We start from the raw sequence: 144,179 nt of genomic DNA on the forward strand, positions 1-144,179 counted from the left end.
AAGAGCACTATGAATGCTTCATGCAGGAATGAATGGGTGCTAAATGAATGTAGATTAAATAAAATGGATTGATCTATGCAAAATAAATCTGCTGAGATGGTTTGGTAATATAAGAGAATGAATGAAGTTGCAAAATAAATGCAAAATAAATATTTGAAGAAAGAGTGAATGGGTGTTCTCTTTCTCCACTATTCATAACACTGCATTCTTTAAAACACTGTTTTTGAAACTTGACAACTTCAAAATGTATGGACTTCAACTCCCAGAATTCCCTAACCAGCTTAATAGCCAGGAAATTCTGAGAGTTTAAATCCACACATCTTAAAGTTGCCAGATTTGAAAAACACTGCTGTAAAAATGGAAAGCATGATGGTTATATACACAGGCATGTATGTATATAAATACCATGAAGACAATGAGAATTATTCCAAAGTATCTAGACTGTATGTGTATTTTTTCATAGTAACAAATATATAATTGAAGTCTAATCTTGAAAAAATTATTCATATAGTTTAGAGATGTTTAGAAATAGTGTAGTCCTTAAAATATTGGGCTGGGACCTGGCGGCAGGTGGGGGGATCTTAGAAAACATAAATTCTGGACAACAAAAAGATTTCTAGATATGCACTGTAAAAAATATGGTTGACTGCCATATGGCAGCAAAGTGAACCTGTCCTATCTCTTTCCATCTACCTATAGTAGTTATCATATTTTTGCAGCTGGATGTAAAATTATGTTATTCACTCTTATTTATTAATCTGATAATAAGCAAATATGATAAACAACTCTGGAAAGAACCAAGAATATCTTTTACTCTTCACTGAAGAGAGCCATTTTTCATGAATTTAAGTTAGCATTTCCAGTCTCTTCAGCATTCTCCAAAGTAAGCCAAAGCCATTTCTTTCTCCTTTTCCACCTCTCAGCAGGGATAATTGAAGGCTGTGAACTATTTTGTACTTCCCAAGAAAAGGCACTTTATCAAATGTGGTAGGTTTTCTTTGTAGTGCCTTTAAGGGCTTTTAGCTCTAAATGTTCTTCTGATGCAGAGTTCTAACTTAATTACTTAATACATTCTTTAGCAAGCTTAGCATCTTCAAATAAGATAAGCTCTCATGAGGTGAATTTCAACCAACTCCACTTTCTGGGCTGTTAACAAATGCTTCTCAAGAGATTACTGTTGCTGGGGCAATTCTCTTTATGATCCTAGATTGATCCATAGGTACTGTGTATATTGAATAGATAAACACTGGTTCCAGTAACATGTAAAACTGGAATGTCATGTAAACTGAACCTGCTGTTTATGATTCTGTGTATCTGAATTCAGAAAATTTGCTTAAAAGTACCATGGTCAACTATTGATAAATGTGTCAAGCAAATAACATCACAAGCATGGATAATCAACGCAAAGTTCCAATGTATTTTCTCCTTATTGTAAATCCTCTGCAGTCATTTAAATTGATGCGATGAATAAAAGCAGAGAGAGAAAGTAGAAACATACAAAGTTGGTTTTGGTGTTTATAGTTCCACATATAGGGGCTTCTATTTATTTTTAAAAGAATGAAAACAATACCTGCTTCAATCCTTGCTTGTTGGAACAAAGTTTGGGCAACTGAACAAATAGAGATATGTAAGACAAAGATTATTGCATAAAACTAAAACAGGAGTTTATATAACTCTTTTTAAATAAATCATACCAAACATAATTAAGTTCTGTGTTTCTATTTTTCCATTTCCTAACCGTATTATCCCCCTATTTAAAATGGGGCATTTGAAATGACACTTTTTGTTTTTTTACAGAAATGCAATAAAATGTAGATTCTGAAAATGGGTACCAGATTTTGAAGTCCTTTGAATTGGAAATTAAAAAAAAAAACCTTAGTAAATTACCTAGTGTTAAATTTCTCAGGAAATATATGTGGAACAAACTGTGTCCAGAAGTTGTGAATGCTCCAACATTGGAAGTTTTGAAGAAGAGACTGGACAACCAGTTATCTGAAATGGTACAGGGTTTCCTCCCTGAGCAGGTGGTTGGATTAGAAGACCTCCAAGGTCCCTTCCAACTCTATTACTATTATTATTATTATTATTATTATTATTATTGTTGTTGTTGTTATGTCACCTCAGATCCTATTTGGCTCATCAAAGCCACCTGATTAAAATAGTTATTTCAAATTTCCAAAGCAATTCAGACTGAATCAAATTTGACTGAGATCAGGTTTCTTCTCATAAATAATGCCATCAACTGGGCCCTTGAAAGCAGGTTGTACCAATTGCTTTCCTGTTCTTGGAAACTGCCCTTTCCTTGCAATCTGTATGGTCCTAGCAATGCTAGGTTTTAGAAAAGCCATTATAAGTGGACTTTTTCAACAAACCTTAAATGGCAGAATGTTGTGGGTGGCTTGTTTTTGTAATCTGGGGCAGGTTGAAATAGATCTCTAGTGATCATGATCCCCAGTTGTGATTTGTTCTACTTTGGTACATTTCAAACCTTAATTATGAAAACAGTATATAAACTGTTCAGAGTCAATATTGATTGGAGTGGCACATAAGCCCCAAAAATATAAAACATGCTGAAGAGGATGATCTTATTCAGGGAATATGATCAAATCATCCTCAGATCAAATGCATATACTTACTAGCTCATGTAAAGTAGGATCAATATTACAACAGAAATATCACTTTATTCTGACAAATCACTTGGCAGCCAAGCAGATTTTCAGTGGGCAAATTCATATAATCTGTTTTTCCTCACAAGGAAACAATATTTTATTAGTTACAACCAATACAATAAGGCTACTGTATTACAGTCATCCTTCATTACATGCAATGCCAAAACTGACTTCACAAAACTTTTTGTTACCAAACCCATTTTCTGCAGAACAATGAACCATAAAGTCATAAAATAAGCTATGTTTGCATGACTTATTATATCAAAATATATTTTTAAAAAATTAATCAAAGTGAGCTTAGCATATTGCAAAGTAAGCTTAACAAAGTGAGCTTAGCATATTGCAAAGTAAGCTTAACATGTTAATCACTTCATAGCCATTAACTATGGCTATGAAGTGGTTAAAGATGTAGGAATAATCTGTATATGACCAACTAACATATTACTTCCCAATTTCATATCTTATGCATGCAAAGCAATTTTGGGGGAAAAATTCAACAGTAATGACATAACATTCTGTTTAACTATTTGCCTTTTTTAAATGGGTGCTGGGCAGAAATTGCTTATGGTCTAACCATATTTATTTTCTTTAGGAACTCGATTATAGGCACAAGATTTTCAGTCTGAAATCCAATGGAATTATATGATTAAATACCCTTGAGATCAATTAGAGAGATGGGCTTTGGTGAAATTCTCTCAGATTAGATGAATTGCCGATGATGGCGCCAGTTTAAAAATTCTACACATTTCCTGAGATATAAGGATTGATTGGAATCAGCCTATTAAGAGTAAGGTTAAAGAATAACTCATTTTATCTACACCATTGCAAATGTGTTCTCCAGGGTGCTTCCCCCAGTAGTTCTCTTTGAACTACTCCAGAAGTACCTGTACAGCTGTGTGATTCAAGCTGTCATCTGGTTTTGGCAGCTGAGCCAATTTATCATTGGTTCAGGAATAATGTATTGACACCTTTGGCTATCTTTCCACATGTAGCGCTGAGGTTCGTTGCCTCCTCTTGTCAGCAGGCCTCTGAAGCTTCAGCATCTTTTCCTGGTACCTGTCTGCAGGCATTTTAAGCAATGCTCTCTCATTAAGAATGTTCTTTATTTCTGCTAATATTATGATAGATTTTGAGAAGGCTGAAGAAAAAGAGAGGAATAGTTCTAGACATAAACAATCAATATATGGAGAGTTGTTAGAGGTTTTTCTAATAAATGGCTGGGTTGCAGGAAGACAAAAGTTTTAAAAAGTTCCACCTTAATGAACTTTGAAGTAATGTGGGACTTGAAGTTCCTATTGCTCTTCTAGGACTCTGAGAGTTACCTTAATTATTGCATTAAAATTGCTTATTAGAGTCTGCTTGATGTATATTTCACTTGATTTTAGAGTCACTGACCTGTTTTACTGGGAAATCAAATGATACTTTGAAAATAAAGGTGGTTACTGAACTAAACATAAATTGGTATCATGTGTAAGAGAGGTTTTGGGGTCTAACTTATAATTACTGAAGTACTTAGCCTAAATTTGTGGATACAAATAAAGATTCGGTAAATTACCTCATTAACGAGAATACTTCTAATAGGCTTCTAATTGGATCTAGATTATCTCAGAATATTTATGAAAAACTGGGCTTTGTTTATATATCAGATCATTAGATTCTAAGGGAGCCCTGTGTTGTTTGGTGTTAAATGTTTTAAACAAATGTATAATTACTGAGAAAGTCTTTATATTATGGACAGACCCCTATTTTGTCTTCATCCAATTTTTGATTTCCATACAAAAGTGAAATTCATTTTCTAAATTTTCAAAGTTATCATTGATCATTGATCCCTGTTTTATTTACTCCAAAAAAATTTTGGATATAATTAAAAAATATCTTCACCTGAAATTCACTTTATATAACTTGTGCCAGACTTCCTGCAAGATTGTGTCTTCTAGTGCTTTTTTTGTAAAAAAAAAAAAAAAAAAGGTGCCAGAACTCACACATGTCATACAACCCGCCTTGTCTACCCTACAAGGTTCCATCCAAAAAAAGTACCGGAACTCCATTCTGGGTGTTCTATGACAAAAAAAGCCCTGGCGTCTTCACATTAGAATTGGCCCAACTAGTCCAGTTGGGCCAGAGAGACACCTGTTTGTCCATCCTTTTTAAGAAATTGGGGGGAGTGTGTGAAGCCCAGAATCATGTTTCTCTGTGATAGGCTGACTCTCTGGAATAGAGAGGAGGTTCTTTGTCTTCAGCATTATTTGCCATCCAGAATGGCATCATGCCAGGTACTTCCTACTTATAAGTATGCTAAGAGTTTGTGATTACAATAGGATATAAATCTTCTAAGTATTCTGGGTTTTTTTTCATCATAAGGGCTATATGTATTCTGGGGTAGATGTTTAATCTGAAATCCTGTTTACCCAAAATTTTGGTATAATCTCAGTCTAAACATTGAGGATGTATGTTTCCTTAATAACAGGACAAATGTTTTTCCTTCTAAACTTATTTATTGCAAGAAGAATTCTGATTGCCTGAAACTGGAACTGATGGCTTAACAGTTTCTCAGTCCCAAGTTATTTGTTTATGGAAATGTTTTGTAAGAGTCTAAGACTACCATTTACATTTATAGAAAGCTGAAATTATTATTAAGATATATATTGGCCATTTGCAAAAGCTTTGGAATACAGAATTGAAGTATTCTATTATGACAAATCAGTGGTTATGTGCTTTAAAGAATGTTTAATAGTTTCTTTTGATCTTAAAGTGAGATTAATTCATCCAATGATTATTTTTCATGTTTATTGGTCAATTTAATGAATGTTTTGGAAGGATTAGATATCATCCTTTTTATACTGGGCATGTAAGATTTTTGAGGACATTTTGATATATATCATTGGGCTTCTATGATTGTCCTATTATGGCATAACAGTCAAATTATTGATCTGCCTTATTGATCCTCTGATAGTAAGAGGTTGATAGGTCATTGTGTGGTTCTGTTTTGATATCAATAGGAGTAAAAATAGTTCCAGGTCAGCTGTAAATACCTTATGGAGAATGGAATGGAAGGAACCTAAATATATTGGCAGTATATATGTATACAACAGGGTAATCTTGACTAAGATTAGCAAGATAAGTTCTAGTAGGGATTGGATGAAAGATTACCAGGAAAACCTCAGTGTTATAGATTAAACAAAAAAGAAAAGAAGGAAAAACCACATGTATGTTATTGCCAAAAAACAACAACAGAGGGAAATTATTACAGTTACTAGAAATCAAGCTTATCTTCATATACATGACTAGAAAAAATCTCTCTTATAATAATGTTTATCTTGATTTACATGGAAATCTGGGAACCACAGAAAAACAAAGTCCAAAGCCCTTTTATATTATGTTGCTGTCAGGAAAAATTAATACGATTTCTAGAGAGAAACAAAACATAAGAAAGGTTTTCACTGGAAAATCTGCCCCATCTAGGGAAGATTATCACTGGGAGCTTATTTAAGATAAAGGAACTTCACTTCCTTCCTTCTTGAAATAAAGAACGCTGCTCCAAAGTTAGTGTGAGGCTATAGTATCAAAGGGAAGTAGTGTGTGTGTGTGTGTGTGTGTGTGTGTGTGTGTTTGAGTCTTATCTATACTACTTCTTAGTGATTTAGCATTTCCATAAAACAAAGTGGGAGAAAATAAATTCTGAACAAATAAATGAATTTTGACCTCTCCAAAGAGATCAAGGAGACCTCTAGTGGTTCTCAGGAAGTAGTTTGTTGAACAGACTTTCAAATCATAACCAGTGTAAACATCCACACTTCTATGAAGATGGTAATACTATTTACCAAATGCTTGAAACCTGCAAGAACCTGGCTGTAAATAGGGGCAAGACTGCTAAATTGTTTTGAACGATATATTTATAGTAGTTGAAAGGGCTCTGGATATTAGAAATTATGCTTTTCTTTTTTATTCTCTGCATGATGGAGAACATTTTTTTCAAAGGTTGCAGGTTAAAAATTGATATTCTCTAAAATAAAATTTTCATAGAATCAACTTGTAGGCTTAGCTTTATGGATTGTGCACTTAATAGGTCTGTTCTTTTCATAAAAAGTTGGTTGAGAATTTATGAGTGTGTCTGAATTGATAATCATCAAGTACTTCAAACTATTTCCCAAGTGAAACTGAATCCAGGAAGTTTATACAAGCTCTTTCATGTTTGTTTTATTGTATCATGTTATTTTTGTGCCTAAATTTAGAGTCATATCTGATCCATATGGGATAATATATTATCTCTGTCACCAATTAATGGTAGAGAATAAATTTCAAAAATGGAATTGGTTTTTATAATGACAAGGGATAGTTTTATATCTTGTTGGTAGACACGTGGTAAATGTCTAGGATTTGGCTAGGGCCAAGGAAATAATTAGGCAATGGATTGGAGATTTAGAATTATAAAACTAACTGAGTCTCTTGACAAAGGTCTCCCAACCACTGAGGGAAATGTAGAGCAGGGGTGTCAAACTGCTGGCCTGAGGGCTGGTTGCATCATGTGGAGGCTATGCCCACCCCAGCTCCAGCAATGCGAAAAAAGTCATCGTACATTGTGTCACGTCATGTGACGTGGTGAGTTTGACATCCATGATGTAAAGGCTCAAATCTGCCAAATATGTGTACTGTTTTCTCTTACTTACTCCAATTACAGATAGGCTTTTTCCAGTAGTTGTTTCAATGTTCTCCCTTCAGTCATCCCCATAGGGCACATTCCAAACAGCTTCACTACTACAGAGACAATGCCCATGTGGATCATATATGACTGAGTCCATGATTGGTTGTACCTGTTGTTCCAATTTAAGATGGTGACTACTTCAACTACCTTTGAAACATTTTTTTGGGTTGTAGTGAAGAATTTTGTTTAAGCTGCATTATAGCTGACAGAAATCCTAAAAAATTATCTATGCTTTAACAAAAATGTTACTCATCAGTTGTTGGCATAGCAACCTAGTGTTGAAGTAGTAGGAGTTTCATCGAAGATTTTCAAAACATTTCTAACTGCAAAATGATCTTGAGTGGAAAAACTGTTTAATTCAAGAAAGGTAATCAAATATATTGCTATGTCTTTTGGGGAAAAAGTTACTCTGAAAGAAAAGGTATGTACAAAAGTCCTTTCTCACACCAAATAGATGAACATATTGCTAGAATATGTTGGCAATTACAGACTAAATAGACTTTGTTAATTTTTTATATGCTGTAATAGGATGTTGCCCTCTTTTCAAACAAATTGCTAATGGAAATCAATACTTATACATCAATGTATAAGATCATACATTCAATTTGTTAACCATGCTCACTGTAAGGAATTAAAATCATTCAAAACAAAGAAAAGTATCCTGTACAGCTTTTGTACGTCTTTTTTTCCAAAGCAAACAGCAAGCAAAGATATTGAAATGTGTAATATATACTTACAATCTAACAAGATTTTAAATGTATTTATGTATGTAAGTAAGCATGAGAAATAAAAATTGTATGTCTATAGCCTACATTTTACTGTTTATGCTTGTTTTTTGGGGGGGAATAAATTCCTTTTTACTATCTTTGTTGATGGAAATTTTTAGCAAATTAAAATTATAAATCTGGTTAGATGATAACTATTCCCAATTAAAGACTCCTGAGAATACTGTAAGCAGCCAAGTAATCAACATCATTGAACAAATCAACCAAGAGTTTGCACTCCAAAAAAAAATGACCAAGCTCAAATGATCCTACTTTGCAAACATTATGCAAAGACCCAGCTCTCTGGAAAAACTCTAATGGTGGGAAAGGTAGAATGAAAGAGAAAAGCAACAAGGTGGATAGATAAACTCATTTACAGAGGTGATGATTGCATTGTTGAGAGACACGAAAGAGAAGGTTAGGGATAGATTTTCTAGAGAAAATTAATCTATATGGTCACTAGGAAACAGACATAACTTGGTACATAATCAAGCATGCAAGCAAATAATGGAAATATTGATGTGTGTTCTCAACTTCCCTTCTCTCCTTTTAAAAGTTTACTCCACCATAATGTTTATATTTGTTTTGTGGAACATAATAATCCTTAGATACTTCTCCAAGATGAGACGGGACTGACCAGATTATACAATTACTCTCAAGGAAACAATCCCTTATCTGTGATAGGTTGGTGAAGACTACACAAATGGAAATTTAGCTCTAGGTCCTCGGCCACAGTTTGTTCCATAGATGCTTATAAACTGTACATATGATTTTAACAGGATCATCTTCAAATGTTGTAAACAGTTTTGGTGATATTTCATCAGGTTCCACAGCTTTATTGTCAGTGATATTTTCTAGGACAATTTAAATTCCCTTTCCAGAATATTTGGTATATTTGAACATATTTGTACATATTACAGATTTTACACAGTTCTTGAATATTTTTGTGCTGTTACTTCTTTATAGCTTGCCCCCTCAATTTTAGGATATTTTTTGTTCATTTCATCTTTAAGGATGTTACTGCAAATTTGTATCTGGTATTCTTCAGGCATTTAGTAGTCTTGTGGGGATTTGAACTAGATTTCCCAAGTTCTCAGCCTTACACCTTAGCCACTAAACAAAGTATTCCAAAATCCCATGAATGAATTCTGCATGAATATTAAATATTTAACTATGCAACTAGCACTTTGAAATTTAGTTTGTTTACCCATATATTCCTACATATTCAGGAATATATGTCAGAGGCTGCGTGGTACTGAGATAAATTCCTAAGATATTTGGTTACAACAATTCACTCCTCATAAATCTTACCCTTCACAAACATTATTTTCCAGTACCATCCATCAGTAATGGGGCCATTACAATTTCATAAATCTCCAATATTTGGCCATGAGGTGGCAGAACTAATTAAACTTGGTTGTTTCTTAAAATGCTAAGTAGGAATGATCCTGTTTAGATGGGAAATAGATGGGAAGTTAAACAATAAAAGTAAAAAAAAAATGGCAAGACAGATTTAAATGATTGTCTAGGAAATGATAGAGTCCACTTATTTATTCAACATGGCTGCCCACTTTGCCTTTACTAGAAGAGAGCATTTCTATTACTGGACATTTGTCTTCATAAGTAAACCACTTTCGGCAGAAAAACTGTGGAAGCACATTGCCATGGTAAGCCTCAGAGAAAACATTTTTGCTCTAAATGAATTAAAATGTGTTTGTTAAATACTGTTATATTAAATAACATTTTTATTATTTTGTTAATTATGGAACAACATTTTAAAAGAAGTTCTTTACAATGGAAAATAGACTTTATAAATGTATATTTCAGAATCCACAGCTGCCAGAATAATTTCTATCTTCTTTCATTGTACCCTTGCATTAGTGTTGTCATGCAGATCCTTTGCTCACACATATACATACAAGCAATATTTAAGAAGTTTGGATAATCAGAAGATACTACTAATGCCATCTACTTTTCTATTGTTTCATAAAAATTCTCAGAACAGTTAATATTTAACATTAAAAACTGAAGAAATGTAAATCACTACTTTCAATTTAAATCACTACTTTCAATTCAGTTATTTGGGCAATTAGTGTTGCAAAGAGTGAGAAAGAAGGAAGAGGTATTATGGAAAGGGACTTGCCATGTAACTCATTAGAGAGCAATTTAAAAGCAATTTACTAAGTATTTATGTTCTCTCCTCATCAAAAGCAAGTGTGTGTAATGAGAACACTCAGCTCCTCAACCTTGTTACATTAAGACTCCGCCATTTGGGAAACAGATAACTCATCTCTCTGAGCTGTGCATTTAGCCAATGCATATGGCGAACAAAGAGAATCATTCTGGGAATTTTTAAGGAACAAATGTAAAGTGTAAGGAAACTTTTTGTCCATTATGTATAAAATAATATTTGTAAATAACAACCCATCAGGAAGCTGAGAATAATTTTTAGAATCATTAATACAAGAGATCAGAATTACAGAATAAAAAGTATGTTATCTGGCATACAAAGTCAGTGAGAGACCATATACACTGACTGAATTATTGACTACATACATACATACTGTACATACAGTACATACATAGTAATTTGGTGAGTATTACTGCTAAAAGTCTAACTTGTTTAGCTCAGTTCTTAGATCAAATCAATGGAAAGGGCTAGGCAGACACACCCACACTCACAAACCCTTCCCATCCCCCACAGGAGAAAGGCTGCATATATTACATTTTTTATGGTTGGTAGGACCCATTTTGCAGAAACTTCATTGAGAAGATGCAACTTTATTCTTTTGTTTTTTTCAGCAGCTGTTAATTTAATCTTCAGGGGTTTTATTATTCTTTTTAACTGAAAAATTAGAATGTTTGGCAATCAATTTGATCTTTCTTCTACTATGAATATTTTATGCAAAAGAGAGACTTAATGATTTTTGATGTTTGCATTAATGAATTAAATATCATCATGCTAAAGTTTGCCAGTAGCAAGTCTATCTGTTAAACAAACTGGTGGGGCAGATGTCGACCTATTCTTGAATCAATTGAAAATGATTCAAGCGTGAGGTTTGTTATCTCTGTTGTCCATCATTATTCTATCTCATTGCAGACACTTCCAAGGTAATAGAACACAAATCCTAACAGATTTTAACATCTCTGGATTGCCTCTAGATATTGTTATAATAAGGGGGCAAATATTAATGCTACTGTAACTAATGATGACTGAAACCAAACTTACTCGTGGACTAGAGACAAGATGAAGCCTCGTCATGAACACAAAGCAGAAAAATGATGTTGCCAGCTATGCTTGTCCCATGTTATGATATATTGGCAGGGGACAAAGTGACTATAGTTCCTCTTCTGACTCATCTGAGCTTTCTGGATGTCTACATAATAGTGTCCTATTTTAATAAAGACCCCAAATTTAAAAAGAAACTGTGATTAAACTAGGTTTCTGAGTCTAATCTGACTTTGGAAAAGGCATTTCAATCTGCTGATTTGAACAAAAGCACAACAGCAATATTTATTGGCTGCCCAACTCCTATAGTCCACCCATATATTCATTCACATACATATGTGGTAGCTCTATATATTATTTAGGTGTAAATCTCAAGGACCACAATGGGGTCTACATATTTCCAAGTATCTGCAGAATGATCATTCAGTCCTATTAAAGTTTACTCAAAACTAGATGAATACGTTATTTATAACAAACATATCGATGGTGCAATGATTAGAATGCAGTACTGCAGGCTACTTTTGCTGACTGCCGGATGCCTGCAATTCAGCAATTCAATTCTGAAGGGCTCAAAATTAATTCAGCCTTGCATCCTTCTGAGGTAAGTAAAACGAGGACCTAGATTGTTGGGGGAAGTGTGCTGATTCTGTAAACCACTTAGACAGGGCTATAAAGCACTGTGAAGCGGTATATAAGTCAAAGTGCTATTGCTATACTGCTGAATAAACTCAACCCCTTCCAAAAAGCTTAAGAAAATTAATCGGCTTTAAAATATATCATCTCTCTCTCTCTCTCTCCCTCCCTCCCTCCTCTCTCATCTATATCTCATTTTAAAATCAATCTATATAGGACCATTAAATTGCTCTTTTTCACTCTGTGTGCAGGACTAATAAAAATTCCACAACATTAATTTTGCAGGATTAGTTTGCACACTTTAGCCACAGCATATTTTATAATCTTCAGTGTATATTAGAGAAAATTGAAAAAAAGATGAAATTATTCAGTTATTCACTCAGGTGAAATGTTGTTTATGTGATTAGAAACAAACTTGGAATGAGAAAAGCAGGCTATCAGATGTGGGAGTGGAAAATATGTTCCAGCTCATAAGATTATAAGAAGCAGCAGTGGTATCTGAGCCATAGTGTTCTATTGCCAAGAGAAGTAGCTAATACTGGATCATAAGGATCAAATGTCTGGCAATGTAAATCAGACTTATGATGCTCATAACTGAATGAATTCTTCTAAGAGCTTCAGAAGCTACAGAATCTGTAAGTATTGAAATCACCTCTGGAAGGGAAGGTGCTGCTTTTTACCTTATATTATCTTGACTGATACAGTATATTATAAATTCTGTCATCAAACCCTCTTCAGAGTAATTTCTTTAAACAGACGATTAAGCAACCCACTCAAAAATCAGCAAAATAAAGTATACTCTTTCTTTGACAAATTAATATACGCCTATGCACTAATTATCAAAAGCTGAACACTTGAAGACATTCAGTATACTCTGATGAAATATGTTCTCTGAAAAAACAAATAGTGACATTTGCTGTGTTCTTCTGTGATATAACAGATATTTGCAGTGTTCCTTTCACTGCAATCATGCCCATTTTTTTATGCATATGCATGTTTTTCTTGTTTAGTCACACTACTCTGTTGTATTTTAACACATTGGACATATTAGACATAAGAAACAAGTGGCAATTTAAGAACCTAGTACATGCCACATTATTTAACTGAAAGTGAATTTATAAAAATTAAATGAACTGACAATCATACTTTCCCAAAATAATTGAATTACAAAATTGAGTTTTTATCATTACTCTTGAGATGTAATTTATCAATAGATATATTACACAGTATATTAAGTATTAGTTGTTGCACATGATTTACATTGAAATGAACAGGTGTTCCTTTATTGATTTTCTAATTTAAAGATTTTACTCCTGATTAATTAACTAATTTTATATGCAGATATAAATTACATGAAAATGTTAATCTGTAAAAGGGAATTAAGTGTCTAAATTATACTTGCTGACATCCTCTAGCAAATAATATTTTTTTCAGGACATTTAATGTTATAAAACACATTCATTGATTTATACACAATATAACTTTTAGTGTTTGGTCTTGGTAAATTATATAAATCTAGTTAGTGGAGTTTATGAATCTTCATTTATAGTTTAGTGTCTCAACAAACCCTGGATAAACAAATTATGATTTAGTGTCAAAATGTGAATCAGATAATTGGTTTTAAGTGACTTGTTATTTTCTATGTTTATTTCTCAGTGAAATTTCCAGGGGAAAACAAACAAAAAGCATGTCAAACTCATACTTTAATGATCACGGTCTATTCTGCCAAGTCACAGTAAGAATGTGTATCACCCAGTTGTATTTTCAGCTGTGGAAAAATCCAATTGAGGTTACCAAAAGCACGTTCTATATGATTAGATTTAATTTTTTCCTTGATTTTTTTTTTTTAAAAAAATTACCTTTCTAGATTTTATACTTATTTTAAATTCCCTCATGGTGCTGGATCCAATATAAAGATAAGAGGTAACCTCATGCACTAGAAATTATTTCTCAGTCACAATAGAATTAACTGCATATTTCATAAATCTTGCATTTGAACTTGTTGCTGTTCCTTTCAGACTGTTCAAGAGGATATGCAGAAGGAAGGCTATTTTTCATGCTTTGGAGATAGAAAATGAAGATGGCCATGATGTTGGCAGGAAAGAGAACTGATTTTGCAATTTGGGAGATGGAAAAGAATATGGCTAGCCAACTAAGTTGGATTTAAGCAGTTTTGGCTGCTAAAGAGGTAATTCACTCCTAGATACTGTTACTAGATAACAGAAAGATCAATGAAGAAGAGGACAGACCAGACATAGGGATAATATGATCAGTGTTTTGTAAACTATGAGAAATTGTCAGCTTAGTGTAATTAATGCTCATGATTAAGAAAGGGATTTAACCATGACTAAATTCTAAATAACTTTTACTATATTTTAATCTTTTATAGCAGATGGAAGAAATAGGGTCATGTAAACACCGTTTTAAAAATATTAAACATTTTCAATACCATAAAAGTATAAAAAATGAAAAGAAAAATAAGAAAAAGGGAAAAGGTAGGAAATTAGAAAATAAGTGAAAAAATAAAGAAAATATTTTTTGACTTCTGTCCTTTTTTTCACCATTCTTTTTTAAATCTTTCTAATCCCCAGATCCACAAATCATTAGGTCACTCTTTTCTTCTTTCAGCAAAAAGTCAATATAAGGCTTCTAGTTTTAGAAAAAAGTTTTTATTTTTGCGAGCTCTATAAAGTTTATAATACAATACTCTAATGTGAATATTTATTCTTTATGTGTACAATAATCTTGCTACAGTTACTATATGCAATATTAGTTTCTATATTTCTTTTTTAGTTCAGCATCCATCAGTAAGAGCTGTGTTTTCGCATTAGTGAAAAAAATGATTATCTACTTTCTACCAAAACTTGTGAGTCAGTCAGTGACATGTCAGTGACAAGGCATTTGTATGTGGGCCATTTAAAAATGACATCTCAGTGAAAAGGGAGACATATTTTCGTATTTCCTGGCTGCATTTTCCATTCTGAAGAGAATAGATTGTGTGTCTATATATATATATATTGCCCAGCCAACAAACAATCTTCTTATTCATTCTGTTCAATATTAAATGATGTTTATCATTAATTTTAACATGTGATTTATGCATTTTCCCTCTTTAGCAATGGATGATTCATTTCTTTGTTTGTTTACAATATTTGTCCAATATAGAATTTGTGCCCCTTGTCTAGGTTCTTTGCATTTGGATACACACTGGTAAGGCTTAAATCAAAATTCTCTAACTAGAGATTTGACTAATACTTACTCAGAATTGGGAAAACATTATTAACCTCAAATTCAACTACAATATCCAATATTCTTATGTAAAGATTTATATGGATATACATTGTTTGAATGGCACATTCCCCCAAAAATAACATCTTCTGCAGACATTCAATCTTCACTTCTATCTCATATTTAGGGCAGATTAGATTTTCCTCTTTGGAGCCAAAACGTCACTAGATAATCCCCAATATAAATTTATATGTATATTTTAAAAATAAGGTAATGCATTCATGTTTTTATGAACAAAATATTACATTCTGCTGGTTTTTTTAAAAAAAAAAACAATTCTGGTAAAATAATTAATAGTAATTCTGATAAAATTATTAACAATAATATAGACAACATGCATCTTATCAGATCGCTGATGTTGGGTGACCATAGCTATAGTTGTATGAAAATCTTATGTGCCTTTCCTACTAGGATTTGGCATTTGGTATTGTTGTGATGCTGGGTACAGCAGTCACAACTAACAGATACTTCCCAGTCTTTTTGTCTTAAATAAGCTATCTCTGATGCATAGACCTGAGGACAAAACCAAAGGAATTCCCCACAGCTCCTTCCCTTCTAAAGAAAAAAAAAGTTTTTTGTATTTTACAATTATGGGAGAGTCTAAATTATGGGAGGCATGGAGGAAACAATATGTAGTCTGAGGCTGGAAAAAGAAAAAGAAATCTCTTTAGTTTTTCGTGTAAAGGAAACCAGTTACAAGGAGCAGTCTATAACGTCAAGCAGGGTGATTTTACTTCAGGCATCTGGGTGTCCTAAAGAATAGATAACAATTTTAATTAGAATAGTCATAATCCATAAGGTTAGTTAATATTTTCCCTTGTATTTGTAATTTATTATCATTTATATCTATGTCCTTTCTACTTTATATAATCAATATTGCTTTTATATAACTTGCAATCTTTTTCTAGCAGATTTTTTTCTAAATTAAGGACAGATCAACATATTGATCCTCCAAGAATCTTATATACCCTTTCATCTTTTTTTTAAAACCCCTTTTGGATATCTGTTTAAAATTGATTCTGTGTGTTGTGTCCTGAGCCTGCAAATGCAGACTCGGGACATTGCAAGGTTCTCGGGCAATTGCAAAAGCTGCCTGGGACCAGACTGAGTGGCGCCGACGAAGTGCGCATGCGCAAGGCGCGAAAAGTGCCTAGTGATGTTGCCATCTTGTCCAGGGAATGGGGACGTATAAAAGGAGGCCTGCATGCCTTTGCTCATTGTTGGAGTTTGAAATAAGCACAATAAAGAGCTGTTCAAGAAACATGTGTATTCTTCATTCGCCACCGCTCCCAGGACTTAACACTGTGTTTTAAGCAGCTCTTTCACTTTTTTTTTACTTTGCCACTGAATGATTACTTAAAGCATCTTCTTTGTTTTCCTTTTTTTAAAAAAGTAATTTAACAACTTGTGATATTGATCCATCTCCAAAAATGAGGGTTGATTTATCTAATTGCATGCCTCATTTCAGACCTAGAATATGGTTCTATAGAATTTATCATGTTTTTTTCTTTGCACTTTCCAGTAAGTTGTTTAGACTCTGGGGATCCTATCTCTCTCATATGTACCACTGCAATATAAGTTGTGACAATAGTAAATATAAGGCCACTACACCAAGAAAGCAGGGTGAGGAGTGTGTAGACTCAGAGGGTTTCTGGGAGAGGCCTTTATATGAAAGAATGAAACAACAATGATATTCAAAGTAAACATTGCTAATATAGATACAAACAATTTTGTAATTAATGGCTATGCAGCAAATATTAGTGTTATAAAGTGATATCGATACTGTGGTAGGTAGAAGACACCAATGAATTTTATGGTAAATTGCAAGGGAGGCTGCTAAACGGAGACTGAAAACAAAAGTTGGAGAAATGAGGAAATTTAGAACTTAAAATACCAAAAGGCTGGAGATAAGTTAATAATGTTTTTATAAAGTTTTGTTGTTGTTTGTTACTAATACCAACTTAATAATGTATAAAACATCATTGATTATGATCAGATATACCATATCAGAATCTAACAGACTATATCATAGGAAAGAGAAAATAAAAAAGTATTATCCAGTAAACAAGAACTTTTCCAAGTCCAAATTGTGGAGTAGTTAATGAATTGTTGTGAAATATATGAGTTAAATTTTAAAATGGAAAAACTGGGTATTCCAAAAAGCAAAAAGACATGACTTGGAGACCATTAAGTCAAAATATAAGATCAGTGCAAGGGATACATGTGTACTTCACCTATGTGAAAGGGTGCCTAACAAGTTAGGGGGAAGACATGTGAAAACTGAAACAATATATATTTTCCAAATTTCAGACAGAAAAAGATCCAAGTGACTTTCAGAACAAGTTATCAAGATAGTCAATGAAACAAAGACAATCAATCACTATAACACAGACTTTCAATATCAAGCAAGAAAAGAGAAGCAAATAGAAATATCAACTGATTAAAGAAATATTAGAAAAAATGATTTTTTAAAAAAAATATCAGAGCAATCATAGGAAAATGTACAAATAATATATTCAATAATCACCTAACTTCCTAAAAGATTAACATAAGATTAAAGGAAGATATCAATTGAATCTTTTTATAAACAGGATTCTGGAAGATGACATACATTTCTAGAGATAGGAAATATTCAGGAACTGGCTTTACTATAATATGAGGAAGGCATAGTAATATAGAAAACACAAATGCAGGTTAAAAATAACACCTGAACTGCTTACAACTGCATAAGATATTGCGTTTTTGTCAACAAATAGAGTACAAAGTGATGAACTCTACTTTTGGAAAAAAATATCAATACCTATACAAGATGATGTGCAAATTACTAAATCTTGTAAATCACTCCTCTCTGCAGCTCGGATGTAATAAAAATGTTAGAAGGTAGTATAAATAGTAAATAATTCTATCAGTGTTATTGCTCTGCCAGTCAGTGATTGATTATTTTCCTGTCTGCAAAATAATGCTTCTTCTGAAGTTCATGTGCATAAATTAGTAGTGTATAAATAGCAGTACTAAAATTCCCTTATAGTTAATCAAGAGGCTAGCTGGAAAATCCATGTGTCTGAGGAACATTGATCTTTGGATACCCTTTTCCATCTCTGTACACCCAATAGACATGACCTCATTTGTGCCATTTTTCCTCATCTTCCATTATATAGAAGCTGGTAGTCTTTGGTGATCTTTCAGTGGTACTTCTTCAGTAGCCTTCACTGTCTAAATATCTTGCTGATCTTCTTCTCCTCAAACCACAGATCCTTTTCTGCTAGCATCTTAACCTATTGCAGTTTCATCTCCACTCCATCCAGGAGAATCTCTGTATATATGTGAAAACTCCCAACTGTTTTCCCAACTTAAGCATGAATCCCATGAGAGTCCATGACAGGATGGCAAACAATATTTACCTGTTCCATCCTGTCATGGCTAACATCCATGATTATTTGCTGGAATGACTTATTGAAAAAGTATTATCTCAAATGCTCACAGAACAAAACAACTAGGTGAAATGCCTACTAACAAAGGTAGTTTTCTTACATATTCTATTAAGCTAAATCGCATAGGCATTCTATCCACACAAAATACTCTATTATTCCCTGTAATTTATACTTTTTGTACCATGTACCAAGATCATAATTTTTAGGTAATATTATCCCCAGATTGCATACAAACCTAGATTTCATATTTTGCCTTAGTGATTCTTAATCAGTTAGACTAAATCTCTACTAGCAGCTTATTCCTGAAAGGTTATATAATCAGTTAAACAGTTCTTTGAGCCCTGAAGACTCCTAACAGGTTTTGAAATGAGAGAACATTTCATTATATGAACCTTGAAATTAGCTACCTCCTTCCCACTGAGAGTGAGAGATGATAAATACTTTAAATTAAAGAATGGCATTAATAGAGTTAATATTTTGTTCAGAAAACTGCTGTTAAATTATTACCAAGCAACTGCACAACCTAGCGCTTTAGAGCAGATGTTATTAAACTCACTATTGGGAAGGTCTCATTTTGTGGTCAAACAGTTAATAATCCATTCCACGGAAATGTAATTGGCAAGTTTTAAAAGTGATGCAACTTGCCAACTGCTGTTGCATAAAATCATATAATTGTAAGGGTCCTTTTAAGTGAATCTCTGATCTGTGCAGGAATCCATATTAAGCGATCCACAACAGATACATCCCCAGCCTTTGCTTCAACACATCCAATGGAAGGAGGTTTCCAGCTCACTGGATTCTATTATGACTTGCTTTTACTGTCAGGAAATTTTTCCTAACATTCAACAGAAAGATATCTTTCTGTAATGTAAAGCCATAATTTTATGTCTTGTACTTTGGGATGATAGAGAACAAGCCTTCTTCTATGTGACAGGTATTTTCAGGTATTCAGAGAATCTATCAAATTCTTTCTTGGTCTTTTTTTCACCCTAGGTGAATCTCTCTTATAGGATTAAATTTCTATTCAGCTGACAACTTTCACTGCCTTTTGGAACCAATTTGTTTAACATATTTGTAAAGGATAATGCCCTGACTTGGACACTTGAACAAAATGCAGTGGTAATACAGTATAAAATGGATGTATTACATCCAATAATTTATTTAATTTATAATCAATTCTTGTTTCACTTTTTTCAGAACTACTACTGTCAATCCATGTATCCCTATTGGTAACTGCACATTTGACCATTTCCCCCCAACTTTTTCCATAACTTTTTATTTGTCTCTTTTAAATTGTAACCTTTAGTTTCAAGCTTTTTCTTTAACTTATCAAATTCATTATGAATTTTATTTCTATTTTCTACGGTATTTTTCTATTTTCTATTTCTATTTTGAGTCATTTACAATTTTGCAATTTACCCCAATTTGAATCATTTACTTCCTCATCTAAGTCATTAATAAAAATAAGAAGAAAGAATAAAAATAAAAATAAGAAGAGTAAAGGATTCAGGACTGGATCAAGCAGTCTCTATTCCCATTCTGAGAAAAATCCATTGCTGATATTAGAATTACATCCTTAATTATAATCTCAACTAGGGATGTTTCATTCTGAAAAGAACCAATTCACAGCTGCTTTGTGAAAGTATATGGTGTTCTCACTTGTAAAACAAACTCCCCAAATAACTAAGTTGCTTGGTCTTTCCTTTTTCCTGATTATGAAATATCAGGCTAATTACACCATACTTTTACTACTTTTTTTGTGCATTTGAATCAATGTTGACTCCTGGCAACTGCCTGGACAAGTTCATTGCCCCCTTCCTTTTAATATACAGATAGTCCTCACTTACCAGTGATAATTGAGACTGGGAAGTTCCTAACTAAGCAATGTGCTATAAAGCACACCATCATAAGACCATGCCAACTTACAACAGCAGTCCCAGTTGCTGTCACTTCTTGAATCCAACATGGTCACAATGTCCCACGATCATGTGCTTGCCATTTGCAATCTTTTGCCAGCTTCTCCATTGATTTTGCTCATCAGAAACTAGCAGTGAAGGTTGCAAATGGTGCTCACATGATTGCAGGATGCTGCAACATTATAATTGCACTTGCACTTGCCAAACATCTGAATCATAATCACACAACACAGGGGAAACTGCAATAGCTGCAGCTATAAGACTATGTCAGATGTTCCCTTCTTTAAGCACCTTGCCATGCATGAGTAGTTGTTAACTTAGAACTATCTGTAATAGGATAATGGTATCACTATAAACTTCTCTTATACGATAAAAGGTCTGAAACGTACCCTGTCTCTATAATGCATTATTTATACAATTCTAGGGATGCATGTGACTCTTGAAGCTTCATTTAGCTTAGAGACTCCCCAAAGTTAGGATAAGGGTTAAATAAAGCTTTCTTCAGATTAGGCTTGATTGTTATGATGAATACATGGACATATTCATATCATTTTCTTCACAGATATATGTAAATATGCCATGGCCTTCTTTGGATATTATTTTACTTTCCAATTTCACCTGCAATCCTGGATTTTCTGGGGAATGTCCTACCCAAGTATTAATTTTCATTTTTTTTTCAAGATTAGCCATCTCTGTCTAGATGCTGCTACCTCTGTGATAAACCATGTCACCAATTTGTAGATATATTAATAGAAGTAAAAAAGTCACCTAAATATATGACTAAGAAATGGCCAGATTAATTATATTTGAATTATATATATGTATGAGATCAAATGAGATCAAATTGGGTTGTTGTTCTGCCCATTCCAAACATTTTGTAAATTGGAAATATTCTCAACCCTTCACTCAAAAGACAACTCTAGATGTTCTTAGTGGAGTGACTATATCTGTCTGATTTAGGAAATACTGAATAACCTTCATTTAATGCGTGCATAGGGTTCTACCTACGTTCACCTTTTTCCAGCATCCCTGTGCTAAAATTATTTCTGAAAGTATGGCCTAATATTTTAATTCTAATAAAACATCGCACCAATGGAATAATAAAGGAACTCGTGGCATCCATATCTTCAATAATCTGTCCAATAAAAAGTGACCCATCTAATAAGGGCTCTAGAAAAATAAAATAATTTCAGACCGAATTTACTTTTGTGGCTAGACATTATAATTCAAACTTCTTTTGTTAGGTCACCAAATGTAAGTCCTACTATAACTTTTTTATTATTAACTGTTTTTAATATTAGTTTTTATCATTGCCTTCTGAGTTTTGAACCTTTAGGTGAAACAGGTAGGCAAAATAATTACTTTTTTCTTTATTGTAATGAGACGTGGAAAGAAAACAAAAACAATCTAAACATATAAAAAGCTTAAAATTTATAAGTCCACAGTCTTACATAGTTTTTTCCCCACATAAATAAGGAAGAGTTTTGGTATATGATTATTTCCAGCTGAAAAAAGTATACATTTTGTCCACCACTTTTTAAAATATGTAGTCTGTTTTAAGATCACGCTCAGAAAGAAATTACTTATTATATGACAGAATGCAGAAAGAGAAAAATGGTCACCCAAAGATAAGTATGCTAATGAAAACAGGATTGCCTATTCTAAGCCTACCCCTAAATTCCTGTACCCTGACCTTACAGCTGAACATCCATATGTAAGTGAGGTTGAACTGCAGAGTCTTCACATGATTTGAAGCCCAAAGAGCCCCCAATGAATACAAACCCCTTCACTACTTAAAAATGCTCTTTAAAGGCTAGTGAGAACAATTCTGCTCTCTGTCTTAAAACTGCTTCTTTCCCATATTGTTCCTGGCTTTTCAAAAGCTAACTTTAAACGTTATAGACCAGATAACATGCTTTAATAATAGGGCCATGTTGGTGCTTAGTTCAATGTTACAAAAGGAAAGACTATGGACACCAAAGACCCCAATCGGATGTTTTCCTCCTTCTTTTTCCCTGTTTTCCATTGTGCAGGAAAATTATTTTAGGGAATATTTCCTTCTTACTGATCCTCATTGTCTTCCTTTGCTTTCCCATATGTTTGAACATATGGATGCCTTCCCACTCTCTTCAACATTGTCACCTTTGATATCTAGACAGGTACTTTCATTGTGGCTCTCCTGCTACAATTTCCAAAGCAGAAGAAACAAGTTGTTCCTTTATTCTTACATTACACCATTTCATGGTGACTTTTAAGCAAGTAGAAATTGATAATTGAATTTCACAGAAGCAAAGAAGCACTTGTTAAAACTTCATAATTTTACTTATCAAATCTTTCATCCATCTAGAAAGTTCTTCCTCCCTGCAGTTCTCAATGGGCATTCTTTCTGATGATGCACACTCCTTTTGCTTTTCACTCCATGCAAAATTGCCCTTTACCACCTCAAATCTTAATTGCCCTCTTTAATATTTGGGGTGGGAGATGGCAATTTTCCACTGAGTGAAAAGCAAAAGGAGTGCGCACCATCACAAAGGAGGAATTGTAAGGAGGAAGAACCCTCTACGGAGTGGGAAAATAGGATGAATACTAGGATGAAGAAATTAGGATGAAGAAATACTATAGAATGAAGAAATTCTATTGACTTATTGACCATTATTTACCAATAATTCAATAAATAATAGATAATAAAAATGACAGCTGCCAATTAGTGAAAAATATAGGAACCTAGTAGTCCAGAATAAAATAGCTACTGAAGGCAGTGACTTGGAGGAGAGTGAGTATGCTAGATTCTGTAGTTATAAAATTGGGGCTGTCACTAGATCAGAAAGCTATAGTACAGACTATCTATTTGGATAGAAAATTGTTCTGAATTGGACTTCAAAACATGGTTGAAAGACACACTTGCAACGAATTGGAAATGCATGGAGGACAGCACTATCCATTCATGCACTAAAGAAGTGGTGAACAAACCATGCTGGAAATTTAGCAAGCAGAAAGTATAAATTTAGATTGATAGATTCAGTTGCATCTGCAACATTGTAGACTAGAAATATTTGTGCTGCTCTGTTCCCTTTTACTCACACATGAATTATATAATTAGGTAATACCAAAAAAGAAGGCTACCTGAGGAGACTTCTGCTTATTATATTGCTTTTCTTCTCCCTTTAAGTCATTCTTCAACCAATATTCTTCAACCAATTATCTGGACCCTTTTCAATCTGGTTTCAGGCCCGGCTACAGCACTGAGACTGCTTTGGTCGCACTGACCGATGACCTCTGGCGAGCCCGGGATAGGGGTCATTCCTCTATCCTGGTGCTTCTTGACCTCTCAGCGGCTTTCGATACCATCGACCATGGAATCCTTCTGCGTCGTCTCGGAGAGGTGGGGTGGGCGGCACCGTATTGCGGTGGTTCTCCTCCTACCTCTCTGACAGGTCGCAGTCGGTGTTGGCGGGCGGACAGAGATCGACCCCTAGGCGCCTCGATCATGGGGTGCCTTAGGGCTCGGTCCTGTCCCCCCTTTTAACATCTAAATGAAACCGCTGGGTGAGATCATTCGGCGACACAGGGTGAGGTATCATCAGTACGCGGATGATACCCAATTATACATCTCCACCCCGTGTCCTTTCAGTGAAGCAGTCGACGTGATGTGCCAGTGCCTGGAAGATGTGAGGGTCTGGATGGGGGTGAACAGGCTTAGACTCAACCCTGACAAAACCGAGTGGCTCTGGGTCTTGCCTCCCAAAGGCCAACTGGATGGTCCATCTTTAGTCCTGGGGGGGCAAATTTACCTCCCTCAGTGCAGGCACGCAACTTGGGTGTCCTCCTGGACTCGCAGCTAAATCTGGAACAACATCTATCAGCTGTGGCCAGGGGGACCTTTGCACAGGTTCGCCTAGTGCACCAGTTGCGGCCTTATTTGGACCGGGAGGCTTTACTCACAGTCACTCATGCCCTTGTCACCTCAAGACTGGATTACTGTAATGCGCTCTACATGGGGCTACCCTTGAAGAGTGTTTGGAGGCTGCAGTTGGTTCAGAACGCAGCCACGAGAGCGATTGTGGGCGCGCCAAGGTGCGCCCACGTGTCACCTATCCTCCGCGAGCTGCACTGGCTTCCTGTGGGTCTCCGGACGCAATTCAAGGTGTTGGTTATCACCTTTAAAGCCCTTCATGGCATAGGGCCAGGTTACTTACAGGACCGCATTCTGCCGCACAGCTCCCAGAGACCGGTGAAGTCCCATAGATTGGGCCTCCTTCAGGTCCCGTCGGCCAGACAATGTCGGCTGGCGGGCCCTCGGGGAAGGGCTTTTTCTGTGGTGGCTCCGACCTGGTGGAATCAACTTCCCCCCAAGGTTCGAACTACTCCCACCCTGCCGGCCTTTAAGAAGGCCGTTAAAACCCTCCTGTTCCGGCAGGCCTGGGGCTGATGTCCCCGGGGGACCGGGATATGATCGGACTCGCGGTATGACTGCTTTATTTTATTGTTTTATCATTGTTTTAACTTTGTATGCCGCCCTGAGTCCTTTGGGATTGGGCGGCATATAAACACTGAAAATAAATAAATAAATAAATAAATATTAGTTCCGGAATGTCCTTAATTTTTCTAAGCATATTCCAAAAGTGCATGTTGATTGACATGATTACAACTCAAGTATTGACATAATAGAATGGCAAACATGTTATTAACCTATAATAGTTTATAGGGGAAACAGGTGACCCTTGTGGTAAGTAAGGAAAAACATAACATAAAACCCAATATTTAAACTTACAGTCCTGGAGATTTAGAGGCTCCTAAATAAAATATAACTATGCTCAGAAGGCTGGTAAAGTACAGACATAAAGTTAAATGGCTTATAAATATGTGGAAGGAGAAAGTTCAGCAGGCAAGAGGCAAGAATTGTCAGCAATAGAAATATGGCCTATTCCCAAATTTTACTGAATTCAAATGGAAAACTGAACTTGCAGCAATAAACCAGCTGAGCGATTATGGAATGGGACCATATGCATTCAAAGCTAATATGGAAACAGCACAAAAGCCGATGTAAAGCCTTTGCCTCAAAATCGAATGCGAAGATGCATAGGAAAAGACCTTATCCCTTTAGATGCTTTACTGTTTTACTGCTTAGCTATTCAATTCATAGATTGGCTGAAAATGTACATAAATGTACCTTAAATGTACATAAAGAAGCAAATATGCATGGTACCTTATATATTTCCAGCAATGCAAACAGTGAGAGAAAGTGAGAAAGAGAGTAAATACTAAACAACTTTGTCTCCCAAAAAGTAGAGAAGGGAACTAGGGGATTAGCCATTTTAGACCTAATTCTCACTAACAGAGATGAAATGATAGGTGTTGAAGCCATACGAACCTTGGGAGGAAGTGATCATGCAATATTGGAATTCAACATTATGGAAGCACAAGCAATAGAACACAGTCAAACTAGAGTCTTGGACTTCAAGAGAGCTAATTTCAATAAACTTAAAGAGGGTTTGGGAATGATTCCATGGATGAGAATCCTCAAAGGGAAAACAACTCAAGAGGCTTGAGAAATTTTGAAAAGTGAGATAATAAAAGCCCAGTCTAGCACAATACCAACAAAGAGGAAAAATAACAGCTCTCAAAAGAAACCAGTGTGGCTGCATAAAGAACTCTTTGATCAATTGAAAGATAAAAGGGACAAGTATAGAAAGTGGAAAGAGGGACACATAACTAAGTCAGAATATCAGCAAATAGCCCAAGCCTGCAAAGACGAAGTGAGGAAAACCAAGGCTCAAAATGAACTAAGGCTTGCAACCAAAGTCAAAAATAACAAAAAAAAAGCTTCTTTCAACATGTAAAAAACAAGAAAAAGTGAAGGAAACGATTGGTCCATTAGTGGGTGGAAGTGACAAGAAGGTGACAAGCAACAGGGAGAAAGCAGAACTATTTAACTCGTTTTTCGCATCTGTCTTTACACAAAGGGAAAAAACAGACCAACTTATCAAAAATAGTGCCATAAAAAACAAAATAGAAATACAAGTTAAGATAGGCAAGAAATTGGTAAGTGAACACCTGTCCAGCCTAGATGAGTTCAAATCTTCAGGATCAGATGGATTACACCCCAAGGTTCTTAAGAAACTGACAGATGTGATCTCAGAACCACTGAACTATATTTTTCAAAGATCCTGGAGCACTGGGGAACTACCAGAGGACTGGATAATTGCTGATGTAGTTCCCATCTTCAAAAAAGGGGAAAAAAAGGACCCAGGAAATTACAGACCTATCAGCCTGACCTCAATACCTGGGAAGATTCTGGAAAAGATAATCAAACAATGAATCAGCGAACACCTACAGGCAAACAAAGTCATTACTAAAAGCCAATATGAGTTTGTCAAAAACAGATCAGCCAGACAAATCTTATTGCATTCTTTGACCAAATGACAAAATTAGTGGACTAGAGGAATGTTGTAGATATAATTTACTTGTATTTCAGTAAGGCATTTGACAAAGTAGACCACAACCTACTACTTGATAAGATAGAAAAATGCGGGTTAGACAGCATCACCACCAGATGGATCCGTAGCTGGCTGACCGGCCGTACTCAGTATGTGGTCCTCAATGGAACCGCATCTACATGGAAGGAAGTGTATAGTGGGGTGCCCCAGGGCTCTGTTCTGGGCTCAGTGCTCTTCAACATCTTCATCAATGATCTGGACGAGGGGATAGATGGGAAACTCATCAAATTTGCAGATGACACCAAGCTAGCAGGAACAGCCAACACTCCAGAAGACAGGCTTAAAATACAGGAGAACCTGGACAGACTTGAACACTGGGCGCTATCTAACAAAATGAAATTCAATGTTGAAAAAAGTAAGGTTTTACACGTAGGCAAGAAAAACCAAATGTACAGGTATAGTATAGGGGGTATCTTGCTCAATAGTAGTAACTGTGAGAGGGATCTCGGAGTCCTAGTGGACAATCATTTAAATATGAGCCAGCAGTGTGCTGCAGCTGCCAAAAAAGCCAACACAGTGCTAGGCTGCATTAACAGAGGATAGAATCAAGATCACATGAAATATCAATACCACTTTACAATGCCTTGGTAAGGCCACAGTTGGAATACTGCATCCAGTTTTGATCACCACGATGTAAAAAAGATGTTGAGACTCTAGAAAGAGTAAAGAGAAGGGCAACAAAGATGATTAGGGGACTGGAGGCTAAAGCATATAAGGAATGGTTGCTGGAATTGGGTATGTCTAGTTTAACGAAGAGAAGGATGAGGGGGGACATGATAGCAGTGTTCCAATATCTCAGGGGCTGCCATAAAGAAGAGGGAGTGAAGCTATTTTCCAAAGTACCTGAAGGCAGGACAAGGAGCAACGGGTGGAAACTAACCAGAGAGAAGCAACCTAGAACTAAGGAGAAACTTCTTGACAGTTAGAACAATTAACCAGTGGAACAACCTGCCTCCAGAAGTTGTGAATGCTCCAACACTGGAAGTTTTTAAGAAGAAACTGGACAACCATTTGTCCGAAGTGGTATAGGGTTTCCTGCCTGAGCAGGGGGTTGGACTAGATGACCTCCAAAGTCCCTTCCAACTTTATCATTATTATTATTATTAAATCAAGACTATGATATAGATAACATCTAGTTATATTTTTGTCTAATTATCCTTTTTGTATGTTTCTTTGATTGTGTGAAAATTAAATTAGTACTTTTGATACCCCATTTTTGAGCTGTTGATATGAACAATTTTGCTTTGGGAAATTCTGTTATAATATATATAATATAGCAACCTTGTAGAAGAGATAATGGCTAACCAAAGTCTTCCAATGAAAGGTCCTTTTGCTGCAGTGCCCCACAGATGAAGCTCCAGAGCTTGGCATTTGACTAATGAAGTTATTAAACATGCCCTATTCTAATTGTAGTTCATGACTCATTTATAAGGTTTAAAAGAGAGAAAATGTAAGCAAGCAACTATCCTCAAAACCCACTGCCAAATTGGTAATCAGTAATGTGTAAATTTTCTATTTACATAGCTTTGGGTTTTCAGTGTACAGTTATACATCTGCAGTAAATGCCTACTGAATAAACATAGTGTTGACATCAGAGAAGGTTTATCCTGATTATGGAGATCCAAAGTGTGAGGGCAGCAATCAAGAATGCCTTTTATTAGCTTATTTCCTCTTGACCTCGTGCAACAATATACCAATGTTTGTTGACCTTTCACTAGAGTAGTCCAAATCAGGACTCATACACATGTTTGGTTTGGTGCTTTCTGAGCTTGGTTGTTTGCTTGCAGATGTTTCATTACTTAACTAGATAGCAGTAGTGCAGGTAACTGGGATTTGCTTCCTGTTTATTTAGAAGCCCTGGTGGCACAGTGGTTAAAATGCAGTATTGCAGGGAAATCTGTCCATAGCTTGGAGTTCAATCCTGATGGGGATCAAGGTTGATTCAGCTGTCCATCCTTCCAAGGTTGGTAAAATGAGGACCCAGATTGTTGGAGGAAATATGCAAATAATGGTTACATTGTAAACTGCCCAGAGAGTGGTGTAAAGTGCTATAGGGCAGTATAAAAGGCTCAAATGCTATTGCTATGCTAGTTTGTGTTCATGATGTGGGTTATGTAACCCATAGTGTGGGTTGTTTTTCAATAGAGTTGCTTTCTAATTTGCCATCATTTTCCCTGCTGATAAGAATATTCAGGAAAGATAGAGTACTGTTGTTTTTTCTTCTTGTGTGTTTCTTTAGACATTTTATATATTAGAGCCCTTCAGCCAATTGAAGTTATTCTCAGCAGCCAACCTGACAAGCATCTTCACTGCCTCCACGTTCCAAATGTTGACTAGTTAGCTGAACTGCTTACCATATTGTTGTGAAAGTCAACAAGCCAGAAAATCATTTGGCTCCATAAATTGTCTTGGATGGAGAATCTTTAGCAGTCCTTTGTTTGTGGCTGTCCACAGTGTTAAGGTCATACTTCCACTATTCTGAGGTAACAGCTACATCTAAAGAATGCCCACTCACTGTTCCAACTATTGGGCTTATAATAACATTGGATAAACCTATGGTTTTCATGATGCCATGACATTTTGAAATGGTTCTTTTGATTTCCAAAAATCTCGTATCTCCCTTTCCTTTGAAGAGAGTGCCCTTTTGGAGAAATGTTATATATCTATCATAGAATTAATATTTGAGAAGAACATAATTAGACTAATCAAATGTTGTTTCCAGCTCTTTAAACTAACTCTTATGAATTAATTTCATGCTTCTAACATTATTTTTTTTACCAGATTTAGGTTAGGAGCACAATGGATACTACAAGGGAATAATATGATTCTCAACAAAGCTTATATTTGTGGTATGAGAAGTCATGAAAACTTTTTAGAACTTTAAAAACTTTCTTCTACATATATATTATATTTTGGAACTGTCTGAATTTAAACACTAAAAATATTTTTAGATGACATATTGATAAACCAAAATAATACTTCATTGCTTTTTAAGGATGTTAAAAGTTGCCATTATTGCTTTCAATTCGCTATCTATGCTAACATTTCTGATATTATACATAGAATGATTTTCTATTTCTGATTTTTCAAATGAGCACCAAGTCAAAAGATTCACTACAAAACAGTAAAGAAAACAATTATATTCAGTAAAGAAAACAATTAGAAGCAGTAAAGATTGATAAGAAATTAGAACGTATCTTATAAACTAGATATTTAGTCACATTGGAAGGGTGAAGAATTAAATCAATGCATATGTCTAATTGCTTGTAATGACAAAGTGAACATCAAAAGAATAAAAAGATTTGCCAATGCTCTGAATTTGAAAATTCTCTTGAATAAATTAGTTGCTGTCAGAAGTGAATGTTTCTTATAGACATATAATTATTCATAGTGGATGCCATAATGAAATGCTTCAAAACAGCAGTGAAGACAGTTACTGGGAAACTTTAATGAAATAATATATTGGAAGGCTTGGCTGTTTCAGATGGTGGGTATTTGATATGTATTATAACACTGTCTCCTTTTGAAAACAGCTTAACAGACAGAAGTATAATTGTTCATGTCTCACATTTGCTGTCATTCTCAGAAAAATGCAATTCTAAGTCTGAATATTTATCCTTTAAAGCATTTTAGTTCTGTACATAAAATAAGTCTAGATAAAATATTTAAAATGAAAGTGATTTAATTAGTGGCAGATGATAAAAGGAATTTGGTTATTTTATTTAAGTATCTAAGCATTTCTCAGAAAAAAATAACTCAGAAAGCTTTAAAGTAAGATGAGCAGTAAAATCACAGTCAAAGAATCCCATTTCTGTCATTTCAGTGAATGTTATTTAAAACTTTGTTTTATTTAAATATTGATCAATCTGTCATCATTTTTATTTATTTTTATTATTATCACATTTTAAAATTGCCCATTTTCCTCATAGAGAAACTCTTGAAGTGTACAATAAAATGTTAAAAACAGAAAAGCAGAATATAAAATTTAAAAGAGGCAAGCAATATTTAAAAAATTGGTTAAAAGTTGGGAGGAAGGTTTTCAGGATGCTAACCTGATTAAAAAAAATCAGGTCAGGTATAGAACTGAAGGTTGTTATAATAGCCCAAAATTATTCGGATTAAATTTTTCAACAGCTGGTCTCTTGGCTGAAAAACACAGATTAGAAGAAACTGATATGAATATTCCTTGGAATCACCACAATCAATCTTTTAGAAAGACAAGATTAATAGAAATAGCACTTAGACTTCTATACTGCTTTACAGCCCTCTCTAAGTGGTTTACAGGGTCAGCATATTGCCTCCAACAATTTGGGTACTCATTTTACCAATCTTGGAAAGATGGAAGGCTGAGTCAACCTTGAGCCTTCAAAATCAAACTCCTGGAGTGAGCAGTAAGTTAGCCTGCAATACTGCATTCTAACCACTTTCTCACCATGGCTCAATACTGTGTATATATATATATATATATATATATATATATATATATATATATATATATATATATATATATATATATTTCCAATTTTCTGAATATTTTCCTCTCTGAGAAAACAGTGTTTTTCTACCTTATTCTCAGAAAACTTCAGAATGTATTTTGGATTTTTTTTAGTAGTGTTTCTGAATTGATTAGATGAGGAATTAAGGAGAAAGTTCCTAACAGTGGACAAGCTTGCCTTCAGAAATCGTGGGCGCGCCATCACTGGAGGTTTTTAAGAAGAGACTGGACAGTCACTTCTCTGAGATGGTATAGGGTCTCCTGCTTGAGTGGGGAGCTGGACTAGAAAACCTCCAAGGTCCCTTCCAGATTCGATTCTATTCTATTCTATTCTATTCTATTCTATTCTATTCTATTCTATTCTATTCTATTCTATTCTATTCTATTCTATTCTATTCCATTCCATTCCATTCCATTCCATTCTATCTATTCTACAACAGATGACACTGTTTTTCCTAATAGAAATGGTCTCATGGGAGGAACTGTTGCACAACACAATTCCTAAATTTTGGAAATGAAATGAAATGAGAAACCAGGGAAGCTTTAGGTGGCCAAAAAGATGACTGCATGATGAAAACCAGAGCACACATTTCCAGCTACTGTTTAATTAATGTGCAAGTTTACTTTCATGAGACATTCTGTTCTCCCTAAAAAAAGAAAAGTAAAATCCATTCTGAAAGGTTTTAAAACATAAAAAAAATCAATACAGTTCTAGACAAAATGCAAAACTAGTTCCATGGACTGATCAGGGGCTGTTCTGGAAACAATGATAAGATTGAATTACTTTGGACAGTTGAATATCTATGGAGATTCTCAGCCATCTAGGTCATAGCTGTCTCAAAGGTGCTTTTTCAAAAGGCAACTGGATTTTGTTTTTTCTTGAAGGTGCTTTGCTTCTCATCCAAGAACCTTTTTCAATTCAGTTCAGTTCAGTTCTGCATGAATTTGGACAGTTGAAATCTGAAGAAGCAACATAGCGGGCTCACATTTGGAATTTATTTGTGACATATAACTTGATAAGCAGAATCTAGAATTCTGTGAAGCAGAAGAATGGGGCATTTACTTTCATTTGCTTCCTATGTTTGTCATCCCAGTTCTGCAGTAATAATATCAATATTCAGCAATCATTTTATGGCCTTATATGTGAAAATTTCACAAAGAAAGAAGTCAGATTAGATGATCCACTGAGTCCTCTGCATCAATTGGATCATGCCCTAGCATAGGACCTGAACCAAAGTCACTTGCCCAACAACCTGTCTATAGACCATGGCCACAGGCCAACAGACTTTCTTTGTCTTTGTTGTCTCCCTTTGATGACAGGGATCAGCAGGCCACAGGTTGATATGGTCCTCAGTAAAAAAAACATACATGCAGAGGAAACATGCAAAAAGGTATCTCAAGATTTCTGCCTTGGTCTCAATGCTCTTCAGCATCTTCATAAATGACCTAGATGAGGCATTTGAAGAGCTATCAGCAAATCTGCAGATTATACCAAGCTTGGGGGAATTGTTAACACTTTGGAAAAAAGACTGAAGATTCAGAAGGATCTTGATAGATTTGAGTATTGGGCCACAACCAAGAAGATGCAGTTCAGTGGTGAGAAAAGTAAGGTCCTGTACTTAGATATGAAAAACCAAATGCACAGGTACAGGATAGCTGGTATTGGCTTAACAGTAGAACCTGTGAGAGGAATCTAGGTCTCCTGGTAGACCTTATTCAAGTATGAGCTAACAGTGGGGTGCAGCTGCCAAAGAAGCCATTGAAGTCTTAGGCTGCATCAACAGAAGGATAGCATCAATGCCACAAGAAATGATAGTACTGCTCTAAACTGCACTAATAAAGCCACACTTGGAATAATGCATCTAATTCTGGTCAACATTATAGCAAAAAGATGCTGAGACTATAGAAAGAATGCAGAAAAGAGCAACAAATATAAGGAGTTTGGAAACTAAACCACATAAAGAACAGAAGGGGTTTAAGGGAATAGGTATGTTTAGCCTAATGAAGAGGAGGCTTAGGGGTAACATGAAAGCAGTCTTCCAATACTTGAAGGGCTGTCACAAGGAAGAGAGGATCAATTTATTTTCCAAAGCACCTGAGGTCTGGACAAGAAGCAATAGGTGAAAGCTAGTCATAAGAAAATCGAACCTGGAACTAAGATGAAATTTCCTGACACTGAGAACAATTAATCCATGGAACAACTTGCCTCCCAAAACCTCGCTGGAGGTTTTCAAAAAAAAGTGGATAACTATTTATCCAGGATGGACAGGACATTGGACTAGAAGATCTCTAAGGTTCCTTCCAGTTGTGTGATTCTATGACTCTAATTCTATTTCATTTTCTATACGACAATGCTTATGAAACTTGAAGACAGCTTTCTTGTGTCCTCACTTTGTTGTTTTCTCCAGACTAAACATATACTGTATCTCCAGTTGTTTTTCCTTCCACACCTGTTATTTATTTATTTATAAAACTTATTTGCTGCCCATCTTGTATTCAACAACTGTGGGTAGTTTACAACATAAAAAGATTGAAAATATTAAAATCATCCATTATAAAAAACATAACAGATAAAACCATAAGAGATAAATTCATGGACACAAGATGGCAAAGGAGGAAGCCAGACACATGGGAGCAAGAGGTAGGGTTGAATTTTAAATAGTCAGTCACCTCCATTATGAAGCTCCCCATTGGGTCCAAGCCATCTGGCATAGCCAGGTCTTAAGGCTTTCTGAAATATCATGAGGGTAGGAGTCAATCTCATCTCACCTTCTATCCTAAAATGCAGTATGAACAATTGGATGTAATATATTGGTGTGGTCTGACTAATGCATAGTGGAAAAAAACAATTTCTTCTATTGATTTTGAGTTGGGATTATTTCTGCCCACTGTTCCTTCTGAATCTTAGCATTGTTCTATAGACTATTTGTTACCTTCTTATTTGTGTCCTTTGATAATTTGCTAATCATATTTTCTAATTTCTTATCCATGTTATTTATATATATATTAAGTAACATAGGGCCCAAAGTGGAAACATGCTCAAACAGGGCTCTATCTGTCTAACAATAGCATAGTCCAGTCTATTTTTTGTTTTATTTTCTACCAGGATCTTATGGGAGACTTTGTTGAATGCTTCACTGAAGTTAAGGTATAGTACAGGGGTGTCAAACTGGTGACACACAGGCTGGTTGTGTCACATTCAGGCCACACCCTTCCGGCTCCATAAAGGCAACAATACGTCATGTGGCACGACTGAGTTTGACATCCATGGTATAGTATGTCCACTGCATTTCCATGGTCAGCTAAACTGCTGAGAGTAGCATAGACAAAGGTAATCAGATTGGTTTGGAATGGCTGCTCTGAATAAACATATGCTGGTTTCTACCCAGCAATGCAATGTATTGTTTTCTAAAATGCTCACAAATTTACTTCTTAATCATTTGTTTCCATTTTTTTTGTCCGCTGTCAATATAAGCTGACCCATCTGTAATTATCTCAGTCTTCCTTTTTCTGCTTTATTGATTGTGTTTGATAATTTCTTGGTGTTTGACAATACACCATTAAAGTAGATATAATGGTGCAGGGATAGAAATGGAATATATTCTCTCCTTTTCTTGAGATTATCTTAGAAAGTTTTACACTATGAACCTTCTTACAACCAATTTCATGCAATGGGAAATCACATTGTTTTCCAAAGGTTTGCTAAATTCTTTCTTTCACTAGTTCCTCTTCTGACTCTGCATTTTTTCTTCTTAAATTGCTGGCAGCTCTTCATTTTTGTTCAAAAAAGTAATCAATAGCAAGATTTACCTTCTTACTCTTGTTACTTAATGATTTGATTTTCTTCAGTTGCTTGTTGTTTATTGACTTTTAACAAAGCCATTCCATTGGCCCTTTAAGGGTTTAAGAGATAAGAACCAATTTAGTCTTTGTATCTAAGGATTCCTCCTATTACATTGACAAAACTTGTAGGGTTTTCAGCTCCTAAAGTTTCATGCAATAATGTACATGTTGTTTTAGCTATTTCTATTCATAGATTAGTTCTTTTCCGTGATATGTTCCTATGTGAAATTCAACATAAATAGATAAGTCCCTCTCTCCAGGTCATACTACCATACTATGTAACCCATCTCAGGGGTTGCAACAAAGAAAAGGGAGTAAACCTATTCTCCAAAGCACCTAAGGGCAGGACAAGAAGCAATAAATGGAAACTAATCAAGGAGAGCAGCTCCTTAGAACTGAGAAGAAATTTCCTGACGATTAGAACAATTAACCAGTGGAACAGCCTGCCTCTGGAAGTTGTGAGTGCTCCAACACTGGAAGTTTTAAAGAAGAAATTGGACAACTATTTGTCTGAAATAGTATAACGATTCCTACCTGAGCAGAGGATTGGACTAGAAGACCTCCAAGGTTCTGTTCTGTTCTGTTCTGTTCTATTCCAAATAGGCAGTTATCTACTAGTGTAGCTGTCTGTAGCAGGGGAATTACATATGCATGTGAATGTTTTTCATAAACTCATACTTTGCATTGTAAAGTTCTAGCTCACATGGAAATTTTCATGCAGATCTTAAGGTTTTCTACTTCTGGGAGTTGCAATGTATTGTGGATAATTGGCTATTAAAGGACAAAAAGAAAAGGAGTACTTACTGTACTGAACTAAATTCTACACAAGAGGTATTACCAGAAAAAAAGCTTTTATTTCTCCCTCATCTGATTGATACTTAACTACACTGTAACTTTCTTGTCAGATGCCATAGATCTCAGGAAAAAAATCTTATCAAGCTACTATTACCAATCAAAGAAATGCAACCCAGAAGGGAAATTTCTACACTTCTTTGTTATTATTATTTTATTGAGTATAGCATGGGTAAAAGGATGGGATAATAAAACAATCTTTTGTACTAATATACATTTACTTCTATGCCCCTCTTCTGTTCTTTCATTAAGAGATTATGGGATAATTATGTTTTCTTCCACTTATCTTCATGACAGCTAGAGTGGCTACTTTACAGAGGAGAATTCTCTGTTGAAGGCATCTATATAGTCTAAGCCAGGGCTTTTCAACCTTTTCACCCATTGTACCACTTTTAGGATATGGCAACATCAGAGTACCACCAGTCGCCTAGCAAGGTGTGAAAACTTGATGACCCCCTCCCAAAAAAGGAAAAAAGTGATAAAGTACAGGTAGTCCTCGACTTAAAACAGTTTGCTTAGTGACTGTTAGAAGTTACAATGGCACTGAAAAAGTGCCCCCCAAGCCACAGCCGAGCAAGACAACTGCCTGCCCACCCGGCAGCGCTCTTCCTCCTGTCCGAGGTTTTCATTATTGTGGGCATTTCTGTTGAGGGTTGGCAGTGGGGGTGGGATGGCGGGTGTTTGGTTTTTATTCCCCTTGTCTGCTGGGTGGTTGCGGCAGGTTTTGGTCACTTTACATGACCCTGGGACACTGTGACCATCATAAATATGAATCAGTTACCAAGCATCTGAATGTTGCATCTGAATGAATCAGTTACCAAGCATCTGGAGATGCTGCAATGTTTCAGTTATTGGTGCTTCTGGGCTCAGCAGAAGAGCCAGGATCAGTGCTGCTTTCCAGCTGATTGGTGCTTCTTCAGGGCTCAGCAGAAGCACCAGGATCAGAACCAAGCTCCAGCTGAAGCCTGGCGCTGATCCTGGCGCTTCCACTGAGCCCTGACAGCCTCCAAGAAGTGCTGACCAGTTGGAAAGCGGCACTGATCCTGGTGCTTCCGTTGAGCCCTGACAGCCCTGCAGCTCCAGCCATCTCTCACTCAGGCTTGTGCGGTGCTGCCATGGTTCAGCTCATTCCCCTCCCCCGCTACTTTTCTAGGATGGTTGTGTACAACTTGCCAGGTGCCAATGTACCACAGGTGGTACCCATACCACTGATTGAAAAGCCATGGTCTAAGCCTAGAGAAGTCTTCCCATTGACAATTTAATAATGACACTATAGCAGGGGTTCTCAACCTTGGCAACTTTAAGACTTGAGGACTTCAACTCCCAGAATTCCTCAGCCAGCTTTGCTGGCTGAAAAATTCTGGGAGTTGAAGTCCACAAGTCTTAAAGTTGCCAAGGCTGAGAACCCCTGCACTATAGAGAAAGACAATTTTGGAATTAATTGTTATAGTTTACTTCAGAATGCCGGATGGGAATATGAAATACAATGTCCAGTCTAGATACCTCCTAACCTGAGGCTTATACAGAGTTGATTATGTCAACTCTTTTATGTGCTTTTTTTTGTTTTGTATTATAGTTTCCTTCCTTCCTTTCTCTTTTCCTATTGTAAATATAAAGAGGAGTACCTTGGTGCTATCGGCAGAAAGAGAAGGAAACATCCACAACATATTCACATAATACTGATGTATTTGTTGTGTATATACCTAAAATCATACCTACCTACCTACCTACCTACATATATACATACATACATATGTACCTCATGCATACATACATACGTATGTATGTGTGTGTGTTTCTGTGTGTGGGTACACAGAATTGAATTAACTAGAATTAGTTTAATCCAGGGGTCTTCAAACTTGACTCTTTTATGACTTGTGGACTTCAACTCCCAGAATTCCTCAGTCAGCGTGCCTGGCTGAGTAATTCTGGGAGTTGAAGTCCACAAGTCATAAAAGGACCAAGTTTGAAGAGCCCTGATTTAATCGGTTGTATGAAATATCATGAACTGGCTTTTTGAAGAATGCAACACCTCTTTTTTATAAATACTAATTTAGAAGTACTTTTCTGAGATGAAAGTATTAATAAAAGTCATATATTTATTACTATACAAGGCTGTGATGGCCTAGCAATACTGCATCATGGGGTGAGTTCACATTCTTGCCCTAGCTCCTGTCAACCTAGCAGTTTGAAAGTATGCAAATGCAAGTAGATAAATGGGTACAACTTCAGTGCGAAGGTAATAGTGTTATGTGAGTCTCAACATATAGTCATGCTGGTCAGACAACTGTGTTTGGACAATGCTGATTCTGTCAGTTAGGAAATGGAGATGAGCATCACTCCCTAGGACTGGATAGGGGAAAGTTTACTTTGTTATTAATTACTATATAAATACTGTATAAATATAAATAGTATATACTTTATATTTATATAAAATATATAAATTATTTTATATAAAATATAATACTTTATACAGTATTTATACTATATAAATAACTGTAACTATATCCAGTTATTGCAAGTAAGGACCAAAAATAATAAAGCTACTAGTATCAAGGAAAAGCATATTAAACAGCTACTGTCAGTCGGTATCAATTCTTAGTTGACCACATAGATATATTTATAGCTTATACATTAACAACAACAACAAAATTTAGATGGTTAGTTCTGTTTTCAGATATTTCCAATCACTTGTTTAGCCAATGGAAAATAATTTTGTACTGATTTGTATATTACACTCTGATTTGAAGGCAGGCTTTCCCAACCTTCTCCATAATACAGTATGTTAGAATGCTAGGAAGTGCTAAAAGATACCATCTCCAACTGTATCACCTCTGTGTGCATCTCTGTCATCTCTATCTCTATTTCCATCATCATCTCCATCATCTCTATCATCTCCATCTGTCATCTCCAACTCAATTTCAGAATAACAGAGTTGGAAGGGATCTTGGAAATCTTACAGTCCAACCCATTGCTCTATACTATTTCAGACAAATGGTTTTCCAATATCTTCTTAAAATTTCCAGTGATGGAGCATTCACAACTTCTGAAGGCAAGCTGTTCCATGATTAATTGTTCTGTCAAGAAATTTCTCCTTAGTTTTTTAGGTTGGTTCTCTACTTGATTAGTTTCCATCTATTGCTTCTTGTCCTGCCTTAAGGTGCTTTGGAGAATAGCTTGACTCTCTCTTCTTGTGGCAACTCCTTAGATATTGGAACACTGCTATCTTGTCACCTCAGTCCTTCTTTTCATTAAACTAGACAAAAACCTTTCCTGAAACTCTTCTTCATATGTTTTAGCTTCCAGTCCCTTGATTATCTTTGTTGATCTTTTCTACTGGATGGTCTCCATCTCCATCTTCCTTTTATAATGAGTAGTATTTTTCTTTCTAAACAAAATACTGATTCTCTAACTGCATACAGTATGGACAATAAGCTCTATGGATGACTTTATGTTAGGAACAAGGCAATGTTCTAACTTAAGTGAGCTTTAAAAGGTCCGAATATCCTAGATCTGAGGATGCCTACTGACACATGTGTCAGTTAAAATCAAATGTGTATATATTTGATGCTGTACATTAACAATGCTGCCTACTAACACTTAACACATATAGTGCCAAAAAACATTGTATTTTATATTTTTCATCTAATTTTAGCTATTTACCACTAGCTTTTGAAGCATTATGGAAATTTAAGACCATAGTGGTTATTCATCAAACTTCCTTTTTCCTATAAAAAGGTCAAAAATAGAATACATTTATATATTAATAAAATATGAGGATAGATTGAGATATTCTTAGAGAGATGCTAAATAATTATAACAGATTTTAACAGTATGTAATCCATTCTATGCATTGCACTACAAAGTAATGAAAAAATGAAGTGGGATGGAAAACAGAACTATGTGATACGTATTCTCTGCTGATTTTACTCAGAGCTTTATTTTATTATGAATTGTTTCAGACTGAACAAAAGACTTAGAATGCAATAGGAAAAAAGCCAACATTTAAACTGCTGTCAACTGAAAATCACTTTCAAGCTAGTTTCTTTTCTGATTTATAAAACCTTATGGGAACTCGTGGTTAATTACTTGGAAGAGGAGAAAATAGCAGAGAAGAGAATGATTTTAAGTGGAATATTCAGTTGCCCTTTCCCACAGTCCCAGCTTCCTACTCTACGATCATTTGTTCAATCTTCAACCACCCTCAACTAATTTACATAAGAAAAGTAAGCAGGACCTTTGAGTTACATTAGTAATATATTAATTTCCATCCACTACTCCACCATCCATTTTATATTTAAATTATTTAATGATTGGAGTTTTAGACAGAATCCTAATACATTAAAGCCATAAACCTAAACATTTCAGGACAGAACCAAAATCAAATCAACAGCAGGGAACAACAGAAACAGTATGGAGATCTTAACTATATTAACTCAATAATAGGTGCACTGAAGATAATTTGTATTTAATCTCTAATAAGTATGTGTAGAATTGCAGATAAAAAGCTTTGCCTCCCAATGTTTCTTTAGTAAATTATATTAGTGTTAGGATTTCTAGCTATGGGTAAAAGTGCAGAATGTTCGTAGTAATTGTGCTGAGACCTGAATTACCTGTGTGTTAGGAAATAGTCTTAATAGGCAGCAACTGTCTTATATGTTAGTTCTGACTAACATCTATTGGTAAAGACAAATTCCAAAGCTTCACTTCCACAGCTACAGTATTATATCCATGTTTATATTAAAGAAAGAAAAACTAGCACATAACAAGTACATTAATAATTGCTGTATTGACCACTATCCACAGGGATGAATTGGGATGCTGTTTCCCCTGCATTTCATTCTCTAGAAAAAAAGCTGAATTTTATGTAAAATATAATCTTAGTCTCAGCATGGAACATTAAGATGTGAATTAAAAGCATTTGCATCCCACTGTGTTTCTCAGTGGTCACAAACTATGAAATTCTTAGTGTCTTGAAAATTCAATTTATAATACAAGAAAGGTCATGTTTCTCTGTGGAAAATGATTGCTGACTGCCCATTTAACTACAGTGTATTATTGGATGAGGTTGCTGATCCAGCAACAAAAGACTCTTAAGAGATGCTAGGTAAAATCCAGAGTTAGTTGATTTAATGTATTAGTCTTAAATGTCATTGATTTACAATCTCATTGATTTTGATGAAAAGTTGTTTGTCATCTCAATTGGGATCCAATCTAGACTTGATTAATTAGCAATCCCATGAAAACCAACAACAGATTTTTCTAATATTGGTGACCACAAGTTATTTAATATTTCAAGTATAGCGTTAATAGTTAAAGCTACCTTTTCTGTGAAATTTTAGATGTTTTTATGAAAAAAAGAAAATGTCCATTCAACATGTGTGCCAAATTTAATTTTGGTTGAGTTAAAAATCTATAGGAAACTATTTTACAAATCCAAAAACTTTGAACTTTCAAATGAAGGCAAATATACATGTCCCAGAATAATGTTGCAGGATCCAATCTGGGTTGGTCACTGGGACCAGAGGTTTAGTCTTCCAAGCTTTTGGACTTGTGCTGGGAACTTCTCAGGGAACATCTCTCTCACTACATTCTTTCATCACATTCTGGTGAGAGAGAAATTCCTTGAAGATGGGCTCCAGCATGAGTCTAAAAGCTTGGAAGATTAAACCTCTAGTCCTGGTGATTGACCCAGATTGCATTCTGTAACTTTGAACTTTGCTTATAAAATGAATCACAGACAAAGCTTTAACTGGACATTTATCTATTATAGATCTCATATTTCACTGCTCTTTTTGTAGGTCTGAATATATGTATGCATGTATTTATGTATTTATGTATGTATGTACAGTGTATATATGTATCTTCCTTTCAATTCCTTTCAACTGTTGTCCTCATTGTATATTACATAATGAAGAAATTTGGAAGATTTCAACGCTTTCAGAGATTGTTATGATATTTGATTTAATGTATTAATAGATAAATATTAAGGATGTAGAAGTTTCTATGCACTTTTAGATGTTTTACTAATTTATTTTTTTTAATGTTTCCAAATATTCATCGAAGTCAGATCTACCAGATTTATGGATTTTTACTTTATGTGGAATTCAATAGAAAATTAAATGAAAATAACCAAAACATCATAATTGAGAAATTAGAAATCTATATGTGAAATGGAGAGAAGAGTCTATTCTAATTAGGAAACTGTTATATTAATTGTTAGTGCTACAGAGCAGATTGTTTGTAAAAGTAACGAAATATAACTATTTATATTCTGGCAAATATTCAGAAAACAAATCATCTATCTACAGGTGTAACATAAAATGTTAGTATAAATATAGAACCTGCAGAGTAATTATATTTGGAAATGATGGTACTATTTTGATATCCTTCAAATTTCAACAAAGCTCAGAATTATCGGTAAGTTACTCTTGAAAGTATGTGCATCGTTTTTTGTTGTTTCTTTTTTTAAAACTCCTGGTGAGTTTTTAAAAACTCCTTGCAGCCACAGGTTTTTTTATGTAAACCCAAGTCAGTAGACTCCAAAACCCAAGAGAGCAAACACAACCACACAGGTCCCCTAAGGAACACACACACACACACACACACACACACACACACACACACACACAGACACTCGAAAGCTAGTACTCACTGCTCTCTACTCCTCTCTTTCCCACTTCTGCTACAACTACTCCTACTGTTCCTGCAATATTAATTTTTATGAGTCCCACTCATGGAGAACAGTATTGTTCTGTTTGCTTTATGCTGGTTTATGAACAGATACTGACACCACCACACCCAACTGCCTCTCTGCCAACCTTTATAGCCAACAGTCGCTGTACTAGCTAGGGAGAGGACTTTAAAGGGACAGAATAGCACAGCTCAGGTCTGGCCATTTTGTAGGCAATCTGCCTTCTCACAGTCATCAGCTGTTTTTTGTCTAAAGGACTGGACTCAGTGATGGGATTCAGCCGGTTCGCACTACTTCAGCAGAACCAGTAGCTAATTTTTTGTTGCCCAGGCCAAATGGACGTCCAGAAGCAGCATCCACACAGAGAACCAGTTGTTCACATATTTGAATCCCATCACTGACTAGATTTATAATCTCTTGCAAGTTTCTAGCTTGATGCCTTAGCCATAGCACCAAACTGACTGCATGATCCTGGTAATAAGAAATATTGGAAGCAAATCATATATTGCTTTGCGATCCAGTCACAAAGGACTAAGGAATATAATAGAGGAGAAAGTGAAAGGTGTTTTGATTCTAAAGGACATAGTACCATTCAAAAGGCCTGTATTCTAAAACTGAATTAAAATGCTTAGAATAGGGCTTTTCAACCTTTTCACCCATTACACCACTTTTAGGATATGGCAATATCCGAGTACCACCAGTCGCCTAGCAAGGTGTCAAAAACTTGACCCCAAAAAAAGGAAAAAAGTGATAAAGTACAGGTAGTCCTCGACTTACAACAGTTTGCTTAGTGACTGTTCAAAGTTACAATGGCACAGAAAAAAGTGCCCCCCAAGCCACAGCTGAGCAAGACAACTGCCTGCCTGCCTGCCCGTGCTCTTCCTCCTGTCTAAGGTTTTCATTGTTGTGAACATTTCTGTTGAGGATTGGCAGTGGGGGTGGGGGGGGTTGGTTTTTATTCCCCCCATCTGCTGGGTGGTTGCAGCAGGTTTTGGTCACTTCACATGACCCTGGGACACCGTGACCATCATAAATATGAATCAGTTGCCAAGCATCTGAATGTAAATCACAAGACCCTGGAGATGCTGCAACATTCCAGCTGATCGGCACTTCTTCTGGGCTCAGCAGAAGTACCAGGATCAGTGCTGCTTTCCAGCTGATTGGTGCGTCTTCAGGGCTCAACAGAAGCACCAGGAACAGAACCGAGCTCCAGCTGGAGCCTGGCGCTGACCCTGCCGCTTCCACTGAGCCCTGACAGCCCCGAAGAAGCACCGATTAGCTGGAAAGCAGCACTGATCCTGCGCTTCTGCTGAGCCCTGACAGCTCTGCAGCTCCAGCCGTCTCTCGCTCAGGCTTGTGCGGTGCTGCCACCGGTTCAGCTCATTCCCCTCCCCCGCTACCACTTTTCTAGGATGGTTGTGTACCACCTGCCAGGTGCCACTGTACGACAGGTGGTACCTGTACCACTGGTTGAAAAGCCCTGGCTTAGAATATTGGTTGAATAGTACATGTGGGACTTAGTTTTCAGGATTCACCCTATGCCAAGGCTGCTTTTTCATGTAGGGCAAAATTTCTTAGCAAGAGTTTTTAACACAGACTGAACTGTACCTTCTAGAGTGCCTGGTCACTTTCTGCTAACTAAAAGGACAAAAAGCTGCAATTTAATGCACCTAGACTAGACATAAACCTACATTACAAGAAGATAATTTTCACTATAAATTCCTGGTTGTCAGTGTTAGGAAATGTATTTCCTTTTTTCTTAATTCTTAAGAAATAAATGGGCCAATGGCTTTAAGCATGATATCGGTTTGATAATGGACAAATTAATGCTAAGCATTCAGGACTGTCTTTTCTTAGATGAAATCCAGAAAACATTTGTGTTCTATAAATCCACAGAGCTGAAAGAATTGATTTCTTTTTTTCTTTTTTTAATTTTCTTTAAGTGCTGAGACTGCATGGTGCTAACAGGCAGACATAAAAGATGAGAGCAATTACTTGCTGTGCTTAATTTTGTATGATATAGCTGTTCCATTGATCTTATGATCAAAGATCATTGAAACTAGGATTTACAAAGATCTCCTGATGTAAGCAAGAAAAAAATCTACAACTTGTAAATTACAGAATAAAATATATTTACACAATTCCAATTATTGGTGGAGATCGGCAATTTTTCAATTAATCTCATAACTAATATGTGGTACTATAATTAGGCATTAGATTCCTCATCACAGAACATATATTTCTGTGTTAATCTTCTTGCCTTCACACAGATCAATTAGCAATTTCATTTGCTTACTTTACAAATTATTTTCCTTAGTATAGCATCTATGAAAGTGTTGTTTACTCATAAACAGCAAGTGTTAGAAAAGATCAGATTATCTGTCCATATGATTTTTCTTGGTTATTACTTTCTTTAATTTCAACACATTGTTTTAATTTATTCTATAATGTATTTCATTTTAGAAATTTGAATGTATCATTTTAACTAAAAAAATCTCTAGAATCACATGTGGATCGGTAGAAAAGAAGTGTGAAAAATTTGAGGTATGAAAATTTATTTTAAACAGGGCCTTGAATTAGCTTTTAAAGATATAAATCATCTTATCTACTTCCTGCCTCCTAAACAACATAGTGGAAGAACAATAATGGACCCACTAAGACCAGAAATTCTTAACATCTGGTTCAGTGCTTGTAAGTTCTGAAAGTATAAGTGATTCAGAGCTATCATTTTCCATTTCTAATGTAATATGAGAAACACTCTCAGCTTACCTGACACTCATGAGTTCCAAATGCATCCACAACTAACAGACACTACTGCAGATATGATTTGAAAGTTCCATTACTGCAAGACTACATTTACTTTAAAAAGCCATGGAATCTTTTACTCTTATTTTCTGTTCCAATATTCAAAACATGGCAATGCAGTAGAACAGCCTTCTATATCATTGCTATGCTCCAGATCAAGCCAAACTTAAGAGAACAGGTAGCTAAATCTTGGGTTGGCAGATAATTGTGATAAGATGTAAATAAGATTTTAAGTCAGCTGCCTAGAAGAGGCATGACACAAATTGATCAGAGCAGACCAGAAAGAATTGGAGAAAATTCTTCAGTTAAAATATTCCCTCATCCACAAAACAGAAAAGAAACAGTTTGCAGACAGTTTGTTCAGATATACAAAGGTTTAATAAATTTACCAAATTAATATAAATCAGGTCTTTTTATTTTTTTGTATTTTTTTTTGCCATTCTAGTGTTTTACTGCCAATTGATGAAATTAACATCCATTTTGGTAGTTGTCAATGACAATCAAAAATAGAAAATAACCTTTTCTGTTTTTTTTTATCAAGTATTTTTCTGCTCTTCTACAGTTTTTACTTGTAACCATGAGATAATGCCTAATTCTGAAAATGAAAACAAAAATAAGATTATATAATTTCTTTGTTCTAAATGAATGACTTTATATTTAGACCTTACATTGTGAGACCAAGTGCCATTTCATTTTTGTAATGAGAAAAATTATTTCAGAAAAGACATTTCATCATGTATTAGTTACCTCTTGTTTGAACTACTGCAACCTGCTTCACAAGTAGATGCCCTTGAGGAACATTCAGAAACTATAAATGGTCTAGAATGCAGTGGATCAAGTAGGCCTGGGCACATTCTTACTATCTGAAAAGCTGCACTGATTGTCAGCTGTCTTTCACTTGCAATTCAAGGTTCAGGTTACCAACTTTAAAAAATTATGTGACTCAGGACCTGGATATCTATGAAACTAGTTATTCCCAATTGTATCTGCCAACCAATAGTATCTGGTATCACAGGTTCTCTGATATTCTTTCTTGGAAGAAATTTCACTAACAGCCTTCTCAGTTGCTGCCCCTTCTGTGGAAAAATATTATCCAGCATTCTGATTTGTTGCTTATTGTTTTCTAAGGTCATTAAAACTTGGTTATTCTAACCAAACTGGGAGGTGGTCATACTATTTCCTCTGGACTGAATTTTTATGTAACGGATGTTCCCTAGGACATATATGTATGTAATTACTGTAACTATGCTTCTGTTTCTATCTAATCTGCAGATGTCTGGTATGTACTCTATTCAGAGTCATCAGCAAAAATTGGAATAGTGTGTAAATTAATAAATAAGTAATGAATAGGCATAGTCATTATTACAACCACCTTGTTGATTTTCACTTTTTAAATATTTTTATTAACAATTTCAGATAGAAAACTTGCCTTTTTAGTGCAGTTACATACAGTGATTAAATTATGCTTCTGATTAGTCATTGCCAGCTTAGATTCTTGTTAATATATTTGAGAAGTTTGGCTATATTGTGCCATTATGCAACCATGTTCTGTTTAAATGATGATGTTATTGAAGTATTTTAAACCTTTCCAGTGTGAACATCAAATGATTTCCTATTCTGCAACTTATTTGCTGACACATTTGTAAGCACCAATCAAGAGGGCTGCAAAAATATCAAAGAAGAGACAAAAAAGTGGCATTAGAATGATAGATAAACCTAAAAGCAAACAAAGGATTATTGATTACTTTCAAACTCTCCACTTACAAAGCTCTCTTCGAGAACCCTGCAAATGAAATTTCTTCTTATCAGTTTACTATGCAGGCTCCGGAGAGACTGCAATGAAAGTCTCATTACAGAGGGTGAACAGTTCAAATTCCTACCCACTTTCCTGAATAAGCCTGACTATTCATCAGGAAGGAAACTGAAGGACTCTGCTAGCCCGTATTGAATACCTCGCACTAAAACCATTGGAGTCCACACACAATGATGGCTCATTTCACAGAAATGAAAACTGATAATAGTGTTCTCTCTGTTTATTGCCCTTTGCTATGATTTTTATAGGTAAAATGTACACTTAGAGCTGAGTGGATTACTGAGTAGTGCTTTAGGAAAATATTGCAATTAAGATAACCCTTCAAGCTAAAACCAATTCATTTTCATCAAACTTTGTATTACTCTTCCTCCCCATGGGCCGGCCACAGGAGTTACAGCTAGACTCCCTGATAGATAAATATTATATCTCTAGAGCCACTTTGCTGTTTGAATAGAGTTCCTTTACACTGAATTTAAATGAGAAAACGAAGGCTCATGAACTTGAAATCTTTCTAGTACTGGACTCAGAGAATTTTAACAGTGAATAAATAACACGAACTAGCTGTGCAATATAGTGAAGAGAGAAAAATTCACATCCATTCAGTACTTTACTTTTTAAATCCTGGTATTTGATTATAGGTCTTTCTTCATCTTTAGTAAAGCAGCTGTCAAAGTATAAATAATGAAGGACATGATCAAAACCAAACCAAATCAAAGTATCTAGTTTCAAGCACAAATCAATGCTTGAAGTGGGTTTCTTGAATACTATTACTATAGAACAAATTACTTTAAAAACCAGGAAGAATATTAAAACATTAGGCAATCCAGTGTCCAAGTACTAGCAATATGTAGGTCATTCTATAGCCAGCTATGATGACTGGAACAAGCTCTTAAAGGTCTTTTAACTATCTATTGAATGTCACTGAATATCTTTATTCATTTTGACAATAATTGAATGGTCAACTGATATCTGAAGTATTACAAGAAATCTTATAGAATTCAATTTAATTCATCTCAGATTTACCAACGCCTTATTGTTATAACAAGCTAATGTATGTTTATGCATACTGTGGATTCATGAAACAGACCAACTAAAATAATATTAATAAAATCATTATTCACTCCCTAGTTATTCTTATTTCTTCAGTATAATAACCCTAACATAATAACCCAACAACCATCATTGTTTCAGTCATAATTAATATTTTCAATTATTTGAAAATATTATTTATGGAATATCAAATTAATATAACATTGAATTGTTGTTTTGAAATCTCAAAAGTAAATTAATTACTAAATTAATCTTAAACTGATCTATTACACCATGTTTTTGATGCTGAGTAAAGAGCACTCCAAATGTCAACAGTTATAACTGATAAACTGTGGACACTTTTGCAAAAACAATTTAATTGCATTCATCAGCTCATCTGAATAAGCATATCTGCAGTGATAATGATGCCATTATTTATGTTATGAGGCTTGTTGTAATATTTGTCACTAATCTCTAAATGGAGCTAGGTAGAGTAACAAGTTTAAATGGGATCTGTGTCATCTGACAACAAGCAATCTAACTACAGGAGTTGGCAGGCTCCTTTAGATGATAGTAATTATCTGATCTGATGTCATTGAACAGAGGTGCCTAGTCTGTTACTCTAGAGCCATTTCTGCTCTCAAAAGCTACAGCTTCCAGAGAACAATACTTAAAAGTTATGACTAAAGTGCAACTTTTAATGTGACATAGTGTTTTTCTCAAGCTCAATCAACTTTAACATGTGTGGACTTCAACTCCCAGAACTGTTCAACCAGCATTGGGAGTTGAGGTCCACACATATTAAAATTGGTGAGGTTGAGAAACAGTGATGTAACAAAAAGGGCAATATTAAATATATTACTGAAGAGTGGCAGTATTTACATTTTAACTAACATACATTAAATGTAAAGATTACCTCAATCCATCACCAGTCAGCAGCTAATGTATAACCCCTATTCATGTTTCCTGGCTATATGTCCAAAATAGCATTTTCGATCTTGTGTCAATTCAAGTTGTACTGGATGTTCACATTTCAAATTTCAAATTTCTTGTAAGAAAATCCCTCAACTCTAAGCGGCTATTACAGTTACAAATGTCCCCACCCTCTGGGCCCTGGTCATAGCTCTCGCCTGCTGCTTGTATTTTATTTTTTACAAGTTTGCCAGAAGCACCTAGCTTGAATGGGTTGGAACGCTGGACAGGAGGTTAGCAAGTCTGCATTCAAGACCCAAGAGCTTCCATGGGGCAGGAGTGAGCTCTCTTTCACTCCAGCTCCTGCTGGGGTACATGAAAGGAGCCCCCAAATGGGCATGCCCAGGGCAAGGGTGAAGTTACCGGCTAATTCTTTCAACCTGAAGCACCACAATATTTCTGACTTGAGTACAAGTTTGCCAACAGAATAGTGAAAAGCTGCTTAAAAATCAACTGGTTAATGATGTACAGTGCTAAAATGGACCTCTTTTTGTACTACTCTTCATTAGGTGAAGCTTATAAGAATTCTGCCATTTTTCTCTCCAGAAAGTCAGAGTTACAAGATAATGGTGACACTTTCCTCTTTTTTTTCTTTTTTAACTTGTGTGTATTGGGAGGATAAAGAAGCAGGGAAATTTTGCAATGAAGGTTGAGGTAAACATGATACAGAGGGAGACTCTCACTCTGAAGCAAAGGAAAATTGGAAAGTGATTTCTTCCCCTGGCTTCATTTTCAGTGGGTTTACAGGTTGCAGTGCAGAAAAGTTATTACTCTTTTTTTTGGAAAACATCAGTAATTCAGATTTATTTGTTACATTACATGTATCTTTTTTTGTGGAAACTCAGAATACATAATAATAATAACGGATTCAACATACAAAATCTTTCATTTTCCATTTTTCTCTACAATAGATAGATTTGGTTTGGGCTAGATCAAAGTAGATGCAACAAGAGAGTTTTTGCATACAAAGCCACATACTGAGGTCTGTCTGCGAACAAATCACTTGGGAAACTGCTTAAGGCCTTTTGGGTTCCAGATAGAAGCGCTAGCAACAGATGCTATATATTGTGGTTTTCAAAAGGCATTCCATATTAAGAAAAAAAATATGTGTTTATATGAACTTATTTTATTACAAAGTAAATAACACAAGTAAAATATTTTTCCCTTGTTGCTATTGCCATTATTACTGCTATTGTTGCTGTTAATATGAAGTTAAATACTGTAAATTTTCTGTCCTAAGAAACTGCAATACTTGATAAAAAGAGAAAGGTATAAACTCATACAAGATATAATATCTTATTGCTAACATTTAAAGTTCTGTTATTGTGTTGATGGTCCAAAATGTTATAGCAAGGCGGTATTAATTCAAACTACTGAATGGCTGCATAAGATAGTTGACAAAGTTTTGCCTCTGTGGCAGAAAGGATTACTTATGCTCATCCATAACACAGACCTGATGTCAATCTAAATGATCCTTGAAGGATAGGCTTCAGCAACTTCTGTCAAGATATTAGCTCATTCAAACATCAAAGAATGGTTTCCTAGTCACATTGTTGGGAAACAGAGCCTGCCTAAACTATGATAGAAGGAAGTCCATTCAGGAGTGCTTTAAGCCAGACTTTCTCAATTTGACATATTTTATCATCACAATACCTAGCAACTCTAGGTATTGTGATCTGAATTCTGGGAGTTGTATTCTCAAAACATTTTATGTGCATTTAATAATTTTCTCCTTCTGAATGTTATACTGAAAAGAACAATTCAACAGTCCTGCAATTTGGAGAGGCTCAAGATTTTTTTTTTAAATAATTTTTTATTTTTCCAAACTCTCCCCCATACATATACCGTAATACTTATCAGATAATAACATACATTCCCTCCACACTCACATACAGATACTTTTAACAAAATGAAATAAATACATACACATAACTTTGGTGTTGCTCGCCCATTTCCCCTTTCACCGTATCCACACTCCTTTACCTTCTTTCTCCCTTTCTTCTCTTCCCTACTTCCCTCTTCTTCCTCTCCTCTCCTTCACCACTCTCCTCCCCTTTCCTCTTCCTCCAACCTTCCTATTTCCTTCTCCCCTCCTTTACTCTTTTCTCTCTCCTCTCCTTTCTTCATCCCTCTTCAGATACAATTCAGGGGTGATGTGGAGAGGCTCAAGATTCATAGGCTTTGGGTATCACCTAAGCCAGAAAAATGCAGGTTGGGCATCTTTCATATAGATACTTTTTCAACAGCCATTTGGATTTTATCCAGTCCTAAACAAAAAGACGAGTTGCTATTTTTTGCAGTCTTACTAACATAATTGCTTGCCAATTTCTGGGCAAAAATAGACCTGAAATACCTTATGAATAAAATAATTTTTAATGTGAAACAAAATGCATTTAATTTTGGCAACATTTATTTTCAATGAGGTTATTTTGCAGTACTGATCTAATGTGTTTCCCTTCCACCTTGTCCCCATCTGCCAACTTTAATAGAACATATTCATTCAGTCTATGGGATCAAATTTGATTCAAAGCATTGATCTTAATTAGATGGATGAGAGCATATGCAATGAAATCATTTGTTCCATGTGTTTAAAAATTTAGGAAGGAATAAACAGTTAAAGTCATCATTAATGTCTAGAAACAATTTTTTTTCTGATATTTCCAAATGAATGTCTGCAAGATATGATGCAAAGAAATAACATTTCAGAATTACAGAAATCTACCAGAAGATGCTAATTATATATTTTATGAGGAGCAAAAGCAATCACATGTTTCCAATAGCAATCAACTTATTAAGTTATTAGGAGGCAAAAGTTGAATTGCTTTTTAATAATATAATTTGCCTAGTAATGTGAGACATTAGGAATATCTTTACAATATATAAGAAAATTTTTGATTTTCTATTGTATTGTATTCAGGTATGTTTTTGTGAAGTGATAATAATAAAGATCAGTAGAAACATGGTCCTTCTCATAAATTATCTATTAAGAAATAAAAAGCTCATTGTTTGAATGTCAAAACTTAATTTCAGTTTTCATTTAAATTTTAGCATGATTCATACAAACATTCTAATTTTTATTTCTGTTCTGGTGGATTAGAGAACACCAAAAGTCCAAAGGTGGAATTTACAACAGCTGTAGTAATGTTTAAATTTTCAGAACTTTGAAACAGGAGGCCATAGTTTAGGACAATAGGAGAACTGTGAATATCTAGATGAAGTATATTCCTTTAATTACAACCAAAATTGTTAGAACAATTTAACCATTTAACTATTAAATCAGCATATGTGATCTGTGTAAGTGCACGTCTATGTATGTGTGTATAAATGCCCTTGAATTTTTGTAATGGCAAGAGGCCAGATTCATCATCTGCCAGATTTTTCCTCCTCTATTTTCAACAATTTTCCAACAGAGTTGAAAATGAAAAAACATGTCTCTATTCTGTCTACTTTTCTCTGTCTTTCAAGGCTTTGCTCTAAACTTCACAGTATGGGAACATTGCCTTAACTTTTAACTGTTGCCAATAAAATAAATTCACAATACCTTACAAAAACATAGTAACTTTATTTATATGATATAGAACTGAGGTGGTTCATGTACTAGAGAAAAATTCCAAAGATAAATAAAATTAATTATTTATTTATGTAAGAAAACAATGTTGCTTTACAACATGTAAGGATGAAATTGCTTAAAATATGTAGTTCTTAGGTTAAATGAAATTTTCTAGAATGGTTCCATGCTGGTTACTGAAATAAGAAATATCATAGATTTCATGAAGCCAGATGAGTCCTTGGTGACCATTTTATTCTACCAGAGTTGCTGAAGAATAATGCCAATTGGTGGCACCTGTTTTGGCATCTCTTTCTTCTTATGCAGGTCAGATTCCCCAGAACTGGAGCACTGCTAATATCATGTCCATATTCAAAATGGGGTGATCCAACTAATTATTGTCCAGTAGGTTTGCTGAGAATTATTAGCAAATGTTCTGCCTGCCAAATGAACCACTTTACAGGATTATGTAGGGCCAGAATCAGTTTGGGGCAATGAACAGGGTTAGTTTTCATCACAGTTGCCCCATCATGAAACATGTTTTGGCCCTATGACACTTTATTAAAAAGTTAGTTGCAAGAATAGGTCTGGCTGTATATGCAGCCTTCATAGATCTCTTTGATTCAATATAGAAATCCTTTGGGTGAAGTCAAGTAATATGATTATGGACAATTTGTGTCTTCTGTCCATCTTTAATTTCAGATTAATTGTTAACAATTTCTACAATTATTTCTGAAAAAAATCCCAAAACAAAAATCTGAGCAGCTGTAGTTCCACAATGCCTGCAGTGCATGCTCCTTCAGCTGTACTTAAAATACCTCTGAAACATAATGGCTAACCCTCTAATGGGGAATGAATGGGCTCAAGCTTGGAATCAGCCAAATGATTGTTTCTATCCATGGGAAATAAGCTTCCCTTAAATTCTAAAAAGTTCCATAATTGTAGTAGGACTTTGCTTTCAGTGCAATTGAAAATGTACTGCAGCTGAGCCAGAAATGTATCAGCTCAGCTGCTGAACCTAGTTAATGCTTTGAGAACACAGATACAGAGCTGGATTTTGAGTACTACAAAGACTATCTACCAAGATGTCCTCAGTCTTCTCTTTCCATTTCTGGTATCTATGATGATTCAGATGTTTTAGGTAAAACTTTAAAGTAAAATTGCATACATTATAATACCTAGCATTTACAGCCAGACTAGCCAGTATTGATAGATAGAACATGAAATTCAGCAACATCTGGAAGGTCACAATTTGCCCCTGCTTAAGATCAACTTGAAAAAGTTCTTTCTAGCTGTTTCTACTTTGGTGCTACTTGAACAGTACTCTTCAGACCTTAGCAACAATACATCCATCAAGTCCTCAATCATCTTGACCACTGCTTTAACAATTTGTTTTAACTGTCACTCAGAAAGTACCTGTAATTTAGGCAGCCAATTTAGATAACAATTCAGAAGTTAGTTTATAACTTTTAAAAAGATAAACAAAAATTTTAAAACAAGTGCTTATTAATAGAAAGGAAATGGAGAATATTTGAAAAATGAAACACAGATTCCAAACAGAAAGCTGAGCATAATTTAAGGCTATATTATTGAAGAGGAGTTTTTTATTTGCCCTGATGCATTGAAGAGGTCAGATCAGACTTACGAATAATTTATAAAATCTCTCAAAAAATTTTCTAGATTAAAAACCTGGGTCTTCCTAACACAATTCAGGGAAAATTTTAATAATTTGTGTGGACTTTTGTGTTTTGGAAATATTTATTTTATTAATAGACTAAATCTCTGTAACTCTGTATAAATCCACACTTCTATAAACACATTATCAAATCACCTCATACATTCCCAAAATACACTACCAGCTGACGTATAATTCAGATCACAATGGGGTACATATTGAAAATATCTAACCTCCAATCCAGACCTTGTGTTTGATTTCTTTTTCCTTTGACAAATCAGACAGAAAAATAAAATAATTTGAAAAAAATGGATTAAGAATTGCAACACATAGAAATCATCAGAATTTTTTTTAGATTTACTTATACAACCATTACAGAGACCACCTCACTTTGTATAGATTTTTTTTCTAAAATCAAGCTAATATCTATAATAATCTTTAGTATTTTTACAGATATAACCTCCCCATCAATGTAGTTTCCTCCAAGTAGTAGGTCTTTAGTTAGCATAATCTTCGCAATATTTAGGACTATAGCTGTTCTTCACTTAGTAACTACAATTGAAACCTGTAGCTCTGTTGCTAAGCAACATGGCTTTAAAGTAAAAATCACATGACTGCACTGACTAATGATGGCAGTTTCAGGTGTAATGAGTCACAAAGTCATAAAATGAAATAACACATGACCAAGACTTATGATCTCCAGATAGCTTCCCCATTGACTTTGCTTGTCAGAAGCAGCAGTAAGGGTCGCAAATGGTGATCATGTGACCATGGGATGTAAAGCATGGTCACACACTATGCCAGTTATACAATTATGAATGATTACAATGACCAGAATGAATAGTCTTTGAAAAAGAATGAATACAAACCTGCAAGTTAATTGTTCCAGATTTGGTTCAAATACTAGTCTCAGAGCATCTGCTAGAGCAGGGGTCTGCAACCTTGACAACTTTAAGACTTGTGGACTTCAGTCCACAAGTCTTAAAGTTGTCAAGGTTGCAGACCACTGTGCTACAGGGTCTGCAACCATCTTCCATAATAGAATAGGAATGTGTGAAAATTGTTGATAATAAATAGGGCAAAAAGGCAACCGAAGGAATTCCATTACAGTCTTTTTTTTTTTTTTTGGACACTGGAAACAATAGTTTTGAATCTTTTGATATTATCTGTGTTCTTAGAGCTGTGTAATTTCATATAGTATCAATATTGAAAAGCATTGTTAGAGTTCTGGTTATAAAATGAATTCCTTTTAAAAATATCTTCATGGCAAGTGTTGATACAATACAGCATTCTCCATGTGGGCATGTCAAAATCATCAAGATAGTGACTACAGCATCACAATGCAAACTCCACCCCTTTCGAATGAATATATGAAACATCAAAGCAGGCACAAAAGAGGTGGAGTTTGCATTGCAAAACTCTGTCTGTTATCCTTCAATTTGGACATCTAGCTTGCAGGTTTTACTGGTACCACACATTTCTCAGAACCAATTTTAGAATAGCCTGTTCCATATCACAGGCAGTGAAAGCTTAAAGACTGAGAAGTGTATTATATAGCCTGAGCCTGCAAAGATGAAGTGAGGAAAGCTAAGGCTCAAATGAACTAAGGCTTGCAACAAAAGTAAAAAATAACAAAAAAGCTTCTTTCAACATGTAAAAAACAAGAAAAAAGTTAAAGAAATGATTGGTCCATTAGTGGGAGAAAGTGGCAAGAAGGTGAAGCAACAGGGAGAAGGCAGAATTACTCCACTTGTTTTTTGCATCTGTATTTACACAAAAGGAAAAAAACAGTCCAACCTATCAAAAACAGTATCATAAAAACACAAGTTAAGATAGGCAAGAAAATGGTAAGTGAACACCTGTCTAGACAAGTTCAAATCACCAGGACCGGATGAACTACACCTTCTGAAAGAACTGGCAGATGTGATCTCAGAACCACTGAACTATATCTTTCAAAGGTCCTGCAGCACTGGGGAATCACCGGAAGACTGGAAAAGAACTGATGTAGTTCCCATCTTCAAAAAAGGAAAAAAATGGATCCAGGAAACTACAGACCTATCAGCCTGACCTCAATACCTGGGAAGATTCTGGAAAAGATAATCAAGCAACAAATCAGCGAACACCTAGAGGCAAACAAAGTCATTACCAAAAGCCAACATGGGTTTGTCAAACAGAGATCATGTCAGACAAATTTTATTGCATTCTTTGACTAGGTGACAAAATTAGTGGACCAGAGGAGTGCTGTGGATATAATTTACTTGGACTTCAGTAAGGCATTTGACTACTTGATGAGATATAAAAATGTGGGTTAGACAGCATCAACACCAGATGGATTCATAGCTGGCTGTCTGGCCATACTCAGCATGTGGTCCTCAATGGAACTGCATCTACATGTTCTGGGCCCAGTGCTGTTCAACATCTTCATCAATGTTCTGTTTGAGGGGATAGATGGGGAACACATCAGATCTGCAGACGACACCAAGCTGGCAGGAATAGCCAACACTCCAGAAGACAGGCTTAAGATACAGAAGGATCTTGACAGACTTGAACATTGGACACTATCTAACAAAATGAAATTCAATGGTGAAAAAAGTAAGCTTCTATATTTAGGCAAGAAAAACCAAATGCACAGGTATAGTATAGGTGGTACCTTGCTCAATAGTAGTAACTATGAAAGGGATCTTGGAGTCCTAGTGGACAATCACTTAAATATGAGCCAGCAGTGTGTTGTAGCTGCCAAAAAAGCCAACACAGTGCTAGGTTGCATTAACAGAGGCATAGAATCAAGATCATGTGAAGTGTTAATTCTTCTTCTTCTTGTGCCGTATCCTTTATCAGACGTTGGTGATCATGTTGGTGATCCTGTTTTTATCAGCACGAAAAGTGCTGCTGAGTTTTGTCCAAACCAATCCCTTAGATTTTGAAGCCACGATGTTCTTCTTCTGCCTGGATCTCATTTGCCTTCAGTCTTTCCCTGGGAGGATTAAATGGAGTATGCGGTATTTTTCTGGGTGTCGCATCACATGTCCGAAATATTCTAATTTTCATTTTTTAATTGTTTTGATGATTTCCCTTGGCTTTCCCAGGTAGCTTATCACCTCCTCATTTCTGATCTTGTCAACCCAGCTTATACATAATAGACGCCTGTAAATTCACATTTCAAATGCTTCTAGTCTCTTCAGGTAGCCTTCTTTCAGAGACCAACTCTCTACTCCTCAAAGCAAGATAGAAAAAATATAGCATCTGACAAGCCTGATTTTCAGTCTTAGGCTTATGTTGTGACTGCAAAAGGGTTAATATCACTTTACAATGCCTTGGTAAGGCCACACTTAGAATATTGCATCCAGTTTTAGTCACCACAATGTAAAAAAGATGTTGAGACTCTAGAAAGAGTACAGAGAAAAACAACAAAGATGATCAGGGGACTGGAGACTAAAACATATAAGGAATGGTTGCTGGAATTGGGTATGTCTAGTTTAATGAAGAGAAGGATGAGGGGTGACATGATAGCAGTGTTCCAATATCTCAGGGGCTGCCACAAAGAAGAGGGAGTCAAGCTATTTTCCAAAGCATCTGAAGGCAAGACAAGAGGAAATGGATGGAAACTAATCAAGGAGAGAAGCAACCTAGACCTAAGGAGAAACTTTCTGACAGTTAGAACAATTAATCAGTGGAACAACTTGCCTCCAGAAGTTGTGAATGCTCCAACACTCGAAGTTTTTAAGAAGAGACTGGACAACCATTTGTCTGAAATGGTATAGGGTTTTCTGCCTGAGCAGGAGGTTGGACTAAATGACCTCCAAGGTCCCTTCCAACTTTATTATTATTATTACCTGTTCCTGTAGCAGAAGTATTTTGCCTTATACTCATGCTCATGAAACATGTTATTATGAAGTGTAAATGTTGTTGTGACAATGTGAATGGTAATGCAATGATAATGCATTCCAATATAGCTACTTAAATAAGGTTATTTTATATAATGTTGAATATATTGTAGCAATGTAATTTTATTGCACAATGGTTCATAAAACTTTAGAGGAAATTGTGTAGCAATGAAACTGATTAAATATTTCCAGAAATGAATATATTTATATTCTTTTTCCAAGATCAATGCATGAATGATATTCAGGAGAGTTAATATAAAATTGACATCAAAACAAAGATATTATTCCAAAATTTTAGAAAGTGTCAGATTATCATAAAATGAAGGGAACTGATAGGGTATAGCATTCTGAATCTTTTTCAATGTGAAAGGAGACTTCCAGATTCCTGCCATATCATTGCCTTAATTAAGCCACTGTTTTTCTCCGTAAAGTGATGCTGTAATCTGATTGTGAAATATAATTTGGGGACACATAAAATAAATACATTTAAAAAATCATGCCTCCTGTGTGTCTAGATTTTATTTAATTATAATATTTCAAGTGAAAATAAAATATATAAATTTGATAAATAAATAAATAAAATACGCCCAGTTTCCCACAAGATAAAATTATTTCTGTTCTGAAAAATATACATCAGAAAGCCCCACTGTGTCTAATTAGTCTGTCATTCTAAACTTGCAAAAAACTCATTAGTTCAGAACCAAATAATTTCATCTATGATAGTATGGAGAAAATCAAAGCAATATTATTTGTAAGTTTTCTGAGACCATGTTGTTGTATGGCTTAGCTTCTCTTTGGCATAATTAGTCAGCTATTCAAGAATAGATTAGAAATGATAATTACTATACATATTCATTCTTGCTGCTTCAGATCTTCAAGACCTTTCCTAGAGCTATTCTTTGCAATAACTACTCAGACTGTAAACTTTTGTTGTTAGAACATGAAAAAATAAGCAGAACTATAAATTTCATCGAATTACTCTTTCATTGTATTCATATATAAACTCACAGGATACAAAGCTCCATTGCCCAGTCTGCTTGGCATCATTTGAGCTGTTAATGCTTTAGATGTGCTGTGCTGTGATCAATAATTTATTCTGCTGTTTAGAAAAGATGAACTAATGTAAAATTACACCATCAAAAGCATACCAGAGGGAAAGATAGTTGCAGCTGGCTATTTGGCAGGCAAAAGGCAAATTTTATACCACAGTGATAATAGTTTTCACATTAACATATCCAATAACTACGCATGTATGGCAGATGAGTGTCATATATCTGAAATTTCTTCATAAAAACAGGACTGAAAAATGAAAGGCAAAATTGCAGTAATCTGGCTTCATGCAAGTAATCAGAGACATGTAAGGAATAGCAAAGGGACAAAGGGACAAGAAACAAGGCATCCGTGTTCCAGAATGATGTGTTTTAACAAGCCTGTTATAGAAGGAAAATGTCTCTGTGGACGGACTCATCCTATTTAGCTTATATAACTGAACTTAGTTTATCATTTTAAGAGCTCTGAGCTACTCCAGGTATGGCCATTGGAGTTATTTGTGATTGGATTTTTAATTTTGTTTTCCAGCCTAGTCATACAGCTGCAGGGACCAGTCAAGTTCTGTTGCTCTTGGCTTAGATTGGAGGAGGTGTAGTAATCTAGTTGAGTGCATAACTGAGGCCTTTCCTTTTTTTGCTGCAGAGAAAAGAGCAGGATTGCACCCTGTCAACCAACTAAAGTACGACTTCAGAAAGGAAAACTGTGGTATTTCAAAGGGGTATTTCAAAAATTTTTACAGGAAAGTAGTTGGGAGGGAAACAAGGAAAAATAGGGTCTCACCCAACTCCTCCAGTTGCTTCTTCATGCTTAATTGGTGCTATGGGCTTTCAGCTGGTTCGACTAAGTGAGGGGGCATGTTAGTGGCCGCAGTTTTCCTCTTCGATCCTGAGAAGTTACTGCAGATCAGACAAAGAAACTACCACCACCCCCCGCGATCCAGCAAGAGTCCCCCCAATGGTGGTCACCCCTCCGGGGTGACTTTTGACGCTTTCCAGGGTCTTCCGAAGGACAAAAACGGACAGCAGGGAGAGAAAACTCTCTGCGTGTCCGCCAGCATCAAAAACCGGAACTGGAAGCCAACTTGATTCTTATTGACTCTGCTACCAACAACTGGCAAATAAAAAGGCAGAACAAATTTAGGGCAATGAAAAAATTGCTATAATATCTGTGCAAAGGCTTGTGGTCTTATTACAGCCAGGTAGAGTTCAGCTGATGCCTGTTCTGAAGGGGCTTTTTTTTCTTCAAGCATGGTATCAGCCTTCACATTCCTCTCTTTTGCCTACCTATTTTGGAGTACAGGTTTTGTGTACTTTAATGGTTTTGGCAGCAATATAGAGTTGGTTTGTTCCTTTCTTCTTCCAACATAAGATTATTGTTGATGGTGGTGATTTTACATGGGTTTTTTGTTTATTTACTTATAATACCTATGTGACCATCCCTCTCTCAGAAGAAACTTAGAGCAGTGAATACATGCAAAAAATAAGGAAGCCTTATTGCACTTAGGTCCAAAACCAGGGAAATCTGTCAAGGATAGGAATCAAACTCAACTTGGAGATCATCATTTTTAGGGAACACTTTCTCAATTTTGTTTAGTGATTCAAATTTTTACAATTAGAAAATTTTCCTGATTTGTTTTTTTCAGAACATCAGCATCAGAAAAAAAAGGTAGATCTAAAATAAATTTAAAACCTTAGCTTTAGAATTGTTTATTTGTTGCACAGTATTTTTTTCACCATATAAGTTTTTTTATTCATTTTTTCCATACATACAATAGTAATTTTTCAACCAATGTGCTGTCTGAGTTTACATGCTAATACATATTTAATTCCTAATCCTTTCTTCTTTCCTCCAGTCAATGGTAAAATAAATTCCAGGTTTGATAGTAGTCCGTTTTTTCTTTTTCTTTCAGTGTCATAGTCAATCTGTCCATCTCTGCGCATTCTAGTATTTTTTTAATTATTTCTTCATCTGATGGTATGTTGTTCATAGTATGTTTAGGTGTGTGTCATGTATGTTTCACTTTGAGAGCGGGCAAATAAATTTCATTTTTAATGTGTGCCATTGTGCCTACATGACAATAAAGGTTATCTTATCTTATCTTCATTTTTCCAGTGTTATGCAAATATAATTCTTGCCGCTGCTGTGACATGCAAAGTCAAGTATAAGCTTTCTTTATTACCCTTTTCTGGCATTATACCTAATAAAAAAAGTTCAGGTTTGAAATCAACATGTTCTCCTAACATCTGTTCTAGCCAGGGATGTATCTTTTTCCAATAATTCTTTACTTTATCACATGTCCACCAAACATGATAATATGTGCTCGACTTATGTTTACATTTCCACATCTTTCTGACATATTTTTGTTGCACAGTATTGTAATAATTTTAATTACATAAAATCACAATAGAGCCAGTTTAGTCTAGTAGTTAAGGCAGCAGGCTATAAATACGGAGACAATGAGTTCAAGTCCAGTCTTAGCTATAAAAGCCAGATAGCTGACTGGGTCTATCTATCTCTGTCAGCCCAACTCACTTCATAGGGTTGTTGTTGAGGGAATAATAGGAGGAGGAAGAGTTGGATATGAGTTATTTGTAAAATTAATAAAGGTGGGATAGAAATAAATAAATAAATCACATCATGGACCAATTCAGAGATGTATTCTACTTGGTTTCATTATAACTGACAAATGAACTGCATAATAATCTCCAATTGTAGAGCATATCCATATGTTATCAGCTACTAAAAAAGGTTAATAATAATAATAATAATAATAATAATAATAATAATAATAATAATAATAATAATAATAATAAAGTTGGAAGGGACCTTGGAGGTCATCTAGTCCAACCCCCTGCTCAGGCAGGAAACCCTACACCATTTCGAACAAATAGCTGTACAATCTCTTCTTAAAAACTTCCAGTGTTGGAGCATTTACTGCTTCTGGAGGTAGGTTGTTCCACTGATTAATTGTTCTCACGGTCAGGAAGTTTCTCCTTAGTTCTAGGTTGCTTCTCTCCTTGATTAGTTTGCACCCATTGCTTCTTGTCCTGCCTTCAGGCACTTTGGAAAATAGCTTGACTCCCTCTTCCTTGTGGCAGCCCCTGAGATATTAGAACACTGCTATCATGTCCCCCCTCGTCCTTCTCTTTATTAAACTAGACATACCCAATTCCAGCAACCGTTCCTTATATGTTTTAGCCTCCAGTCCCCTAATCATCTTTGTTGGTCTTTTCTGTACTCTTTCTAGAGTCTCAACATCTTTTTTACATCATGGTGACCAAGTGTGACCAAGCAGTATTCCAAATGTGGCCTTACCAAGGCATTGTAAAGTGATATTAATACTTCACGTGATCTTGATTCTATCCCTCTGTTAATGCAGCCTAGCAGTGTGTTGGCCTTTTTGGCAGCTGCAGCACATTGCTGGCTCATATTTAGGTGATTGTCTACTAGGACTCCAAGGTCCCTCTCACAGTTACTACTATTGAGCAAGGTGCCGCCTATGCTGTACTTGTGCTTTTGGTTTTTCTTGCCTAAATGTAGAACCTTGCTTTTTTCACCATTGAATTTCATTTTGTTACATAGTGCCCAGTGTTCAAGTCTGTCCAGGTCCTCCTGTATTTTAAGCCTGTCTTCTGGAGTGTTGGCTGTTCCTGCCAGCTTGGTGTCGTCTGCAAATTTGATGAGTTCCCCATTTATCCCCTCGTCCAGATCATTGATGAAGATGTTCAAGAGCACCGGGCCCAGAACAGAGCCCTGGGGCACCCCACTATACACTTCCCTTCATGTAGATGTGGTTCCATTGAGGACCACATGCTGAGTACGGCCAGTCAGCCAGCTACGGATCCATCTGGTGTTGATGCTGTCTAACCCGCATTTTTCTATCTTATCAAGTAGTAGGTTGTGGTCTACTTTGTCAAATGCCTTACTGAAATCCAAGTAAATTATATCTACAGCATTCCTCTAGTCCACTAATTTTGTCATTTGGTCAAAGAATGCAATAAGATTTGTCTGGCATGATCTGTTTTTGACAAACCCATGTTGGCTTTTAGTAATGACTTTGTTAGCCTGTAGGTGTTCGCTGATTCATTGTTTGATTATCTTTTCCAGAATCTTCCCAGGTATTGAGGTCAGGCTGATAGGTCTGTAATTTCCTGGATCCATTTTTTTTCCTTTTTTGAGGATGGGAACTACATCAGCAATTATCCAGTCCTCTGGTAGTTCCGCTGTGCTCCAGGATCTTTGAAAGATATAGTTCAGTGTTCTGAGATCACATTTGCCAGTTCCTTGAGAACCTTCGGGTGTAATCCATCTGGTCCTGGCGATTTGAACTTATCTAGGCTGGACAGGTGCTCACTTACCATTTTTTTGCCTATCTTAACTTGTGTTTCTATTCTGTTTTTTATGGCAGTATTTTTGATAGGTTGGTCTGTTTTTTCCCTTTGTGTAAAGACAGATGCAAAAAATGAATTAAATAGTTCTGCTTTCTCCCTGTTGCTTGTCACCTTCTTGCCACTTTCACCCACTAATGGACCAATCATTTCCTTCACTTTTTTCTTGTTTTTTACATGTTGAATGAAGCTTTTTTTGTTATTTTTGTCTTTGGTTGCAAGCCTTAGTTCATTTTGAGCCTTGGTTTTCCTCACTTCATCTTTGCAGGCTTGGGCTATTTGCTGATATTCTGACTTAGTTATGTGTCTGTCTTTCCACTTTCTATACTTGTCCTTTTTATCTTTCAATTTGTCAGAGAGTTCTTTATGCAGCCATGCTGGTTTCTTTTGAGAACTGTTGTTTTTCCTCTTTGTTGGTATTGTGCTAGACTGTGCTTTTATTATCTCATTTTTCAAAATTTCCCAAGCTTCTTGAGTTGTTTTCCCCTGGAGGATTCTCATCCATGGAATCCTTCCCAAGCCCTCCCTAAGTTTATTGAAATTAGCTCTCTTGAAGTCCAAGACTCTAGTTTGACTGTGTTCTATTGCTTGTGTTTCCATAATGTTGAATTCCAATATTGCATGATCACTTCCTCCCAAGGTTCGTATGGCTTCAACACCTATCATTTCATCTCTGTTAGTGAGAATTAGGTATAAAATGGCTAATCCCCTAGTTCCCTTCTCTACTTTTTGGGAGACAAAGTTGTCTGCTAGGTTTGCCAGGAATCTGTTTGATCTTCCACTTGGTGTGGAGTTTGTCTCCCAGTTGATGTAGTTAAAGTCCCCCATTACTATTGTGATGTGCTTCCTACATACCTGATAGCCCTGTAATTTTTAGATTGCCAGGGACAGGGTTGTTCCGTATCAATTAACTCACTGTCCCCACTGTTTAGTTTAAATTTTCCTCCAGAAAATCTGTGAATTTATAGCCGAGTAACTCAGTCCCTTTTTTTGATGGATGCAAACCATCTTTTGTACATCTTTTGATTGGACCAGCTACAGACATCATGACTAATATATCCAAAGCCTTCCCCTTTACACCACTCCTTTAGCCACATATTGAATTGTGCTATGTGCTGGCCTTTTCTGTTTTGCTCCTTATACACTGGTAAAACCTCTGAGAAAGTAAGCCTAAGCCTATTCTGCTAAGATCCTTCCCCAAGCTCTGGAAATCATTCTGCACAGAGAGTACATCTTTTTGGGACAGATTGTTAGTGCCGAGATGTACAATAGCCTCCACATCACAGTCCTTGCTGCCATTCTTGATTATTTTAGAAATATGCTTCTTGTCCCTACTGGCAGTAGCACCTGGAAGACACCTGACCTCTTTCGAAGACTCTGTGTCCTTTCCTAAATTTATATCCCTTATAATTGAATCACCTACCAGAAGGTAGCTTTTCTTCTTGTATGACTGATGTGTAATACCTGATTCACACTTCTCCCTGTCGAAATCTAGTTCTTCATCTCGGACCACAATCCCCTGTTTATTTGAGTTATCTTCACAAATACCTTTATCTGTCTCCTTAATGTCCCTATTAAGGTCAGCAAGGGCACTGTAACTGTTGTGCAGGGACATAGCGAAAGCTTTGTGTTTATGGTTCACAGCTCTCACCCTGCCAGATCCCACGATTGTCCACACTGCCCTTCTCCTGCAGGATCTTTGTGGTAAAGGGGGCTGATAGCACAGAGGTTATCCATTGTAACTTATAGTTTACACATACCTTGTCAAATTAAATAAAAGGGCAATTTGTTCTCCCAGACAGATACAACAGATTAATTTTGTTGATAGTATGTAGATTTTGAAATTTGGTGTTTTTAATAGTGAAAAAAACAAAGTTAATTCATTGTTCAAATTAATTTTATTTCTAATCAATATTTAAATATTATTGCATGACAACTCTCCAGAAAGAAAGTCTGCCTTCAGGCATTAGAAAGTGCTTTCATGTAAGGGAGGCTGTACAACTTAATTTGAAGAGTTACTTGTATACACTTGTTTTACAATAGCTAATTATGCTTCAGTGCCAACTTGCAGAGCTATTATTTGGCTCCTGTTGCTTGTCACATTAAACAGAAATCTGCCCTTTATTCATTATGCAAATGATATTAAACGAATTCTCTGGGGTTAGTAATAATTTATGGGTAGTTGTTCTTTCTATGATGATTGAAAAATATATAAACCAATTAAAACAAGGCAATAAGAACTTTTTCTGAAATATTCAAGAATATATTCTATTATCTACATGATATCTACTTATATGTATAGGTATTATGTTATTAATTATTAATGTAATGAAATAAACTAGAGAATTGGATGCAAGACACAGTAATAGTTTGAGCACTCTAGATCTATAAAGGAAATTTTGATTAATGGGAATTGGAACATCATGTTTTAAGTAGCTTAAACTCAGTGAAGTTAAAAGATAAAGATGATAGTGATAGATATATGCCTCATAAACATTTCACAGAACTTTAAAATGCCAAACATATTATAAGTTTCAATGTAGACAGTAATGATTTATAGTATATAAACAGCAGATTGATAAGAATAAGACAAGAGACAAATGAAAAGAATTTTGAAAATGAGATAATTTTGCAGGTGAAAAAATAATATAAATACAAGTAACAAGAAAATATATACTTATTTTCTGTATAAATATGGACAAGAGCAGGTATTCTGATGATGATTTTGAGATTTAAGTCTTCCAACCATAGATAAGAACATCAGAGTACAACAATTACATGAGCTGAACTGAATGAGTTTGATTACCATCCATGAATTGCGCAATCAGTTCAGCCATGCAAAATGAAGCAAATTACATATAATTTTAAGAACAACACCACTACATCCATAATTAGTATGAACAGTGACAACATGTTCAGTTCTATATCGAATGGCAAAGGCAAGCTTGTTAAACCAAACCAGTGGTCAAAAGTATGTCCTTAATTAAACAATCCCTATATAATTCAAAGAGTGATGTCAAAAGTAAATTAAAAGAAAAGTATCAAGATACTATAACCTCAAAGCCCATTATGAGAAAGGAACTGAGTGTAACTGATGAGTCCACAACATTTACAGATCTTTTCCAGAAAGCCAAAAAGCGATGGCAGGTAAATTTCTTGCAGGAAAATGCAAACCTATATGGCTTTATTAAAAAAGACTCAAACAAACCTTAAAACCTATTGTTCCTCTTTTCTTCCTATTACCATAGGAAATAGGAACACTTAGAGTGGGACCCGGTCATGGGGGTGAACTACAGGAAGGAACCAAAATCATGATTCCTAGCAACATGTCAGAAAACAGACTAGTCCTTAGTGTAAATTATAACGCTAGTCTACTGGACTAGAAATGCATACATTCTTAATGAAGGATGCAATATGTGTATAACTTTTACTCATTATAGCAAAATTATATCTTCAGGTTTTCTAAAAATATTTGTCAAGGGATTAAACTAACAATGAGAAAAAATAGAAATAAGTGGGGTGAAAAAGGTTTTCCACTAATGTATTTTAACAAATTGCTTCCAATTGTTCATACAAATTTTCATATCCCCACTTAGATCCACTTTTGACCTCTGTAAAATGATTCTATCCTGCTTACTGCTTAGCATGAGAGATGGGATAACACAGCTTGTTCTTAATAATCTTTGATCATGTTGCGTGGGAGGAAATGTAGTTCTTGTAGTTGTTAGTTTTGCCAACTCTGTAATTAGGTCCATACCTCTTCTGAATAAAAAAAAATAGTGTACGGTGTTGGTATAATCTTTATTTGGTGTAAAGTTGACGTAAGGCTATATTTTCTTTCTTTTTGGATTATCCTACATTTATCCTTTTTACGTTCTATGTCTTTCCCCCTTTCTATTCCTTGCAGAACAATTGTATAACACTTAAAGAGGATAGCATGATTGATATGTACTATAGGTCTGTGTTTATATTTTCAATCACCCCTTAACCAATTTAAAGTCTGAGCAAAAATCATTTTTTTTTAGTCTTTAACTGGACTGTTATAATTATTATTAGCTTTTATTTCAATGTTAATTTCAAGGCATCTTTATATTTGGCTTTTGTTCAAGGGATTTGTAATGATATCATTAAACTGGATAATCTTATTCAAGATTCTATCCCTGTACTTTTTAATTAATTTGTAATCTGACTTTTGTTGGTTCTGCTTGTTTTCTTTAATATGCCAAAAGAAACAAGAGCTTTAGGGCTGTTTTTCTTTTCTTTTACAGTGTTTTTAATGTAATATGTTTTATGTATTAATTAATTTGTTTGATTATAGTAGTACCTGCCTTGAGTTTTGGTAGACAAATGAACTAGCAATCAATACAGTATGGTAGTCAAATCTATGGACTTGGTAGTAGCCAGATCCAGCTTTTTCAGAAAATGGTGCATAATGGAAAACCGATATTAGCATTATTCAATCAACCAAATAACACTCTAGAAACCTGGCCCATAGAATCAACAAAAGTTGAACTTGACTGAATGGATAACATCATCATTATCAGTAAATATGTTTACCTTTATACAAAATATAAATTGGAAGTCAGTCTTAAAATTATTTTCTAGTGTATCTTTGTTATTTCTATAAAATAGGATAAATATTGCTTTGTTTTAATAATAATTCAAGGCTGTATACTTAGACAAAGTCATACGTAGCTAGGTTTTCTAAGACAAGCAATCTTTATTATTTTATTGCTTTTTTAAAATAATGACAAAAGGAGTAAAAAAGCAAAACACAAAGGTAAAAATACATTGTCAGTGTATATCATTTTAGCAAAAAAACCTTACAATTGAATAGATAGTTATCTAATGCAATTATTATTCACACACACAAAAATACACACACATACATACTTTGTATGTGCAAATATAATGAAATATATTAATTCAGTTATATAGCTTACAAGAAGTTACAAGACATGCTTTCTGAGTTAGGATAATATTTTATGTGTCTGATAAACATTTATCTAAAGAAATTTAATATTTTTCTTACTTTTCCAGTGGATATGGTGGTACTTTATTATCAGAGAGCAATTGTAACAATCTTAGATTGAATGTCTATGGAGATTCACAGTCATCCAGGTAATGATTGTCTGAATCCCTAAATGGATTAGGATTCTTTTGGATAAAAAGCAAAACAACTTCAAGAAAAAAACAAAAAAGGTCCAGTTGCCTTTTGAAAAAGCAGCTTTGGGATAATCCTGGGTTGACATTCATATTTTTAAAATGGTTAAAGTCTTGGTAGATTGAACATTCTCATACTATTTTATTCTGCTTGCAGGAGAATTCATGAGATTCCAGCCAAAAAGACAAGAAAGAGAGAAGGGAAGAGGGAGAGAGAGAAGGGGGCACCTTGAAGTGACATCTACTCCATTAGAGTTGATTTTTTTATGACATTTGTTTTGATTGGGAGTATATGCTTTGTGAAATGATCTTTAAAAACATATCCCTGATTTAATCATATTTAGAGTTCACAACACAACCAGGAAATTATTAAAACCTCAAAATCTATCTTAACTTCTCAACCAGGACAACTGAAGAAAGACATTAAAAATTCAGCATACCATTCTCCTCCTACCCCAATATTCAGCTTTTCTGTTTGTTTGGCCCTTTCATTTGTTCTCAAGGGAAGTTCCTCTTGAATTTCCTTCTTGAAAATAATGCACACCTATTTAAAAAAAAATGTGCTGTACAATTATTTATAGAGCTAAATGAAATTATTGTAATGACCCTAAGAGAAAAATGGAATTATTCATCATGCAAAAGCTTATAATGCATTTTAAGATAAAGTCAAATTTAAGAATCACAGCCAGAGACTGAATGTGCAAAGATATCACAAAACTGCCTGTTGAGAGACATTATACATAGTTGAACTGTGTGACATTTGAACATGTTCTTGGGGAAATTCATGTACCCAAGAGCGCATAAACATTGTGCAGTGTGAGTCTGTTGTGTGAAAAAATGATTAAAAGGGAAACTAGTTTTCAGCAAATAGTCAGTTTTCCATGGGCAAGCTTTAGTGTTATTCACATTGAACAATACTAACATTAAATAGATGGCATGCACAACAAAGTATCTTTTCATACATTGCCTTTTAAGTTATGATGCATGTAGCCTTAGCTATTGAATAGTACTTGCTTGAATATACAGTGATAATGTTCTCAATATCATTAAAGATTATTAATACATTTTGGAGTGAAGTCATTGGTTTACAAACTAAACCATATTTTTGTTAGATGTAGTTAACACAGGGGGTAGGTGTTGCTCATACTCTGTAACAAAAGGTTGAACTATACAGAATGTCTATGAATGTAATTAATCAACTGCAGCCCTATTGCTGCTCTTTCAAACTTTATGAAATCCTGCTTACCTTTTGTAATTAACTTTCACATTTGAATAGAAATAGATTCTTTAGATTGTGAAGACATCAGGGCTTAACTCAAGCATCATGTATCAATTGAATGCATGCACAATTACACAATTTTACTTAAGGGACAATTGCATTGATAAAAGCAAGAAGCCAGAGTATACTAAATGTGTACTAAAGTGGATTTCACATGTGGTTATGCTCAAATAAAAATACAACACAGAACTTGACACAGAATGTGCCCTGAGGTCACGCTTGTTCTGGTGGTCACAGTGGTTGGGATGAAGAAAGTGGTTCAAAGATCCAATCTGAGTCGGTCACTGGGGCCGAAGGTTTTTGTCTTCCTAACTTTCATACTCATGCTGGAGCCTCCATCCTCAGGGAACTTCTCTTTAGGCTACTCTAGCCCACAGTCTGCTCCTATCACAATATCATCAAAACTAGAACAATCAGAATTGCATTCATTGGTTAGCTTTTTTATTACAGATTTATGGAAATTGTCTTGCACTATTAATTCATTAATTCATTGATACAAAAAAAAAATGGGCTATCTTCAGCATCTTGAATCTCACCAAAGCATGCTCACTATTTTGTTATTTATCTGCAAATGTCTGAATTCTGCCTTGCAGATATAGCCCCAGGGACAATTTGTCACATGCAAACAGTTTTTTTTCCTACTAAGAGAAGTTCATATGTAAAATTGGGCCTTTTAATAAAATGTTTATCTAAGAGATTTTAAGATGACTTTTCTCAGCAATTAAGAACTCCCTGAACTTTTTGAAGCATTCTTGAAATTTAAAAACAGTTTTGAAAAAAAAAACCCGAACTGTTTGTGAAACTTCAATCAATGTTTAGTAACCAAATGCTCCTCTTATAATAAAACTATGACTTTATGATTTCATTTTACCATGTAATCATTGAACAGATTTGTTTCACCTAGTCTCCCAAAGGAACTTCTGAGAGAAGGTTTTGCTGCCCGTCCATAATTTGGGAGAATGATTGAAATGTTTATGCACAGCTTTTAGCTAAAATATTATGCTGTAGCAAACCTAACACCTTGAACAATTGTAATAATATAGACTAGAGATAAATTATCTTAAAATATTTATTAGTTTCATAAATCCATTTAAACAAAGATAAATTGAGATGAATTTCAAAAGCTTATTTCTATCCTTCAAAATAACCATAAAATGTAATCTAGTTAGCAGATATATGATCATAATTTGCCTTCAGTGAACCTTAATAAGAGGTTTTAAAGACTGCCAAAACTGCTCAAAGCAGGATCATTTCTGTAACAAATTGGGTCTATGTGAATGCTCTGTGTTTTTCCAGTACTTCTCTACCCTAACAAATAATATTCAGGCAAAACCAAGTGCACAGCATGTTTCCATTTCCTTTCCCTGATAATTTTGTTAAGTCAAACTGAGCATAACTGGGTCCCTTATCATTTGAGTGTAAGTTTGGTGCTTATATAATTTCAACTTTAGCACTTACTTCCAAAGTTTTGTACAGAGCTGTCCATATTGTATGATTAAAAAAAATCAAGATGGAGACAATGATGGGGCAATCAAAATTCTGCTTAATTTTATATGTATTCTGCACACAGTGTATACAAAAATGGGCAGAACTTCAATTGCACTGTTGAACTGCCATTTGTAGTTTCTGACTGCTCTGTGTGGATACCCTTTCTCTAATGTAATTGTTCTCTTTTTAAAAAAAAGTTAAATGCTACAATTCAACGCAAACATAAGGATTTTCTCTTTTTGAAATGTGATAATTGATTACTATACCAGTCAAAAAGGGTAGGGAAAATCAGGGCAAAACTAAATGCAATGAAAGTGAAATGTTATTTAGTTTATATATGTACAGACAAAAACTTTAATATTGGACTTTATTCAGTCTTATTTAAAATTACAATTTAACCACAACTTTTAAAGAGACTGCAGAGTTGTTCCTAATTCTTTGTGGATGTAAGCCAGGGGTATCAAACTGCCGGGCCACGGGCTAGACGCTTCACGAGGAAACCATGCCCACCCCATTGCTGGCAACGGGGAAAAAGTTCCGATACATTGTGCGACATCACTGACATTGTGAGTTTGACGTGTCTGATTAAGCGGTTCTAGATGTCAGACTCTGTGTCCATCTCTAGTTCCATATTGTCCATATAAAATAGCAGCAGTTCCCTAGTGCAGTGTTTCTCAGGAATGACAACATTAAGATTCCTCAGACAAATGCTGGTTGGGAATTCTGGAAACTGAAATCCACACATCTTAATGTTGCTAAAATTGAGAAACACTGTTTCAGAAAGGCCTAATCCTTTCTCCTTACCTGGTGATGCTAAAAATTATTCTACAAATGTTATGGTGAAAACTAAAGACCAAATCACCTAGAAGATTCCTTTCTATTACAATAAAAATATTGCAGTAATTTTGCAAATCCATCAGTTGAAAGGAGGCATACAAAGATTTTTTTCCCACAGAGGAAAACTCAGCAGCAGGCAAAGAAAGTGTAAAAAATCAGAAAAATCTCCAGAAACAAGGAGAAAGAGCAACAAAGAAACCATATTTCTGATAGAATGGAAGCTGTAGCATCAGATCATTCAAGATGGAGAAAGACAACAAAGCAGTCATGCAAAAATGACTCACTCCAAGAAAAGGAGAAGTTGTCTTTAGAAGGACAGCTGAAAAGAAAATACTTCTTCCTTGGTCTCTTTTATTCACCTCAGTGAGCAGTAATTCTGGACTGAGGAAATCTCTACTTCTTCATGATTGGGAGACTAGCTGCTCATGTGTGAGAAACACCAGAAATGTTTGTGGGTACCAGTGTGTCATTTTGTTTTAATCCAGGGATACCCTGTCTTTTTTTTTTCTTTTTTACACAGAAGACAATTGTTACAAGAAATAGCATTCCCTGCTTCATATTTGCCTGAGTTTATTGGAATTCATGCAATGATATCATAGGAAGCAATAAATAGATTGGAGAAAAAGGACAGAATTCAGCATTTTCAGAAAAGTATGCGCAGTGAAAAATTATGAAAAGCGCATAAATTATATCAAATGAGTTTAAGATTTTTCTTGGCTTATCCAATCTCCCAAAAGTTTCCAATGAGGGCAATTTGGCTTCATATATTTCTCCCATTCATGAGAAGCCTTGGTTCTATTAGAACAGTCTTCATTTTGAAAGTCATGGAATCTTTTGTTAAAGTAGCAGTAAAGTGATTCTAGAATTAGTAAAGTGGCTCTAGATTCCAGGGGGAAAAAGGTATACTGAGGGAAAGAAAAAAATATTTTCATGAAAGAGTAGTTGATTAAAATTGCTTGTCTTTTTGATTTACAATGTAGAACAATTATCTTTTGAATATTTGCCCCAAATTTATTTGTGTTTGTGTGTGTGTGTGTGTGTGTGTGTGTGTGTGTGTGTGTGCGCATGTGCAGGCACACTACAACTGACATAAATAGATGGATAGATAGATAGATAGATAGATAGATAGATAGATAGATAGATAGATGATAGATAGAATCAAAGCACTACAGTTTTAACCATTAAAAATTATAGCTGATTTTGTTAAAAAGGTGCTTAATACAATTTACTGATTACATTAAAATTCCATTCGTTCCACTCTCTTTAGATGTTCTCAAGCATAAAATACAATGGAATGCAAGTTTCTTAGACACTTTCTAAAACTGAGTTTTGTGAATAGTTTTATTGCTAATAATTATATTCACTACCACAAACATTAATTGGCACACCTGTAATGGCTAGAGGCTTTTTTGAAGTAAATAGACGCATCAAATAAAGATTGTTTAAACTCTTTACAGACTTACTAACACAGAGAATTAAGGAAAAAGAATTTTCAAGATCTTAATATTAAAACAAAATAAAGCTTAACAACACCTTTGAGTGGAGATTGATGCCTGGTGTCTATGGAGATTCTCAGTCATTCAGGTCATTGATGCCTGGTGATTATAGGAATATAAACATGCATTTTTTGAAAATAGAAGTTATCAGTCATTGTCTTCTTCCAGGATAATTTTCATTTTCCTGTGTAGTCTATGGTCCTAGGAATCTTCCATCCAGATATTAACCAGGCCTGATGTGACTTAACTTATATATCAGCAAAGTCTATCAACTAACCAATATAGAATATGAGATATCTCAAATATTTTTTTATAAAAGTTTTATTAATTTTTAAAAATTACAGTCTTCAGTACTTAGTAAACAACATGTTGTCTGGGTTCAGATATTTAACATTAACCTCTTCAATATAAATCTGTTCAATACTATACAATCCAGTATTTTTTTCCAGATCCTCCTTTCTTCTCCATATTGTTTCCATTTTCCCTTCATTACACCATTATGATTTTTGGTACTGTTAATCTATACAGTGTTAGATATAAGCATCTTCATCATATTTTACTAATATACAATAACAATAATATCAATTCATAAATCAATAATGTCAATTCATAAATCAATAATGTCAATTCATTAATCAATATCCTGTCCTTGTTAAAGTTTAATTTCCCATCAGTATTTGAAATGTCTTTATCAGTTATGATTTTCTCAATATTAATTACATTTATATAGCTAAAAGTTTTATTCAAATCAATCCTTTTCTTATCTTATTTCCCATATCAAAAAAGAGAGGAAAAAATGTTATCTTAATTCTAAATCATATCTTGCATTATAAAGGTCTAATTATATCTATTATTTTAAACTTATTCAAAGAAGTATTTAAACATATAATACCCCCTCTAAAAGGTCAAATCTTCTATTGTTTGGTGAATTAGTTGTAGCATAGAATATATTTCTTTCTGAAAGGTGTTTGTTTTTTCTTGAGAAATCATTCCTGGGATTAGTTTTCTGGTCTTTAAATGTATCCTTTATAATCCAATAGTTTCCAAAGTATAGATTCAGTTCTGAAATCAATATTTTATAGTAATCCCTTGTTTCAAGTATACCAAAAATTGTCAATCAGGCAAGATTGTAATCCACAATGTTCAAAATATTCAAAATGTTCAACCTCTATGAAAACAGCTGAAAAGTCTTTCCCAGCCTGGTGTAGTCCAAGGTCAATTTTTTCTTTCTCTCCCACTAGCTCTTGAAGTTAAAAATACAAACTCAGTAGGTATTTATAATCCAAGAAGGTCAGGATGGTAAGTATATCAAAATATTTTCCTTTATTGCCAGCTGTTCTCCCAAAGTAGGAATCACCAAGCAAAGCAAATTATGGTGCTATACACATATCCACCACTAGTTGTCATTCAAAGTCCATTTACCACTCTTAAAACAAAGGATTGATTTCTTATATTTCACCTCAATGTTTTTTTTCCAAAGAGAAAATCTTAACAGTTATCTCAGTTTTCAAATTTATTGAAACTGTAGCTTTATATTACTTCCACTTCAATATTAAAACGCTGCTTCCATTTACATTCAAAGGTTTTTCACTTCTTGGGAGCCTTTCCCAGAAAATTAAATTGTAAAACAGTAAAGAAAGGATCAATATTCTCACCCAGTTCCAAACATGCTGTTTACAATGTCTTAAGTAGTGCTTTTTTTCTCCTTCAGTTGCCAGCAGCTAATGTAGCCGGTCTTTCCCCTGCTGGTTTGGAGGGCTTTCCTTGGATAGAATGGAAAGACTGCTGTCTCTCCATGATAAATAAGGCACCCCTCCTCTTCATTGTCTCTTCAGGATGATTTTAGGCCCTTTTCAGGGCCCCCAGCAGGGCGAAATCGGACACGGAAGGCAGAGCTCTGCCTTCCTGCATCCCATTTCCGCTGCAATGCAAACCAGAAGTCCTAGATATGTCAAATATTTTTGATAGAAATCTGAAATATGATTGTTTTAAAAAATGTCTCACTTTAAAATTCCACATCTCTGTAATCATTCACATATTTCAGTGTTTAGTCTCCATTTGGGGGGGGGGGGCTTACTTCCATCTAAGCAGCATTGTCCAAAGAGGATTTTTAAAAAAACGAAGTAAAGCTTGAAGAGTTAATAAGGCAACAGACTGAGGGGCTTAAATGACACTTAATTCAGAAAATGAGATATTCTGAGAAGAGGCTGGTTCTTTTCACGCCTTCTAATCTTAGATCTTTGCTCAAGAGGATATTCTCATTTGTTTTATCTCAGTCCAGTTTTTACAAAGACAGTAAATCAATTTTCACATCAAAGGAATTTATATATCACTTTAGGCCCAACATTTTCTTCAGCATACATCATTTTCTGAAGCAGTGCCAACTTCCTGAGAAATTAATTGTTACACATTGTTCCCTTATTTAATATTACATCTATTTGTTCCTTGCTTTAATAGTTCATTTAGCATATGAAATTTCTGAAAGGTTTCCTTAGTTACCAACAAAGCAATTACTCCCTCTACCAATAAGTAAATGAAGAACATGTTCTTAAGAAAAAAAAATGGTTCATGCAGGAAACATTTTTTTTTAATTCTCAGTATTTTATTGTTTCCACAAAGAGTGCTTATAAATGCTGTTTCTTCTAAAAGAGTGTATGATGTATCTTCTTGTATTTATGAGTTCAATGTTATAGTAGCTACTTAGACTGTTGTCTTTATTCAGCACTCCAATATATCAGAAATGATCTGTGGCCATTACCTAACTGTATCAGGTTGTAAATAATTTCATAAATGTTACTCTTGATTGGTACTGTACTACTCCACAACTACTGAAACTAGTCATTTATGGCATGTAGCTGGTATAGAAATAATCATCTCAAAGTCATGTTTATTCATAAGAAGATTTGGATATTTTGATATAAAACAAACCAGCAAAACCAGTCAAATCAGATTCTATAGAATACATACCTGGACACACACACACACACACACACACACACACACACACACACACCAACTGATTTTGCAAACAGGAACTTAAATGGAATTTAAGGTGAACTTCCATTTGTATCAATACTTTTGTTGTGTATTTTTTCTCCTTTTCTTAGGGCTTATCCACATGAGCAGCCACCATTTCTTGAGGTCAGAACTGGAAATGGAATTGAAAGCTTACAGCAGTAAGGAGATTGTCCAGTGGGAGCAGAGGAAGAGGTCAGAATAACAGCCTGAAATCTGGAGTCAATACAAGCTGATGCCAAAGTATCATAGTCCAGACAGAATGTCTTAGAACAAGCTGACCTAACCATAGAACAGGATTCACTTAAATAGTAAGCATTCACATGCTGATATTGCTTATTTTAAAACAAATTATATTCTATCTATGCTATATATCTAACTTCTAGCAATGTACATTAGAATAATATTTAAATGTGTAGTAATACATACATACATACATACATACATACATACATATATACATACGTACGTACGTACATACATATGTATTCAGCTAGCACAATTTCTTCCTAACAGTTTGTGACATTCCAAGCTCTTAGTACCTTTTGTTAATAGCTTTATGCATACTTATAATGTTGTTTTTGGCACACATTTCACTGTACTTGAAAGCCATAAGTTTCAACATGTTCTCAGCTGTGAGGTCATTCTGACATACAGAAGTAATAGTCTTGTGTGCTTATGTTTGTATATTAGGAGGATTTAATATCTTGTCCAAATATAATAATTTACAAATTCATACAGAATGCAGGTTAACTCTGATAGAAATATATTTAGGAGGGCTTTTTTTCTCATAGAACGCCCAGAAAGGATTTCTGGCACCTTTTTGGATGAAACCTTGTAGGGTAGGCAAGGCGGATTGCATGATGTGTGTGAGTTCTGGCACTTTTTTTTTTTTAGAAAAAAAGCACTGCATTTAGGGAATACCAACTGACCTTGAATGAGTTGAAATTTCTGAAGCAAATAAATTGTATCCTAGTGTATTGTAAGTGACTGAAACCACATATTGGTAATTTCTATTATTTAACTTTCAGAAACCCTGAAAACAAACAAGCATATAATAACTGAATCATAAAAGAAGGAGAGAAACTCCAGCTCACTTTAGTCTTCTAAGCATCAACCAGATTTTTGTAACCTTGACGTGATAATATCATTCTCCCCCACACCCCGCAAAAAAGTATATATTTAGTGAAAGGAAAACTGTTGTTTTAGTTTTCAAAAATAATGGAAAGAAGCACATGAGAAAATAGAATTTAGTCTGACATCAATAACTGGCAATATTCTTGGGAAGATTAAAATGTTATTAAGAAATTTAAAAACTATGCAGTGGTTACTAAAAGGTTGTATTTGTTGAGAGCTAACCTTTTCAACCTTATTCTTTTTATGGTGTTTATACAGTCAGGCAGACATTCAGGCTGAATCGACATTTTTATTCACCTATCAAGTCCTTCCTAAAGACTTGGGATAGGCAGATGTTGATATTTGATACTGTTAAGGTCTCATTGCAAGATATAAGTTGTTCCAAGTAAAGCTGCCTTTTTGCAATTTACTGCTAGAGATTTGATCAATGCCAATAGTGCTCCAGTTGTTTGGGGATTGCATCCAAGGCACTTTTGACACTACCTTTGCTTTCTGTGGTGCAGCAGTTAGAGTGCAGTACTGCACGCCACTTTAGCTGACTATGTTCAGCAGGTCAGCGGTTCAAATCTCACCCGCTCAAGGTTGACTCAGCCTTCCATCCTTCCAGGGTAGGTAAAATGAGGATCCAGATTGTTGGGGGCAATGTAAATATATATATACATTGCTTACTGGTGTACACCGCTTAGAGAGTGCTTGCACTTAAAGCGGTATATAAGTCTCATAAATAAATAAATAAATAAATAAATGTTTCTATTTGCAGGTCTTTCTATTTTGTTATTTTCACCAGTTCTTTCTCTTCTTTTCTGCTATTTTCATGTACTGCCATTATTATTATGAATCATCGCACAGTCAGCCAGATGTTCAGACTGGATTTGGCATTTTGTCTACCTATCAAGTCCTTACCCAGGACCTGGAATAGGCAGACGTGGATGTTTGATGGTATTACAGATATCGTCGCAGGATGGAAGCAGTTCCTAGTAAGGCTGCCTTTTGCAATTGACTAATAGCGAATTTGTCAATGCCAATGGTGTTCAAGTGGTGCTCCAGTTGTTTTGGGATTGCACCCGAGGAGCCTATCACTATTGGTACTACCCTTGCTTGCTTTTGCCACAGTCTTTCTATTTCTATTTGTAGGTCTTTGTATTTTGTTATTTTCTCCAATTCTTTCTCTTCTATTCTGCTATCTCCAGGCACTGCCACGTCCACTATCCAGACTTTTTTGTCTTTCTTATCGACAATTGTTAAGTCTGGGGTGTTATGTTGCAGGTGCTTGTCTGTTTGAATTCTGAAGTCCCATAGCAGTTTAATTTTATCATTTTCTATGACTTTCTCTATTTTATGATCCCACCAGTTTTTGTTTACAGGCAAATGATATTTTTTGCAGATCTTCCAATGCACCATTGTTGCTACTTTGTCATGCCGCTGCTTATAGTCAATCTGTGCAATCTTCTTGCAACAGCTTACCAGGTGATCCACTGTTTCTTCAGCTTCTTTGCATAGGCGGCACTTACTGTCTGTTGCTGTCTTCTCAATTTTGACTTTATATGCATTTGTCTTTAAGGCTTGGTCTTGTGCAGCCAGAATTAGTCCCTCGGTCTCTTTCTTCAATTTTCCTGCTCTTAGTCATTGCCAGGTTTTATTATTATCTGCTTTCCCAGCTATTTTTTTCATGTATTGGCCATGTAGTGTTTTGTCTTCCCATGCCTCTATTCTGTTCTTCATTTGGTCTTTCTTGTAGGCCACTTTGGTCTCTCCAGTAGTTAGTAAACCTTCCTGATATACTAATTTCAGTGCATCTTCATCATTGTTCTTCAGATATTCTTCCAAAGCCACTTTTTCTTCTTCAACCATCTGATGTACTTGTAGCATTCCACGCCCACCTATTTGCCTTGGTAGATAAAGTCTGTCAATGTCACTGCGTGGATGAAAGGCATGATTCATTGTCATTATTTTTCTGGTTTTCCTATCCATTGCTTTCAGTTCTGCTTGAGTCCAGTCCATTATTCCAGCTGTGTACCTTATGACTGGAATTGCCCAGGTGTTGATTTCCTTTATGGTATTTCCTCCATTGAGTTTGGACTTTAAGATCTTCTTCACTCTCTTGATGTATTCATCTCTAATCTTTTTCTTGATTTCAGTGTGCTTGATGTTGTCAGCTTGAAGGATACCCAAGTATTTGTAGTACTCTTCCTCATCCAGACTCTTAATGTTATTTTCGTGGGGCATCTTGATTCCTTCAGTTTTCATTATTTTTCCTTGTTTGATAGTAAGTGTGGCACAGTTGTCCAAGCCAAACTCCATTACAATATCTTGGCTATATATACGGACAGTGTTGAGCAGCGATTCTATTTCTGATGATGTTTTTCCATACAGCTTCAGATCATCCATATAAAGGAGGTGGGATAGTTTGGCAGATGTTTTTGATGTTTGATAGCCATGTCCTGAGTTATTCAGTATTGTTGACAGAGGAAACAGTGCAATAACAAATAGTAATGGTGATAATGAATCTCCTTGAAATATTCCTCTCTTGATATTAACCTCTCCCAGCCTCTCACCATTGATCTGCAACTGTGTCTTCCATTGTGCCATCGATCTTTGCACAATTTTTCTGATGTTTCTACTGACTCCTGTTATTTCTAGGCACTTTATTATCCAATCATGTGGCAGAGAGTCAAATGCCTTTTTGTAGTCAATCCATGCCACATTCAGGTTGGTCTTCCTTCTCTTGCAGTTTTCCAAGATCATTTTGTCTATTAGGATTTGATCTTTTGTTCCTCTGCTATTGGGGCGGTTTCCTTTCTGCTCAGGTGGAAAGAGATTGTTTTCAACTAGATGCTGTTGTACTGCATCAGCTACCACACCAGTTAGTAATTTGAAAGTTGTTGGTAAACAGGTAATTGGCCGGTAGTTGCCTGGTGTTGCCCCTTTTGCTGGATTTTTCATTATTAGGTAGGTTTTCCCAGTTGTTAGCCACTTTTCAATTTCTCCTCCTTGTAGTATATTGTTGAACTGCTTGGCAATGAGTGGGTGTATAACAGTTAGATGTTTCAACCAAAACCCATGCAGTTCATCTTCACCTGGTGCTGACCATTTTTGATTTTCCTTGCTCTTTTTTTCTACCATTTTTGTTGTTATTACTAGTTCTTTCATTTCAACTTCTGTTTTATTTGCATCCACCTCTTTTAACCAAGCTGCATCCTTGTTGTATTTCTTTGGGTTATCCCATATCTGCTTCCAGAATTGCACTGTTTCTTCCTTGTCAGGTACTGACTGATTCATTGCAGTTTCTCCATTGATGGATTGGTAGAAGCGTTTCTGATTAGATTGAAATTGGAGGTTCTGCCTATAGTTTGCAATTCGAGCTTCATATCTACTGATTTTCCTGGCTATAGCTGTTATTTGTTGCTTTATTATTTCCAGTGCTTCCTTGATCTTCCTTGTTTCTAAGTGGTATTTCTTGATTAGGTATTCTTTGGTCTTCTTGTTCTTCAGCTTCTTTTCTTTCCTCTGTTCTAGCTTGCTTGCATGTGATCTTAACTTGCTGATCTTATTTTCTAGTCTAACCTTCCATTTTTGTGGTGCACTGTTTGTTTGTTTTTCTTCTTTGTTGATTTTGCCTCCCAGGTATTCTGTTATAACTGCAGCTGTGCTGTACATTAGTTGGTTTGTTTCTTGCAGTGAATTGGTGCTTATACTTGATATTGCAGTATTTTCATCTTTTAATGCTTGTGCTAGCTGTTTCTTTGGAACAAGCTTCAATGCAGGCAGCCTTATTCTGTTGTTTTTGTGCTGTTCTAGATGCTCGGTTATTCTTTGTTTCAATTCTTTTATTTCTTTAGTTAGAGAGTTTTGTTCTTCCTGAGGAAGAGGTGCCTGGTTTCCAAATGAGAACAGTTGTATATCTCTGCTGGATTCCTTCACTTCCAACTCCCCCTGGTTTGCCTCTACATTCTGAATTACTTCTGGTAAGGCTTTGATTTCTTTGCCCTAGGTAAACCTTTGCAGTTCGTCCAATTCTGTTTCTGTGAATACTTTATTTCGTATTATAAATCTGGGTTGATCTGCTAGTCTCTGTTCTGTTATTTCTGATTCTGGATGTTGTTCTTTCCAGAACTGGTGCATTTGTTTTAGATATCCTCTTCTTGTTGGACTTGATCTCTAGTAACAGATCATTATTTCTTTGTTTTCAATCACTGTGTATCTGCGATGGGTAAACACCTTTTCTTCCAGTAGTTCTGCAGCTGCTGGCTCTGGTTGCTCGGCCAACAGTCCTGAGTCCTGTAACCCATTTTTCACCAGATATCCAGGAACTCCAATATCTAGCTCAGACCTTGTTAACCCGGGTGACATCCGAGCGGGTATGGCATTCTGAAATTTACGTCTCACCATATTTTTTATGGGAGAGACACTCTTTGTCTGACTCCTCTGATGAGACCTGTCCAGTATGGTTGAACCTCTGGCATAGCTCTCATCTTCCTCAGAGTACACAAGCCCCACAACCACGTCAAGGTAGTGCCTCACTGGGGGATTATTATTATTATTATTATTAACTTCTTTACAGAAATGCTTTGATATATCTTGAGTTCAGCCCAGTTTTGTTAGTATCCTTGGTTATTATACTAATTAGACTGGACTGAATAGCATATCTATCAGGTCAACAAGCTTACAAATGAAACAGAAGGATTGCTCAGCAATGAATCCTCATTAAACTGGAGTATCACATGGCTTGATGTTGAACTACTGCATTTACAGTATTGTGACTTAAATGAAGACACAAAGGAAAAGTTTACTGTAACAATATTCATTTGCAGATGAGACAAAGGTTGGAGAAGTAAGTTGAAGGTAATATAGTGCAATTTAATGCAAAATTCTTTATTAAGAAAAAATAAATCGCAGGCACAGATATAGCATCAGATATAATTGATAGGATAATAGCGTGTGTTAGGGATATTGGATCTGGAGTTGCACTGAATATGAATCAGCAGTGAGACATGGCTGCCAGAAAAGCAAATGGTATATTAGACTGTTTCCACAGAAGTATAATTTCAAAATATTGGGAAGGCATCATTTCACTGCACTTTGTTTTATTCAGATCCCACCTCTAACACTAAGCTGTGAGCACCACACTTTTAAAAAGAACCATGAGTAGGTGTAAGGAAGGCTAAAGACAATGAGAAGAGGCGACTGGGAATGAAGACTTACAGGTTAAAAAAAGAAAAAACATGTTTAATTTAGCAAAACACGAATGCTTTTCCTGAAGGGGCATCACAGAGAAGAGAGCCAAAACCTATTTCCTGTAAACTCAAAGTCCAGGGTAAAGAAGAATGGTCTTAAGTTACATAATGACAGAGTCCAGTTTAATGTTAGGAAGAACTTATTAAGGATAAAAGCAGATCAAAGAAAGTACTACTGTAGCTCTATTTCCTTACAGAATCTAGACCGCCATCTCTGGAGTTTTAATTTGGATTTCTGCACTGTGCTGGGATATGACTCACTTGCCCCTTTCAAATCTGTGATTCACTTAAAATCATTTGCTTAGTTATTCTTAGTATTGCAACTATTTTTACCTGCAAGTATGATTGTTGTTGTTGTTCTGTGTGTGTGTGTATGTGTGTGTGTGTGTGTGTGTGTGTATGTGTTAGGAAGAGCTTTCTCATTTTCTGAAGAATTGATTGCTCTGAATACTCTTTTTACTTCAGCTGTAGATTAAAAAAAATAAATAAAAAATTGAGTTCATTTAATTATCTGCAGTTTGTTATACATAAGAAGACAAAATCCAGGAGGCTCAGATGATTATAATGAAGGTGCTGTGAAAATAGATTGAATCAATTTCCAGATATTTTAACATATACCAGCCTTATGTTCTGATGCCTGTGAGTAAACCCTCTCCATGATCTTACTTTGATTGCTTTATTTATTTGACAATTGAGCCAATTATTTATACAAATACTACTTTATTGGTAAAAAGAAACCCAATTGTACCTCTGTATGTTGACCTAAGAAAAAGATCTAAATTTCATAGAAATTGAATATCTTAATTTAGATGACAACAAAGGAATGTTGAAGTTTTTTTAATCAGGCAAGATATTAATTAAAAATAAACAAACAAACAAATGAAGTGGGGGAAGAAACTTTCAAAAATTAGTCTAGACATAATGTAGTTCAAAATCAGTTCAAGATCGAGACTGTTATGTTCCTACAGTAGCCATTGGAAGGAAGTATTGCTTTCATGTTTTATCTGGCTTTCCATAACATACGTTAGAAAATATTTCATTTTACAGTTTATGATAGAATATATCTCTAAAAAAATACAGGAAATTTTACAATTTGTAAAGGGAATGTACATTCTGAGGAATCAGTTCTTTCTAATTATCAGGTCCCTGATTAGGACTTGGCAGTAAATTGGAGAATTCCTGATATTTCACATGCTAGCCCATCTGTCAGAATCCAATTATATTTCATCTTTAATTATCAAATATAGAAACTCCCAATTCTGCCATCTCTGGATTCTGCCATAAGAGGGAGAGAAGGGGGAGAACAAAGGGGCTTTATGGCCCTCACTTCCTTCAGTACACTTCAAAGGGCTGAATGTTGAAGGTGTGTTTATTGTAACCTCGAAGTGTTAGCATACCAAAGGAGAGTATTTGCCTTTCATGTAGTTATCTGAAGTCTCCATCCAGACGGAAGAAAGAAGAAAAGGGTGGAATTGTGATACTTGAAACTATCACTGGAAGGGGGGTTGATTGGGTGGGACTACTGGGGAACCCCTTAAAACCTTGAATGGAAGAGCTTGAACCCCAAGTCCTGTCTAGCATGCCTGCAACCATTTTCTCTTAATAAAGGATTCCTGTTGGAAGAATTATTCTAAGAGTTCTGTCTTCTTAAGATGCAAAGTGGGGTGGGTCCTTACATTAGACAGGACTTGCAAAATTAATCCACCTGGAAGGTAGACCCTTGCCGGGGGATTTTGCAAAAATTTACCATGTCAGACAACGAGGCAAGAGAGGGAGAAAACTCCCTGGAAAGAGAGCCGCTGACCCAGTTGGAACCTTGCCAGATGTTGGAATCCGAGAGGCCAGATTCCTCAGGAGAAGAAGTGGTGGAGACACAGGACCACAAGCCTCGCTGGTCGATGGGCGTGGGAAAGAAAAGTGAGTGGGGAAAGGAATCAAGAAAGGTGACCCTGAGACGGGGGACCAAGCAACCAGAATGGAAGCAGGAGATGGAGAAATCCCTGCACGCAAGTGAAGAGGGAGGAAGCTGGGTCCCGTACTCAGACTGGATCCTAGAGAAAGCTATTGACCTGATGAAGAGAACTCTCAGCTCCCTAGGAGAGGAGAATACTGAGCCCTACGGCCGCCCCAGTTCCTGGAGCCACAAAGGGAGAGACACCGAGGGGGACGTGGAACCTGCAACCCCAGGGACGTCTACTGATCCAGGAGCCCCCACCCCCTACCGGACCACAGATGGCAATCTGGACGGAAGACACTACCACCCACAATGGAGGCACCGATCCATTCCAAGACGTCCACCGTTGGAGGTGAAATTCAAAGGGGAGCCAACACGCTTGGGTTTTTTCCTAACCCAAGTCCTCAGCTACATGGAGGAATACGGGCAGGACATTCCCAGCGACAAAGCACCGCATCCGGATCGTGCAATATGCCCTGGAGGACCAGATGCAGATGGGGTAGTGATACTCTTGCCAATGACTCCAATGCCCCAGAACTCAGTAACTTCAACCGTTTCATGTCCTCTTTGAGAAGACGATTTGAAGACCCCCTGGCTGATCGCAAAGCCCGTGAAAGAATAACAACGAGGAGGCAGGGCAAACGCCCAGTGGCTGAGTATACACAAGAATTCCGGGCCATTGCCAGCAAACTGAATTGGCCAGAAGACATCCTCCTTGGCCGTTTCAAAGACGGACTAAACTATGATCTATATGATGCTTGCCTGCCCCGAGGAGACCCACATCGACTTGAGGAATGGTACGTATTGGCAGAGGAAGCAGAGATCGACATATTGAAGAGGCATCGCCGAGGAAAACAATGGAGCCGCCCCCCGCCTGAGCTGACACACCAACCGGTGAAATCATCGGATACAGCCAAGAAGCAGATGGGGTGTTTCAAGTGCGGAAGAGAAGGGCATCGAGCTGTAGAATGCCGCTCAAAGGCCCCCCAGCACAACCCAGACAGATCCCCAATCAACAAACCCAGAGAGTATTCAACTAAGCCAAAAGAAACAGCCATGAGAATGATGGAAATTGCAGAAACCCCCACCTCTGCTCACCAGGGGGAAAGAACTCCAGCCTACACCACAGGGACGGTGGATGCCTCAGATAACAGCTCGGAGGGCGAACCCCTGGTAAGTGGATGCATCACACCCATCTTCAAAACAGTGACTATATTAATCCCCCCCCTGCCCGAAGCTGTGAAGGTGAAAGCCTTAATAGACTCTGGCTGCACCCGCTGCCTTATTAGCCCAACACTAGTGGGGAATCTGGGCATCCCATCCAGGAGACTGGAACAACCAATCTCATTTGGCCAGCTAGATGGATCCATAGCAGGGGGGATGCCAGCTACCCTAGCCACTCTGTCAATACACCTCTCCCTGGGCAACCATGAAGAGGACTTAACGTTTGTGGTGACCCCAGGTATGGAATGCCCAATGATTCTAGGGATGGAATGGTTGAAAAAATGGAACCCCTGGGTAAATTGGATGATGACAGAAATCAAATTCCCGAAGGGGGACCCTATGGACTTAAAACCCCAAGGGAGGCTACCAGAATCAAGAATAGAAAAAGCATCCATAGGAGAGGAAAAAGGATTAACAGAAATACCAGAGGAATATAGGGACCTTGCTGAAGTCTTCAGTGAGGAGAGGGCAAATGAGCTTCCCCCCCCACCGACCCACAGACTGTACCATTGAATTCAAGCCTGGGGCAAAACTCCCGAAGCCCAGATTATACTCCATGAGCCCAAAGGAGAAGGAGGAAATGGAAAGATTTATAAAAAAAAACCTGGAGAGAGGTTTCATTGATCCAGCCAAGCCTAAAGTGGCTGCCCCGGTCCTTTTTAGAGAGAAGAAGGATGGCTCTTTACGTTTATGCGTGGATTATAGGGCCCTGAATACAATCAGTGAAAGCAACCTATACCCTCTGCCCCTCATGAAAGACATGCTGTCACACCTATCGAAAGGGAATTTTTTTTTCTAAACTAGACCTAAGGGAAGCTTACTATCGCGTGAGAATTAAGGAAGGGGATGAATGGAAGACTGCATTTAACTGCCCCATGGGGTGCTATCAATTCAAAGTCTTGCCATTTGGATTACAAGGGGGCCCTGCAGTCTTTATGCAATTAATCAATGACGTTCTAAGGGAGCACCTATTTAAGGGGTCCTTGTTTACTTGGACGACATTCTTATCTTTACTGAAACAAAAGAAGAACACGTCAAACTTGTCAGAGCGGTTTTAAAGAAGCTGCGAGCCGCTCACCTATATACCAAACTCTCAAAATGCGAATTCCACCAGGAAAGGATAGACTACCTAGGCTATCGCATATCCCCACAGGGCATTGAAATGGACCCGGAGAAGGTCAAAGCAGTACTACATTGGGCACCACCCCGCACAAGAAAGCAACTACAAAGTTTCCTGGGCTTTGCAAATTTTTACCACCAATTCATCCCCTCATTTGCACAGATAGCCTTGCCCCTCACCAACTTACTAAAAACGAAGGGAACATCCTCAGTAAAACCTAGCCAGCCACTAACATGGACAATGGAGTGCCCAGCAGCGTTTGAGAGACTAAAGAGACTTTTTTCTGCCGAACCAGTACTAAGGCACCCAGATATGGACAAGCCCTTCATAATACAGGCAGATGCAAGTGATGTGGCAGTGGGGGCTGTGCTATTACAAGAAAATGATGATACAGTATTGCAACCCTGTGCATATACATCCAAGAAACTCACGGAAACAGAACAGCGCTGGCCCATATGGGAGAAGGAGGCTTATGGGATACGTTGGGCATTACTCACGTGGCGACAGTTCCTGGAAGGCAACAAAATCCCCTTCCAGGTGTGGACTGATCACAAAAATTTAGAAGCCCTGAAAACTCCAGGAAACTCAATCCCAAACAAGTCCGCTGGTCCCAGCATTTTCACCAATTCCAATTTAAGCTCAAACATTTACCAGGAAGAAAGAACTTCCTGGCAGATGCACTATCTCGCATGCCTCAATATAACAGCGCACGAACCACAGACTCTAGACCCATAATGCAGAGTCACAACTGGCAGCACCATAACCACAAGAAACCCAGCAAAAGAAAACCAAAACTTGACAGCCAAACTGGGATTGAATTCAGAAAAAGTTTGGAAACAGATGACTGGTTCCAGAAAAACAAACATGTGTGCACAATGAGAGCCGGGTTGCCTTGGGTAGGGGAAAAGTTATATATACCAACAACTCAAAGACTAACTTTCATGCACCTTTGCCATGACACAAAATCAGCAGGGCATTTTGGATTTGTAAAAACTTTACACTTAATTAAACGGCAATTTTGGTGGCCATCAATAAAAAGGACATAGAAAGTTATGTTGCCAGCTGCCCAACCTGTGCATCAGCAAAGAGGTTGCAAGGGAAATCGCCAGGGCTTTACAACAGTGGCAAGTCCCTCAGCACCCCTGGGGGAAATAGCCATGGATTTTTATAGTGAATTGCCAAAAGCAATGGGATACTGTTATCTGGACATCACGGACCTATTTTCCAAACGTGCACTTTAATCCTTGCCAAAAAATTCCCACTGCAAAGGCCTTAACAAAACTTTTCATCCAGCACATTTACAGATTGCATGGGGCACCCCAACGCATCATCTCTGATAGGGGAGTGCAATTTACGTCTGCATTTTGGAAGGAATTTTTATCCCTCTTAGGGACCACTCAGGGATTGACATCTAGCCACCACCCTCAAGGAGATGGACAAGCGGAACGCTGCCAGTCGGTACTTGAGCAATATTTGAGATGTTTTTTAAATTTCCAACAGAGTGATTGGACGGACTTACTTCCTTTTGCAGAAGTTGCCTACAATAATGTAGTCCACTCCAGCACAGGCTACACTCCTTTTCAAATAGCCAACGGTCAAAGTTTCAACCCTATGCCAGAATTAACCCCAAAAGAACCAACGATCCCTTCACTGAAAGAATGGATGGAAAACCTACAAAACACCTGGCCAATAGTCAGAAAATCAATAGATGAAGCTAGGCGGGCATACAAAGCACAAGCCGATAAAAAAAGGGTTGAGCCTACACCATTCATTATAGGAGAAATGGTGTACTTATCTACAAAATACCTAAAGTACCTACAGCCCTGTAAAAAACTTGGACCAAAATACATAGGACCTTTTCCAATTAAAAGAATCATAAATCCAGTAACAGTAGAATTAGAATTACCCAAAAACCTCAGGCAAATACACCCAATTTTTCATTGCAGCTTGCTGAAAAGAGAGCATCAGTCACATCTACGGCCAAAAATCCCCACACCACCACCTCCACTCATGGTGGAGGGTGAACAACACTTCGAAATAAAGGAAATCCTTGATTCTAGGAGATATCATGGGGCAACTCAGTACCTAGTTGCCTGGAAACACCTACCTCCCTCACAAAATGAGTGGGTCCATAAACGTCATTTCAGAGCCCCGAAGCTATTGAAGAAGTTTCACACAGAGTATCCTAACAAGCCTGACTAAATTTTATACTTGTGTTTTCTTTCAGGTGGATCTCTCTTATTGTTAAGAGGGGCCGGATGTCAGAATCCAATTATATTTCATCTTTAATTATCAAATATAGAAACTCCCAATTCTGCCATCTCTGGATTCTGCCATAAGAGGGAGAGAAGGGGGAGAACAAAGGGGCTTTATGGCCCTCATTTCCTTCAGTACACTTCAAAGGGCTGAATGTTGAATGTGTGTTTATTGTAACCTTGAAGTGTTAGCATACCAAAAGAGAGTATTTGCCTTTCATGTAGTTATCTGAAGTCTCCATCCAGACGGAAGAAAGAAGAAAAGGGGTGGAATTGTGATACTTGAAACTATCACTGGAAGGGGGGTTGATTGGGTGGGACTACTGGGGAACCCCTTAAAACCTTGAATGGAAGAGCTTGAAACCCAAGTCCTGTCTAGCATGCCTGCAACCACTTCTCTTAATAAAGGATTCCTGTTGGAAGAATTATTCCAAGAGTTCTGTCTTCTTAAGATGCAAAGTGGGGTGGGTCCTTACACCATCTCTTCATCTAGACTTCACAGATCTAGACACAGACACAGGTATAGACATAGACATAAAGCAGCTATAGAAAAATGTTTATTGCAAACAAAAATAAAGCAATTTTGTTGGTCCACTACAAGTTAGATGCAAATGACTCTTACTGTACACCTTATAGCTTCTTTTCCTCACCTTTCCCAGAAATTAATACAATCTTAGCTTGGTACTGCATTCTTTCTTTCTCTTTCTTTCTTTCTTTCTTTCTTTCTTTCTTTCTTTCTTTCTTTCTTTCTTTCTTTCTTTCTTTCTTTCTCCTTCCTTCCTTCCTTCCTTCCTTTCTTTTTTTCTTTCTCTACTTAGTAAACTAGTAATTTTTATTTAATAGATTTATGTGGCTCCCTATCTCATATACATGACACTAGGTGGCTGATAATTAAAATAGGACTAAAAACATAATTTAGAAAACATCCCAAAATTACAGACTTAAGTAACTGAAAAATAATAAATGACAATGACTGTTTTTCTTCTTCCACTGTATCATATTTATGGCACTGACAAAATAGAAATTGGAGATAGGTGGTCTTTATGTTTTTAGAACCACAATGTGCTAGCTTTTTGATGAAGTTCAAAAGCTTATTTAAGCCTTTAAACTATAAATGATATTTGCTAGTTTATTGTATTTTCTCTAGGTCATGGATGGTGTTGGAATTATTTGGCTATTAGTTATAATAAAAATAGAAATCAGATTAATATCTGATATGTTTTATCAACAGAAGAATTGATTGGAAGCCAGAATAGGATGGAGAACAAGTCTGAATAGTAACAAGATGAGGGGGAGAGATAACTAAATAGTGAAAGAAAAAATAGCAGATAAGGCAATTTTGACATATTGTAAATATGATGCAAATTCACCAATAGCAAATTGTTTGGGGGAGACCTATACTTTCCAGCAATTATAATCTATTTGCATTTTAATGCATTTGTTTGTTTCTTATAGCATCTTCTGTCCTAATAAATGTAAATTTACTCTTTTCCTAACTAATTCTCTCCACTACCATTCCACAAATGATTATTTCAGGAGAAGAGACTTTTGCTTTGAACACCAATGGAGTTATTGCAGATTCAAAAATAGTGGATTCTTGCTAAAGCATTCTTTAAATGCATTTTATTTCGTAAATAAAATTTGAATACAGATTTGCCAAGCCAGTGTTAGGTAAAATTAGCAACAAGAATGCATAAAACATGAGGGAGAAAAGAAATGTTAACCAAGCTTGCCTCATAGTAGATTCAAGTCATAATTTATTTTGCAGAAATCCCAAAAGAATTTGCTCCCCTTGGAATACTTGCAGACCTATGAAATCCCAAAACAGAGGAGAATGGTTGTGAACAGATAGCAACATATTAAGAATGCATTGTGATTCAGATTTCAGCTAGTGCTTTCCCAGAATTTTGAGATGTATTACAACTAAATTAAACTTATGATTTGAAGAGATGAAAAGACTATGAAAGATGTCATATGCCATCTGCAGAGAGATCTAGTTAGAGCAGAGGTTTGCGTAGCTATTTCCCATAATGGAATGTTATGATCACATAAACCTGACATCATAACAGATTGTGTTGATTCTAAAACCAGAATAGTGTTATTCTACAGATTGAAACACAAGAGGCAATAACTGAGGCACAAAATAGCGTTAGCCTAGTGGAAACAAAATGTAAAATTAAAGCTTAATAGGAAAACAAGTGATAAACTGAGATATGAAACAAAGAAGGAAGAAGTAATTATATTTTAATTTTGTCTACATTTGTAGCTGCATTATTTTTCTTTTGGTGTCATTAGTACTACCTACAATTTAGAATCATGGGATACCTAAAATGATAGACTGAACTGTAAATAACCTTATGAATGATGGCTGTTGTGTCTAGAATTGCAGAAATTAAGGAGGAACTTGGATCTTATAATATTGTGTCTTAGACAGAGATATAGGTAATGTTAGCCTTCTTTATTACTGTTAAATGTTGTTTTCTGAGTGATTTAATCAAAGCCAAGGAAAAGTAAATAAGAAGATGCTGAATTCTTTCCTTGCTACCTTAAAAATAAAATCTCTCTTAAAATACTTCAGGGGAAAGTATTTTCTCCTGCAGAACCACAAAGTTGAAAAATAGTTACAGATGCATTATGTGAACCACTAAGGGGCTGAGGTGACATACAACACTACTAATAGTAGTCTGCACATCTATTTTACGGTATAGTCAGTTAAGTCCAAATGCTTTTCAGGAAGAAAATCCAGAACTAGAACATCCCCCCAAAATGGTTGTCCAGATTTGAGCTGAAGATTTCCCTTTGGATAAAAAAAAAAATACAGTTTGAAAAAGATGACATCCACAGCAAATTAAGATAATGCCAAAATAATGATAGATAGGGGATGATGTGATTACAAACATTACAATTACATACTTGTGTCAGAATATAATTGCAACATTTGTGTGGTATCTGATAAAAATACATACATAGTTGCATTTGTGTATGTTATCATGCTTGTGTTATCATTTAGCCTTTATCTCGAATCTCAATATAACCATAGAAAGGCATGAATTTTTAGTATGAAAATAGCTAGCATAGAAAGATTTTTTTTTTGCATATTTTTTTTTGCATATTTAGCTACCTTTCGTTATTGCTTTTTATTAAAAAATAAGAGACAAATATAAAGATTTCACATAATATATTAAAACACAGAGAAAAGAACAAGCCTTGCAAAATGGAAATCAGCATGGATTCTCAAGGATAAACTGCCTCATCAACCTTTGGGAAGTTTTTGAGAATTTCAGCATGCACATGGGTGGAGATCACTGCATACAATTTCAAAAAGGTTTTAATACAGAGCTTCACCGAAGTTTCTAATATATAGACTATATATATAAAATGAGCTGTCTGTAACTAATTATGAAAAAGATCTTGGAATCACAATGAAAATGTCAACTCACTGTGTGGTAGCTGTAAAAAAAGTTGTTCATGCTAAGGATCATTTAGAAAGGGCATGAAAGTACCAAACTACCAACAATAAAAAGTCCCCATACACATTTTTGACATGTCCATACTTAGAATACTATGTTCAGTCTTGGTCATATTTTTAAAAGGATATATTAGAACTGGGAAAAGTGCAATAGAAGGCAAATAGAAGGGGCTTGAACACCTTTGCTGGAATAAAAGGTTAGAACATGTGAATCTCTTTATGAATTAGAAATATACACGCCGAGACAAATAAAAATATTAGAACTATTATCATAAAGATTTCTTCAAACTAGAACTTATCTATTTGAAAATGAAAAAAAAAATACAATCTCTAATAGGAAATGACCTTTAGATGGGAAACCTAAATACTTTTACATGGCTACATTATAAATAAAAGAATGAAAGGGTTTAGAGTCTGTATGGAAAGCAAGAGAGAAAGAGAAAAATAAGTGGGGATAAACTGTAGCAATTGGAAGTGTTAACTCCCTGAAAATATCATCCAATGCATGAGAGGTGGATGAGGTGATACCAGACAGAATATAAAAGATTGTGGGGAGATTTGGAAAAAAAAGGAAGGGAGAATGAACAGTTAAGAAATAGAAGGCAATTGGTAATTTATCTCATAAATGACAGTTTAGCCCTACTGCCCAATAAGTTGAGAAAATGCAATAAGGCCAATGCATACAGAAATAGTTCATTTATGCTCTTTAAAATGTGACAAGTGGGTCATGACTGAGACGAATATAATCATGTGTGTCATGGAGAAAGTGGACATAGAGGAGTTTTTTAAATACTAGGTATCATCTAATGGAAAAAAAACCTCAAAAAAGATTTAAAACAGAAAAAGAAAGCAACTCTTCACCCAGCACATCATCAATAGACTAAATTACAATAAAATGTGGAAATTACTACTTATAGGGCTTTAAAACAATGGATCTTTATAGCATAATGGAAAGGTTGAGTCAATTTACCATGTGAAGACATGATAGGATTTCATGCCACATGGGAGAATGCATCAATATTTTTGCTTAGCTGTCTGACTTTTTCCTTCTCAGTTCAGCAGTGTTCATGCTTATTAGATACTTTCTTATATTTTAGAGCTATAGAAAGAATCAAAGGGGAATAATTTGGGTGCTTAAGTATATATGAATGTTTGGGTCTAGGTAGATAGTGCAAATGGCTCTGCTAATGGACAAAAATATGGTGCAGCTGGATGGGTGGGGGAAACAAATAATCATTTCCATAGCATGATTGTGACAGTGGCATACAAACCTGGACTAAGTTTGACTTGCCAAATAAATAAAAAATACTGGGCTTCCACTGCCTCTTCTTCATTACTTTATGTACCATCAGCTAATATTATCGAACAAGTTAAGGGTGGAAGTACATTGTTAAAGAAAGAAAATTTGAAGACCAAGTCTCCCCACTACCAAATACTTCAATGTGAAAAAGAAATGTTTTTCTCTACTAAAAATATCTAGCTCTGCTGAAGGTGTGCTTTTGTTTTCGTGCTTTGGGGCATCTCTACTTGTATATTCTCCCCCCCTTGGGCTAGGCATATAATAGTTACAACACCTACATCTGTTGTGTAGCAACATAATTTTGGACCCAGAAGAATATAAATATAAGATTATTCTTTTAGAATTTTCTTCTTCTGTCTTTGATTCATCTGAAGAAGAAAAGGAAATACATTTAAATGATTTTACATGCTGAAATCCCCATTGCAAGCATTTCAGGATTTTGTAAACACTTGACACAAAACTATTATTCATAACATTTCATTTCATACTAGGAAAAATGTCTGGTGGAACAGAATTAAAATTAATTTGGTGTCAACATATAGAAAAAAGTTTATATAGGTCCTACATTTAAAAAAAATCAGCAGAAATGAAAATGGGAAATGAAAGAGAACTTTAAATATTCAATGGAATCAAGAACATTAATTTGGAATGTTTTATGTATAAAACGTTCATATATAATATATTCATTTATATCCATATAGTACATCAATACATGACTATGCAATAAAATAATTTTCTAATAGATCAATACAATATCTTCTCAGCCTTTTGGCTAAGATTAAATACAGTATTTGTTCTAATCAGTTTAATATTTAATATGTTTTTCTATTTGAGGACTGTATAAAGCAGTTTTCATTGTGGACTAATATAACTAAAATGAAAATCAAACTGAGAGACTGAGAGACTGCATAGGTTGTAGAATAAGTATTTTTTTTAAGAAAGAAAACTATGATTCATCTCACTAATCCAGATTATATTTGTAGTGTTTCATCTGAAGTGTCCTTTCTCATAGACATATGTTAAATATCCCTCCTGGAGCTATTCGCTGGTGTTTTAAAACACCTATTCCAGAATATATTCTTATTTTTACATGCTGCATGTTCAGTGTGTATTGATCTTTTTAAGTGGACATTAATAATATAGTAAGCAAATACCCATATTTGTAAACCAATATTTGTGGTATTTTGAGGCCTAGATTAGCCATTCACAACATGCACATGTTTATTTTAACTTTGTGGTAAACTGGCTTGAAAATGGTCTCTAAATTATTAATAAAAGAAAACATTCTAGAATACACAGTGAAAAGGACCAGGTGATTTTTGCCATTTTGTCCATAACTTTGTGTATGTTTGTTAATGAGCATGACTCCAGCTTTGAATTGTGTGCATGTTTAGAAGAGATGATGGAGGTATCAAAACAACTACTGTAAGCTTCTTTTTGTTCTCCCCTTCTTATCTCAAAAGTGCCTTCAAGAGAATTCTTTTTCATTGTCAAGTCCTAAACAAATATCCAGCTGTTATTGAAAACACTACAAAACTAAAAAATATTAAACCAAGACTATTTTTTTTAAATCCAGTGATTTTAAAAGTCTCACACCAAAATCTTTTTTTTCCTTCTTAAGTGATTAACAGTACCAGCAGTTATTTGGAAAATAAATGTTTGGCTTAAGAAATCTAGCTTCTTTGGAAAATAGAAATATTGTATTTTGTTTCTCTTCATTTCTCCCATAATAAGATTCATACATTTTTCATGAGAACTGAATATAGATAAATGTCTGCACTCATCTAACCACAAATGGGATATAAGAATCTGTTTAAATCTGGAGCAATAGTCCTCTGCAACATAGTATTGCAATATATCAGAAGCAAATTATATAAATTTCTTGCCTCAAAATATGCTCGCTATATTCTGATAATGAAAACAACATTTAAAAATATGAAATGTAAATGAAAGTGTGAAATTGCTATGCTATTGCAACACTTTTTTCTTGAAATGTATGTTTCCATAGTGCAGAAAAATCTGCAATGGATCTTTGAGTTTTAATTATTAAAAAATGTTCTCCTTATAATGAATCACTTTAGAAACAAAGGATAACATTTTTATAGTCCCATAATAAAAGGGATACATATATCACTTACTCTACACAAAAGAAATATTTTTGAGAAAAACACTATACAATTTCTCTCTAGTTAGAGAATACTTTGATCCTGCAATCATATTTGCAAAATATTTCCAGTAAAAGGTTCAGAAATATTACATATGGATATGATTATTTGTGAATGTTCATATATTTCTACTATATTTTATTATATAACTTTATTATATAACTTTTCTATTATATAAAACTTCTCCTGTTCTTATATTACAAAATCACTATTGGCAACCAGCATAATATATTGGGTAATATTGCACTGATTTTCTAAAGAGGCACATGTTTCATAATAAAAACTACTGTAACTTTGAGCCTCTTATAAATACAGTAAATAAAACAAACAATTACAATAGCAATAGGACTTAAACCTATGTACTGCTTCATAGTGCTTTACAGCTATCTAAGCAGTTTACAGAGTCAGCAAATTACCCCCAACAATCTGGGTCCTCATTTTACCAACCTCGGAAGGATGGAAGGCTGAGTCAACATTGAACCCATCAGGATTAAACTCCAAGCAGTGAGCAGAGTCAGCCTGCAATACTGCATTCTAACTACTGTGCCATCATAATAGTTTCATGAGGTTCACAGAAAATGTCTTTCAAATAAAGCAAAAATAAATTATATCTTTGGAATCTTCTCAAAGGAAGATCTGAACTCTTTTAGGATACAGTTCATATTTATCTCCTTGTAAGATGGAGCCAGAATAAATCTTTGAGGAATATAAAATATAACATAGAATAATAGAGTTGGAAGGGACCTTGAAGGTCTTGTAGTCCAACCCCCTACTCAAGCAGGAGACTCTATACTATACTGGACAAATGGCTGTCCAGTCTCTTCTTGAAAACCTCCACTGATGAGGCACCCACAATTTCTGGAAGGAAGTCTTTACACAGATTACTTGTTCTCACTCTCAGGAAATTTATCTTTAGTTCTAGGTTGGATCTCTCTTTAATGATATTCCACCTGTTACTTCTTGTCCTGCCCTGAGGTGCTTTGGAAATTGGGTGGACCCCTCTTTTCTGTAACAGCCCCTCAAGTACTGGAAGACAACTATCATATCACACTAATCCTTCTCTTCATTAGATTTACCTAGTTCCCTCAATCATTCATCATATGGTTTAGCCTCCAGATCCGTTATCATCTTTGTTGCTATTTTCTGCACACTTTCACAACATCTTTGTAACATGATGCCCAGAATTTGATGGAGTATTTCAAAAGTGATTTCATTAGTTCAGTATAAAGTGTACTATTACTTCATGTGATTTTGAAACTAGCTTTTTTGGCACTTGCAGCACACTGCTGACATACTTAAATGGTGGTCTACTAGGATAGATCCTTCTTCATGAAATTCTTAAGGGGTACAAAGTGAACTGACAGTATATAGAAGGAACAAAAGGCAACCTGAAACTTTTTTGTAGTTAAACATGTTTATTTTCAGGCTGCATTTTCCTGGAACATCTTGTTACCAATCTTCAGTTTCATGACCTCATTAAATCAACTACTTCTTGTTCTATCAAACTCATATTTCTTGTACTTGGAGTTCATGTATTTTTGCTGACCAGCTAGTTTAATCAAAGTCTAGACACGTGTTCCTGATATTAATATGAGTCAAAAGGTCTAAAGAGGCAGGATAGGTAGTTTTTCAACATATCATTTATTAGAAAGCACATTTCTGATGGAGTATTTTTGGTTCTGGACTTAGAAATGTAAGCTCATAGATTACTACCCTTCATTGATTTACTAACATGGAGGCTTTTCAATATCTTATCAATGCTGTTGCAAATATTTCCTACATGAACTGAGCCTACAGAATGCTTATAAATCTAAAATATCTCTGGGGCACAATAAAAAAGCCAACTCCTAGATAATGCTGAGATCAATTTCAGTTTGTATTGAATTCTATATTCCCTTATGCTCAAGAAAGGAACCTGAATCAAAACATTTTTGAGAAGGAATTGTTTAGTTGTAGAGAAAAAGGGTCTGCATTCAGAAGATAACAAAATCACTTTCTAGCATATCCACAGATATGTGTAACATATGTATATGTTAATAGCATCTTTTCTATAGTATATAAAGGTTCCCAAGTGATATCACATTGAGACATTGGTTAGATTACATGCACCATATTGGTAAAGCGATGCACAATGTTTATTAATAGATGAACATACCCTGAGAATTCTGGCTGACACTGCACAGGCAGCTCTAATCTCTCTCTATAATAAAAGCCAAAATATTTCTTATAACCAAGACTCAATGACTACATTGATTCTGCTACCAGTGTTGAGGATTTATTGATAACAGTGGTTTGATAGTATATTGAAGTATGGCCCATACTCATATTCTGTGTAGAGAAAATGTGTGTTTAGTTTACTCTTGCACAATATAATAGGAAAGAACAATAGAGCATGGATTAAAGATCTGAAGTGATAATTGTTGTAAACTAAAGAGGGTATGATAAAAATTATATATCTTTCTCCTCTCAATTTTCCCTCAAAACAGAAATCTTTCTGTCTCTAGTTGAGTGTCCTTTACCTACAGGTATCTGGAGTCAGAAACCTGGAAATGAATTTATTTTTAACCACTTGCTCAGAATTTTGTATTGTGTAAAGATTACCCAGTTTACACTATACCTGTTGGGAATTTCATATGAAATGCATTATACATGTTGGGAATTTCATATGAAATTTTGTATGAAATCCCCAACAGATAAAATTATGAGGAAGTGCAGATAGCATTCTGAATTACCTTTGAATTGGGATACTGGAGGACATTGTTGTGAATATCTTACATCATAAGAAGAACAAATCATTCAGTACTAAATGAAGGAAACCCAGACTCCTCACTATAAGCAGTAACAGTCAAGGTAAAGCTTAAATATCTTATACATCTAGTGAGTAGACAAGAGCCATAGTAGAAGAACATTGAAGGCAATTGGAAAGGTAGATAGCAGAAGACAATGTGGCAGGACCAGTGATGACACAAAATTTTCTTACAAGTGTTTAATGAACTATTCTGGTGAAATGAAATCTATTTGGTGGCAAAGTTTCAAAACCAACTGAACAACAAGAAAACAAACAAACAAAAAAATCACATCACACATCACAACCCTCTATGGCACGACCAGCACAAGCTATGAGAAGGATATCACTATCATTTGTCAAAAACTTCTTAGAAACAAACAATAGGCTATTACAACTACATAGCATAACTATAGCATACAAACCAGTTAAAGCTCTCCAAATCATCTTAAGCAAACCAAAGACCCAGTAATCCAAGAAGAAAAAAATAGGAGTCATCTATATCATACAGGGTAAACATAGTAACAGTCACTATGTAGGATAGACATTCAGAAGACTAGCAGAGTCCATCCATGAACACCAGCTAGCAGTCAGAAGACACAATTGAAACTGCTTAATCTCACAACACTAGACAGGCTTATCCATAGATTCAGCTGACAAACTGGGAGTATCCTAAACCAAGCCAAATCCAAAAATCCTACGGGTTTCCTGGAAGCTTGACATTCAGACAAATCAGTCATCAATAGACACATATACTGTAGATGAAAAATATTTACAAACCATTCAATAAAATAAAATTTAAAAAAACCCGAAGAAAGAAACAGAAAGACAGACACATCCTCTCCCACCAACAACCAGATAAGAAAGAATAACAGCAGACAATTAATCAGGCTGAAAACAATACTTTAATCAAGAAACTACCAAGGAGAAAACCACACCTCACCCAAACTGGCAGGGCAAGCTACTGTCTATAGACAGGAAGCAGACATCACATTTACACTAATGATTTTATTTAATTGGGTAGTGAAATAACTAAAAACAAATAATACAATTCAAGGCTGAGCTGATTTATTCTCTTCTGTTGAAAATCAAAACCAATAGCTCTAGGAATCAGACTCAAGGCAAAAGCAATTACACTTTAAATATCAAGGAAAAATAAATAAATGTATACAAGATTACTCCCATTTAGTCACGTTAACATTAGTTTGAAAGTTATTGTTTCTGTAAGTAATCAGCAATTATTAATTATTTGTGAAGTACCAATATTGGCAGTTATATTGTTGGTTCCTTGGTGTCCTCTGAGTTTGCTTGTTTTCCTGCAGACATTTCATTATTAGACTAGGTAATGAAACATTTGCATGAAAACAACCAAGCTCAGAGGACACCAAAGAACTCAATACCATATTCCTAAGATACATACATTCTCTATTTTTAGATATACTGTTGCATAAGCCTGCATAAAGTAGAGTCTGCAGCTTTTATGTACAATGTGTTACATCTGTGTAAATTGTGCCTAAAAGCCATGAGTTAGTTTCTAAGCCTTAGATAATCACTGAATAATATCTGCTATATGGCAAACCATAATTGGCATGGCAGATTTGTTATGATAAATAAAATTTCCTGTATCTCTTATTTTGCATTTCTAACTACATACAGTAGAAATAAAATGGGTAATTTGTTATAAGGTGATTAATTATGTTATATTTTCATTACATTCCTATTTTGGCACAACACTAATAATATTATCATGGATTTCTTTTTTAATTTGTTATAATTTTCAGAACTCCTACTTGCCTCTTTGTACTGGAACTAAAAGGGTTAAAAGAATGGCAGAAGCGAACAAACTGTTCCCATGGCAACTTTATTTTGGCACTGAAGCTTCCAAGCAAATGACAATCCTAGTGGATGTTTAAAGAGCAAGATATCATATGTCTGTCTGAGATGCTTTCCAATTTCTGAATACTGTCTGGAGAAGACTTCCTTTTAGAATGCTGTAGCCTGTTCATTTTCATGAGTGGAGAAAATGCTGTAGTCTATTCAATACAGAGTTGATTTTTTAAAATAAAATAAAATAAAATAAACTTCATTACATATGTATTGGCTCAACAAAACAAACAATACTGTGGTTTTAACTTTATGCAAAAACTAGAATGATATGAATTGGAAAATCTTTTCAAAATTTAAAATGAATGTAATATGATCAGAATATAATTTATTCTTGTGAAGCTGTCATTTTGCACAGGTACTTTTCTAATAATATGAAAAACAAATCAGAAAAAAATAGACATATTCTGAAGTTTCAGCTTCATTCTTCCTACATTCAACAATGCACTACAAATTTATAGCTTTAACTTGCACAGCTTTTCAAAACTGAGGCAACACTTCCCCTTTGTGGCAGAACAGGAAATATCTAAACTCATTGTGCAACGTAGGAATGTATCATAGACTCCGTTTGCTAACAGTAGCAAATTCTATTTCAGGGATGTTAACCTCGCAACATCACATGATGTGTCGCAACATATTGTGACTTTTTTTCCATTGCCGGCAATGGGGTAGGCGCAGTTTCAGCATGACGCATCTGGCCCAGTGAGCCGGCAGTTTGACACCCCTGTTCTATTTGAAGTCAAATAGAGCAACTAAAAGAATTAAGACCAATCTAATAATTTCTTTAACTTCCCCTGCTTGTTCTTTTTAGTTTGGAATGATAATAGAACTAGTAGCATGGAAAAGTGTTCAATCAAGGATGGGAGAAACTCAAGAACAAATCCACTTTTAGCCATAGAAACTCTCTAGATGTCTTTAGATTGATGTCCAATTGATGTTGTGGGGATAAAATGAAGGAATATGTATATGTAAGTTTCTCTGAGCATCTATAGAAAAGTGGATATAAATCTAAGATGGAAATAAAATGGATGCTACCTTTACGATTTAATGGTATAGAAACCCCCAAACATTTTTGATTAGAAGGAACTTCCAAGTCAGTCTGAATAACAAAGACATAAACTTCTGTTAAAGCCATAAACAGCCCTTGAGGTACTAAGCAGGGATTGTGATCAATTTGGCATTTACTAAAAGCTGTCCATATCCTTGTTATGGAGACTTTTGTTATGTTTCTTATAACATGTTAAGTTGCTTTTAGTTCCATATCAGAGCTGAGTCCAAACTGACTTAATGAACTTGTCTTGTGTTCATCTCTTGTGTCATTGACTGAACATCAAAAGAAAGAAAACATTAGTGCTACAATAAAATTCAACAGTCAACAATCCATATGAATAACACCATTTGCACTTACTCACTTAGCCATAAGTTTTCCTGTCAAAGTCTGGCCTTTGAAATTCTGGTTTTCCTTTATTTAAGGTGAAGCTTTGTGATGGTATTTCATGGACTGACTATTTCTGGCTCATAGACGTGAGCCCATATTTTATTGGCTGTCACAATACTGTTAATAAATTCCTCACTCTCAATCTCATAACATGCCAATTTCAAACTCTTGAAACTTTAATTTCTGCCTCAGCATGTGAGGAACCCATCTTGGGCAAACTTTCCAATACTAAAGAACATTGATAATGTGACCCACAGGTTCCTATGAAGTGTCAAGCTTGACAGCGGTTTCCCTTTGTGTAATCCACTGATTTTCTTTAATCAATTCATCAACCATTCTCATCTGAAACTCATTGGTTGCTGCCTCAGGTAGTCCTCTTTATGTTTGATCACCCAAATGATTTCCCATCTTAACATTTTTTGGCTCAGCAACACACAGAGCTCACATCAACACAGTAATCACTATAAATAACCTGAATTTGTTTCTAAAGCTTAACTGGAGACACACTCCTTTAGTAGTCAAAAATTGAATTACACTATGTTGCTTAAAATATGCTAATGAGTACTTGTTGCACTTTTCTATTTCATGAGCAATAGAAACACAACTTTTTCCAACACAGGGGTGTCAAACTGCCGGGCCGTGGGCCGGTTTCATCATACCAAAGCCGCACCCACCCCATTGCAATGCAAAAAGAGTCGCGATACATCGCGACATGTCACGTGATGTAGTGAGTTTGAGTTCTAACACCTACTTTCTGCTGTGAGGTGAAAGAACAGATGCTAAAGAATGCATCACAGCTTCTAGTGCATTATCTGTTGTCAATTTATAACATTGAAGACATTGCCTTTCATTCAACCATATCTGTTAGTGGTATGCACTAACTACCCAGCGATTTTTTAAATGTTAGTTTCCTCTGTGACAAAAGTCCATTTTCTTTTTTTTAACAATGTTCTAAGACTGTTCTATTACTCCTTCTGAATTTTTTTCCTTGTATTTTAAAGTTGATCACTGGCACTGAGGAAGAGTGCTACAGGTAGAACAATAATTCTGAAGCCTCTTTATCTGTTCACACTTTTCTGTCTAAAAAACTTGAGTGGAAGGAATTCCTTCTTGATATTTTCCCTTGTGATTAAGGCTGGAGACGCAGAGAAACTGAAGAAAAGATAGAGAAATTATTGCATATACAAAAGGACATCAGCATTAGTCACCTCATTATTAAATGAGAGAAAGAACTTTGAACTAAATTTTGAGAGCAACTTTAATCTAAAAACATGAATGGGAATAGTAGGGGAAAATGGGGACATTTTTAATGCACAGCACAAATATTTATATCCAGACCTATTTATGGACTAATGGAAGAAAACTAGACTAAGACTTGCTTAATTTCTGCAAGTTTACTTTATCATATAATTTCTTCTTATAAGTTTTTTTTTAAGAGAAACTTGACTTTTACATTTGATGCTGATATAGAACTAGTTTGTTTTAAGTAGGAGAGTAGGTTTCAAACACTGGGACAGACAAGCTGTTTTAGCAGTACAAGTCTATATCTCTTTATGCTGTCTTTTACAGTATGAAATATTAACATATAGCTATGCTGTTCCTTTTTTGTCTAAGAGCAATTGTCCTCAGATTAATATTTACATTTTCAGTTGTTAAAGAATTGTTAAGATAGAGCGGAAAATGAAAAAGCAACAGTTTGACATAAGAACATTTCTTTAAATCTCCATGGAATAGGAATGCAACCATTTGTGGAAAATAATATATCCAACAGCTGCTATAGAAGTACTGATGTTCCATGTTTAAAACATTTGTTATAACAATGTTCTATTTGATAAATCAAGCATGGGTCTCTGCCAGCTGCTGAAGTACTCAATGTTATCATGAATCTTCAGGGACAAAACACATTTCAATCACCTGGCTGTACAAATCTTACTGTGCAAGACTATCATTAAGTTACATAGTGGCTAATTACACTGCCATTATCAGAGTTACAATGACATGAAGTTATAGCAAGTCAGTTAAACTGCTATACAGTATAAATATGATGGCATATGACAACTTCAGAAATAGGCTGTAGTGTTCCTTTCAGTCACATTGTTCAGTAGACCAAATCAGTGATAACAGTTTCCAATCATTCTGAGGTACCAAGACAAACAGCAAAAAGTCTCCAATGCCTATAAACCTAAAAGGGAAATTCATCATACATCAATTTTCTTCTTTTGTTTCGTCTACCGCAGCCTTACCCATCTCTAAAAATGTTATATTTGGGTCCTGGCCACTAAAAATTAACAGTAATAGGGAGACATGGATGAGTTCCTTTAGATTTTTCTCTATGCCTCACTATTACTACTTGTAAGGCCCAGCAAAGAATCCAAGATAGTTAATTCCAATATAGTAAACAAAATAAAACAGAGCATTATAATTGGTGGGAGTGAAAAAAATGGCTTCAAAGCAAAACAAAACTACAGAGAGAATGATATACTGTTTGTACAGCCTATTCCAAAGTTACTGAATATTGGGCCAGTCTGTTAAAAAGAAATCCATAACAATGCTGTCACAAAAAAGCCCCATATTATGTTAACAAAGAAGAGAACTGCTTAAACATCTCATTGATCTGAAGTATATTTCTCCCAAAGGCCAAATGTTACATAGTTGTAAAAAGAACTATGCACAGTACATTCAATAGAAAGCCCAAGATTCTACTTTCTGTTTAACACTAATCCATTAGATGAACTATGCAATTTGTGGCTGGTCTCTGACCTGGAGATTGCAGTTGAAATTTCTAGATATTGTATGTGTGTTTGTAGGGTTTGTGTTGGAATTAAGATCCATGAAGCTGAAGATAGAGGAGCAACTGGACCAGGGGTCTTCAAACTTGGCCCTTTTATGACTTGTGGCTGGCTGAGGAATTCTGGGAGTTGAAGTCCACAAGTCATAAAAGGGCCAAGTTTGAAGACCCTTGAACTGGACTACCAGTCAACAACATATGTACCATATATATCCTCCTCCTTACTGCTTTTGTAAATTTTACAAATATGTGTCATATTGCAGGAAAATAAAATTTCATCTGCATTAACACTGAGAAAAAAGGCTAAAACTAAATCCAGCAGTAGAAGTACTTCTTCCTAGCCATGGCAGATGTTTGGTGGGTGAAGGCCCCTGAGGAATTTCAGAAAAAAAAAGAGTTTCTGGGATTGCTTACACACTCATCCACTTATCCCCACACATAATCATTCAGTCTTGAGAACCTTTTCATGTACTGTATGTACTGGTGCTACTTTTCGTAAATTGGACAAAATGATACTTCTATACAATGTACTAATTATTTAGTACTTGATTCTCAGTTGAAAGTCTAAATCATGCTGTTCAAAAATAGTGTAACAGACTGGCATAAGGTTATGTGGAAATGTTGTCTATGATGTTGGAGCTCTGATTACTCATTCACATATTCAGATCAGCATAAATGGCTGTGATATAGGATGCTATTTTTGAAGGTCCACAAAGGCTGGCCTGTTATTTAAGAAGCTATGTAAATGTAACAAGCATTGCACATTATATTGGGCATATGAGCTGATATAGGAAAGTCTAGCTATAAAGACCCATGCCACAAGAGGGAGCAATAGCTAACCAAACTTTATTTCACAAAGATAAGCAGCTGGTTAGATGGAGACTATTGGAAAATCCCAGGTCTTTGACACTGAAATTGAGCAAATAAAAAAGCAACATAAAGACTGGAAGAAAGCAAAGACAAGTTCTTCTGTAATGTTGCCAAGAAAATTATATGATGCCATATAGTCACTAGGAGTCAAACGTGACTCAAAAGCAATTACTTTTAAAAAAGAAATAGATGTCAATAAATTTAGATAGGATAGTCTATCCAACATGTTGGTTCAATGTTTAAGGATAATAGTATTGAACAGATATGTGCTTGAAGAACATGTCTACAAATGAATACTGAAGAAGGAATATTTATTTATTTATTTATGTGACTTATATACCGCTTTAAGTGCAAGCACTCTCTAAGCGGCGTACACCAGTAAGCAATGTATATATATATATATTTACATTGCCCCCAACAATCTGGGTCCTCATTTTACCTACCCCAGAAGGATGGAAGGCTGAGTCAACCTTGAGCCGGTGAGATTTGAACCGCTGACCTGCTGAACACAGTCAGCTAAAGTGGCCTGCAGTACTGCACTCTAACTGCTGTGCCACCTCGGCTCTTAAATGATTAAGTGCAAAGTAACATTTATTAAGCCTAGCAAAACCAAATATCTTGTATATTGCTGAGTTAAATGAGCTGAATAATCCTATTTGTTATTGTAAAAGGGAGAAATGATCTGGGATAAGCAGATTAGTAAATAGAAAAAAAAAACAGGATGGGGCCAAGAGTGTTAATGGAGAAAGCACAGTGATAAATTTAGAGATAATATTTGCTAAGAAAAGGCAGTGTATAAAGTCAATCAATCAATCAACAATTGCGTGCCTGTGCCCTCAAATCAGTCTGGGCCATTTTAATTTGGTTATAGTGTTAAATACTGAAGATCCTGTCCGGTGTTTCATGTGAATTCTTATACTAATTCAGATATGTGACAATGGCCTTTCCTCGTGAAAAAAATATGCTAGCCAAGAAAAACAACCTATTTTTGTCTATGGAGATTCTCAATCCTACAGCTCAGGGTTGTCTCAAAGGTGCTTTTTCAAAAGGCAAAGCCAGGTCTCCTCGCATGGAGAGGGAGTGGGCCTCCCTCTGACCCATGCACTTTGCCCTCCTGCACCCACCATGAGCAAGCTGGCCAAGGAGAGTGAGTACAGCAGCAGCAGCCTTGAGGAGGAGGCAAACACAGCTGGGCGCCCCCTTGGAAAGTGGGGCTGCTAGGTGCTGTGGGAGCTCAAGTGCCAGCCTGGATGTTTGACCTGCTGCCCAGGGCTCCGGGCAGCCTGTGCCACCTTCCAGCCTCTCTGCATGGCCTGAGAGGGACGGTGAGGCTCCTCTAGTGGACCATGCCCTGGCACTCGCCCTGGTCTCACCCTCCTCTGCTGGAGACCCATCTGCCCCAGTCCTGCCCAGGCCCCTACAGGCCCCTCTGATGCAAGTGATGTTGAGTTGGCCATACCTACCCAGTAGGCCACACTCACACAGCCACATCCACCCAATAGGCTGAACCCACCCTGGCCACACCCACCCTGCCTCCCCCGAGGGCAACCACAATGCTGATGCGGCCCTAAATGAAATTGAGTTTGACACCCCTGGACTACTGTATTAGGGCAATTCAATGCATTGTGCACAATGATAATTGTTTAGGGAACTAGGAAAACCCCATTTTATATCTTAAAACTCCTCATTGGTTCTTTTGCAGAGATTCAAATGTCAAACAATGAAATTATATATAAAAGCATAGTACATATTCAAACAACCATTTCAACTACCAGTCTGGTCAGCTGTCTACAATTTCATGAGCATTAATGAAACCTAATAAGTACAAATAAGTAATAGGTATCTAGAAACCCAATGAGACAATTTTATTTGATGAGTGTAATCAACATTTATTATATGCATAGCAAGCCTTTCATCTTGACAAGCACGATAAATGCTTATGTAAAAGCAGCTAAAATGAAGTAACCAGGGTTCAGAGAACTGTTGATGTTAGTAGATCAAAGCAGCCTCTTTTATAGTCCCCCCCCCAGTAACTTTCTAAATAAAACTCCTTAAAAGCAATTCTATGCTTTAATAATGTGTAATGATTTTTCACTTGTGCTTTGTTACAGAATTCCTGATTAAAGATATATCAGCTTTCCAATAAGTTTAGATGAAACAAAATTGATTAAGCATATTGTAGTGTATCTCTTTCTGTCTTGTTTTCATAGAAATAGAGAAATGGCTTTTAAAAGTATCATCATCACCACCATTATCATCATCATTATCATCTAGCATTGTTATATTAGCTAGGAGACTACAATGCTAATTCAGGGTAACAGTTTGGCTGCCAATTTACCAGCTCTGTTGTGGTACACACTTCCCAAGGTGCGCCACAGGAGGACACCCTTCCCTTCACCGGAGTGGCTTCCCAAACAGGTGTCACAACCAGGAAGCTGCAGGAATATGAGCACCTGCACAAAGCCCCAGCTTTTCTCCCCACCAAGGTGGTACAGGTACTCCTCATTTAGTGACCATTCAAAATTACAACAGCATTGAAAAAAGTGACTTATGACTGTTGTAGCATCCCCATAGTCGTGTGATTTGCATTTGGATGCTTGACAATTGACTCACATATATGACAGTTGCAGTGTCCTGGAGTCATGTGATCCCCTTTTGCGACCTTCCAACAAGCAAATTAATAGGCAAACCAGATTCACTTAACAACTGTGTCACTAATTTAACAACTGCAGTGGCAAGGAAAATTGTAAAATGAGGTAAAACCCAGTTAACAAATTTCTCACTTAACAACAAAAATTTTGGGCTCAATTGTGGTCGTAAGTTGAGGACTACCTGTACTATTTATCCGCTTGCATAAAACATGCTTTCAAACTGCTAGGTGGGCAGAAGCTGAGGCAAGTGATGGGAGCCCATCCTGCCACACGGGGTGAAGGATTGAACTGCTGGAGCAAAGATGCCATTAAGCCACTGAGCCACTGTGCCTCTTTTTTGAAATAGACTCCTCAACACTGAGGCAAATAAAATATATTAAAGGATTCTTCACATATATTACGCCTTTTAAAGGCAGTAGAAATTATTTCATAAAGTCATAGATTATGGGCCAAAATAAAGGGACTTCTCAAAGGACATTTCAATAGTTTATTGTATAAATTTTATACAATATAAGTATGATATAAGAAAATATTATCTAGCTTTTGAATAATTTATATAAGTTTAAGATATTATTTAGAAGTGTAATTGTTATTATTCTTTAATTTTTTATTTTTTTCTTATTATTTCTTTTTTATTTTTCTCTTTTGTTTTTCCTTTTTTTGTTTTTTATATATAATGGAGTTAAAGTATTTTACAATTTGTTTATTGAGTGTAATTATATTTGCTTAAGGTTTATTTGGGTTTAAAACTTTTTTTTCTTTTAAGATCTAGTTAAGCCTGTATTCAGCTCTGGGAAGAACGGGGGAGGGTTTTGGGGTGGGTTGGGAGGGATTGGGGAAAGGGTTTTTATTGTAAAATTTTAAAAAATTTTAATAAAAAAAAATAATAATAATTTAAAGCAAAATACTTTAAACAAAGCATACCATTCAGATATAACACTTGCTATTAGCAAAGCAAAAGTTTGTAGTTATAATTGCAAACAACGTAAATAAAAAAAGATTAAGAGAAGAGAATATATAGAATTAATATTTTCATTTTGTAATGCAAATAATTAAATAGTTAAAATAGTTAAATAGTTAAAAATAGGATAAGGCACATTCTAAGAACATTTATAGAGAAAGTATTTTAACACAAAATATAAGACTGTTAAAGTTCTGTGTAATTTGTGCTAGTTTCTCATATTCACTCTCATATATAGTGCATATAAATATGATGATGACAAGAATCACTGAGTCCATAGGAAATGACTGTTTAATCAGCCTACAGCAGGGGTGTCAAACTGCTGGCCTGTGGGCCGGTTTCATCATACAGGAGCCGCGCCCACCCATTGCCGGCAATGGCGAAAAAGCTCCAATACATTGTGCGACATCATGTGATGTCGCGAGTTTGACATGTCTGGCCTACAGTAACTAGTTTTGGATAAGTATATTTGTAGTGGGAAGTAAATAATTATAGTGCAATGCCTATGCATCATTACTGTGTACTGGCTAAGAGACTAATTTAAGAAGTTCCTGGTCTGAAAATCACTTTTGTATAGTCTCATTAGTTTACTAAGAAGATATGGGAAGCCACCAGCTCTCAGCTCCAGTCTGGAAGACAGACAATGTGATGTTAGCTGACTTTGTAACACAATATTCTTGACTTGTAAAGCTGCTCCAGGTTCAGATGCTCAGGGAAACTCAATAGACTGCCAACTCATACTGTCTGGAGAAAAAATATTTGCAATCATTCCCATTACTCTCTCTCTCTTTCTTCAAATAATAAATTCAAATAATCTAAAACTGCAAAGAGAGTGTAACATATTTCCTATACAAAACCTGCACATTTAAAATTAAAATTCACAATACTTGGAATGTTTGTTATTGCTAATTTTGATCCAAAAATTCTGTCTCAAAGAAGAATCATGTTTGAATTATTGCCTATGTTTGGACATCAAGAATATATCCCTTTGCCTAATCCCTAAAGTGAAAATTGAAAATTATTTTGTAGGATTCATCATATGTTATTTACCTCCCCCCCCCTCCCTGGCAACCCACTGCCAACCCCCTCCCCCCAAAAAACTTCAGCCTAAGATTATGGAGGTCTAATTATTCTGTTAGAGAACATATCAATTTGTATAGTCAGGATCATTCAACTGTGATAACAACCAGCATTTAACTATCTTCAATTAAACAGCACACAGCCAGATTAGTTTCCAGCATCAGATGTAACTCCCAGACCATCTGTTCACAAATTCAAGCATATACATGGAAGATAAACACAAAAGTAAACTATTGTCTCTTGCTCATGGTACAAACAGGGGGTGGGAAGTTTAGTTCATATAACATACTAGATGTCTATGAACAGTCCTCTCTCAAAATTGAACAGCCCTCTCTCAATGGAGTGGGAGGGATATGACATCATCTATCTCCAGTCTACAACACAGTCCTTTCAGCAGTTCCAAGAACGGTCCACACTCATTTCCACTGCTCAGGTGACCCTGATGACATAGATAAATCTCCAGGTGGCCTCAATGACTCTCTAAAAGAATGCAAATGACCAGCTATTTGCTAGGAGTATAAATCCTTTCATTTCCATCCAGTCAGAGTTGAAGAAGCTTCTTGGATGAGAAGTGAAATGTCTTCAAAGAAAAACAGTCCAGTTGTCTTGTGAGAAAGCACCTTTGGGATAACATATTAGACTTAGTTCAGATAAATGGAGTTGGGCAATTTATTATTCAGTGAGCTATCAGAAGCCAGCTTTAAGTGAACTAGGATGTGAAGCCAAGATGTTTTATATTTATTTCTACTTTGTTATTCCCAGTTTAGATTTTAACAAGTTGTGTGAATTTGGGCTTTGAATATAAGGCTTATATTTAGCCAAACATTCTATACATTTGCCTTGAAGTAGAGCTTACATCCAAGAGTAAACTAGCTCTTAGTTTAGACAGGTGACATATTTGCCACTGTTTCGGTCACGCTTCTTGTGCAATTATTTCACTGTGTTTATGAAATATAAAAAATAGAGGGAGATTGGAACATTAGTACTGTTAACTAGAGCATACTTGTGGGAATTAAGGTGAAAACAAGAATATATCAGGAGAGAAATATTGGTTATGTTAATATCCAATAATCATCCAACTTCAAAGCTAAACACAAAGCAAAAAATCTTAAATAACAGAAAAGACAAGAAAAAAAAGCATCAGAATTATACTATGGGGATATAAGAAAGGATTCATGGTAACAGAAAGCAATCAACTATTTCAAGCAACTTTTTTATAATATGCAGATTCTTATCTCTTTCCTGTCTTGTGCCTGAACACTTCAGTCAAATTGATGCCTAAAGCCTACTCAAGTCAATCTGAATAGCATGCCTGAGAGCTACTGCCTTAGTTTTTGTCAATAAACTTGACAATATTGGCACAAGTGGAAACCATCAATCTATCACTTCTTTCCATGTGATCTTCCTGAAGGCTGTAAAATACAGGAATGTGTCATGCCACTCATAACAATTAAGAATTGATTTAAGAATGCTTAAGATTGGGATTTAGTTACAGAAAACACTGCCTGTTTGCCAAACTAAGAATTCTTATGTAACATAGACTATGGTCTATGTGCAAATTGCTTTATTTGTAATGATATTTCTTATTTCAATGGATTTGTTGTAATTCCATATGCAAATTTATGACCAATCAAAACAATTTATATCTTTTTTTCCTATTTCAGACATTTTTTAAAAAAATATTTCTAGAATTCCACTTAACACAACACTTATTGTTAGGTGTATTAGGACACAACACACAGAATCATAGGATTGGAAAGGACCCTGAAGGGCTCCTAGTCCAACCCCTTGCTCAAGGCAGGAGTTCTTATTACATCCCATACAAATAGAGCTCCCACAATTCTGTTCAGTGGAAAAGACTAAATGTTATCACTGTCAGGAAGTTTCTCCTTAGTTCCAGGTTGCTTCTCTCTCTAACTACTTTCTACCCATTGTTTCTTATTCTGCTCTTGGGTGCCTTGGAGAATAAATCAACCCCTTATCTCTGTGATAGCCCTTCAGATATTTGAAGATGGCTGTCATGTCACTTTCAAGTCTTCTCTTCATTAGGCTAAACATACTCTTAACTGTACATCATACAGTTTAGCCTTATCATCTTCCAATTAGTCTATCATACAGACCCCTTATCATCTTTGTTGCTCTTCTTTGCACTCCTTCTAGGGCCTAAGCATCTTTTTTGGTATCATAGTGACCATTTACAACTTTTCCCTACTTGCATCTAACCATGGAAAAACATCCCTTGGCAATATATTTCTTCTGTTCTGTTGCATGTTACTCATCTCATCTCACTTCATTCCACCTCACCTCACCTCACTTCACCTTACCTCACCTCATTTCATTCAAAACCAAACAAGACATTCTTAAACTATCCTTGGCTCTACTAGTGTCTAAACAGGGGCTTTTCACTTTATGCTGATACAACCCATGGGAATTACAAGATGTGTGAAATCTGATGTACTTAACTATTCTATGGATAGCACAGTCAGTTGTCCCGTGTAGAGTGGGATCATCCCAGTGACTATTTAAGCTGCTGCATACTGCCTCCTTCCAGTCCCAGGCATTGCCTTTCATTATTATATTGCTGTTCTTGTTTTTTTTCAGTTCCTGTCAAAGTAGCTGGATACAACTTTAGGTTATTGCTGTGTTTAATAAGTTTGCCATGGTGTCCAATATAAAAGATGATGAGGTTTATGCTTTCTTTCTTTGCTGCATTCTTGGGAAAATACAGGTTTAGTACTCTTTTCACAGTTGCAATTCAGCAGACTTTCACAGCTAGCATATTTTGAAAAGCTGCTAAACCTGCACAATAAAACAGGAGAATGTAGTCTATCTATCTTTCCGAAAGGAAATCTATTCCTGTTGGGGATTACATGCTTGTGTGATTTGGATCAGCTATTCATGGGTTTCCAATAAATGATCTTTGTCATCCTTCTAATGTACTTCTCTTTATGATTCTGATTAATTTTAATTTACAGCAGGAAAGACACATGACATTAAAAATGCTGGATTACAATGTTAATATAAACTCATCTGGTAAAAATCAAGATAACACCACATGTGTCATGTAATTGTGCAAATGATGACATTTATATAATTTGCATTAATCACAATCATAATGTAATAACATTAATTATACACAGTAATTGTTTATAATTATTTGGAAGACAATATGTGAAATCACTCCATCCCTATCTCTGTGTATATGCCCAAAGTCATATGCCACTCCTGCTACAGTGCAATGATTGATGGAAGGATGAATGGTTTTATATTGAATGGGAGAAGGCAGCAAAAGTGATAGGTATAAACACTTTCTCTCCTTAAAATTATTTGCACATACAAAATCAGGACTTCTCATTCAACAGCAAGACAAAAACAGAAGCAATAGAGAAAGGATAGGAACAGCCAATTGTACATTTCTATAGGTTTCCGCAGACTTGAGAACTGGTGAGTACCTGTTTAACATGGCAATTGGAAAAAGACCCCAAATCACAAATTGATTTACTTAACAGCTTTGTTAAATCAGGAGCTAAGATAAGCTTGTAAGTTATCATTTTTCTTCAAATGGCTTGGTCATTTGTGAAGCTTTTCCAATATTCTTAAAAATTCAGGAAATTCTATAAATTTCAGACTTTGTAGATTTTAGGTCTCTTCAAGACTACAGTCTCTTTGAGGCATCCACAAAAAGGTTGAAATGCTTTACTAGCCTGGACACGCTGTCAGAATACCAGAAAAGGTTGGAGTGCTACCACTTCTCTCACTTGATAATCTTCTGATTGCTGGGAAGAAGTCTATAGAGCCTTCTGACAATGTTTGTAAATACCAAGACCACTCATGGAGTTCTGATCAGGGCCAAAGGATGCTGTCCCTTTACTTGTATTTGTATCAAAACCACCTTTATCCAAACATTATCAGAGAGACAAAATAAGAACAATTTGTTTTCACCCAGTTTAATTTTTCAATCTGTCTCAGCCTTCCTTCCTCCAGAGACTTAGCACAACAGCTCATGTGCAGTGCCAGCTGGAAGACATTGCCTGAATCATTTTGTGAAAGAGATGCTATTAAATTAGCAAGGGAATATGGTCTCACATCTCACTGTTTTGATAGAACCAGAATATCAAACAGCTTTTAACAACTTTCAAATTCTAATGGGTTGAATCCAAAGATTTTCTGCCAACAAAAAGAGAAAATAGTCTTCGAGTCCCATACATGAAAATAAAACTAGTTACACGTACACTTATATGCACACAACAATACATATACACTTTTCATAGTTAAATTTAATAAGAACCATAGCTCAGTGATAAGAACTTATATATATATATATATATATATATATATATATATATATATATATATATATATATATATAATATTTGAGATATAATCTCTCACCTTTAGTTAAAGCACTAAGTATATTATGAGCATATATTGACAACATATAAGTCTTGAACAAGCTAGAATAGAAAATTATGTATAGATCCCCAGGTTATCTCCAGAGACCAGGAGGTTAGGTCATCCTCAGCTCTTTTATGACTCATGGAATTCTGACTCAGGAATTCTGGGAGTTGAAGTCCACGAGTCATAAAAGAGTCGAGGTTGCCTATCCCTGACCTAGTCCCATTCTCAAGAATTATTATTTTGTGGACTTGGAGGATAAAACTGGATGCCCTATCTTTTCAACCCAGATGTGTACAATCACTCCTGGATATTAGCCATGATTCTATCTTTGTTGGCTCGGTAACCAATCAGTTCAATGCCTTAGGTGTCCACATTTGTTAGCTAAACAGTAGCCCCTCTGCCTATTAAAATAAGAGAGAAAATTATGGAACATTTGTTCATGTTCACATATATACTAGTTAAAATGTTACAGTCTATATGCAATGAATGATTTGATAAATTTTGTTCAATAGGTAGTGCTGTCAGATTTCATTGGCCCCAAACATAGTGTCCTGTGGAAGGCGTGTGTGAGGGAGATCACATAATCTTGGTCACAACCTTCCTTAAAAATAAAAAAAAGAACTGGTTTCAATAACTTCATTTTAACATTTAGGCAAAAATAATGTAAACAACAAAACTAAACAAGAAAGTGAGTCTATACTCACCTGCCAGGCTCACTTCAGCAAGATTTGGTTAGTTCAAAGGAGAAGCTATGTGATGCTGCAGTGTTCTGATTTGCTGAGAAACCATGCCTCAACAAGGCCTCTTACTTTAAAGCATTGGTTTGGGGCAAATCAATTTGGATCAGCTATCTTGGTTTGATGTTGGGACTTTGACTTTGACGGTTGGCTATTCCCATCACCTTGGTGTCATCTGCAAATTTCATGAATTCACCTTCTATCTCCTCATCTTCTCCCTACTCTGAAGAAGAAATAAGACCAAAGAAGAGAGGAGGAGGAGGAGGAGGAGGAGAAAAAAAATAAATGCCACTTGAAAACTTTCACATGATCCCCAATGAAAGTCAGTTTTATCCCAATTTAGAAAAGCAGATCCAGTTATTGTTGCAGCAGGTCCTGTACAAATAATCACACAGTGCTGGCTGAAGAATTGATTCATCTTCAATGGGATTCTTATTTAAGTGTGCATCCCAATTGGTACAGATAGACTGCTTGCATATACTGCTAATGAACTCAAGCTATGCTCTTTAAAACAGTTTCTATACCTGTTTAATTTATACATCCCCACTACTAGAAGATGGGATAGAAAACCCTTTTCCATTTTCATCCAACTTGATATTTTGTGCTACATGTATCTTCTACTCCCATAGGCTTTGATGAAAATTTAAATGCTCAAAATTAACTTCCATATGTTACTTTACCATTATTCAGTTGGGGACATTGTATTGTTTCCATGATAAAAAAAATTGTTTTATGAATATCAAAACAACTCTTAAGAACTAAAACTTATGTGTGACTTTTTTTGAACTAGTCACAAATAAATTATTTTTTTTATTTTAGCTGTTGCTTATTCTCTCAATTTGTTCATTAGTTTTTATGTTTACAAATTCTCATTACAATATTCTAAGTGTATACTAAATATAACCAGGAATTTAAATGTTTACCCATTTACTTTTTGGGAGTCATAATGATTAAAATGGGTAATGTTTCCCAAGTTTTCCCCAAATTACTCTGCAATGATTAGAAAATTAAATGGAGATTTAAAAGCAAGCTAGTTACAGCACTGAAAGAAAACAATTGAATTTATCACTTTTCACCCACAAGAACAGATGTATCAAAGGGATAATAAAAAACCTTATTGGAAAAAAGTTATAGATTTAATGAGGATTTTAAGGCATTGTTTCAAAGTTTTAAGGAGTTAAATAGTTTCCTGCAAGAAGGAACTACCTCAGCATTTACAGAAAGAGTGTGATTATTTTAGCAAGACAGGCTTATTGATGGTCATGAAATCATGGTTTATTCAATTAGCCCAATTTTCTAGGGTCAATACACTGACCCATAAACTAACTTTATAAATTGGATATGTGCAACATGCAGTTGGTTAATTTGTAGTTCAATGAACTGTGAAATTCAGTCTCTGTTTTACCAAATATAGTCACAGAGCCAAGGCTGGGCTAAGCACAGCATCATAATTTATCTTATAAACTGATTAGACGGCACATAATTTTACTTTCAATTCTTTTCTCCTCCTGTGAAACAGATGGTAACAAAACAGATGGTATCTAGGACTGCTGGGGCAACTGCTATGTTAATTGCTCAACAAAGACCAGAGAGTATGTTCATTGCATTGCTTCCAAGATGAACAAGTTGATTCAACCCATGAAAAACCATCTAGTTGGGAGAACTTCTGTGGCTATCTGCATCCTGAGAAATTGAGAGAGTTAGGATTCATAGGATGGTACTTTCATTAGCAGCCTCCTTATTGTAAAAAATCCCCTTCCCCAACCTTTTTGTCATTTACGGAGACAGGAAAACCAAATTTGTTTTGTAGAGCCTTCGAGTGGATGGTCCTTAAAATTGGATAATAGTGGAGGAGCATATGTATCTATGCCTTGAATCTATGAAGCAGGCAGCACAAAATTATTATAATAAATAAGCAAACAAACATGGGGTCATGTCCAGGCTCTCATTGTCTAGTGCAGGGGTAGTCAACCTTTTTATACCTACTGCCCACTTTTGTATCTCTGTTAGTAATAAAATTTTCTAACCACCCACCAGTTTCATAGTAATGGTGATTTATAAAGTAGGGAAGTAACTTTACTTTATAAAATTTATAAAGCAGAAGTACAGCAAGTTAAAGCATATAATAATAATTACTTACCAAATACTTTATGTCGGACTTTCGCTAACTTTGGCAGAATAAATCTTTATAAAACAACTTACTGTAGTTAAATCTATCTTTTTATTTATACTTTGCATACATAGAAGCATGAAGTCTGATGAAATTACGTTTAATTAATTAAATTATTAATGAGATCCCTGAGGCTGATGCTGCAAAACTAAATACTGGATATCTGGCTCAATTTTTGTAAGGAACAAACGAAGGTCTCTTCTTTTGGAAATATTCAGGCGGTTTCTTTCTTTGGTCATAATATGATTAATAGCACTAAAGCCTGATTCCACAAGATATGAGGTAGAGAAAGGTATCAATAAACTGAATATCATTTTCCACATATTTGGATATAAGACAGGCATTTTTTTTACTTTGCCATAGGTTTTCATATCCAGCACTATCAAATTTATGTTTACTTTCTTCATCATATCTAATTTCTAATAGTTCTTCTTGGCAAGTTGTATCAGCCTCTTCAATATTTGCGGTAGAAGGATTTTTTATCCAGTCATACACGTTCAATTTCAAAATATCTTCAAATCATTTTTCCATGTCCAATTTTAAGTTCGTTGAGGTGGCTATTGAATCTGTCAATATCTTCAGGAGTTAATTAATCCATCTTCATTCACTGCATGTTGTTTCTTAAATGATGCAACGATTGTTGAATGATTTTGAAATTTTTTATATATTTCCTGAAAATATTCAATGGGCTTTTCCTTATCATTTGGATGCTTTGTAGAAAGATGTTCTCGCAATCGACTTGGCTTCATTGCCTCATTGGATAATGTTTTATGACACAATAAACACATTGGATGTTGTTTATTTACAACAGATTCTATGAAACCCATCTTCAGATACTCTGGCAAATAGCCACGAGCATATTTCTTTTTTTGAGACATGGACTCAACAATATTTTGTTTGAAGCTGTAGGCACGTGCCCACTCTCACAAATCTAACTCTGTACTGACCAGTGCGACTGCAAACAAAAGAGCCTGCGCCGTGTATCGTCGTCTGCGCATGTCTCTCATGCCTCGTGGATTGGGTTTGGGGGAGGGTGCCAGCTACCAGCTCTGCTTGTCTGTTACAGCTGGGTGGTGTGCGGGGAGATGTGTGAGCTATTCTGAGAGGAGGCTCTTTTGTTTGCGGTTGCACTATAGCACCATTTAGTTTCACTTGTGTAACGTGAACTAAACTTATGCGCGGGCGATACAAATAATATATTTTCAGAAATTTAAATTGTCACAGGGAATTTTATGAAAACCTAATGAAAATGTTTTTAAATAATGCTATGAAAATTTTTTTTAAAGTCAATTAAATTAAAAAAAAAGGAAAGTGCTTCAGTATCAGACAAAACCCATACCGCCCACCATGAAAGCTGGAACGCCCACTAGTGGGCGGTAGGGACCAGGTTGACTACCACTGCAAAAAAGAAGCAGTAGTGTCAGCAGTTAGGTGCAGAGAGAAACTGGCTTTTCCTTATCCCCCAAATCTAAGAGTGCCAGTAAAACTAAACAGACATCATGAGGATGGCAATGATTAGCAGTGATTAGATTTTTCATTTTGGTAATTGCCTATCTCATGGTAAAAGAAAAACAGAAAAATACTGTCCTGCCAAAGTGCTTGGAGCATCAGTAAATGTTTCTATATTTGGACTGTAGAGTGTGTTATAACTATTATTGCACTTATATCTTATCTTTTCTTTGCACCAGATGTGAAGATGAGAATATATAAACACTCTGGATTAAGAGAAAAGCTTAAATCCAATGATTTGTTTTAGGACTGAGTTTACAGTCTTGTCCAACTAAATCCAGCCCTACAACAACCTCATTTTGAAAATAGGAACAGGAGAAAACTGCTAAATGATCAGGATTAAGTAGCACGGATTTACATGAGAACTGTTCTAATAAATCTAGATTTATCTCTTTTTCTCTCTTAGAGTCTATTCTGGCTTCATCACAATCTTGAATGAACTCAGAATGAAGGAACACATGTGGAATATAGTTTTAATATGGTTTTTATGTTACTTTAGTTTTTGATTGGGAGCTTTCCAGAGTTTGTTATATGATGGGCAATTATATAAATGTAATAAATAAATAATGAAAAATTGAAATAACTGAGAGAAGCACCACTGGAATGTGTTTACATTTCATGGGATTACACAGTTCACAAATCACATCTGCTTCTATTAATTTAAATAATTAAAAAAAATAAAGAAGTTTAGGAAGACTGAAGCATAGAAAAGAATTGAATAGAAATAGATATAGTGAGATTCATTTGACCTCTAATTATAACTGACAATGTTAATGTGTGACATGTACTACAAACTTCAATTCTTTAGACATACTTGGTCACCCTATTTTAAAATAACAGTTTCCAAAAATAAAGAAACATGTTTTTATGACTGAACCATCCTTTTATGTATTTTTATTTTATCAATTTATAATCCACATCACTTTCCATATATGTGCATATATGGCACTATAGTTGGTAAGTTAATAGACCAACAGTAATATAGAGCACTGTCATTCCATCAGTGACATAATTTTGATTTATAACCAACAGTGCATGACATGCCTCATTTGATTTACTTCTCATTTCAAGGCTGCAGGAATTTCAACTAAAAGGCATTGGATAGTGCTAAATAACTTTGGTGAAATGTGTTCAAACCTTGATTCTCCATTCGGTACATTGGTACATTTCTGGAAGACAGGACATTTCTTTCTGCACTAGCACAAGGACACACTCTTTTATAGTATGGAAGTGTAATTATGTTACTTTATGCTAAAGAACATACAAAGGCTGAACTAGTTAGGAGGAAAGAATTATGCATGAAATCCCCTACTCTTCTCTTTCTTGGATACCAGATTTGAATTGTATCAAAAGGCTAGTCAATAGGTCCTTGAGTTTCTGAACAAAAAAGATGGAACACAAATCAAACAAATGAAATGTTTGATTATATGCCATTTTTGATTAACTTAATGATTAACAATTATAGTAACAGAAATTTTATAAACTTTTGGTATGGCTCACATTTGGTATCAAGGATCTCATTCAGGTTAGACCCCACGAAAACACGGCAAAAATTAATCTAATCCACTTGAAATTAGTGCAATAACCTGATTATGTTTAAGTTAAAATCCAGCTCATTCAGTATGATAAACAGCAGCCTTTTACATTTACCTAGAAGTAACAATAATGACCATAGGGCGAAAATGTATATATCTACTAATAATGAGTGTGTTATGGCCAATTAATGTCATGGATCAGACAAAGAAAGATTCACATGCTTAGTTGAATTGGAGACAATTAGTCCAGAACTGACAATTATTTTTATTTCACAGGAGTAAACTAGCATTTCAATTTAGCTAATCTTTTGTGAGACCATACAAGAGTTCTAATTTATTTACATTTAAATAATGTGCTTTGCTTTTTTTTTTTATAAAAAAAAAGATTATTTGTCTCATCTTAATGGAAATTAAGAAATAAAGGAATGTGGTATCTGCTGTAAAAAGAGACAGTAACTCTGTCTTTGTAATGAAGAATGTAATGGCATTAATTAAAAATAACTGTAAGTAGCTGGATGTAACTGCATGCTTTAGTAAATACTTCCATCTGGAACATGCAGATACTGAAAGTCTATTATGCAGAATTAATTTGAAGAGCTAAGAAACATAAAGTATTTGATCAATATGGTCACAATGCATGACTTATCATTTGTATGCTGGATTAGTGCATACCCAAGCAGCAACTTTTGGGGAATTCTTTACTGGAAGACACTTGCATAGAAGGCAGAACAAACATTACAAAGAGACACTAAGAGCCTCACTGAAGTTGTTTGCTGGCACAAACCCATTCTACATGGCATGGCCTCACTCATAATGGCTGTCAAGCTTACAAAGCAAGGTGCACTGCTGTAGCACATCATAAGGAGGAGCTGTGTAAGACTAGAGCCACTAGCACAATGACTGCAGTACCCATTTATGTTTTCCCAATATGTGCGAGAACATTCTATGCTTGAATTGACCTGATTCATTATGGATGAAAAACATTTGAGCTAAAAAAAATAAAGTACTTACAGCCATAATGCTACTTACAGCAACAATGCATGCACTTTATTTGAAAAGAAAGTCTTTCTAAACTCAATACAATTTATTTTCTTGCTTTTATTGACATGAAGAGAAACATATTTGAAAGTAAGTTGAAGTAAATAGGAATATTAGCTATCTTCCAGTCTTCCAGTACTCTTTCTGTTCCTCAGGACTTCTCAAAGTTCATAGATATGTGGAGTTATGTTAAAAATACTGATGTCTTTATTCCGATACTTATTGCAAATATACTAGGGCTAAAGGTTTATGAACCCTTTTGAATTTTTAATACAATGATACCTTGGTACTCAACTGCTTTGAAACTCATCAAATTTGGTACTCAACACATTTTGATGTGAACATTTTGTCCTGGTATTCATCGTTTTGTTTGGTACTCAAGCTAGAACCTTGGTGTTGGCTGCCTTGTGATTCACTACATTATTCCTTATAGGAAAAATTTGTTTGGTATTCATCATTTTTGGTACTCATCACACACCCCAAAACCAATTAAGGATGAGTACTGAATACATCCTGTATTTCTGCATAAGGTACCACTATATTTCTGCATAAATATGAGTGATCTGTTCTCCATGTAAGTCCTAAATCTAGATAAAGAGAACCAACTAAACCAATGAATTAAAAACATTATACTTATTCATTTATTTATTGAGGAAAATAATCCAAATGATCCTATGTATTTGTGTATGGCAAAACTATGTGAACCTCTAGGATTATCAGGTGTTTTTTTTTTTTTTTTTGAAGGAGAATTTAGGTGTTTCAATCAATGGAATAATAATCATTATTATTATTAATAATTCATTAATAATTTGAGTGTGGGAAGCTGTAAAACACAGGGTGAATTTTCCCTCTACCATGTCTTAAAGGAAGTACAATTCTTGTTCTAAAAACCCAATCTCTATTTTACTTATTACTGCTTCTTTCTATATTCTAAACTAGCAATAGCATTTGGCAATAGCACTTAGATTTATATGCTGCTTCATGGTGCTTTGCAGCCCTCTCTAAGTGGTTTACAGAGTCAGCATATTGCCCCCAACAATGTGGGTCCTCGTTTTACCAACCTCAGAAGGATAGAAGGCTGAATCAACCTTGAACTATTCAGAATCGAACTCCTGGCAGTCAGCAGAATTAGCCTCCTGTACTACATTCTAACCACTGCACCACTACAGCTCATAACTATTAAATTAAAATTATGATTTTATACATACAAATAATTATTTTTGCCTTTATTGTAAAAATATGTATTGCATGCCATTTTTTCACTATGTGCCAGTGAGTCAGTGTTGATTCTTAAAGAGCAATAAATAGACCTTCTATGGCATGATTTGTCCTCACCTAGCACTTCAATTTTTCAAGGATGCACCCTCATTGTTGCAATTGAGTCCCTCATACTTGATGATGTCCATTCTCTTGTCTTCTCTTTCCTTTCACTTTTCCTCTTCCCAGCCTTATAGCTTCCTAACATAGCTAAAAATTCATATAATTTGTCCAGAATATGATAATTTTGGTCTGGTCATTTGTGTCTTGAGTTAGAACTCAGAACTATTTCGTCTCTGACCCATTAGTTTGTTGTATTGGTTAACCATGTTATTCTCAAGTCCTCTCCCTCACCAAAATTCAAGAGCATCACTACATTTTTTTTTATCTTGCTTCTTCAAAGTCCAGCTTTCATTTCCATGTGTCACAGGGAAAATATTTGTCTGGATAATTTTTATATTTATATTTGTAATGTAATATTATAACATATTATAACATCTGAATACACTTTCCAAGGCCTTCATTACTACCTACCAAGTGCTAGTGAGTGGTGTATCTCTCAACTACTGCTTCCTTTACTGTTAATAGTCAAGCCTGAAATGGTAAAACTATACAACACTTCATTGTTGCACCTATCAGTTTTAAGGCTCTACTTTTTGTAATTAGTTTGGTCTTCTTTATATTTACTGTATCGTAATCTATTATTTTCATGGTGCTTCTTGACTATCAGAAGTTCTGCCTTGTTTACATTTTCAGCTACCAGAGTACTGTCTCATTGTCATAGCACAAGTTATCATCAAGTTTTAAATCCACAGTGAATTTCCGTCTAGTTCATATACACAAACACATACACATATACCTGTATATTTATATCATTGGTGACACATACTTAGATAAATTCCATTTATCTGCTACTGCTACAGTTTCTAAATATAAACTTTAGGTCAAATAATACCTTTTGCATCTATTTTTTATTTTTATTTTATGTGTAAGGTTGCGAGGAAACATTAAATGTTTTGAAGTAGTACAATATTATTTAGAAACCAGCAGAGGTCCTACTCTATCTTTTATAAAACATGAATGCTTTTAAAATTCAGCCATTCCTTCAAAAATATCATTTGGTTTAATTTGCAGATCACGTAGATTTTAGATTAGTATATTTTTCTGTCTCTTAGATAAGATAAAATCCTAAGAGTTATCCTAAACTAAAAACTTAAAAGGTTATTCAGCTGAGTATATTGAAACAACCAAGTTATTCTTTTTTGTTTCTTTGCTTCTATAGGCTGCAATTGAAGAGAAATATTCTACCTGAAAATAGCCCCCGATTGACAATCTGTCCAATCTAAAGATCTAATATGAGAAAGGAAGGGTTATGAGGTTGCCCATTAGTAATCAGAAATGTCAAGTATATATTCATTTCTCTACTATGGCAGAATATCATGAAATCCTCTGCAACCTGAGCCTTTGCTGCTTTGGGGACTGTCTTGTAGACCCTAAATAATCTGATTAGGTGTAATGACATGTGGAAATTATTTTGGGAGACAGGAGGAAGAATCACAGATTAGGCAATGGTCAGATAAATGGCAGCTGAACCTCTAGGAATGGGGCCATGGCAAATGTTTCAGAAGGGACTCTCCATAGTTTCTTGGACTCTAAAGATGAGGGAGCAGAAATGAACTTTTAGATTTGCAAGATTCTGTTGTCAATAAAGATAGATCTATTCATTTATTTATTTGTTCAATTTTTATAACTATCCAATTCAATCACTGACTCTAGGCAACTCCAAAAGTATAAAAACAATTAAAACAATAAAAAACATTTTAAAACAATATACTATCAATAAAAACAGTGGCTTAAAAACTATTACTCTTGGGCATGATTCTTGTCTGGATTACCTCAAAGGGCTGACATCAGGACATAATGATACAGAAAGCCACACCTCCTGAGACCCAAGGCTTCCTAGAACAACTGTCTCCCCTTGGAATAGCTTTCCTGATAGAGTCAGGCTCACCATATCTTGCCATTCTTTAGGTAACAAATGGATCCCATCGTCTTCCACCGGGCAGAGTAATTATTAAAGCAAAGCAACAGCAGCAGCAGAAATTTTAGGATGTTAACATTTACTGATATTTTCAACATAATTGCTGTAAACCATCTGTAGTAAGTAACATGAACAGTCACATACAAATAACGATAAATAAATAAAATAAAATACAAAATAACTACTATGTATAGCACTTATTAAATACAGTAGTTATCCATGCTGCCTGATGCATATATGTTTATATCTGTAAGCAGTTCACTTTCAGGTCCCTTGGGAAGGAGATATAATTCAACAATGGAGCACATATATACGTAATGTAAAGTTCATTACTAAACTATATCACTTTCCCAGGTTTAAGTCCAGGCATTTTGAGTTATGATGGAAAAACTGCCTTTGGAAAATTATGTTGGTATAGTGTAGACATTATTGGGCTAGGTGATTCAATAGTCTATGATAGTTTTTTCTAGTGTCCTCTTAATTCTTGAAATCAGGATACCAATGAATTCCAAATTTATAACTCCTAATAATAAATCAGGTTCTATTAAATGTAAGGTGGAATCTATTGAATGCATATGCAATAAAGGATTAAACAATGTAAAAATTTTATCATCATGAAGTATAGTATAATATATTACAGTACCAACACATTAGATTTGTCAGTATTTCACAGATGAAGACTATCACTCCCTAAGTTAGCTTTGTAAAGTTGTAAATTAAGCATAATAGTTTGAACCTGTTTATAATTTAAGCAGTGTACAACTGGAATAAAGATTCAATTTATGACATCTGAGTAGTTTAAAAAAATTCTTTATAACACAGATCTGGTAGTCCTAAGATGATAAATGCTGATTTTAAAAAAAGATGAATCAATCAGAAGCAGTCAGAAGCTTTGGAACAGAGTATTAAACTTGTATGACTACTGTAGCAATTTCCTACCACTGCATTTATGTTGTCAGTCATTAATTGTCCCAAATTATCACCTGCCTTCTATAAAATTAACTGATGTAGAGAATCCTTTTTATGGAGCATAGTTGATAGTGTGTGTTGAATAGGCACAAATCAGAGAGGGCAAGCTCTTTGTATGTACTCCTGGTAGTAGAAACAGTTACATAATGTGCCTATATTATGATTTAGTGTTATATGCAAATGCAACTATAACAATTACTCTTTGGTAAAAGGATGTAATTGTATCTTAACCTGAAGTATATTTATGTTAATGATCTTAAAGCACTTTGTAAATCCCAGTAAAGGACTAAATAAAATGATAGTTTGAGAGACCAGGCATCCACAGCAAAACAAGGTTGGGTCAAAAAGGTTGACCTATATATGTTAATATCATGATGTATGTCTCACTCTTACATACCTGCATCAGTCCTGTATGTCATATTTTTGTATTTTGAGATATGGACAGCATTTATTCCCCTCAGGTCCCAGAAAGATTTGACTTTGGTCCTAGATCTGGATTACTGTGTTTGTAGGACTCCTGTTGTAATTTCCTTTTACTATTATGGCTGCTTTAGTTCAGATTGTCTGCATTGTTTTATGTTTTTATTATTTTTGAATTTTTGTAAGCTATCCAGAGTCTGTTGGAGTGAACAGTCATAACAAATAAATAATGATAAATAATACTGTCATGATATATATTTTATCACCCATGCCTCTTGCCTCACCTGCAGATACTTGCAATGTTTATGGCTCTATTTTTTAATAATTTATTAATTTAATTACAGGTGATTATCTTTTTTGGTTTTACTTTTGATCTGATATATAAGGAAAGAATAAAAACAGGCCCAAAATTAGCACAAAGATGATGTATGCCTTTTGACAGTTTTCAAATGTTTTGATTAATATATGAACATATTATAGTAACTAAAAAATAAATGTTGTCTTAAGTTAAACAGGTGGCCACTTTTTTCTCTAGTAAATTGAAGCTCATTCATCTAGGTGAAAGTCTTCACTAATCATGCTCAAAGTAATGTAGTGCAATGGCTTACATGGCACAGGAATGTACGAAACGTGAAAAGCTACAATTAGATTTCAACAAAGCAGTGTATGTCACATTTTCAGCAGAATGAGAAGTAAAAATGTTAATGTATTGTCTATACTTCATAAGCAACGTATCTGCAACTGCAAGTCTTTCTTGTTTCACTCAGAGTTTTTTACTGTGATAATTACTTGATAATGGTATATATATGCCACAAAAATGGGCTACTTTTGATGGCACTACTAGTCATTTGGAATGGCTTCCCAGTGGACATCTCAAAGCCTTGACCTCCTTCAAGTGAAGGATCATAAGCAGCTTCTCCTGGCTACATAAGTCAGTTTGTTCTTGTGGTTATAAAGCACTGATAAATTATACAAAATTTATTTTCTCTCTTGACATTTTCTTACTTATAGGGAGAAAAAAAATGTGATAATCCATCACTGAGTTCCTGGATGAGTGATTTTCCATTTTTAAAGTTTTTTTTTTTTTTAAAAAAAAATACTGTTTGGTATACTTTATTGTACTTCCATACAGCAACTGCTTCCATAAAGCAACTGCTTCTTAGGTCCAGTGAAGTTTTAAAATTGATTGTTATCTAGCTCATTTATTTTGAACAGCTAACCCAGGTTTTTAGCTTTTCGAGTATTTAATCTTTGCTTTGCTGATACTATTACTAATGTAATCTTGTTCCTTGTGTGTCATTTGTGTTCTTCTGTCTTCAGAAGCCACATATCATTGATTTTTACTAACACCTTAAGCTCAACACATTACTCTATCCTTAACAATACACCTTAACCGACTATTTTTTTAAAAGATATGATGAGTAGCCTAGCCAGTAAAATATTGCAGACATTTTCTGACATAACAAGTGATGTGTGTGTTTGTAGGCAAGAGAAAATTACAAAATAAAATAAAATATAGAATTTCAAAAACTGCCAAGAACTTTACACATTATAGGTTAGGTTAACGCTAAAAAGAGAAAGGGAATATAATAAATCCTTTTTTAAATACAGGATGGAGAAGGGGGATCCAAAATAAGGTTTAATTTCTCTGTCCTATATATGACAGTTACTTTGTTTACATATAATATTACTCTGGGAGCCAAGGAAAAAAAAAATCAATAAAAGCATCCAAGTTTTGGTAAGGCAAGATGCCAGTCGAAATTTAGGACTAGTGCTATAACCTAACATTCCTATAGAGATATTTAAATTTTAAATTGTGCCAAATTCAAGAAAATTCTAAAGTACATCTTTGTGTATTTATTAAATATACAGATTCTATTCATTTTTCTGTTCGCTTAATTCCAACTCAGTTGTAGAGCCAAATTATACACACATACATACACATACTTATTCTGATTATACGACTAGATTAAAGTCAGATATATATGCAATTTTTTTTCAAGGAGATGTATGAGATCACAGTTTGATTAAACTATGTTTGCTAAGCATACAACCTTTTCTGAATCTATGTGACCATCTATTAGATACAACAACAATCTTATTTTATGCTCAGGCAACCACATGATTTCAAGTATAGTTGTTTTCATTACTTAATATCATTGTTGCAATTTTAAGCCATTGTTGGGGGCTCCTAATCTGTAAATAATGTAAAGCTATGGTAGGTGTTTTTTGCAGCTGTTTTAAATCTTCAAAGGGTTTTTCTTTTCTTAATGACATGGTTTCTGTGATATGGTTCACTTTCACATGCTACTTCATTGTATGAGATTTGTCCAGTTCAAATTTGGTAAGACAGAGTTCCATTATATCCAGCCATGTTGGCACATAAAATATAAATGCTAAGATTTTGTTAGCTATATATATATATCAACTTTTATTTACATTACTTATGAAGAGGCAGATTTTCATCATGTTTTACAGGATCATCCCTAACTTTCAAAATTTTCATAGCTGACAACTTTTATTGCTGGACTTATTTTATTTAGTCAGCATCTTCTTCTCCAAGACTTTGTCTCTTCTGTTTTTTAAGGTCTATTATAGCAGGCTATATCAAATATCTAAATTGCTACAAGTTCCCCAGGAGAAAGGAAGAAGAAATTAGAGATTTGCATTGAAGTACAGAGAATCCATTGGTGAAAACAATATTATAAATGAAAGAATGAGAAGAGACACACAGAAACCTAAAATCAATGAAGTATTTTAAATTGATCGTATTACTTTAATACATGGTGCTAATGAACAAAGGATCAGCATTTGAAGGAAAAAGTAAAACAAAAATAAAAGAAGTTGGCAAATAAACTGGTAGATGTAATGTCAACACCATCTTTTATGTTAAATGTTATGATTTAATATTAAAAGCAGTGGTTTAAGCAGGGAAATAATATGTTCTTGAGAGAGCTTCTACTACAGAAAAACAGAAAAGTGGGAAAATAACTTTGCTGATGAGGAAGAAATTTCATTTGCAAACTGAGGCATTAACAAAGCAAGTAAATGATAATCCATTAATCTCTCCTTTCTCAAGAGAATCTGTTCTACAACTACGTTATATTAATTTACAAAATTTCTATTAAACACGGAGGCATTATTGACAAAATACTTTTGTATGAAGACTCTGTTTCAAAAATTGGGGAAATGTTTTTCATTGTTCTTTTCTTGTAGATGAACTAAGTATAGTTATTGGTTGACCATAAGTGCATAAATAAAGATAAGTGATCCTAGCCATATATTTCAAATAAAAAAGAGCCACTAGTTCAGATATTTACAAAGTGGGAGTTCCAGTTAACACTTAGCAAATAAGCTATGGTATGCTTAATAATAGTTTAGAGAATAAATTAAAGTTGGGGAAGTTCACACAATATATAATCCAATATTAAACAAAAACCATATATTCAAACATTTTAATGATGTTGTGATGTTTAAAGAGATGTTCTTGTCCAATGAGAAATTTTTAATAGAGATGCATGTGGTATTTCTTGAGGCCAAAGACTAAATGGCCAAAACCATTTCAGGCAATATCTGAAACTTTATAAGAAACTGCAGTCTTGTGAAGCTTTATAAATGATTCAGAATTTTTGGATACTGCCTGCAGAATGGAATAAAAATGTTAGGCATATATATATATATATTTAATTTAAAAAGCAGGTCTAAAGAATCTTGGCTCTAAAAAGCTGTGTTATCTATAATTGGTAGTTCCTATGCTAACAAACTATACATTTTTATATTATACACCAAAGAATAAGGAGAATGAAGCTTTTTCTAACTATCCCCAAATCTATAAAGAAATGTAAAATTATCTAATATTCCATGGTCCTTTGAGTTAAATTCATTATTTTATTTTTTATTTTTTAAAAAACAAAACCTTAAAGAAATGTCCAATCCTTTGCACCTATGTCTCTGAGAATGGGCACATTTCACCACTTAGGAAAGGCACTTTAACATGTGTTACCTGTGGTTTAATATTGGGAGAGGGTGATTAATATTTATTATTATAAAATTTTATTTGTACTGAGGATATTTTATCATTGTGATTGTAAACAACAATAGTTGTGGTGAGAAAGGAAAAAAATCAAACACAAAAATAAATAAATAAAATTACATCTGTTTTCTCCTATGCTAATCACCAGAGGTCAATTTCCTGAATTGTACTTTTGACTTAGTAAATCAAAGTGAGCAGCCACTGATTTGCTCCAATTTGAATCCAGCTAATTTCCAGAAAACATCCAACAAGAACCAAATACATTTACAAAGTTCCGGTATGTGTAATTGCTTATCTGTAGATGTTTGTGTTGTGTTGGGCTGCAGTATTATATGCCCACAAAATGGACTCCTTCATATATTTCTCTTTCTGTCACCATGGAAACAGTGAAGTATGTTACCAACAAACACACAGTCTCTTTCTTTAGCAATTCCAGTTTTTGTCAGTTTCTTCATCTAAGGCATTTTCTTCATCTAAGGTATTTCCTATTTCATGGTCTAAAATACCTAGGCCACAACCTTTCTTTTATATATGAATAATATTCTCTAGTGAGAGGAAATAACAAAATAAAATTTCCACTCATTGCCTTAGGAAATGCTATTGACAAATAGAAAGCCAGTTGGGTCTAGTGCAGTGATGGCGAACCTTTTAGAGACCGAGTGTCCAAACTGCAACCCAAAACCCACTTATGCATCGTCGGGTGCTGGGTGGGTGTGACCAATTGGGTGGGTGTGGCCAATTGGGTGGGCATGGCTGCAGTGGTAACGGCAGACTGGGTGGGACTAAAAAGTTCAATCAATCAATTCCAACTTTCCAAGATCTTTTTTTCCCCCGCAAGACGTTGAAATTGACTGATTGATTGAACCTTTTTTTTTTTTTGCACACAGCAGCGGAGCCCTAAAGTGAAGAGGTTTTATAAAACCCAGCTGAAGGCCTAGGACTGGGGTGACGGCGCACATGCCCACAAAGAGGCACCCATGCCATAGGTTCGCCACCACTGATCTAGTGGTTAAGGCACCGGATTACAAATCAGGAGACTGTGAGTTCTAATCCCTCCTTAGGCATGAAACCCAGTTCGATGACTTTGGGCTATTCACACTCTCTCTCAGCTTAATTCACTTCACAGGGTTGTTGTTGTTGTGGAGAAAATAGAAGGAAGAAGAGAATTGGATGTGTTTTTCACCTTGAGTTAGTTATAAAAAATGATAAAGGCAAGATATGAATAGACAAATAAATATAATAAGGGGAGTGGGACAGAAGGCAGGCTGATATATGTGTATTACAGTATTTTTCATATCTACAAATATTGAAATACATGCTTTCAAAGTAGTATTTCATGATAATTTGCCTTGTGTCCTCACAGTTAGAAAATGTGAATGGGATTGACTGGAACAGTCTTCCTATTTCCTAGCAAGCAGGAAGACTAGCTGGGAATTGAGAGGTTTAAACGTGTCAATACTTCTGGTGGGGTGGTGTGATGGCTCAGCAATTAAGAAACTGGGTTTGTCAGCTGGAAAGCTAACATCTTGGGTTTAAGACCTGAATGCCACATGATGGGATGAGCTCCTGTTACTTGTCCCAGCTCAAAAGCTAAAAGTTTGAAAGCACACAAAAATGCAAGTAGATAAATTAGTACCACTTTGGTGGGAAGGTTACTGCTTTTCATATTTTCATGTTGGAAGCATCTCTCAGAAAATGCAGAATCCCTTGGCTAAGAATCAGAGATGACTGGACAGGAGAAACTTTAAACCTATTTCTGGGGGGGGGGGCGCGGAGAGGGCAAGCTCAGAATGGCTCAGGCTGGGCTGCATATTATGTTGGAACCATGGCATCATTAGGTTTCTTAAGCTAAACAGAAAGCTGCATTAGACTCCTGACAATCACATTTTTCAGAGGAAAGTGAGTTTTGCTTTATTATTTTATGGTAAAGAATACAAGAGTTACATAACCAGATAAAATGGAAATTTAAGATTACTAATTTTGGAATTGTCAAAGTATTTGTGGCTTGAACATGAGCTTACTACTAGTGCTAGCAATGGCACATTCTACTACATTTTTATTCATCACTTTTCCTCACTATTCTGATTCAATTTGGTGGAAAAGAAAAGAAAATTAAAATTTTGATTGAGGGTGAGGGGTCTTGCACTTATCATATGAAACTAATCTGCACATTCACCAGAATTGAATGATGACATAATTTTGTATGAGATCACAACACAAATGAGAAGTTATGATACCACTTCAGCATTTTGCAAAATAATGTCAATGAAGCATATGGAGTTATTGTAACTTCATGATCACTTGTTCTGTATACTTATGAGAAGTGGACTTTTGTGACTGTAGATCTATTTCCCGTCTTTCCTTTTTTTTCAGTTCTTCATGGTCATGGCTACCTCCTGGTGAAGTATGCAATGTGAACTTGACCAGAATTGAGAATCAATAGAGTGGCTATTAAATCACCAAAACTATTTGATTTGGGGTTGAGGAAAGAGAATCTAGTTCATTTTGAAGGAAAGAACTCCTTTGAATTGAGTGTTCTCCACTCCTTCCTAACAATAAAATAAGTTTCAATACAGCTTCTAAAAATGAGGTTGAAAAACAAAAGCCTCTTTAGTAGAAAACAATACTTTTAGAAAGTTGGAGGACAGATTTCAACACATATGGGATTCCAAAAGAGATCAGTCATTTTTCACATAACCACAGAATTCTTTAAAGATTGAGTGAGAGTCAGCTTCTTGATGAGAAGAAATGAAACATATTTTTATTGAATTTCATGATTTACAGCTTACTTCATATCTTCCCATTTTTATTTATTTCTCAGCTTTTCTAAAACTGTAGTATGCTGTTGAAGAACAGCACAATCCTAAGTTGTTGTCTCAAAATAAACAGAAGACAAGTAATTCAAATACTAGAAATCAAGGCCACTTTTGTTAATAAATGGCATTCAGTAAAACTTGTTTCTATTGCAGACATATTCCTTAAGTCCCATAAGTGTGGCCTGCATAAATCTTTCAAGAAAATTGTCTCTTTATATGCACTCCTTGAAGCTACAAAGTGGCTGTTCCATTTTGCTGGATAGCCTAATGAAAGTGCTATCTGTTCATCACACATGTCTAGAACAGTCAAGAGGATCCTGAAGATGACATATCAAGCTTTTGAGCAGCCACTGTTTCATGTAGATACATGGTTCAAAGTAAACTTAAAAAGAAAGATAGAGAAATAGTGTGTGTATGTGTGTGTGTGTGTGTGTGGGTGTAAGAGAGAGAGAGACAGAGAGAGAGACAGAGAGAGACAGAAAAGAAAGAGAAAAGTAAGAATATAATAAAGATAAAAATTATAAATAAGTTACTTTCAACTTTAATCACAACAGGTAAACAAGTTTAGTGACTCTTCATCCCTTTTCAGGGTTACCAACCATTATCTGTTTATCCCATATTCCATCTCTTATCTATAAACAAATCCATAGAAACAAATCCATAGAAACAAATCCATATTTTTTTCAGTCTGATGTTAGCAGAAGGTCTGTAAAGGATTGTCAAAGTAACAACATACCTTGTTTTAATCTTGATCAAATAAATTAACCTTATATTCTTTCCTTTTACTTCTTTTTAATTTTTTTTTATTATTTTTCTTTTTTTATTATTATTTTTTTTAATTTTACAATAAAAGCCCATTCCCCAATCCCTCCCACCCCACCCCAAAACCCTCCCCCATTCTTCCCAGAGCTGAATACAGGCTTAACTAGAACTTAAAAGAAAAAAAGTTTTAAACCGAAATAAACCTTAAGCAAATATAATTACGCTCAATAAACAAATTGTAAAGTACTTTAACTCCATTATATATAAAGAACAAAAAGAGGGAAAAAAAGAGAAGATAAAAAAAATTAAAAAATGAAAAATTAAAAAATAATAACAATTACACTTCTATATAATATCTTAAACTTTAAATATAAATTATTCAAAAGCTAGATAATATTTTCTTATATCATACTTATATTGTATAAAATTTATCCATCTTTTCCACACCAAAAGATACTTCTCTTGCGATTGATCTTTCAAGAAAGCCGAAATTTTTGCCATTTCCGCTAAGTAAGAAACTTTAAAAAACCATTCTTGCAAAGTAGGCAAAGATTCCTTCTTTCATTTTTTTTATTATTTTTCACCATACACCATACACCCAAACAAACTTAAAATACATAAACATAAATCTTTTCTTTTAACAGAACAGTACTATACATTTTAAGCATTCTTTACATCTTATTTACATTTTATGTACATCAATAATTATGTCTTTTCCTTTCTCTGTTCTAGCCAATTATAACATTTATTCCAAATTTCATAAAATTCTGTCGCCTCCTTGTCTTTTAATTCTAACGTAAGTTTATTCATTTCTGCGCATTCCAAGATTTTGTACATAATCATATCATTTGTGGGAATATTTTCACTCTTCCAGCATTGAGCATATGCTATACGAGCTGCAGTCAATATGTGTATAATGATATGTTGGAATTGTTTTTCCATCTTTAAATTTATTATGCCCAAAAGAAATAATTCTGGTTTAAAATCCATTTGTATCTCCGTTATCTCCTGTATCCAATCTCTTATTCGTTCCCAATAATTTTTTGCTTTGGGGCACAGCCACCACATGTGATAAAATGTTCCTTCTCTGATTTTACATTTCCAACACTTCGGGTCTATATTTTTATACATTTTAGCCAATCTCGCTGGTGTTAAATGCCATCTGTAAATCATTTTATATTGATTCTCTCTGTATGCAGTTGATAGCGTCAATTTGCAATTTATGTTCCATAATCTTTCCCATTCCTCTAAATTTATATTTTGCCCCACATTTCATGCCCATGCTATCATTGGCCCCTTCACTATTTCTTCCTTTAACTCTATCTCTAATAGGTATTTATAAATTTTTGATAATAGTTTTCCTTCCTTACTTATTAGAATTTTATCAAGTTGGTGTGGGGTCTGACTAATTCCATGTTCTTGCCTATCCCTATTATATCTAGATTTAATTTGTAAATACAGCCACCAATCTATGGGTATTCTTTGTTCCTCCAACTCTTCTCTTGACTTGAGATTTCCTTGGTTATCCAGTAATTCTTTATACCTAATCATCTTTTTTTCCTCTAATGTATTAGGATGAATCATTGCCTCCATCGGCGAGAACCAATTTGGAATTTTCCCATAGTGTGTTTTTTATTTTTTCCCATATCCTTCAAAATATAAGAATTCATTACCCATCTTTTTCTTATTTTTTTACGACCTTTCCAAACTATTTCCAATAGATTATGATCTGCCCATACATTTGGTTTTATTTCTATAGTCTCTATATCCTATCCCAATTCTTCATTTACCCATACCATGTCTATTCGAGACCATGACTTATGTGGGTTTGAAAAGAATGTATATCCTTTTTTCCCTTGATTTCTCTTTCTCCACTGATTCGATAGATTAAGTTCGTGTGCCAAATCAAAGAAGGTCTTTGGTAATATTTTTCTTTTCTTTTTATTTTTCTTATCACTAATGTAATCTTTTTTTGCATCCATCAGTAGAGGAATGGAAAAGAAGGAATGACCAACGTACCGAGGACCATATCACACCCCATGTGGGGGGTGGATGGGAGGGATCGATCTGGTGAAGCATCAAGATGGATACACCTGAGAGCTCCCCCCACCTCAATTGCCCGGTCAGGATGACGGGAGCTTCAAACTAATCCCTACAGCATTTCGGAGCTTGCCAGCGTTGGGAAGGAGGAGGAGGGAGGGGTGGTACTTGCTGGAAAAGATGGTGATTGTGGGATCACCAGGTATATGAAAGAGGAGGGGGAAATGTTGGGTAGTATAAGTCAAGGCAGGGTATTTAATACGGAACCCCATGGTAAAAGGGATGGTAGTGAGAAGGATGGACATGAAAGAGGTGGAAGTAGTAAAAAATCCACTGTGATGGAGCACCCCAGTAAAGGGGGTGAGAGGATGAAACAACCCAAGGATTTGGAACTTGTGTCTGTTCGGAGTAAGATAGGGTATACTCCTAGTTCACAGATACGGGAGGAGGAGAGGGAATTGAGTAGCAATATATGTGCAGGTAAGGGAAGCAAGGGCGAATTAGTTAGTAACACGGGAATTATGACTGGAGTGTTGATTGGCCGGCCAGGACCCATGACGAAATCCATGAGTTGGGCACAAATGGCTTTTTCATCTATAAATAAGTTCTCTCATTGACCTAAACGAACCCTGACGATGTTAGCAGTAGCCAACAAAAGCTTGATATTTTATTCAATTAAAGCTTTTGTAGTTTTTAACTTTCCTGGTGTTCACGCCTGTTTGTTGTTCAATATATATATATATATATATATATATATATATATATATATATATATATATATATATATATATATATATGTGTGTGTGTGTGTGTGTGTGTGTGTGTGTGTGTGTGTGTGTGTGTGTGTAGGTCTTTGGTTGTTCGGGTTTTCTCCCGCGTAAAATTGGAAGTGTCTTGGTGACGTTTCGACGAAGTCCCATTCGTCATCTTCAGGCTGGTGTTTTCAGCTTCGTGCTTCGAGCAGCAATGTGTGGTCTTAGCTGTTTATTCCTTTTAACTGCCAGTGGGGGTATGAACTGATTGGGTGGGAGCTTGGCTGTGTTCTGATTGGGTGGAGGTGTGTTCTGAATGGTTAGGGGCTTGGCTGTGCTCTGATTGTCTGGGGGAGTGTTCTGTTTGGTTGTGCTCAGGTTAGTCTGAGTTGCAGAGGGGTTTAAGATTTTGGGCTGCCTTGCTATTTTCTGGCTTCGCGTTCATGGTCGTGTCTCCTCCTCATGGAGGGTGTCAGTTTGCTTCATGTATGGATTGGAGGGGTTTAAAGTGGCTAATGATGCAGCTGTGGTCTGGCTTCTGGTTTGTGGTCGTGCCTTGTCATCGGTGTGGCTTTGGGTTTGTTTTTTGCGTGGAAGTGTGGTGGTGACATCCTGTGCGGCTTTTGTGAGTGTGGGTCTGGTATCATTTTTTGTGTTAGGGAGTCGTTTGTCAATAAGGGTGGGTTTCCAAATGGCTGGTAGGCGGGAGGTATCATCTCGCTTGTTCATGCTGTGTGGGCGTTTTTCTATCTCGATGGCTTCTCTGAGTATTCTGTTATTAAAATGTTCACTTTTGGCAATGGTTCTGGTATTTTTAAAGTCAATTTCGTGTCCTGTGGCTTTAAGGTGTTGGACCAGGGAAGATGTTGGTTCCTCTTTTTTGACTGAGTTCTTATGTTCTTCCATGCGTGCACTTATTCTTCTGTTGGTTTGTCCGATGTATGTGGTGGGACAAGTGGTGCATGGGATTTCGTATACTCCTTGATTTTCTAATTCAATTTTATCTTTGGGGTTTCTAAGGATGGTGGATATTTTTCTGTTTGTGCAGAATGCTGTTTTGATTTTGTGTTTATGGAGGATCTTACTGATTCTGTCTGTGATGCCTTTTATGTATGGGAGGATGGCTTTGCCGTTTTCTTGTTCTTTGTCTTGGATTTTAGTGGGGGTTTCTTTTTGGATTAGGGTTGTAATCTTATTTCTATGGAATCCATTGGATGTTAGTACATTGGTGAGAGTGTGTAGTTCGGTTTTTAGGTGTTGTTCGTCAGCTAAGCATTTTGTTCTGGAGATGAGTGTCTTGGCTACAGAGTTGATCTGTGCTGGGTGGTGGTGTGAGAGAGCGTGCAGATAGCGGTTTGTGTGTGTTTTCTTCTGGTAGATGGTGTGTCCTAGGGAGCCATTGGATTTCTTGTAGACTAAGACATCCAGGAAGGGAAGTTGGTTGTTAGCTTCTGTTTCCATGGTGAACTGTAGTTTGGGGTGTAGGCTGTTGAGGTGTGTGAGGAAGTTGTCCAGTTTTTCTTTCCCATGTGGCCAGATTATGAAGTTGTCGTCTACGTATCTGAGCCAGAGTTTGGGTTTGTGATCAGATTTTTCTAGAGCTTGGGTTTCAAAGTGTTCCATGTAGAGGTTGGCAATGACAGGTGAGAGGGGTGATCCCATGGGGGCTCCTTCTGTTTGTTTGTATTTTTGTCCATTATAGATGAAGTATGTGTTGGATAGGCAGTGGTTGGTCAGATCTAAGATGTGTAGGTCTTTGGTTGTTCGGGTTTTCTCCCACGTAAAATTGGAAGTGTCTTGGCGACGTTTCGACGAAGTCCCATTCGTCATCTTCAGGCTGGTGCTTTCAACTTCGTGCTTTGAGCAGCAATTTGTGGTCTTAGCTGTTTATTCCTTTTAACTGCCAGTGGGGGTATGAGCTGATTGGGTGGGAGCTTGGCTGTGTTCTGATTGGGTGGAGGTGTGTTCTGAATGGTTAGGGGCTTGGCTGTGCTCTGATTGGCTGGGGGGAGTGTACTGTTTGGTTGTGCTCAGGTTAGTCTGAGTTGCAGAGGGGTTTAAGATTTTGGACTGCCTTGCTATTTTTTGGCTTCTCGTTCGTGGTTGTGTCTCCTCTTCATGGAGGGTGTCATGTGAGCTTCGATGTCATATCCCTCTTCACCCAAGTGCCTATCAAAGAACCTTGACAGCTATTCAAAACAAATATAACCCCCCCAAACACATCTTAGATCTGACCAACCACTGCCTATCCAACACCTACTTCATCTATAATGGACAAAAATACAAACAAACAGAAGGAGCACCCATGGGATCACCCCTTTCACCTGTCATTGCAAACCTCTACATAGAACACTTTGAAACCCAAGCTCTAGAAAAATCGGATCACAAACCCAAACTCTGGCTCAGATATGTAGACAACACCTTCATAATCTGGCCACATGGGAAAGAAAAACTGGACACCTTCCTCACACACCTCAACAGCCTACACCCCAAAATACAGTTCACCATGGACACAGAAGCTAACAACCAACTTCCCTTCCTGGATGTCTTAGTCTACAAGAAATCCAATGGCTCCCTAGGACACACCATCTACCAGAAGAAAACACACACAAACCGCTATCTGCACGCTCTCTCACACCACCACCCAGCACAGATCAACTCTGTAGCCAAGACACTCATCTCCAGAACAACACGCTTAGCTGACGAACAACACCTAAAACCCGAACTACACACTCTCACCAATATACTAACATCCAATGGATTCCATAGAAATAAGATTACAAACCTAATCCAAAAAGAAACCCCCACTAAAATCCAAGACAAAGAACAAGAAAATGGCAAAGCCCTCCTCCATACATAAAAGGCACCACAGACAGAATCAGTAAGATCCTCCATAAACACAACATCAAAACAGCATTCTGCACAAACAGAAAAATATCCACCATCCTTAGAAACCCCAAAGATAAAATTGAATTAGAAAATCAAGGAGTATACGAAATCCCATGCACCACTTGTCCCACCATATACATCGGACAAACCAACAGAAGAATAAGTGCACGCATTGAAGAACCTAAGAACTCAGTCAAAAAAGAGGAACCAACATCTTCCCTGGTCCAACACCTTAAAGCCACAGGACACGAAATTGACTTTAAAAATACCAGAACCATTGCCAAAAGTGAACATTTTAATAACAGAATAATCAGAGAAGCCATCGAGATAGAAAAACGCCCACACAGCATGAACAAGCGAGATGATACCTCCCGCCTACCAGCCATTTGGAAACCCGCCCTCATTGACAAACGACTCCCTAACACAAAAAATGATACCAGACCCACACTCACAAAAACCACACAGGAGGTCACCACCACACATCCACGCAAAAAACAAACCCAAAGCCACACCGACGAGGCACGACCACAAACCAGAAGCCAGACCACAGCTGCATCATTAGCCACTTTAAACCCCTCCAATCCATACATGAAGCAAACTGACACCCTCCATGAAGAGAGACACGACCACGAACGCGAAGCCAAAAAATAGCAAGGCAGCCCAAAATCTTAAACCCCTCTGCAACTCAGACTAACCTGAGCACAACCAAACAGAACCCTCCCCCAGCCAATCAGAGCACAGCCAAGCCAATCAGAGCACAGCCAAGCCCCTAACCAATCAGAACACACCTCCACCCAATCAGAACACAGCCAAGCTCCCACCCAATCAGTTCATACCCCCACTGGCAGTTAAAAGGAAGAAACAGCTAAGACCACACATTGCTGCTCGAAGCACGAAGCTGAAAACACCAGCCTGAAGATGACGAATGGGACTTCGTCGAAACGTCGCCAAGACACTTCCAATTTTACGTGGGAGAAAACCTGAACAACCAAAGACCTACATACAAATACCCGCGAAAACCTCAGAAAACAAATATATATATATATATATATATATATATATATATATATATATGGTTAATAACACTAAAAATATGAACCCTGGGAATATTCATATTTAAAATAAGGTGAGCACCAGGGTGATAAAACTATAAAAGTTTAATTTAATTTAAAAACGCCAAGCTTTTGCCGTCACCTGCCGACATCCTCAGGGTTTAAAACGCCAGGGAGTGAGAGAGTCTCTTATAAGCAAGGGGCGAAAAAAAGGGGTGCAGGAAGAAATGAGTCACCGGAGCACAATCCAACCAATTAGGTCCGATGACAAGATCGAGGAGCCGGGCGCAGACTTTGGCTTGCTTATAAGAGACTCTCTCACTCCCTGGCGTTTTAAGCCCTGAGGATGCCGGCAGGTGACGGCGAAAGCTTGGCGTTTTTAAATTAAATTAAACTTTTATAGTTTTATCACCCTGGTGCTCACCTTATTTTATTATATATGAAAGTAGTAGTGGAAATCAGGGCCAGAGGCAGAATATTTATTTTATTTATTCATGCAGGTCACTTGCTAAGTATTAATTTATACTTGTTATTCTACTATGTCTTACATTTGGACTGACTCACTTCTTTTATGCAGTTTCCAGCATACCAAATGGACTGAATGATCCCAGTTGGTTCTCAAAAGTTTTATTTGCAAATTACCAATAAAATACACATGGTGGTGGGTCTGCAGAAAAGCCACTGGTACTAGTACAGTATAGAGGATGCTATGCTCTGCTTATGTGAGTAATAACTGTATGACTGCTTATGCATGGAAACATTGATTCAGAATGGCCTTGGAAATCAGAACGATCAATACAAACAAGCATGGCATAGTGGTTAAGTTGTTGGACTAGGTTCAAGTCTATCCTTAACTGTGAAAGCTCAGTCACTCTGTCTCATCTCTGCCAACTTTATTATTTGTTATTGTTTGTTGTAGGGAAAATTTGAGGATGAGTGCTATTTATACATCTTGAGCACTGTAGAGAAGTACTCAAGATGTATATATGCATTTCACAAATAAATATAAATAACACCTATTGTCTCTTTGTGCCTCTTTATGAATCCTGCCCTGATCACAAAACGCTTGCAATGCTACCATTGCCTGTTCCAGACAGATGATCTCATCTGGTTTCAGGGTTGTAAAGGTGGTGGGAAATAGAATTTCACTTTTAAGAACATCATTCTTTTTATTGTTGGATCAAAAAAATAAATAAATCTTGATTTTGAATGTAGAAGCAGGCAAATTACTTTGTTTCTCTTTTAGGAGCTCTTGCATTTGTAATATCACCAGAAGAATTAGTCTCCTGAAAAACAGTTCCATGCAATATCCCCTATAATTATATAGCCATTGTTAACAATAAATGGAGATAATAACATTGCTAATCAAGGAAGCATTACATTAATGGTGTGACATTTAATTCCTTTCTCTCTTTGTTTTTCACCAGCCTCAAGTTCGTAGCTTCTGAACTTATAATACTCTATAAGTACTTCACATCATTCTGAAACTTTAAAAAATCTGCTTTGCTACAAAGTCTGCCAGATCTCAGTATGTTTATTATGTGCAATTTAAATGTATAATAAAAGCAAATAGCAAGGCCTTGGATTACAAACACATATCAGCACCACATTGATTTTTATTGTACATCTTGACAAAATTAATTCTATTTTAATCAGAGCCAGCTTCAAACTTCATGTTTCATTATTGGTCTTTTAAAGTTTGTTTTTTAAATACTGTCTCTGCCACACAAAGAGAGAAATTTGACGGTATAAGCCCTCATTTCAATACACAATTATCTCCCCCCCCCACACACATCTTTTTCTCAGGTTTCTCCGAATGAATGAAGTTGTGTAACAAGTCCTGCGACCCAAAAGCAATTTTCTTAACTTTTAATATTCTCGCTCTTGCTGACTTCATACATAACATCAAATTTTACTTTCATGGAATGGTGGAAGTCCTCAAGAACTTGTGATTGATATGAATGTTATTTATGATATTTTTCTGCTGCCTTA

General features: G+C 35.6%; 1 long non-coding RNA gene and 1 pseudogene across 1 annotated transcript; both read left to right on the forward strand.

Annotated features, from left to right (window-relative positions):
* The first annotated feature begins 12,522 nt into the window (after nt 1-12,522).
* On the forward strand, nt 12,523-102,087 carry LOC120311864. Its single transcript, XR_005557749.1, has 4 exons — nt 12,523-12,632; nt 14,016-14,185; nt 77,547-77,765; nt 101,879-102,087. It is a non-coding gene; the product is annotated as an uncharacterized LOC120311864 (long non-coding RNA).
* Nucleotides 95,900-96,001, forward strand: LOC120311883 (annotated as a pseudogene).
* Nucleotides 102,088-144,179: the final 42,092 nt, after the last annotated feature.

The sequence above is a fragment of the Crotalus tigris genome, unplaced genomic scaffold, assembly GCF_016545835.1.
Source record: "Crotalus tigris isolate CLP2741 ecotype Arizona unplaced genomic scaffold, ASM1654583v1 scf7180000018371.15429387391:27106975, whole genome shotgun sequence".
NCBI lineage: Eukaryota > Metazoa > Chordata > Lepidosauria > Squamata > Viperidae > Crotalus > Crotalus tigris.